General features: G+C 44.0%; 7 protein-coding genes across 10 annotated transcripts; 4 read left to right on the forward strand and 3 right to left on the reverse strand.

The window, feature by feature from the left end:
* Window positions 1-3726: 3726 nt before the first annotated feature.
* On the reverse strand, window positions 3727-15777 carry LOC105750167 (sialic acid-binding Ig-like lectin 14). 2 transcript variants are annotated; one of them, XM_031963299.1, is made up of 9 exons: window positions 15631-15777; window positions 15181-15549; window positions 14255-14536; window positions 13964-14014; window positions 12417-12665; window positions 12054-12335; window positions 11852-11951; window positions 4674-4737; window positions 3727-4541 (listed from the first exon to the last, which is right to left on the reverse strand). In XM_031963299.1, the coding sequence occupies exons 1-9, from the start codon at window positions 15668-15670 to the stop codon at window positions 4341-4343; spliced, it is 1638 nt and encodes a 545-aa protein (XP_031819159.1). In that variant the 5' UTR covers window positions 15671-15777; the 3' UTR covers window positions 3727-4340. The 2 variants fall into 2 exon arrangements, with proteins under 2 accessions (XP_031819159.1, XP_031819158.1); XM_031963298.1 differs by having other exon boundaries at window positions 12417-12680.
* An 11476-nt stretch (window positions 15778-27253) lies between these two features.
* Window positions 27254-48781, reverse strand: LOC105750227 (sialic acid-binding Ig-like lectin 14). 3 transcript variants are annotated; one of them, XM_012547357.3, is made up of 6 exons: window positions 48655-48781; window positions 48192-48575; window positions 47094-47378; window positions 46740-46790; window positions 43932-44049; window positions 43077-43521 (listed from the first exon to the last, which is right to left on the reverse strand). In XM_012547357.3, exons 1-6 carry the CDS (start codon window positions 48731-48733, stop codon window positions 43518-43520), a joined length of 921 nt encoding a protein of 306 aa, XP_012402811.1. In that variant the 5' UTR covers window positions 48734-48781; the 3' UTR covers window positions 43077-43517. The 3 variants fall into 3 exon arrangements, with proteins under 3 accessions (XP_031819160.1, XP_012402811.1, XP_012402812.1); XM_031963300.1 differs by lacking the exons at window positions 43077-43521; window positions 43932-44049; window positions 46740-46790 and adding exons at window positions 27254-28205; window positions 28327-28441 and having other exon boundaries at window positions 48655-48780; XM_012547358.3 differs by lacking the exon at window positions 46740-46790.
* A 3714-nt stretch (window positions 48782-52495) lies between these two features.
* Window positions 52496-82314, forward strand: LOC105750163 (sialic acid-binding Ig-like lectin 12). The gene is made up of 11 exons (XM_031961690.1): window positions 52496-52927; window positions 53545-53829; window positions 54054-54143; window positions 71536-71667; window positions 71782-72147; window positions 72661-72708; window positions 72830-73093; window positions 73213-73497; window positions 79092-79194; window positions 80670-80772; window positions 81434-82314. Exons 1-11 carry the CDS (start codon window positions 52501-52503, stop codon window positions 81614-81616), a joined length of 2286 nt encoding a protein of 761 aa, XP_031817550.1. The 5' UTR covers window positions 52496-52500; the 3' UTR covers window positions 81617-82314.
* A 4258-nt stretch (window positions 82315-86572) lies between these two features.
* Window positions 86573-104530, reverse strand: LOC100934965 (beta-1,4-galactosyltransferase 3-like). Its single transcript, XM_003766709.3, has 7 exons — window positions 103764-104530; window positions 92724-93079; window positions 90743-90978; window positions 88288-88475; window positions 87770-87892; window positions 87575-87679; window positions 86573-86924 (listed from the first exon to the last, which is right to left on the reverse strand). Exons 2-7 carry the CDS (start codon window positions 92965-92967, stop codon window positions 86789-86791), a joined length of 1032 nt encoding a protein of 343 aa, XP_003766757.1. The 5' UTR covers window positions 92968-93079; window positions 103764-104530; the 3' UTR covers window positions 86573-86788.
* Window positions 104531-106677: 2147 nt separating this feature from the next.
* CTU1 (cytosolic thiouridylase subunit 1) lies at window positions 106678-112146 on the forward strand. The gene is made up of 3 exons (XM_031963301.1): window positions 106678-107908; window positions 110213-110735; window positions 111270-112146. Exons 2-3 carry the CDS (start codon window positions 110213-110215, stop codon window positions 111812-111814), a joined length of 1068 nt encoding a protein of 355 aa, XP_031819161.1. The 5' UTR covers window positions 106678-107908; the 3' UTR covers window positions 111815-112146.
* Window positions 112147-120905: 8759 nt separating this feature from the next.
* KLK14 (kallikrein related peptidase 14) lies at window positions 120906-123577 on the forward strand. The gene is made up of 6 exons (XM_012547108.2): window positions 120906-121025; window positions 121106-121181; window positions 121624-121792; window positions 122117-122370; window positions 122495-122631; window positions 122866-123577. Exons 2-6 carry the CDS (start codon window positions 121139-121141, stop codon window positions 123019-123021), a joined length of 759 nt encoding a protein of 252 aa, XP_012402562.1. The 5' UTR covers window positions 120906-121025; window positions 121106-121138; the 3' UTR covers window positions 123022-123577.
* Window positions 123578-130538: 6961 nt separating this feature from the next.
* Window positions 130539-139412, forward strand: KLK13 (kallikrein related peptidase 13). Its single transcript, XM_012547103.2, has 5 exons — window positions 130539-130685; window positions 131621-131810; window positions 132067-132335; window positions 134653-134789; window positions 137633-139412. Exons 1-5 carry the CDS (start codon window positions 130643-130645, stop codon window positions 137825-137827), a joined length of 834 nt encoding a protein of 277 aa, XP_012402557.1. The 5' UTR covers window positions 130539-130642; the 3' UTR covers window positions 137828-139412.
* The last annotated feature ends 1335 nt before the right edge of the window (window positions 139413-140747 follow it).

Here is a 140747-nt window from a genome sequence, read left to right on the forward strand (position 1 = left end):
TACCTGGGAAGAAAAACAAAAATGCTAGGAAACAATAACCGAAAGAGTGTAAATGCTGTGTTGTGGTCCACGCTCATTTCTCCATGTTCCTTTGTAAATATCTTTTGTAAGCTTACAAAGATTTTTGAACCATCTAATTATAAATTCTTATCAATCTTATGAAGAGTTTTCTGTGTTGTGGAATTCCTGCTGAATAAATAGGATTCATTGGCTCCATAGAATCCCTTGATGATTATATCTAGAGTCAGAATAATATCAATTATAGTCCCATAAGGTCTTTAATAGCAAGTTCCAGTAATTAGTTTTAGGTAGCTTCAGCTCACAAGCATCACATACCCTAGATAACAAGTACTGACTACAATTTCTCACTGGTAACAGTAAAAGATTCATCATAGATATCACAATTTATCTTGATATAACTAGTACTCATGGTAAATAGAATGCTTTTTCATCATAAAGTTTAATATTACACAAATGATTTTGCTTTAAGATGCTTAATAGCAAACAACAAAAGACTTGGGATGGGATTTATAAGTATTATAATTCTAAATTGTATACAGAAACTAGAGTTTATGAAATATTGTCCATGGTAAAACATGTTCAGTTATTAACTATGTTCAAATGGACATAAACATAGACCACTGCTCTTAGAATTCCTTTAAACAATGGAAACATCTTTAAGATGATTCTTAAATAGTTTACGTGCAATTCTTTTTTTTTTTTATTTAATAGCCTTTTATTTACAGGATATATACATGGGTAACTTTACAGCATTAACAATTGCCAAACCTCTTGTTCCAATTTTTCACCTCTTACCCCCCCACCCCCTCCCCTAGATGGCAGGATGACCAGTAGATGTTAAATATATTAAAATATAAATTAGATACACAATAAGTATACCTGACCAAAACATTATTTTGCTGTACAAAAAGAATCAGACTCTGAAATATTGTACAATTAGCTTGTGAAGGAAATCAAAAATGCAGGTGGGCATAAATATAGGGATTGGGAATTCAATGTAATGGTTTTTAGTCATCTCCCAGAGTTCTTTTTCTGGGCATAGCTAGTTCAGTTCATTACTGCTCCATTAGAAATGATTTGGTTGATCTCGTTGCTGAGGATGGCCTGGTCCATCAGAACTGGTCATCATATAGTATTGTTGTTGAAGTATATAATGATCTCCTGGTCCTGCTCATTTCACTGTTTACGTGCAATTCTACATATATTCTAATCTCAGATTAAATACTAAGCATAACAGACAAGATTAGAAGAGAAACAATAAACTGGGAAAACATTTTTACATTCAAAGGATCTAATAAAGGTCTCATTTCTAAAGCATATAGAGAACTGACTCAAATTTATAATAGTTCAAAGCCATTCTCCAATTGATAAATGGTCAAAAGATATGAACAGACAATTTTCAGATGAAGAAATTGAAACTATTTGTGCCCCATGAAAAGGTGCTCCAAATCACTATTGATCAGGGAAATGAAAATTAAGACAACTCTGAGATATCATTATCCATCTGTCAGATTGACTAAGATGACAGGAAAAGGTAATGATGAATGTTGGAGGGGATGTGGAAAAACTGGGACACTGATACATTGTTGATGGAACTGTGAATGGATTCAAAATTCTGGAGAGCAATTTGTAACTATGCTCAAAAAATTATCAAACTGTGCATACCCTTTGATCCAGCAGTGTTACTCCTGGGCCTATATCCCAAAGCAATCTTAAAGGAGGGAAAGGGACCCACATATGCAAAAATGTGATAGCCCTCTTTGTGGTGGCAAGAAACTGGAAACTGAGTGGATACCCATCAATTGGAGAATGGCTGAATAAATTAAAGTATATGAATGCTATGGAATCCTATTATTCTGTAAGAAACAACCAGCAGGATGACTTCAGAGAGGCCTGGAGAGACCTACATGAACTAATGTTAAGTGAAATGAGCAGGACCAGGAGATTAGTATACACAGCTACAACAGGACTATATGAAGGTCAGTTCTGATGGGTGTGGCTCTCTTCAACAATGAGATGATTCAAACCAGTTCCACCTGTTCAGTGAGGAAGAGAGCCATCTACACCCCGAGAGAGAACCGTGGGAACAAAGAGTGGAACACAACATAGCATTCTCTCTCTCTGTGTTATTTGCTTGTTTTATGTTTTCTTTCTCAGGTTTTCTTTTTCTTCCTTTTTGATCTGATTTTTCTTGTGCAGCAAGATAACTGTGTAAATATGTATACATATATTGGATCTAATATGTATTTCAACATATTTAACATGTATTGGACTATCTGCCACCTAGGAGAGGAGGTGAGGGGAAGGAGGGGAAAATTTGAAACAAAAGATTATGCAAGGGTCAATGTTGAAAAAATTACCCATGCATATGGTTTGTACAACAAAAACAAAATAGGTTCAATTATGCTCACAACTTATGGGGAAAAAATGGAAAAATGGCTATCGGCATAAGCTGAGGTAAGATTTTTCTGACTATATTTCTCCTTTTTCCTTGAATAAAAAGAGAGGGAGAAAGGGAGGGAGGGAGGGAAGGAGGAAGGAAGGAAGAAAGGAAGGCGGAAGGAAGAGAGGAAGGAAAGAAAAAGGGACAAAAGGACAAAGGGAGGGAGGAAGAGGAAGGGAGGGAGAGATGGAGGAAAGGAGGAAGGAAGAAAGGAAGGGAAGGAGGGAGAGAGGGAAGAAGAAAGGGAGGGAGGAAGGAGAGGGAGGAAGAGAGGGACTGAAAAAGGGAAGGAGGGAAGGAGAAAGGGAGGGAGAAAGGACACTAGTAAGTGGGAGCTTGAATTCTAGACTCATCACTTCCTGGTTGTGTTATTTTGTGCAGTGTTATATAGAGAGACTCGGGGTCAGAAAGATCTGGGTTTGATATCTGCTCAGATATTCATTGAGCAATTATTTAATTATACCTAATATAATCATTATATTATTATATAATAATATATTATTATTATAATCTTGATTCAGTTTCCTTATTCATAAAATGAGGGGGTTGGACTCATAAACTTCATACTCTTATGTGTCTAAATCTATGATGCTGTTTTTTTTCCCCTAAGCCTCAGTTTTCTCATGAGAGTATATTGAAAATATTCAAGCACCAAGTAAAAAAGACTTAATAGTAAGCATTTCATAAATATCAAGTTAAAATGTTTGATAAATTACTTTGCTACTGGGAGTTACTTGGTACTTTGTGCTGTTTCTCTCTAATGCTCTTATATATTATGACATATTAGCATTCCTTGTATTTGTGTTCTATTTCCTTGCTAGACTGGAAGCTGCATGGAGACAGGGAATCTGACTTATCCAAATCTTGTGTCTTCCCCAGTGTGTAATATGAAATGGAAAATTCTGAAGACTATAACTCTAATCAGGGAGCTAACTTAGGTTAGCCAAAGAACAATAAAGTTCAGGCAACTGGAAACATTTACAAACTGAATGAAACAAGTAGCACCAGGAATATAGTCTACATAGTAACAGCAAGATTGTGTGATGATCAATTATGAAAGACTTGGCTCTTCTCAGTAGTTCAGTGATCCAAGGCAATCCCAATAAACTTTGGGAAGAAAATGCCATCTGTATCCAGAAAGAAAACTATGGAGAATTAATGTAAATCAACACATGCTATGTTCACTTTTTTCTTTTTCTTTTTTCTCTCTCATGTTTTTTTTCTAATTTTTTCTTCCAATGTAATTCATAAAGAAATGTAATTTTTTAAAAAATTAAATGTACATGTGTAACCAAAAAAAAAAAAGAAAACAATAAAAAATGATAATAATAGAAAAGCTCAGCCAAGTGAGTCCAATGGACTGACCCACCCAGCTGACATTCTATACCCTGTGAAGAGCTAACACATTTCAATAATAGATTGATCCAGCCTAGCAGTGGATTGACTAGCATAGATAGCAACAGGGTCATCCATCTAGCACAGATACCATGCTCAGCCTTGAACTTTGCAAGGATATTTCAGAAAAGACAAATGTCATTGATTCCCTGCATTCCAGAACTATAAATTGCTTTGGCTACATGTGTTCCCTCTACTTGTATCTCATTATCATTTACCAAAAGTTTGCACTCACTCTCCACCACCAGCCCCAAAAGATACATACATATGTACATACAACATACTGTGTGATTTGATGAGAAATTGGGTCCCAAGTTTTGGAGAGGAATACTTTGAAATTATTGTTCTTGTTATGCCATTTGAATATCATTGGGAAGTACACTCATGGGGGCTTAGGAGAAATAGGGTTAGAGATATAGTGTCCATAAAATTTATCCCTAGGGTCCAAGTGTAGAACCAAGGCTGTATCCTCAATAGTTGCTCATTGGAACTTAATCTCTGAGTACTCAGTGAGAGGGTCAGTAGATCCATGGTCTTCTCTAGCTTTCACTGATTGGAAGTTCAGATTAACATAATGTAACTCCTCTGGTCCATCATCTGGAGCTGCTGGGTTTGGGATTGGGTCTACAGCTGGTGAAATGGGATCGAGGGACTGGCCTGCCCAGAATGACCTCTTGGGATCCTGGAGAAAGAGCAAAAAGAAGTTCAATCAAATCAGGTCCTCTATGAAAGTAAGAGTATAAGGTAGGAGAAAGTGGCCTGGGGACAGAGAGGGAGCTGGGGACTGAGATAGGTTGGGGTTGGTATACTCTACCTCTGCTTCCCCCCTGGATGCTGCAGGTGTTGCTGTCATTGACTTCTTCCTGAGCATCTTTATTCTGAGGAGATAGAAAAACAGAGTTGACACCAAGGAGAGAATCTTAATCTTTGATCCACAGAACTAGAGCCTGGTCATTTACTCTCTGCCCAACCCTGACATATCATCTTTCCTCAATAGCCTCTTCTTTATTTACTTGCAAAATGAGGCAACTGGTTTCCAGTGTCCCTTCTGACCATGACATCCTACTATTCTATTGTTAAGGACCACCTTTTTCCATTAGGCTATGAACCACAGGCGTGTATAAGAGAGATCATGGGACCTAGGATCAAAAGAATGGATTTGCCACTATTTCCCTCTGCTGTCTTCTCACTCTAGGTCTCCGTTTCTTCATTTTAAAAATTAAAGGTTTAGATGAAATTTTCTCTTCCAGTTCTAAATCCTATTATCTCATGGGGTGTAATACTGTTTCCAATCATCAGGGCTTGAAGTATTTTTCCACTATGCTTCCCAAATGGGTCCTCATTAGAGCAAGAGAATCTTCTACTCTTTCTTAATCAATTCTCTATACCACTAATCACAGCAACAATTCCAAGCCTTTTCATCTCTCCTCAAACTACTCATGGCATCTCTTCTCTTACCATCTCAGCTGAGGGCTATGTTTCAGACCCTGTTTCCTCTCCTCACTTCACTGTGATGTCTTCCATACATTGTCCTTTACTCTGACCTTGGATAAAGAAAAGGCTCTCTTTTTTGTCAAGACTAAAATCTCTATTTGATCTCTTGACTTCATCTTTTCCTATAGCAGATATTTTCACTAGATCACCCACCTTCTAGTGTCTTAAAGCTCTGACTATTTACCAACTCTTGCCCCACTATCAATAAACATCTTTATGTCACCCTCCTTTTTAAGAAATGAAAACCATCAATCACCTCCTAAAAGAGATCTCCAATTGAAAACTCACAGGAATATTATGGCCAAATTACAGAGCTCTTAGTCAATGAGAAAATATTGCAAGCAATCAGAAAGAAACAATTAGAATACTATGGAACCATAGTCAGGATCACATGAGATTTAGCATCAACTATTACAAAGGATAGCTGGTTGTAGTCCTTCATTCTTGAAGAGAACCAAAATGACATCACTATGTTAGAATCGAGCTACAGTATGTCTGACTATGGCTGATCAGACCAATACAAATTCAGAATGCTTTGCCACATGCCAGACACAAATAGTACCTATGAACATTTGGGGTAGAATCTCCCACCTTGTACATTTCATTTCTTCTGAGCTAATTCAATTATGCTTTGCTCATAAAGCACAGCACCATCTCTGATGAAGGTATGCCACGTTGGGCAGTCTTGTGCCAATGTCTCCCATGTCATACAATCAATTCTAAATTTCTTAAAAGAGATATTGAGAATATCCTTGTATCAACTTTTCTGACTACCCTGTGAGCACTTGCCCTGTGCAAATCCTCCATAAAATAGTCTTTTTGGTAAGCCAGTATTTGGCAAACAATGTGGCCAACTAACAATAAAACTTCATAAATGCATCCTTTAAGTAAACATTGGCACCTAACAGAGTATGTGATTGTAAGGAGGAGACACAGACAGGATGTGAAAGTGACAATGACAATATGTGGTGCAGAGTGCTGGACCGATTAAAGACTTATCCTCTCCAAGTTGAATATTTGCATTTAATAGAAATGATGGTCCCAAGATATCAACAATATAAACAAAATAATATCAACAAAGTAAACTGCTTCTCTGAGAGGAAACAGTTCCTAGCCAACTTGGAGAGCAAGCAGAGCCAACACAGAGTTGGCAACAGCTAAGTGGAAAAGGTGGCTTTCAGAGATTAGGTGTACAGCACTGCATTTGCTTATCTGGGTCAGAACAAGCACAGATATTAAGACTGATTTTCTGAAAATGATGGGGAAATTCAGAAGCTATTAAATGAAAAATGACAACTCCACAGAGAAGGCCAGCAGGATAGTTCTTCCATTGCTAAGAAGGTAACATTCAATTTCAGCAAAAATAAAGTACAATCGAAACTTAACAATGCAGGATTTAAGAAAGTAGATGAAATTCAGTTTTATGCTGATAGTAATAATCCAAAGTATTTTTATGATGCACTGAAAGCTATTTATGGGTCAAAGTTGTGCATCTCAACTATTCAGTACTAATGAGACCACATTGATTAGTGATAAGGACATGTTCCTAGAAAGATGAACACTTATATGAACATTTCCATAGTGTTCCCAAAAGACTATCATCAATGATCAATGCTGAAGCTATTGACCTCAAGTTGAAGTTCCAATTGAGGAAGAGGTTTGAATGCTATTAGGTTACTTTCATGTGGTAAAACACTAGGTGCTGATTCTATTCCAACTAAGATTTACAAGGTGTGTGTGTGTGTGGGGGTTCGTTGCTTATACAAAAAATGACTGAAACTTTTCAAATTACATGACAAGAGAAGGTTATGTTCTAAGAGTCCGAGGATGCCTCGTTGTTATGGGCCAGAACTCTGAACTTGAAACAAAGGATTCTTACAAGGTATTAAGTCAGTGGAATTGATAGAGACAATAGTTATCTAATTTACCATGGCTCAGTATGATTGATTTAATCCTACAAGGAGATGTTATGGCCAGAACTTGAAACAAGGTACTAAGTGGAATTGAGGAGACAATGGTTAAATCTAGTTTAGCATTGATTTAATCCTACAACAAATAATGGTTTCCTAGCGATATAATGATTGGCTATTCTCAGTGTGGGGCATATAAGCAAGAAGCTCTCAGGGCCAGAAGGACAAGAGCACTAGAAGCTCTCAGAGCCTCAGCCAGGATTCAGTCGGGGAGATTCAGAAGCCAGAGAAGGGCAGGTGGGAGCTCAAGTTCTTGGACCCAAAGCCAAAGTGAAAGGCTCTTCAGAAAGCTGCCCAGCCCCAGGAAGGAGATAATAAAGGATCTGGACTATAAGAAAGCTATTTGGAAAGAGACAATAAAGGATTTGGACTTTAATCCCTGGCTTCACTTACGGTGATTACTGAACTGAAAGGAAGACTGCCTCCAGAGACCCCAAGAAAACCCCAACAAGAGAATATTACATTTTAGAGAAAAATATTATACCTGATAGCTTGTCCTGTGACAATCATAGGGGAAGGGGTGTCATTGCTGAAAATATTTCTGCCAGAGTACTCCTTAATAGGCTGATCCTACACCTGGAAAAGGGGCAACTAGATAAGATAGTGAAAAACATCCAGGTCTGGAGCCTTGAAGACTCCTCTTTCTGGGTTCAAATCCAAACTCAGTGTGTGTGTGACCCTGAGCAAGTCATTTCACTCTGCCTCAGTTTCTTCACCTGTGAAATGAACTGGAGAAGAAAATAGCAAACCATTCTAGTATCTTTCACAAGAAAATCCCAAATGGGGCCATAATGAGTCAAACACAACTGAAATCACTAAACAACAAGGGAATGGAGAGACTGGAATATGATGTTCCAGAAGGCAAAAGATTTCAAACAAAAATAACCTAGGTGGCAAAAACTGGCAAAAAAAGCTGGCAAAGCTGATTAAAATTTTACAAGGCAAAAATGTATGCTTAATGAGGCAAAAAAGTTTGAGCATTCCTGATGAAAAGACTAGGGCTGAATAGAAAATTGAACCTTCAAATACATGACTCAAGAGAAGCGTTTAAAAAGATAAACAAGAAAGAGAAATCATAAGGGATTCCAGAAGATTAAACTGTTTATATTCCTATATAGGAAGATGAGACATGTAACCCTTAAGAACTTTAACATGATTGGGACAATTAGGAGTTATGTTCATAAATATAAATTTATTAAGTTGGAATGAAAGAATGAAAGAGTAAGAAAGAGAGATTTAGTAGGAGAAGGGAAAAGAAAAAAAGAATAGGGAAATTATCTCACATAAAAGAGGCATGCAAGAAAGAGATTCTACAATGGAGGGGAAATGCAGGAGGCCAGGAATGAGTATCACTTGAACCTCACTCTCATCTGAACTGGCTCAAAGATGGAACAACAGAAAGAGAGAGAGAGAGAGAGAGAGAGAGAGAGAGAGAGAGAGAGAGTTTCGAAATGAGGCAGCTAGGTGGGTAGTGCATACAGCACCAGGCATGCCATGGTGTCACGAGACACTTAACACTTACTAGCTGTGTGACTCTGAGCAAATCACTTAATCCCGATTGCCTCACAAAAAAATAAAAGAAATTCATCTTACTCAACAGAGAAATAGGAGGGGAAAGTAACCTGGCAGATTCACAATTCCACTACAAAGCAGCAATCATCAAAACAATCTCATATTAGAAAAGAAACAGAATTATTCATTAATGTATCAGGCACAAAATATTTCAAATGATTCCAGCACCTAATGTGACAAACTAACAGATCCAGTCTATTAGAATAGGAGCTCTTTATTCAACATACACCTCTGGGAAAATTGGAAAGCAGTCTGGTGGAAATGAGGTATAGACCAAATCTCATTGCATATAACAAGATAAGCTCAAAACAGAGACATGATTTAGATGCAAAAGATGATATCCTAGTCTTATTAGAGGAACATGGAAAAGATGACTTGTCAAATCTATAGATAAGGGAAGCATCTATGGAAGAGATAGAGAGGATGACATGAGGCAAAATGGATATTTTTGATTATATGAAATGAAAAAAGCTTTCCACAAACAAAACCAATGAAGACAACATTGAAAGGAAAGAAACAGAAAAAAAATTACATTATATTTTTCTCATTTCCCAAATATATAGGTCACTGAGCCAGATTTATAAAAATGAGATTTTTTTTCAGTCAATAAATGATCAGAGTATATGAACAGGCAGTTTTCAGAAGAAGAAATCAAAACTTTTAATAGTCATATGAAAGAATTTTTGTCACTAACAATTAGAGAAATGAACATTAAAACAATTCTGATATACTAACTCGTACTCATTATATTGGCTAATATGAGAGAAAAGAAAAAAAGTCACATGTTGAAGAGGATGTGGAAAAATAGGGAGCTATGAAGTGGTCCAGGCATTCTGAAGAACAATTTGAAACAATTCCCAGAAGGCTATAAAACTGTATGCCCTTTGATTCAACTATTCTATACCCCAAAGAGATCAAAGAAAAAAGGAAAAAGTCCTATAAATATAAAACTATTTGTAGCAGCTCTTTTAGTGGGGGCAAAAATGTTGGAAATTGAGTTAGGGAATGGCTGAACAAATTGTGGTATATGATTATGATGGAATACTATTGTGAAATAAGAAATGAAAAAGTGAGAGTTCAGAAAAGCCTGGGCAGCCTCACATGAATTAATGCAAAGCAAAGTGAGCAGAACAAGGAGAACTTTGTACACAGTAACAACATATAGTAGGCGTGATGAATCATGAAAGATTTAGCTACCCTGATCAAAACAAGGATCCAAATATATTCTAAAGGTCTCATGATGAAAAAATATCCACATTCAGATAGAAACTGATGAATTCTGAGTGAAGTTTCAAGCATTTTGTTCACTTTTTTAAAAAAAATTTTTTGGAAATATATTTTGCATGACTTCATATGTATAATGGTTATTATATCTCTTTCCTTCTAAATGAATAAGGGAAGAGAAAGAATTCAGGATCAAAAATAAAAATTTTAATTAAAAAATGAAAAAAGAAAAGTAAAATAAAAAGAATGATGCAAATGCCAAAGAAGCTCACCAATCAAACTTTTTTAAAAAGACAGGCAAGAGAATTGGATGAAAGCTAGCATACTAACATTATTGGAAGATGTGATCAGGAGTGTACAAACTAGATATATTCCTTAAAAAGATGTAGGGTTTTTTCTCATTGGGAGGGAGACAAAATAAATACTAAAAATAAAAGACTTAAAACAGAGCACAGGCTCCATAAAATGGAGCAGTACTAATTTTTTAAGAGTAGAATTTTTAGCCTATTATCTTGGAAATCTCTCCTTCTCCTCAATGCCTGTTTTAAGGAATAATCACACCCATTCACCAGATCATCTCCTTTTCATCTCATTTCTTTGAAGAAAGGGCACTGTACGATGTGGGGTCAAATCCAACTCTGCCACACTATCTATGACATTTGACCCATCATGCACCTTAGGCAATGAAAAAGAAGGGAAGGATAAGGGAAAGAAATAAGAACTTACTAAGTACTTACTATGTTCAAGACATTCTGCCAAGGACTTCACAGATATGATCCCATTTAATAATAATAATTAGTATTTACACAGTACTTATTATTTGCTATTGGCATAAGACTAAGCATTTTACAGATGTGACCCTATTCAATAATCATCATAATAATAATAATAGCAATAATAGTTAACCTTAAATATCACTTACTATATATGAGGCACAGTACTAAGCACTTTACAGATATATAGAATCCCATTTAATAATAATAATAACAATATCAAGAATAGCTGATGTTTATATATCACAACAGTGTTAAACACTTTACAGCATTCAATTATAATGATAACAGATAATCTTAAACATCATTTACTATATGTTAGGCACTGTGTTAAGCACTTTACAGATAGGTCCCCATTTAATAAAAATGATGGTGATATTTAACATTTATACATCACTTATTATGTGCTTGACATCATACCAAGAACTTTATAGATGTGATTCCACTTAATTATAATAACAAATGGCATTTATATCGTGCCCTGTAAGTTAGATGCTATTGCTATTCCCATTTTACAAGTGAGGAAACTGAGGCAAAAAGTTTCAGTGTTTTGCCCGGGTTCACACAGCTTCTTAAATTAAAGGCAGGATTTGAACTAAGATCTTCATGGTTCCAGACCCAGATCTCTATCCTCTGTGCCACCAGCTTCCCCCATTTGATCCTGAAAATTCTATTTAGTCTAGAATCAGGGACCTGGTTTCTTTTAACCCATGAGCTGACACAAATCAGGTCATAAGAGTAATCTTGAGTAAGTCAGGTTGGCTCTATGAATGCTTGTTTGTTTGCCTAATCCATAAAAGGCAGGCTACTGGAAATTCCCTTCCAATTCTATACCTTGATCATGTGAAATCTGGGCCTGAACTTAGTGACACGAACATCTGAGGATTTCTGAGACATCACAACATACTATAATTTCCCCCCAAATGAAATCCCCTCCTGGTCCCAACCCCAAGACTCACAGGAGAAGGAGGCAGAGGATAAGTAGCGTTGAGATACCAGCTCCACAGAGGACACCTATGATGATACCCCTTTGGAAAACATGAGACAGATTGGTCCTATCTGGACAAAAGGGAAATTTGGGGTGAACATGGGTGGTGGTCATACTGGACCCACTCTTCTCAGGGTACTATGCCCCAATTTCCTCATTCCCTAGCCCCTCACCTGGCACTAGCTGGAAGAGCAGAGTTTGCTTTCCTTGTGTGTTCATCCCCTCACAGCTAATAGTGATACTGGGGACTCTGTCCATCTTCATTATCAAGCTGCTGTTGATCCATGGCCCAGACTTGATAGACAGCACCCTGAAGTTGTCACTGTTATTGTTGTGATCAATCCACTCTCCTATCCACCAGCGCACTGAAGGAGCTGGCTCTGCTTGGACAGAACAGGTACAATTCAACCTCTCCTCAGCCCAGAAGCATGAAGGGCTGAGCATCCTTGGGGCATCTGTGGGAAGATAAAGGAGATACTTTCCATTCCCCATCAAAGGCCAAATACCCCCATGAAACTCAGCCCTCACACACTCACATTGCACAGAGAGGCTCAGGGAGACCTCCTTGGAGCCCAGAGGATGCTGAGCAAGGCAGGTATATTCCCCCCCATCTGCTGGTCCCATGTGGGGCAGCTCCAGGTAGAGGACTCCATTATCTGAGGGCTGAGAAGAGACCAGGGTTTGGTTCCTCAGAATCCAGCTCAGGGTAGCTGGGGGATTGCTGTTGGCAGCACAGAGCAGGTGAAGGGACTCTCCCTCCTTCACCACAACAAGTGAGCTGTTTCCTGTGGGGAAAAAAGCTGAAAAAGATCAGGACGTCCCATGAGTGAGAACTTGGAGGGCCTCACAGATCACCTTGTCCCAACTTCACTGTACCCAGCAGAGATTGGGAGCTAGAAAGCTAAGGTGACTCCTCCAAGATCACACAAGGAAGGGGATAATTGGAAGAAGGCAGGACCAAGCTCAGCCCAGTGAGTACTGCCAGGCTCTTCTCCCTCCACTCCATGGTACCCGGGTAGGTCACCAGAGGCAGAAAGTGCAGTCCTTAGCTCTTTCTGTTACCAGCACACACTGAGGTCATGTTCGCAGCCTATCCCTCAGATCTATTTTTTCTTTATCTTCTCTTTCCTTCCTTCCTTCCTTCCTTCCTTTTTTCCTTTTTCCTTCCTCCCCTCTGTTATTCCTACCTTCTGTCCTTCCTTCTGTCTGTCCTTCTTATATAATCTGTCTGTTTGGTTCATTGTACCATTAATGGAAAGATAATATGAGGGAGAGAGAGAGCGGGGAGGAGTTTAGGAGACTGAAAAGCCCACACCATGAGCCTAGGAATCTTACTTTATATGAGCCTAATGTAATCCTCAATTTCCAACAGCCCCAATGTCTCAAATACTAAAAAAATCCTGTACTTGCCATGACTAAATGCTAAGGGTCAGTCTGGATGGCTAAAATCCTATTCTCAATTTGCCATGACTCAGAGACCCATTCCCTGTAGCCTCCTCCTATATAAACCCTCCAAAGCACCAGATCAGCCCTAAAACCAGAACGGATGTCCCATGTTAGCAAAACATCTCCATTTGGCTTGGACAATAAGGTCGCTTGTCATCTCCCCCAACAAGGAAACATTAATAGGATTAGTGGACAGAGCATTGTCCTGAGAACTGAAAGCCCAGGATGTGACTTGTATTACGCAGACCAAGCCTGGAGAGGTCATTGCATTTAGACCTTGCATTTAAAGCTGACATCTCTCTGGTGCTGGGTACTTGTGTGAACTAGGAAAGGTCCTCTTCACAGCTTTCAGGCTCAGCTTTCTCATCTGGGGAATGGGGAGGAGAATGGTCCCATTCCTTACCTCATGGGACTGTTGGGGGGAAATAGTTTCTAGCCCTTAAGGTCATGAGGACATGGGAGCTGCTCTCATTCCAAGAAAAGGAACAGTCCTGGACAAGCAGAACCTAGACCTGTAGAATGAGAATCCCTGCATCTTCTATCTCCCTCATCTACCCCACATCCACGCCCTGAGAGTAAAAGCTGAAGCAGCTGGGGACCCCGTCTGCCACTATTCTGAGACTTTGCTAATTAATACCTGTTGTATTGTTGTCCTGGGCGATGGAGATGGTCACATTCTGCACAGGATCTACAAGAGAAGGGCCAGGCTTGCTGGGGGCTGCAGTTCTCTGCCCAGCCCATTGGTACATGAAACCATGGACACTTAGAGAGAGAAAAGATGGGAAACCACAGACATGGCTCTGCTGGCTGCAGCTTTGCCTGCTCTGGTCCAGGACAAAGGCATCCGGTTTGTCAGAGCTGCACTAAGGGCCTGGGATGTGGATGCAGGGCAGCTTCCTGCCCCTCCCTTCCCTCCCCCAGCACTCACAGGACACATTGAGTTGGACGGTTCTCTCTATCCTCAATTGGTGTCCAATAAAGGTCAGCTGACAGGTGAGGTTGGAGCCATGATGCTGGTGCCCAGGAGTGAAGGAGACCTCTGAGTAGGGGGAAGAACGAGGCACTATTTTCTGGGAGGGGAGGGCATCCCCCATCCAGGAGAATCTGATCTTATTATTTTCACAGACCCAAGGGACTGAACAATTCAGAGTCACTTCTTTCCCCGACTCTAGCTTCTCTGGAACGTAGATGTCTGGTTTTTGGGTCAAGTCTGGAGAGGAGAGTGACAGTGAGCCATGGCCCGGAGGGGGGGGGGAGTAGAAGAGAGGGTTAGACCTCAAGTGTCCTTCAAATGCTGGCCCCTCCACCATCCCTCAGATCCCTAATATGTTCCCTCATAGAATGACCCCCTTGATAATTCTGCTCTTTGTTAGACTTCTGGGCATCCCATCATCCTCAATACCTGAATCAATCATAGATTCTGGATCAAGAGGAAGTATCTTAAAGGCAATGGGGAAGAACCCCTTCATTTCACAGAAGGGGAAACTGAGTCCTAGAGAGAATTGGAAAAAATATAAAGTGCCCCAAAGAGAATCAGTCTGAAATCTGGGATTTAAAATTAGTTCTGTTGAGAAGAGATTTGGAGTGCTTTCCAGCACAAACTGTGGCCCCTTTCAGCCTTGGCCAGAGTCCTAGTTCCTCCCAAAGAAGACCCCACCAAGTTCCCTCCCATTGCAGCTCTGGAGTTTTAAGGCTGGTCTTCACACCCTTAGCTTTACTTGTCCCTCTTCCTATGTGGGCTCTTCACTTGTTCCCCCTGTTCTTTGACCCCTCCCACAGGGTCTCCAAGGCCAGCCCATTCCCCAGACCTCCCTCTTCATATAGTGAGAGCCTCCCTTGAGAGGAGCATCCTACCTGTCACATTCACATAAAGGGGATACATTATGAAACTGAACTTGAGTTGTCCTCTTTCCAAACGGAAGAAGTATTCCCCAGTGTCTGAGAGCTTGGGGTCCGTGATGCTCAGAGAGCAATTGAGCAGTCTTGGGTCCCCAAGAAGAGAAAATCTGCCCCAGTCTTTCTCCTGCGCCCAACGGTATGGGTCATTTGTGGCCACAAGATGGCCGTTTTTAAAAGGAACCCCTTCTCTGAACCAGTAGCCATAAACAGGTCTGGGTGCATAGTCTTGGAGTTCAGAGGACTCAAAGGTGCAGGGAACTTGGACACACATCGCCTCCTGTACGGTCACCGAGCGCTGCATCTGCAGTGTCTGGGACAGGGAACCTGAGGGCAGACAGAGGTCTGGTCAGCCTCTCAAACCCTTCTCACTTCCCTCAGCCCCTCCCCCTCGGACTCCCCACTCACCCTCCCAGAGCAGGGGCAGCAGCAGCAGCAGTGACAGCATCCAGGAGACAGGAGAGAGCCGGGCTCTGTGGGGCACTGTGTCACTCTGCCAACACCATGGCTCCCTCTGCCCGTCTGTGTCAGGTTCAGGGCAAAGAGGAAGCTCCTACAGGAAGCCCTAGGGTGGAGACAGGGGGAGGCTCAACTATGGTCAAAAGGGGAAGCCCTGGCCCCTTCCCCAAATGGGCTCCTGCCCTCTTAGCAGAACTCAGTGGGAGGGACTGCCTGCCTTGGGCCAGCTGCAGGGACATTCAGGACCAGGAGCTGAGGGAGGACAGATCTGTGCCCAGGCTGGGCCAGGGATGTTGCATGGAATAGTGGGAATATGTGGCTGATATGGGTGCAGGGACCAGTGACTGGACCAGCAGAGATGCTGACCATCAAATGCAGCTGCCCCATCCCTCTGCAACCTGGAATCATGAAGAGCTGAGCCAAAATCCATCCTCAGACATTTGCTGCAAGACCTGCTTGAGCCTCAGTTTTCCCATCTGTCAAAGGGGGATAGGTAGAGCAGCTTCCTCCCAGACTTGTTGGGAGATTCAAATGTACATTACAAATTTGTGTCAATCATTGTTACAGTTTTACTCCCCTCTAAGAACTCTGATGCAGCTACACTAACAAACTGCCTGCTCTTTAAACATGGCACTTCATTTCCCATCTGTACACCTTTGTCCTGGCTGTGTTCCATGCTTGCAAGACTTTCACCCCTCATTTCCTTCTTCCTGACTACCACCACACTCAGTGTTGCCATGCCATGTCCTGCTTTCCCTTTCCCTTTGTCCACTTGTTCGATCCTCCTCTGTTCTTGGTACCTGGTTGTTGGCAAAGTGTTTTTCCATAAGAAAGAATGATTCTCGCTATACCAATCACAGTCCCAAAAAACTATTTTAATGACCTAGAAAAAATAACAACAAAATTCATATGGAAAAACAAAAGGTCAAGAATTTCAAGGGAATTAATGAAAAAAAATCAAATGAAGGTGGCTTAGCTGTACCAGATCTAAAATTATATTATAGAGCAGCAGTAACCAAAACTATTTGGTATTGGCTAAGGAATAGATTAGTTGATCAGTGGAATAGATAAGGTTCAAGGGATAAAAGAGTCAACAAATATAGCAACCTAGTCTTTGACAAATCCAAAGACCCCAGCTTTTGGGATAAGAACTTACTGTTTGATAAAAATTGCTGGGAAAATTGGAAACTAATATGGCAGAAACTAGGCATTGATCCATACTTAACGCCGTACACCAAGATAAGGTCAAAATGGGTTCATGACCTAGGCATAAAGAATGAAATTATTAATAAATTAGAGGAACACAGGATAGTTTACCTCTCAGACCTGTGGAAGGGAAGATCTTTATGACAAAGCAGAACTAGAGATCATTACTGATCACAAAATAGAAAATTTCTGATTATACCAAACTGAAAAGTTTTGTACAAACAAAACTAATGCATACAAGATTAGAAGGGAAGCAATAAACTGGGAAAATATTTTTACAGTCAAAGGTTCTGATAAAGGCCTCATTCAAAATATATAGAGAATTAACTCTAATTTATAAAAATCAAGCCATTCTCAATTGAAAATGGTCAAAGGATATGAACACACAATTCTCAGATGAAGAAATTGAAACTATTTCTAGTCAATGAAAGATGCTCCAAGTCATTATTAATCAGAGAAATGCAAAATTAAGACAACTCTAAGATACCACTACACACCTGTCAGATTGGCTAAGATGACAGGAAAAATAATGATGATTGCTGGAGGGATGGGAAAACTGGGACATTGATGCATTGTTGGTGGAGTTGTGAACGAATCCAACCATTTTGGAGAGTAGTTGGAACTATGCTCAAAAAGTTATCAAACTGTGCATACCCTTTGATCCAGCAGTGTTACTACGGATTATATCCCAAAGAGATTATAAAGAAGGGAAAGGACCTGTATGTGCACGAATGTTTGTGGCAGCCCTTTGTAGTGGCTAAAACTGGAAACTGAATGGATATTCCATCAGTTGGAGAATGGTTGAATAAATTGTGGTATATGAAAATTATGGAATATTACTGTTCTGTAAGAAATGACCAACAGGATAATTTCAGAAGGACTGGAGAGACTTACACGAACTGATGCTGAGGAAATGAGCAGGACCAGGAGATCATTATATACTTCAAAACAATACTATATGATGACAGTTCTGATGGACCAGGCCATCCTCAGCAACGAGATCAACGAAATCATTTCCAATGGAGCAGTAATGAACTGAACCAGCTATGCCAGAAAAGAACTCTGGGAGATGACTAAAACCATTACATTGAATTCCAATCCCTATATTTATCAACCTGCATTTTTGATTTCCTTCACAAGCTAATTGTAATATTTCAGAGTCTGATTCTTTTGTACAGCAAAAAATGTTTTGGTCATGTATACTTATTGTGTATATAATTTATATTTTAATATATTTAAATCTACTGGTCATCCTGCCATCTAGGGGAGGGTGGGGTAAGAGGTGAAAATTGAACAAGAGGTTTGGCAATTGTTAATGCTGTAAAGTTACCCATGCATATATCCTGTAAATAAAAGGCTATTAAATAAAAATTAAAAAAAAAACTCAAAAAAAAAAAAGATTTTGAGACCGTCACCTTTGGGTATTTTCATCCTCCATCCTTAGTCAGGCTCTCCACTACCTTGGGATACTGCCTTACCTTTTGGTGCGGTTGGCAGCCTTTTAGCCACCACAAATATTGCTATGAGTATTCCAATAATTAGAGGATCTTTCCTCTTCTTTGTGAAGTTTATAAAAAGTAAACGTAAGCAAGTGAAAAATCAAGAAAGTACAGCATTGAGCATGCTCATATGAGGAAAGCTGGGAATTATTTGGGGAAAAGAATGGAATGGAATATTTGGAGGAAGAGCCAAAGAGACGAGTGTTTCTTTCCCATTATACCTAGGAATCAAAGGCAAAAGAGATGAAGACACTTTTACTTTTTTTTTTTTTTACTTTTTTTATTATACTTTATATGCATAGGTAATTTTCCAGCATTGACAATTGCCAAACCTTTGGTTCCAATTTTTCCCCTCCTTCCCTTCATCCCCTTTCCCCAATGGCAGGTTGACCAATACATGTTAAAGATGTTAAAGTATGTATGTCCTAACAGGTATTTTGCTGTACAAAAAGAATCGAACTTTGAGATAGTGTACAATTAGCCTGTGAAGGAAATCAAAAATGCAGGAGGCCAAAAACAGAGGGATTGGGAATTCAATGTAATGGTTCACACTCATCTCCCAGAGTTCTTTCGCTGGGTGTAGCTGGTTCAGTTCATTAGTGCTCCATTGGAACTGATTTGATTTATCTCATTGTTGAAGATGATCACGTCCATCAGAATTGATCATCATATAGATTTGTTGTTGAAGTATATAATGATCTCCTGGTTCTGCTCATTTCACTCAGCATCAGTTCCTGTAAGTCTCTCCAGGCCTCTCTGAAATCTTCCTGCTGGTCATTTCTTATAGAACAAGAATATTCCATAACATTCATTTTTTTATTTATTTTTTTATTTAATAGCCTTTTATTTACAGGATATATACATGGGTAACTTTACAGCATTAACAATTGCCAAACCTCTTGTTCCAATTTTCACTCTTACCCCACCTCCCTAGATGGCAGGATGATCAGTAGATGTTAAATATATTAAAATATAAATTGATACACAATAAGTATACCTGACCAAAACGTTATTTTACTGTAAAAAGAATCAGACTCTATATTGTACAATTAGCTTGTGGAAATCAAAAATGCAGGTGGGCATAAATATAGGGATTAGAATACAATGTAATGATTTTTAGTCATCTCCAGAGTTCTTTTTCTGGGCATAGCTAGTTCAGTTCATTACTGCTCCATTAGAAATGATTTGGTTGATCTCGTTGCTGAGGATGGCCTGATCCATCAGAACTGGTCATCATATAGTATTGTTGTTGAAGTATAATGATCTCCTGGTCCTGCTCATTTCACTCAGCATCAGTTCATGTAAGTCTCCAGGCCTTTCTGAAATTATCCTGTTGGTCATTTCTTACAGAACAGTAATATTCCATAATTTTCATATACCACAATTATTCAACCATTCTCCAACTGATGGACATCCATTCAGTTTCCAGTTTTTAGCCACTACAAAAGGGCTGCCACAAACATTCGTGCACATACAGGTCCCTTTCCTTCTTTATAATCTCTTTGGGATATAATCCAGTAGTAACACTACTGGATCAAAGGGTATGCACAGTTTGATAACTTTTGAGCATAGTTCCAAACTACTCTCAAAATGTTTGGATTCGTTCCAACCCACCAACAATGCATCAATGTCCAGTTTTCCGCATCCCTCCAACAATCATCATTATTTTTTCCTGTCATCTAGCCAATCTGACAGGTGTGTAGTGGTATCTTAGAGTTGTCTCAATTTGCATTTCTCTGATTAATAATGACTTGGAGCATCTTTTTTCATATGACTAGAAATAGTTTCAATTTCTTCATCTGAGAATTGTCTGTTCATATCCTTTGACCATTTTTCAATTGAGAATGGCTTGATTTTTATAAATTAGAGTTAATTCTCTATATATTTTGGAAATGAGGCCTTATCAGAACCTTTGACTGTAAAAATATTTTCCCAATTTATTGCTTCCTTCTAATCTTATCTGCTATTAGTTTTGTTTGTAAGCAAAACTTTTCAGTTTGGTATAATTGAAATTTTCTATTTTGTGATCAGTAATGATTCTCTAGTTCTTCTTTGGTCATAAAGACCTTCCCTTCCTACAGGTCTGAGAGGTAAATATCCTATGTTCTCTAATTTATTAATACTTTATTCTTTATCCTAGGTCATGAACCCATTTTGACTTTATCTTGTGTACGTTGAAGTATGGATCAATCCTGTTCTGCCATATTAGTTTCAATTTTCCCAGCAATTTTATCAAACAGTAAGTTCTTATCCCAAAAGTGTATCGGTTTGGTTCAAAGACTAGGTTGCTATATTTGTTGACTGTTTTATCCTTGAACCTAATCTATCCACTGATCAACTAATCTATTCCTTAGCCAATACCAAATAGTTTTGGTAACTGCTCTATAATATAATTTAGATCTGTACAGCTAAGCCACCATCATTTGATTTTTTCATTAATTCTTGAAATTTTGGACCTTTGTTTTTCCATATGAACTTTGTTGTTATTTTTCTAGGTCATTAAAATGTTTTTGGGAGTCTGATTGGTATAGGCTAAATAAATAGATTAGTTTAGGTAATATTGTCATTTTATTATATTTGCTTCCTATCCAAGAGCATTTAATATTTTTCCAATTGGTTAGATCAGACTTAATTTTTGTGACAAGTGGTCTGTAATTTTGCTCCTAAAGTTTCTGATTTTCCCTTGGCAGATAGATTCCTAAATATTTTATATTATCAATAGTTACTTTAAATGGAATTTCTAACTTGACTGTTGATTTTGTTAGTGATATATAAGAATGTGATGACTTATGGGTTTATTTATAACCAGCAACTTTGCTAAAGTTGGATTATTTTAATAACTTTTAGCAGAATCTCTGGGGTTCTCTAAGTATCCATCATGTCATCGGCAAAGAGTGATAATTTGGTCTATTGCCTATTCTTATTCTTTAATCTTTTCAGTTTATTGCTATAGCTAGCGTTTCTAAAAATATTAAATAGTAACGGTGATAGTGGGCAACTTGTTTCACTCTAGATCTTATTGGGAATGGTTGCGTTTGTCTCCATTATTATGATGCTTATCTGATGGTTTTAAATAGATGCTGCGGATTATTTTAAGGAAAGTCCATTTATTCCTATATCTCAAGTGTTTTATAGGAATGGATGTTGGATTTTATCAAATGCTTTTCTGCATCTTATTAGATGATCATATGGTTTTTATAATTTGTTATTAACATGCCAATTATATTGATAGTTTTCTAATATTGAACCAGCCTTGCATTCCTGGTATAAATTACTTGATCATAGTGTATTATCTTGGAGATGATTTTCGAGTCTTTTGCTAATATCTTATTTAAGATTTTAGCATCAATATTCATTAGGGAGATTGGTCTATAATTTTCTTTTCTGTTTTCAGCCTACCTGGTTTAGTTATCAGTACCATGTCTGTGTCATAGAAGGAATTTGGTAGACTCTTCTATTCTCTATTTATCAAATATCTTATATAGCTATTGGGCATATTGTTCTTAAATGTTTGGTCAAATTAAATGCTAACCATCTGGTCCTGGATTTTTCTTAGAGTGTTTAATTGCTTTGTTCTATTTCTTTTCTGAAATGACTTCAAGTAATTTACTTCTCTCTGTTAGTCTGGAAGTCTGTATTTTTTGGAGGTAGTCATCCATTTCATAGTTATCAATTATTGCATTAGAACAAAATAACTCCTTATTATTTCTCTAATTCCTCTTCATTGGTGGAAAGTTCTCCCTTTTTTCATTTCTTAAGACACTAACTTTCATTTCCTCCTCCTTTTTCTAATCAAGATTTACAAAGGCATCTATTTATTGGCTTTTCAAGAATAATCTAGTTTTATTTCTTTCTATAACTACAATTTATTCAGCATTTCTCAATGAGGATCTACTCAGTTCAGTTTCTAACTACAAAGAGGGCTGCAGCAAAATTCGTGCACATAAGGAAGACATTTTGTTGAACCTGCCATGGAGAAGCAGAGGCAGGAAAGGGCAGTGTTGGGGGATTTCACTTTTATAAATTTGCTGCATCTCTCTCTCTGTTATAGGAACACTCTGTAGTGGTGCTGGTAGAGGAGCCACTCTCTGGTGGCTGTGGATCTGACTTCGACCAGCTAGAATATCATTTATGTGGTAGATAGGGATACAAGGAGATTCGAGAAGAGTGTCTCTCTCTCTCTTCCTCTTGCTCCAATTTATTTCCTTCCCCATTCACCAGCAATATCTGTGGCAGGAAAGGCTGCTTTGCATTTCCTTCAGGGGTGTTATGATTCACAGCTGTGGGGGGCTCTTGGAGAATTGATCTGCCCCTTCACACTTGGCCTGGTCCTTAATATTCTGTCCTGACTTTTAGTCTCTCCTCTCTTTCTTTCTTATTCTCTTCATTGTCTCTTGCTCCTTTTTCTTTCATGATCTCTTGTGTCACTTTCCTTATATTTCTGAAAACACATACACACACACAGTACCTATACATGAGACACACACATACATGCCCACTCACATTAATAGCAGCTGAGGATGTATATTAAATGACTGATTTACACTAGTGCGGGTTTCCTCTTTTAAAGAAAGGAAGAAACTATTCTGTTCTGCAGATGATTGTATAGAAAGGACTTATTTGCTGGGGTGAACATGATGCTTATCTTAGAGGGAGGGGGCTTCTTAAGGTTTTGAGAGAGAAGCAAAGTCATCAGGGCATGATCTGGCAAAGACTCCCAATATTGGTGGAGATTACAAAGAATCCAGAGCAAAGACAGGATTCATCAAAAAACACTGTCATGGCTCAAAGGCTATTAGTACAGGAAGGAAAGAGGACATTGAGAAATAAAATCCTGAGGACATGAAGGGAGGAAAAGCGGGATTCATGGGAAGGGGCAACTGTCCATACAAATGGAGTTTTAAAAATCAGTAATAGAGATGTCTGCGAGATAACAGCAGGGAAGAGAACAGAGGAGAGCATCCCATAGAATAAAAATAGTGCTTGGATTGCTAACACTCAGAGTGAGAAGACTGGGGAGGAGTCTCCTAGGTCTGACAGTCCATGATCTCAGCAGCCTTCCAGCCCTGATGCTTGAGGAAGACCCAGAAACTGAGTGGTAACGATGAGGATGAGAACAGACCGTGTCCCTCCACTGGGACCATGAGTTCATGGAAACTTTCTATTCCTTTGCAGTTCTGCGTGTTTGTGGGGTGAAATGAAGGCCGTCCTATGACAAGGATGCTTTGTCACCTTTGGGGTTTGTACAAAAGCTGTTGTTGAACTTTTACTCTCAGCTTCAGTGTCCTGGAAATGAGACGATTGTTGGCTTTCCAGCAAAAATGTCATTTGTTTGAGGCAGAGGGGAATAGGTGAGGAGCTGCTCAGAAACCCGGGGCCCCTCATTCCTGGGGAGGTGGAGGACAGAGAGAGATTTTGACATCCAAATTTCTGATTTCAGATGAGGAAACGGAGGCCCACGATCTTGTCCAAAGCCAGCCCAGGAGAAAATAGCTCCCAATAGGATCCCGCCAGCTCCTATAGCACTGTGGACTCTGGGGACAGCTGAGGGGCTCTGCCAGGCACAGGCTAGGGTGGCCAGGGAATTGTTTGTATGCAGGGTAGTAGGTCCCTTGCTAGACTTCCTCCCTCCATCATTTCCCCTTCAGGACTGCCCTCTCCTTCCCCTAGGGAGCGGGGATGGGAACAGGGTCATCTAAAGGAACTGGCAGAGTCAGTCCTGTGAGTGTGCCTCATAGTCCCCAAAGCTGATCTGACCCCTGGAACCTGGCTAATGGGTCAAGGCCCCAGAGTTTCCAGGGGAGCCCACCCTGTTTTCAGAGGTGACAGAGCCATTCTCTCCCTACCTTGGTCAGCCTCCAGGAGGTCTTCCTGGAGGAGGTGGCTTTGCTTAAGTCTATCTCATGGCAACTGAGATTTCTATAGTTTGGGCCCAGAAAGTGGGAATAAGACATTATCCCAGTGAAGCTTCACAGAAACCATGACAGGGAGGAGTTAGTGGGCTTCTCTTTCAGTCTTATTCATGAAGAAAAGGAGACTCAGAGGGATGAACATTCTATTTGTCTCTTGTCCCATAGGCGGAGGTCCCCACTCGGCCAGTGAAGCCGGGTTTTCCTGGCTCAGGGACAAACTCTCCCTCCCCAACCACAGATCAAAGCATAGGTCAGCAGCTCAGCAGGCCTGGGGATGACCTTTGTGATCGGGAGTGTCCCAGGACCAGAGGCCTGAGCTAAGGTGAGAGGGTAGAAAAGGAACAGTCTATCCTGGCTGGGGCTGCTTGGGAAGACTCCAAACTCAGGAAGAATCAGCTGAGCTATGGGGCAGCTCCATGGATTACCTTCGTCCCAAGCAGCTGGAAATGAGGCCCTGGTCCAGGAAGGAAGGAGGGGGTGGTCCAGTGGGCCTGGTTGGGATGAGCCACATCTGGAGAGCTGGGTATGCTTCTGGGCACCAGCATTCAAGGAAGGGTCATCTGGGAATCATTGAGAGGAGTCCAGGCTGGCAAAGGCTTTGAGATCATGTCATAGGGAGGGTCTGGGGTGTTCAGAGAAAGAAGAAAAGGCCAGGGGAAGGATTCTGCAAATATGGTGGGCTACTTTTTAAAATTTCAAATGCTCCAGATTTCCCTCAGAAATAGAACAAATCTGCACCTCAGGGCAAACAAATACTGGGGAAAAATCAGACAGAACAGGGGTCCTCCAGGTTCAATCCAAGAATATCTGAAGAAAGACCTAGGGCCAGAGATTATCCATTTGAAGTGCAAACACCTCTGGGCTTACTCTGTAGAAATACTAAGTGGGGACTCCTGGAGCAGCTGGTTGTGGCTGGAGCCTCAGCAGGAGCCACAGAGACTTTCATCTCTTGCCCTGTTGGTGCAATTGGGAGTCTGATTCCTTGGAAGATTCAATAATCAACCTCAGCTGATTGGGAATGCAGGCCCAGTTATGCTGTAGAGACCCGGGGGGGAGAAGAAACCAGCACACTGGAAGTGCAGAAGCAGCGGGGTGGAGGGACGCTGCTGCTTTGGGGCACTTGCTGGAGGATGAAGATCTTCATTCAGAGTTCCTCCTTAGAGAGGAAAGATGAAGTGAAGTTACAGGCACAATCCATCTACCCCATGATTAGACATGCTTACACTAATACCTCTTATTTTAAAAAGTGAACCACCAAAGAAGAAACAATCCCTCTCAGAAACTTGCTATGGGACCAGGAAAGACTAGCATCAACTTCAGAAGGGGATACTGAAGTAAAATAAACTTCTACCCCAAAGAGTAAAGTGAAATGACTCCTTGCCCAGAGAGAATGTATACAAGAACTCAAAAAAGAATTTGAAAATTAAAAAAAGACATTGAGTGAAAACTAAAAACTAACTAAATAAATGAAAACCATCCAAGAAAAACAAGAAGATTATGGGAAAAAAGTTACCTCAGTAGAAAAGAAGATATAGAGTCACAAAGAGGAAAATAGCTCTTTCAAAATTAGAATTGGGGGCAGCTAGGTAGAGCACCAGCCCTCAAGTCAGGAGTATTTGAGTTCAAATCTGGCCTCAGACACTTAACACTTCCTAGCTGTGTGACCCTGGGCAAGTCAATTGAGCCCAATTGCCTCAGCAAAAACAAACAAACAAACAAACAACTAAATAAAGAAGTGAGTAAATAAAGAAATGGATGGATGAATGAATGAATGAATAAATAAATGGATAAATAAGCAAATAAATACATAACTGAATAAGTAAGTAAATAAATAAATGAAAGGATGGATAGATGAATGAATAAATAAATAAATAAAACCAGAAAATTAGAATTGAGCAAGGGGAAGCCAGTGAAGCTCTGAGAAAACGAGAAACAACAAAACAAATTACAAAGAATGACAAAAATAGAACAGAATGTGAAAGTTTATTTAAAAAAAACAGATCTATATAATAGTAATAATTGGACTACCTGAAATTTGTGACCAAAAAAGGAACCTTGGCGTAATAATGCAAGAAATAATCCAAGAAAATTGTCCTGGAGTGTTAGAATGTGATTGTAATGTTCTTGGTTCAGTTTTCCCGGAGGTCTTTGGGCCAGCCTTCCTTTCAGGAAAGTAATCACCAAAAGAACAGCCAGGTGTTAAAGTCCAAAATTCTTTATTGCCTCCTTTGCCTGGTGCTCCCCTTGCTTTCTCTGGCCCTGAGTCTGAATCCTAGGGCTTTTGCTTCAGCCTCCAGCCACAAAAAAGGTGGATTATGGAATGAATCTGTCTCTGCCTCTTTTGGCTGAATTTGTCTCAGCTTATATACACTTGGAGAGGAGATTATAACCAATCATTATATCACTAGGAAATCATTATTGGTTGTAAGATTAAATCAATCAGACTGAACTTAGAGAACTATTAAGCACCACGCTAAACCAGATAACCATTGTCTCATCAGTTGCACTGACGAAACATCTTGTAAGAATCCTTGTTTCAGAGATCTGGCCTATAACACATGGTGAAAAATGGAATAGAAAAAAAATCCTCTGATCACTACCTCAAAGAAATTCTTTGTAGAAAACCCCTAGGAATATTATTGTTAAATTATGAAACCCCAGATTAAATGAAAATTTTGCCTGAAACACTATAAAAAGAATTTTACAATGCTGGAGCAACAATTATAATTGTACAGGACTTAGCAGCAGTCACAATAAAGGAAGCAAGTCCCAAAATCATATCTACCAACAATCAAAAGAACTAGGCCTGTGACCAAAAATATCATATCCAGCAGTATGATCCATAATATTGAGTGAGAACCATCGGATATTAATGAACTTACAGATTTTTAGGACTTTTAATAACCAAATGCAAACTCCAAAGAAAATTTAACATATGAGAGCAAATATCAAAGATCAGTGTCAAAGAACATGACATATTTATTTTTTTACATGGGAAATGTATACCACATGTTTAAGAGTGACATCAGCAAGAAGGGACCTCCAAAGAAATATTGGGGCAGAGTTAAGGTAAAAATAATAATCATGTTATACAAATGAGATGCAGAGGAAGAATAGAGACAGAGGCTTGCAGAGGGAGGAGAGCTCTTAGTTCTGAAAACCAATTCAAATTGGGAATGGGATAAACAGGCAACACTACATACATAACATTAAGAGTGTTGCACCTAACAAAATTTATAAAGAAAGAGAGGGAGGATGGGCAGGTGGGAGAAACAAGAAAAGATGAGGGAGGGATCCAGGGTGGAGGGAGGTTAAATTATAGCAAGACAAGTTAAGGAGCAGAATCAAAGTAGAGTCAGCAGGCACAGAGCAGGTGTGTGTGTGTGTGTGTGTGTGTGTGTGTGTGTGTGTGTGTGAGGGTATGGGGGGTGTTTGTGTGTATGTGTCTATCTGTATTACATTAAGATATCCTCTCTTAACTATAGGCTGCTGAGGGGAGGTGGTAGGGATGAAAGGGGGCTGAAAAGACTAAAAGAGCCGAGAGCAAAAGAACAATTTACCAGGAAGTAAAGATAAGATGGACTCTCAAGAATATCATTTCTTCCACTAATATTTTTTTGTACTGGCAATTCATTGTTATATACTTTGAATCCATTTTTGCTAATAAATAATTTATATTTTTAAATACTTAAAGGAAAAGAACAAGGAAGGCCTGAGGATTGTCTCCCAGTCCTGGGGTTGGTCCTGTAGTTGGAGGGTCACACTTGACTTGCTTGGTCCTGAAGGTAGAACTTAGGCCTCTGAGTGGAAGGAAGCAGGTCTGGGCTGGGTCCAAGGCCAGGAACAATGTCACATGGAGGACTGGGCTGCTTCTGGACCCAGTGGGTGCTCCTTCCATCAAGATCTCCTGTGGGACAAGCAGGCCCAATGTTAGAGGCACAGCTGGAAACCCCTGGGGTTTAAAGCCAGTGGGGGCATAGGGTGAGGGGCAGGGGCCAACATGGGGTGGTGGGTGCAGACACACTCACCGGGTGTAATAGAGCCAGGTGAGGCCATAGGTGAGGGCAAAGCCGGCCCCCATGAGGGCTCCCCGGAGCAGCGTGAACATCAGTGGCCAAGAGCTGTTTTCCTGGGCTGAGAACACTGTGGGAGAGAAAGGGCTAAGGATACTTAGAGGGGGCTTACCCTGCCCTCAGCTTGAGATCTTCCCTCCTGCCCCTCTCCCTCTCAATACCCCAGGAGCCTCCTTGAACTCCAAAGTTCAGAGCTTCCAGGCCCTTCCTTAGAGCGGGGAGACAGAGCCCAGCCCAGTGGACACAGAGCAGGTGCAGAAATACCTGCCCTGGCACCTTTTCCCCTCAGCTGCTCACAGAATTCAGGGGAGGAGACAGAAGAAAAGCCAGCAAGCATCTGCCCTCAAAGATTCTAGTCTGAACCCTGACAAATGCCATCTCGAATGCCCAGGACCTGAAGCCCATTTGTGCTCTGCATGATCCCCAGCTTTCCTTCCCTACCACAATGCCATGAGCTCTATCCAAGGCTGGACTCCATTTGGTCTCCAGCATGGCTCCCACGGCCTGATCACTATGGGATCAAACCAGCAGCTAAGCTTGGTTAGTTGTGACCCCTCTTGCTGAGCTGTAATGGCAATCAGGGTCCCTTTCTCACTGCTCACTGACCAACCCTTTACTATCCCAGCCTCACCCTTCTCAGACATTGAGTTCAGGCTCACTGGCCTACAGTTTCTATGCTCTGCTCCTTCTTCTTTGGGAGAAATCACAACTAAGTCAAACAGTCGGAATCCTTGTTCCTCTGTAATGCTCCTTTTCCTTTCCCCTAGGTTCACAATCTCAGATATGTTATGGAGAGAAGCTCAGCAGTCTGCGCCGTTCTTTACTGACCAGTCTCTCTGGTCGGGTATTTATTCACAGGTAGAAGTAACTCCCCCCCAGGGGCCCCTTGGTTTTGGGAATTTCCCCTAAACTTAGGTTTTCCGGTGGGGGGCAAAAAGGGAAGGCCCCCTCGGGCTTCCCAAACTTTGTAAGGAACCCACCCAGGGGCCGCCTTCCCCTTGGGCCCAAAAGAAGGGACTTTTCCCTCACTCAGCTTTCCTTGATTTCAAATCCTGAGTTTTGGCCAAGGCACTGGGCTTTGGGGTTCTCCAGCAGCCCTGGGTTTCCTTTCAAGGATGGGCCCTTGGCCTAAAACCACCTCACTTGCCCAAGGTGGTTCTGGGTTCCAGAAGGCCCCGGCCCCTCTTAGGGCAGCAGGGACTGGGGCTAAAGGGGACTGGGGGAAATTGGTGGGGGCAACAAACAGGACCCGGTTGAAAGGGACTTCCCCTCCCTCCCCTTGTACCCAAAGGAGGGGTGAGCCTCAGGCTCCCTGGGAAAGGCCAAGCCCGGACAAAGTTTCACCTTCCCCTTTTCTTTTAAATTTTCCAAACCCCTTTCTTCCCCCTTCCTTTTCTTTTTTTCAGCTTGGGGAATTACTTTCTTTAGGACCTCCCTTTTTAGGGTAAAATGGAAAGGGGAATAAAGGGAAAGGGAAGAGGAAGAAAAGGAAAGAAAAAAAAGAAGGGTGGAAGGGAAAGGGGGAAAGAAGGAAAGGGAGGAAGGAAGGGGGAGAAGGAGGAAGCTTTTTAATTTAAGGAAGGGATGGAAGGACCAAAGGAAAGAAAGGGGAGAGAGGGAAAGAGAACGGCAAAGGGGGAGGGGGGAAGAGGCGGAGAAAAAGAAAGCACGAAAATTCAGGCCTCAAAGAAGGGGCCACCGGTTTGGGACGGATTCCTCGCCCAGAAGCATCAGGGAAATTACAAAGGGTTTCAAAAGGGCCGGAAGGGGCCCTACCTGCGAAACGAATTTTGGTGAAACCGGACCCAAAGAAGAAAATGGGAAACCAAAGATTGGCTCTGGGCAGCTTTCCTGCTCTGGTTGGGAAAAAGGCATCCAGTTTGTCAAGAGTTGCACTAAGGGCCTGGGATGTGGATGCAGGGCAGCTTCCTGCCTCTCCCTTCCCTCCCCAGCACTCCGGGGACCCTGGGTTGGACTTTCTCTTGTTCCTGGTGTCCAGGAAAGATTCAGCTGACGGGTGAGGGGTTTGGGCCTGGATCGGGTGCCCAGGGAATAAAGGAGACCCCCTGGGTAGGGGGAAGAACGGCACTGTTTTCTGGGAGGGAGGGCCCCATCCAGGAGAATCTGAAGGTCTTATTTTCCTCCACAGACCCAGGAAAGGGAACAATTCAGAGTCACTGCTTTCCCCTCCTCTAGCTTCTCAGGAATGTAGATGTGTCTGGTTTCTGGGTCAAGTCTGGAGAGGAGAGTGACAGTGAGCCATGGCCCGGTTCCGGGGTGGGGGGAGGAGGAGATTGGAGCTCAAGTGTCCTTCAAATACTGGCCCCTCCACCATCCTTCAGGTCCTTAATGTGTTCCCTCATAGAATGACCCCCTTGATAACTGCTCTTTGTCAGACTTCTGGGCATCCAGTCACCCTCAATACCTGAATCAATCATAGATTCTGGGTCAAGAAGAAGTAGTTTTAAAGGCAATGGGGAAGAACCCCTTCATTTCACAGAAGGGGAAACTGAGTCCAAGAGAGAATTGGAAACAATTATAAAAGTGCCCAAGAATCAGGTCTGAAATTTGGGATTTGAAATTGGTTCTTTTAAGGAAGAGATTTGGGTCCCAGCACCAAAAGCTCTCTCAGCCGCCCCAGGTCCCTAGTTCCTCCCAAAGAAGACCCCACCATGTTCCCTCCCTTTGCAGCTCTGGAGTTTTAAGGCTGGTCTTCACCCCTTTAGCTTTACTTGTCCCTCTCCCTAAGTGGGCTCCTCACTTGTTCCACCTGTTTTCTGACCCTTCCCACAGGGTCTCCAAGGCCAGCCCATTCCCCAGACCTCCCTCTTCATACAGTGAGAGCCTCCCATGAGAGGAGCATTCTACCTGTCACATTCACATAAAGAGGATACTTTATGAAAGTGAACTTGAAGTCTCCTCTTTCAAAACCGGAAAGAAGTATTGCCCAGTGTCTGAGGGCTTGGTGTCTGGTGCTCAAGAGCAATTGGGAGCCCGGGTTAAAAGAGAAAATCTGCCCTGGGTATTCTCCTGCACCCTCCGATTTGGGTTATTTGTGGCCACAGGATCACCATATATGACATCATATATAACTGGTTCTCTGAACCAGTAGCCATAAGCAGAGTTGGGTGCATAGTGTGGGCGTTCAGAGGTCTGAAAAGTGCAGGGAACTTGGACACACATCGCCTCCTGTACGGTCACTGAGCGTTGCATCTGCAGTGTCTGGGACAGGGACCCTGAGGGTAGACAGAGGCCTGGTGAGCATCTCAAACTCTTCTCACCTCCCTCAGCCTCTTGGACTCCCCACTTACCCTCCCAGAGCCAGGGGCCGCTTGGCGGAGTGACAGCATCCAGGAGACCAGGAGGGGCCGGGCTCTGTGGGGCACTGTGTCCTCTGCCAACACCATGGCCTTCCTCCCCATCTTGTGTGGGTTCAGGGGCAAGGAAGGCTCCCCAGGCCTTAGGGTGGGGACAGGGGGAGGCTCGACTATGGTCAAAAGGGGAAGCCCTGGCCCCTTTCCCAAATGGGCTCCTGCCCTCTTAGCTGAACTCAGTGGGAGGGGCTGCCTGCCTTGGGCCAGCTGCAGGGACATTCAGGACCAGGAGCTAAGGGACAACAGATCTGTGCCCAGGCTGGGCCAGGGGATGTACATGGAATAGTGGGAATATGGGCGAAATTAAGGTGCAGGGACCAGTGACTGGACCAGCAGAGATGCTGACCATCCAAATCCAGGCCCCCCCATCCCTTCTGTCTGGAATCATGAAGAGCTGAGCCAAAATCCAGCCTCCGACAGTTGCTGCAAGACCTTCTTGAGCCTCAGTTTTCCCATCTGTCAGAGGGGGATAAGTAGAGCAGCTTCCTCCCAGACTTATTGGGAGATTCAAATGCAGTAATTACAAAGTTGTGTCAATTATTGTTACAGTTTTACTCCCCTCTGAGAACTCTGGTCACCTTCATAACAAACCTCCTGCTCTTTAAACATGGCCATTTCCCCATCCTTTACCCTTTTGTCCTGGCTGTTTCCATGCTTGCAAGACTTTCACCCCTCATTTCCTTCTTCCTGACTACCACCACTCCGGTTGCCATGCCATGTCCTGCTTTCCCTTTCCCTTTGTCCACTTGTTCGATCCTCCTCTGTTCTTGCTACCTGGTTGTTGGCAAAGTGTTTTTCCATAAGAAAGAATGATTCTGGTGGATGGCAGCTGGTTTGCCTTTCTTAGTATCCTTTGCATATCCCAATGCCTGGCACAAAGTAAGGGCTTATCCAGGGCTTAACGATTCCTGCCTGGGCTGCCAGTTCTTTTTAAATGGAGTCCCGAGTTTTGGGTTCTCATTCTTTCCCTGGATTCCCTTTTCCCATATTCCATCTGTTCAGACCAATCTCCACAAGTTTCTCTGAATTTCTGAATTTCCCCAGATTTTGAGAAATTCACCTTCCGGGTTATTTTTCATCCTCCCATCCTTGGTCAAGGCTCTCCCTTTACCTTGGGATTACCTTTTTGGTGCTGTTGGCAACCTTTTTTTTTCCCAAATTTGGTATTCCAATGGTTAGAGGATCTCTCCATTTTCTTCATGAAGTTTGTAGAAAAAAAAAACTAAGCAAGTAAAAAAGCAAAATCAAGAAAGTACAGAATTGAGCATGCTCATATGAGGAAAGTTGGGAATTAATTGGGGAAAAGAATGGAATGGAATATTTGGGGGAAGAGCCAAAGAGATGAGTGTTTCTTTCCCATTATACCTAGGAATCAAAGTCCAAAGAAATGAAGACACTTTTACTTGAATCACAAGCCTGATGGAGAAGCAGAGGCAGAAAAGGGCAGTTTGGGGGGATTTCACTTTTATAAATTTGCTGCATCTCTCTCTCTGTTACAGGAGCAACCTGCTAGTGGCTGCTGGCTGTTATGGGAGCCACCTGCTGGTAGCTCCTGGGGATCTACTAGGCCAGGGAAATTCCCATTGATGATGAAGAATACAAAAAGAATTTGAGGAGGGATTTGTTTTCTCCTTCTCCTCTTCCCTCTTGCCTCAATTTATTTTCATTCCCCTTAATTCTGGAAAAGGCGGACCTTCAGGGGTGTTATGATTCACAGCTGTGGGGGCTCTTGGAGAATTGATCTGCCCCTTCACACTGGCATGATCCTTAATATCTTTGTCTCTTTCTGTCTCTCCCACTCACTCTCTCTCCTCTCTTTTCTTTTTCTCTTCTTTCCTTTTCTCTTTTCTTTTTATCCTTTCCTTTCTCTTTCCTTATCTCTATTTCTGTCATTTTCTCCTCTCACTCATTTCCTTTTTTTAAAACACTCATACCTGTCACAGGCTTTTTAATTGCCCACTCCTTAATAGCAGCTGAGGTGTATTTATTAATTTGGATTTTAACTTTAGTGCGGGTTTCCTCTTTTAAAGAAAGGAAGAAACTATTTTTCAAATGGTTGTATGGAAAGGACTTTTAATTTGGCTGGGGTGGAAATGAAATCGGGGAAGGGGCTTCTTAAGGTTTTGAGAGGAAGGAAAGCTCGGGTTCTGGAAAAATTCAAATTGGGGAATTAAAAAACAGGCAAAACAAATTCATCAAAAATGTTCACCTCAAAATTATAAAGGGAAGGAAGGAGGGCTTGGGAGAAAAAAAAAATTGAGGAAGGGAACCAGGGTGGAAGGTTAAAATGAAACCAAACAAAACAAATTAACAGGAAGAAAAAATGGTGTTGGGTTGTGGTTTGGGTTTGGGGCAAAGGGGTTTTGGTGGGGAAAATTATAATTAATAATTCTACCTTAAAATTGTGAGGGGAGGGAAAGGGAATTGGAAGGGGGCAAAATAAAAGAAAGCCCGGAAGAAAGAACATTTAAACCAGGAATAAAATTTGATACTCCTCAAAGAATAATAAACCCCTAAATATTTTTTAAATTATTAAACCCAATTTGAAAATTTTTGCCTAAAAATAAAAATTTTAAATTAAAGGAAAAAAGAACAGGAAAGGCCTAAAGGGAAAATTTCCCAATCCTGGGGTTGGTTTCCTTGTTAAGGTTGGAAAGGTTTCACAAAACTTTTTGAAACCCAAAAAACTTGGGTTCCTGAAGGTTTTTTTGGGGAACCTTTTTGGGGGCCTCTGTGGGGGGAAGGAAAAAAGCAAAGGTCTGGGCGGGTTCAAAAGGCCGGGAAAACAATTCAAATTGGGGAGGGATGAAAGGGCCCTCTAACTTTGGACCCAAAGTTGGGGGGTGGCTCCTTCCATAAGGAATTCCGTTGGGGAACAAAAAGCAGGGGCCCAATTTTTTTTTTGTTAGGGGGGAGGCACAACTTGGAAAACCCCTTTGGGGGTTTAAAAAGCCCAAAAGTTTGGGGGAGGGGCCCCAAATTTTAGGGGTTTTGAAAAAAAAAGGGCAAGGGGCCAACCCATTGGGGTTGGTTGGTTGGAGGGCACACTTCCCGGGTGGAAAAGGCCCGGTGGGGGGCCATTGGGTGGGAAGGCCAAAAGCCGGGGCCCCCATGGAAGGGGCCTCCCCCCGGGGGCAAGGCGTTGAACACAGTGGAAACCTGGGTTTTCCTGGGGGCTTGGGGAGGGAAACATTTGGGAAAGGGAAAGAAGGGGGGCCAGGGAGGGGGATGGGGCTTGGGGAGGGAAACACATGCCCAACCCTCGGGCTTGGGGGAGGAATTCCTTTCCCTCCCTTCCCTCTCCCCTCCCCTCCAATACCCAGGGCCTCCTTGAACTCCAAAGTTCAGAGCTTCCAGGCCCTTCCTTAGAGCGGGGAGACAGAGCCCAGCCCAGTGGACACAGAGCAGGTGCAGAAATACCTGCCCTGGCACCTTTCCTCCTCAACTGCTCACAGAATTCAGGGGAGGAGACAGAAGAAAAGCCAGCAAGCATCTGCCCTCAAAGATTCTAGTCTGAACCCTGACAAATGCCATCTCGAATGCCCAGGACCTGAAGCCCATTTGTGCTCTGCATGAACCCCAGCTCTCCTTCCCCATTACAATGCCATGAGCTCTATCCAATGTTGGACTCCATTTAATCTCCAGCATGGCTCCCACGGCCTGATCACTATGGGATCAAACCAGCAGCTAAGCTTGGTTAGTTGTGACCCCTCTTGCTGAGCTGTAATGGGAATCAGGGTCCCTTTCTCACTGCTCACTGATCAACCCTTTACTTTCCCAGCCTCAGCCTTCCCAGACACTGAGTTCAGGCTCATTGGCCTAAGGTTTGTATATTCTGCTCCTTCTTTGCGAGAAATCACAACTAAGCCAAACAGTCGAGATCCTTGTTCCTCTGTAATGCTCCTGGTCCTTTCCGCTGGGTTCACGATCTCAGATATGTTATGGAGAGAAGCTCAGCAGTCTGCGCCGTTCTTTACTGACCAGTCTCTCTGGTTGGGTATTTATTCACAGGTAGAAGTAACTCCCCCCAGGCTTGGATTTTGAATCCCCTAAACTAGGTTCAGGGAGTAGGGCAACAGTGAAGGCAAAGCCTCCTGGGACTTCAGCCAGCTTTGTAGGAAGCACCAGCCTGCCTTCTCCTTGGGCAAAAGAAGGGGAGGAGGCTCTGTTCCCTCACTCTGAGACTTCCTGATCAAACTCCTGTAATTGGTTCTTGCCAGTGCATCTGGCTGGCCTCTCAGCAGCCTCTGTTTTCCTTCAAGGTGTTCCACTTGCCACCTCACTCAGCTTTCACCAAGCTGTTCGTGCCTCCAGATGCCCCAGCCCTCTAACTTGGCAACAACCAGACACTGAGGCTCAGGGTAGCTGGGGATTGCTGTTGGCAGCACAGAGCAGGTGAAGGGACTCTCCCTCCTGTGTACAAGGAGGAGCTGTTTCCTGGGAAGACAACCTACAAAGATCACTCTATCCCACGGGTGAGGATCTGGAGGGATTCAGAGAGCCCCTCGTCCCCATCTTCACTGTACAGCAGGGAACTGGGAGCTAGAAAGCTGGGAGGACTGCCCTGAGGTGAAAATGGATGGGGGCAACTGGAAGAGAACAGGACCCAAGGCTCAGCCCAACCAGGACTTCCAGGCCCATCTTCCTCCACTCCATGATACCCAGCAAGGCCTCAGAGGCAGAAAGTGCAGTCCTCACCTCTTTTGTTCTACCACCAGCCTAGATCACTGAGTGTAGGCTATGTTCCCTGCTTCCCTTGGATTCAGTCTTTTCCTTCCCCTTCTTTCCTTCACCCCCTTCTTTTTCCTTTTCTTTTTTCCAATTTTCCTTTTGTTTCCCTTTTTTCCCTTTCCTAATGGGAAATTCGGGAAAAAGCGGGCAAAAAAAGGTTTCCAAAAAGGGAGGATCCCAAAAAAAAAGGCCACTTTGGCCCGAGGGGTAATTCCGACAGGATCTACAAAGAAGAAAGGGCCAGGCTTGGCTGGGGCTGCAGTTCTCTCCCGGCCCTTTGGTACATGGGAAACCAAGGGACATTAAGAGAGAAAAGAAGGGAAACCACAGACTTGGCTCCCGCGGCAACTTTCCCTGTTCTGGTCCCAGGACAAAGGCATCCCGGTTTGTCAGGACTGAAGGGGCCTGGGATGTGGATGCAGGGCCTTCTGCCCCTCCCTTCCCCTCCCCAGCCTCACAGGACACATTGGGAGGTTTGGACGGTTCCTCTCCTATCCTCAATTGGTGTCCCAAAAAAGGTAAGCTGACAGGGAGGTTGGAAATGATGCTTTGGTGCCCCAGGGGTGAAGGGCCTTGGTGGGGGAAAGGGCACTATTTTTCTGGGAGGGAGGGCATCCCCCCATCCAGGAGAATCTGATCTTATTATTTTCAACCCAAGGGACGAACAATTCAAAGTCACTTCTTTCCCCGACTCTAGCTTCTCTGGGGAGATGTTCTGGTTTTGGGTCAAGTCTGGGGAGGGGAAGTGACAGTGAGCCATGGCCGGAGGGAAGAAGAGAGGTTAGACCTCCAAGTGTCCTTCAAAGGCTGGCCCCTCCACCATCCCTCAGATCCCTAATATGTTCCCTCATAGAATGACCCCCTTGATAATTCTGCTCTTTGTTAGACTTCTGGGCATCCCATCATCCTCAATACCTGAATCAATCATAAATTCTGGGTCAGGAGGAAGTAGCTTTAAAGGCAATGGGAAAGAACCCCTTCATTTCAGAAGGGAAACCAAGGTCCTAGAGAATTGGAAAAAATATAAAAGTGCCCCAAAGAGAATCAGTCAAAATCTGGGTTTTTGGTTCTGTTGAGAAAGGGTTTGGAATTCTTTCCAGCACAAACTGTGGCCCCTTTCAGCCTTGCCCAGAGTCCTAGTTCCTCCCAAAGAAGACCCCACCAAGTTCCCTCCCATTGCAGCTCTGGAGTTTTAAGGCTGGTCTTCACACCCTTAGCTTTACTTGTCCCTCTTCCTATGTGGGCTCTTCACTTGTTCCCCCTGTTCTTTGACCCCTCCCACAGGGTCTCCAAGGCCAGCCCATTCCCTCCCCTCTTCATACAGTGAGAGCCTCCCATGAGAGGAGCATTCTACCTGTCACATTCACATAAAGAGGATACTTTATGAAAGTGAACTTGAAGTCTCCTCTTTCAAAACGGAAGAAGTATTGCCCAGTGTCTGAGGGCTTGGTGTCTGTGATGCTCAGAGAGCAATTGAGCAGTCTTGGGTCCCCAAGAAGAGAAAATCTGCCCCAGTCTTTCTCCTGCGCCCAACGGTATGGGTCATTTGTGGCCACAGGAAAACCATTGTTAATACGAACCCCTTCTCTGAACCAGTAGCCATAAACAGGTCTGGGTGCATAGTCTTGGAGTTCAGAGAGCTCAAAATTTGGGGAACGGACACACATGCCTTCCTGTCGGTCACCGAGCGCTGCATCCTGCAGTGTCTGGGACAGGGAACCTGAGGGGCAGACAGGGTTCGGTCCGGCCCCAAACCCTTCCCCCTGGCCCCTCCCCCTCGGACTCCCCACTCACCCTCCCAGAGCAGGGGCAGCAGCAGCAGCAGTGACAGCATCCAGGAGACAGGAGAGAGCCGGGCTCTGCTCAAGGGTACTGTGTCACTCTGCCAACACCATGGCTCCCTCTGCCCTTCTGGGCCGGGAGGGCCGGGAAGCCTTAGGGTGGGACGGGGAGGCTCGACTATGGTCAAAAGGGGAAGCCCTGGCCCCTTCCCCAAATGGGCTCCTGCCCTCTTAGCTGAACTCAGTGGGAGGGACCGCCTGCCTTGGGCCAGCTGCAGGGACATTCAGGACCAGGAGCTGAGGGAAGACAGATCTGTGCCCAGGCTGGGCCAGGGATGTTGCATGGAATAGTGGGAATATGTGGCTGATATGGGTGCAGGGACCAGTGACTGGACCAGCAGAGATGCTGACCATCAAATGCAGCTGCCCCATCCCTCTGCAACTTGGAATCATGAAGAGCTGAGCCAAAATCCAGCCTCAGACTTTTGCTGCAAGTCCTGCTTGAGCCTCAGTTTTCCCATCTGTCAAAGGGGGATAAGTAGAGCAGCTTCCTCCCAGATTTGTGAGATTCAAATGCAGTAATTACAAAGTTGTGTCAATTATTGTTACAGTTTTACTCCCCTCTAAGAACTCTGATGCAGCTACACTAACAAACTGCCTGATCTTTAAACATGCTAGATTAGGTTAATAAAAGAGCAAGGTTTGTTTGTAACTCAGAAGCAGATCACTGAGTTCTTAGATATTGTGCAGCGCCCATCTTCATGGCTCCTTAAGGAGAGGATGATGGAACCAGAGAAGTGGAAGATAGTGGGAGAACAGCTAACTGAATACTGCCATACTATGGGTCCTGGCTTAATCCCTGAGCACACATTCCTTATGTACAATGTAATAAAGTTGACATTGAGAGATCCCACATATTATTAAGAAAAGAGCTTTTAGTGTAGGCTGCCAAACAAAGGAGGATGAGGAAAACAAACAAAGAGATGGTGCCAACAACTCTAAAGGGTGCAGCACTTTGAACAAAAACAAAAACAAAGATGGCACTGGGAGGTTTGAGGGGTGTGGCACTTTCCCACATCTCAGCCTGCCTCTACTTCCCCTGTGCCTGCACCCCTAGTATATTCCCCACTCCCTAACCCACTATTTTGTCATCCACCTCTCTCAACTCTGCCTTCATGGGTGGGAGACAGAAAAATAGAAAGAGCGGTGGTAATACTGACACCGCCAGCATCACCATCTTGTTCTCCTCCTATGTCCTGATTACACAGGAGGCACTGGTTTAAGTAAAGAAAGAGGAATGGGATACATTTGAATTGAGAATAGAAGCAAACCCTGCTTATCCAAATCAGGAGAAGATATACTCCTTTTAATCTACAAGTTATCAAAGATCTGAAAAGATCATGCACCCTCCATGGGCCTAAATCATTTTATGTTAGAATGCTGTTAGAAAATTTGGCTTATGAAATTCTAACCCCTAATGATTGGAAATCCATAGCAAAAACAGCACAATCAGACCAAAGCCTGATTCTTTACCCAGTGCTTGTGCCCGGGATCTTGTTAAAAGCCACTAAACGAGTAATACAATTATCTGGGATAGGACCTAACAAGATATACACCTTTTATATCAATGCACAAATTAATGTACACTGTGAAATCATCCCAGAGTGGCAAATTTTACTGGCCATGGCTCCAAATTTTGTGCATGGGTCCCCGTCAGAGACAGTCCAGTTATTACATAATTGGCCATGGATTTTTGAAGAAAAAGGTTTCCAAAAGATCCCTCTTAAAGGATGATCATCTTTACAGATGTGACCAAACATAACATTAGTGCTGTATATTCTCCTGACTTAGCCATAAAGAATAGTCAGAACTTCCCTTCAGTCCACACAGCAGAATGAGTTGTATGAAATTATGTTAGTCCTTACTTTTATTACCTAGGAGATGGAAACTTAATATCTAATTCAGCTTATTCAGTAGGTGTGATACAAAGAATTGCCACAGCCCAGATAAAATTTGTAGCCTCTAACATATTTCAGCTTTTTAAAGAACTTCAGGAACAAATGTGAAACTGCCCAGGTAAGTATTACCTCTTGCATGTCCTCTCTCATACTGATCTTCCAGGACCTATTTTTTTTATGGAAACTCAGAGGCAGATAGCCTTCTAACCATGTTGGCCAATACTCCTTTATTTCAGGCAGCCCAAGAATCTCATTCTAAATATCATCAGGCTGCTTGAGCTTTATGTTTACAATTTGGAATAACAAGAGAGGAAGGTAGGAGCATAGTACAAGCCTAGACAGCTTGTCTCCCTTTCCACAGTCCTATGCTCCCTCCAGGGAAGAATCCTTGTGGTTTGAAGCCCAAAGGAATTTGGCAGATGGATGTTACCCATTGTAAATCCTTTGGCTATCTCTCTTTTATCTACATTATCATGGACACTTTCTCAAGATTTACTTTTGCAGTACCAGTGGCAAAAGAGACGGCCCAGGTGGTCACTGAGTGTCTTACACAGATCTTTGCAGTTACTGGCATACCATAGGAATAAAAAACAGATAATGGACCTGTATATACTTCTAAATATTTTGCATACTTTTGTACACAGTATTAGATCTCACACACCACTGGCATACCCTTCAATCCTCAAGGATGGCAATAATAAAGAGGAGGAGCTGAAATATCAAAATGTTCCTCCAAAAACAAAAGAGAGGGGAACATGGATAACCCTAGAGAACCTCTGAATTTAGCCCTTTATACCATTATTTGTTTTTATTTTTGATGAGGATGCACTAGCTCTGGCAGACAAGTTTCATAATTGGCCAGAAGGGCAGTGTCCAGTGCGGGCAACTCCAGTATCTTTAGATAATCACCAGGTGATGGGGGGAGATCCGAAGAGTGGTGAATGAAAAGGATCAGATAAGTTGATAACTTGAGGTAAAGGGCTTGCTTGTGTCTCTGCAGATGGAGAAAGAATTAGATGGGTGCCAGTGCACTGTATCCACCTTGTCCATCAAAGAGAGATGGGAAAAAGAGAAGACCCTAGAAACGAAGAAGACCCAGAAAACATCAGGTGGTTCCCGCTCTGATTACACCCACCACTGAAATAGCATGGCTGTTATCCCTATGTGTAATTGCTGAGACTGCTGCAGAACTTCAAAACCTAAAGGAATCGTTGGATTCCCTGGTACATGAAGTGATGGCTAATAGATTGGCTTTGGACTATCTTTTGGCTGCTGAAGGAGGTGTATGTGTGGTTGTGAATTCCTCTTGTATGTATATCAATAACTCACAACTGGTGATCATAAACATACACCACCTACATGAGGTGGCTCAATGGATGAGAGATGCAAGACAATAGTTACTTTCTATTCCTTCCTTCTTGGACTCTTGGAAGTCTTTTATAGCATCTTGTTTACTCATATTACTTGTTATATTACTAATTCCTTTTGTGATTCCCCCCATGCTGAAACATGTTATTCACTGTTTTATGGATTTAACCACTGATGTATACTTGCTCCAATTCAAACAAAAGAAAGGGGGAGATGTTGAGGGCCATAGATGGTGGGAAACCGTGGGCAAGGTAAAAAATCCTTTAGTCCAGTAAGGAATCCTGCCGATGTGTATGGTTTGGCTCCCCGTCCCCTTTAAGGGTATCTGGCCTTCCTGATAAGTCAGGGGACATGACAACCTGTGTTGTACTTGAGGCAGAGTTATGCTGACATGATAAGGAAACACCTGCATACAACAGCAAGTTGTTTATGTGATCACACACGAGTAGTATCCTATAGTTATGTAAGTGCATTACATAAGCATAGAGTACATAGGTTGAGGGTTTCTTTGAGTAAATGGACTTCTGCTTGACCATTCTTCTGAGTTCCAGCTCTTCACTTCTCACCCAAGATCAGGGATTAGGCTGGTGCCAAAGTCCTCCTGTGAGCAGATCCAGACAGAATGTTTCTATTCCTTTGCAGTTTTTGCATTTTCTGTGAGATGGAATAAAGGCTGTCTTATATTAAGTATGCTTTGTTACCTCTGGGGCTTGTACAAGACCTGATGTTGAACTTTTACTCTCAGCTTCATTAACCTAGAAATGAGATAATTCTTTTTGTAAGGCAGAAGGGAATTGGGGAGACAGTGCTCAGAAACCTAGGGACCATCATTCCTTGGGCAGCTGAAGGGAAAAGAATGATTTCTACATCCAGATTTTTCATTTCAGATAAGGAAACAGAGGCCTAAGACCTTGTGCAAGGTCAGCCCAGGAGAAAATAACTTCCAAGAAGCACCCTGCCAGTTTATATAGCCCTGTAGCCTCTGGGGACAGCTGAGGATATTCTGCCAGGCACAGGTCTAGAGTTTCTAGGGCTTGTTTGTGTCCTGGATAGTAGGTCCTTTGATAGACTTCCTCCCTCTATCATTTCCCTTTCAGAACTGTCCTCTCTCCCTCAGGGAGGGGGAATGGGAGCATAGTCACCTTGAAGGAGCTGGTAGAGCCTGTCCTGTGAGTGTGCTTCATACCCCCTGACATCCCTTGAGCTGACCTAATCCTAAAACCTGACTAATTGCCCAAGGCCTTAGAGTTTCCAGGGGAGCCCACCCTGTTTTCAGACATGACAGTCATTCTCTCATTTGCCTGATCAGCCTCCAGGAGGTCTGCCTGGAGGAGGTGGCTTTACTTAAGCTTAACTCATGGCAGCTGACATTTCTATAGCTCAGACCCAGAAAGCAGGAATAAGATATTATCCCAGTAAAGTTTCACAGAAACCATGACAGGGAGGGCCTTAGTGGGCTTCTCTTTCAATCTTATAAATGAAAAAAATGAGACTCAGAGGGATAAAACAATTTATTTATCTCTTATCACATAGGTGGAGGTCCCCACATGGCCTGTGAAACCCGGTCTTCCTGGCTCAGGGACTAACTCCATCTCTTCAACAATAGCACAAGGTACAGGTCAGCATGTCAGCAGGCCTGGGGATATCCTTTCTGATGGCAACCATCCCAATACCAAAGGGCCTGAGCTGGGAGAGAATTGGTGAGAGGGCAGAGAAGGAGGAATCCATCCTGGTTGGGGCTGCTTGGGAAGGCTTTGAGCCCAAGAAGAATTATCTGAGCTATGTGGCTGCCCCTTAAACTACTTTAGCCCCAGGCAATTGGAAAAGAGGTCCTGATCCAGGAATGAAGAAGGGGATGGTCCAGTGGGCCTGGCTGGGATGCACCGCATCTGGAGAGCAGGGTATGCTTCTGGGCACTAGCATTCAAGGAAGGGTCATCTGAGAATCATTGAGAGAAAGAATCCAGGTTAGTAAGGGCCTTGAGATCATGCCATAGGTCAATCAGGGGAGGGGCCTGAAGTATTCAGAGGGAGAAGTAAAGAATGAAGGGAAGGGGAAAGGATTCTAGGAATATGGACTGATTTTCAGTTCTGGGGGTTGGTCCTGTAGCTGGAGGGTCAGACTTAACGTGCTTGGTCCTGAAGGCAGAAATCAGGCCATTGAGTGGAAGGGGGAAGGTCTAGGTTGGGTTCAAGGTCAGGAGCACTGTCACATGGAAGACTGGGTTGCTTCAAGGGCTAGTGAGTATTCCCTCCCTTGAGGCCTCCAGGCTCAGTGTTGGAGACACAACTCAAAGTGCCTGAGGCTTAAGGCTAGTGGGGGTGTGGGGTGGGTGCAGACACACTCACCGGGTATAATAGAGCCAGGTGAGGCCATAGGTGAGGGCAAAGGCAGCCCCCATGAGGGTTCCCCGGAGCAGCATGAACATCAGAGGCCAAGAGCTATTTTCCTGGGCCAAAGAGAACACTGTGGGAGAGAAAGAGCCAGGGATACTCAGAGGGGGCTTACCTTCCCCCAGCCTCAGATCTTCCCTTCCCTCTCCCTATCAGTACCCCAGGAGTCTCTGTGAACTCCAAAGTCCAGAGCTTCCAAACCCCTGTCTAGAGCCAAGAGACAGAGCTCAGCCCAGTGGGCACAGGGAAGGTGTCCAGCCTCTGACAACTGCCTTCAATATGTCTTCCTGCCTAGTTCTAGTGGCAGCTGTGTGCTTAGATGGGGAACCAAACAAGGCAGTGTAAAGGTGACCATCTCCACTGTAATCACCACAGCCATGACCTGGTGTTGCTGAACCATATTGTCTCTTTTGGTATCAGTTCCCCTTTCTCACTGTTCACTACCCACCCCTTTAATATTCCACTGTCAGACTTTCCAAAAATTGAGGTCAATCTCATTAGTTAATAGTTTTCTCTGTTTCCTTCCTCTTAAATAAAAAAAATTCATTTGCCTAGCTCCAATCCTATAGTTCCTTTTTCATAGTATATTATTTTGAATATTTTATGGAGAGAGGCTCAATAATACCAAGCTCCTCTAGGTCCCAAATACTCCTAGACTAGGTTAGTTGAAAACAGAGCCTTCTGGGATTTCTTCTTTTTCTTTCTTTCTTTTAGATATTTAATATTTTTATTTTCATCATTTACATGTAAAATAATTTTTATATTTGTTTTTAAATTTTTGAGTTCCAGATTCTCCCTCTCCCCTTATTAAGAAGGCACATGTAAATTTAGGCAAAACATTTTCATAAAAGTCATGTTGTGAGGAGGAAAAACATAGATCTCCACTCCCTCAAAAAAAAAAAAACCTTCCAGAAAAATAAAGTAAAAAAACAATAACAAAAAAAGAAAGAGAATGCTTCAATATGTATGCAGACACATTCAGTTCTTTCTCTGGGTGTGGATAGCATTTTTCGTCATAAGTCTTTCAGAGTGGTCCTGGATGATTGTACTACTGAGAATAGCAGTCATTTATAGCTGATCATCACACAACAAGGCTATTACTTTGTATACAGCATATTTCCCTTTGAGTTCATGGAGGACTTTCAAGGTTTTTCTGAGAGCATCTACCCCATTATTTCCCATACAATTATAATATTCAATCGTAATGACATTTTTTCATTCAAATTAAATGACTATTTAGCTGTTCCTTAGACTGTTTAGCTGTTGATAGTCATCCCCTCAATTTCCATTTCTTTGCACTGAGAAGAGAGTTGCTTTAAATATTTTTGCATCTATAGGTTCTTTCTCCTCTTTAAAAAAAATCCTCTTTTGGACTTGCCTAATAGTGGTATTATTAGGTTAAAGAACATGCATGATTTTATTGCCCTTTGGGCAATGTTCATATCTTTTGATCATTAATTAATTAAGGAATGACTCTAAAAAAAATAAATTTGACTCAGTTATCTATACATTTGAGAAATGAGCCCTTCATCAGAGAAACTTTCTTCAAACTTCTTTTCATATTTACTATTGCTAACTGTATTTACCCCATTTGTCCTATTCTCTGCTTTCACCTTGAATATGTCCTCTTTATCATCTACTACCTTCTTTTATCCCCTTCTCTTCCTACTTTTTTGCAGTGTAAGATAGATTTGTGTACCCATATTGAAGGTTTATGTTATTTTCTCTTTGAACCAATTCTGATGAGAATAAAGTTCACTCACTCCCCATCCTCTCCCTCACTTCCCCTCCACTGTAAACTTTTTCTTGCTTCTTTTATAGCATATGATTTACACCGTTCTATATCTCCCTTTTCCATTCTCTTAATACATTCCTCTCTTATTTCTTAATTTTATTTTTAAAGATATTGTCCTTTCATATTCAATTCACACTTGTGTATTCTGTCTACATATACTCCTTCTTACAGCCATAACAATGAGACAGTACTTATTAATTACAAGCTCCTCCCATGTATGAATATTAAAATATAAATCTTATTACGTCCCTTATGATATCGCTTTCATGATTAACTTTTTATGCTTTTCTCCTGAGTCCTGTATTTGAAAATAAAATTTTCTATTCAACTCGGATCTTTTCATCATTGATCCTTTAGAGTTCTACATTTCAGTGAATAACCACTTTTTCCCCTGATGGATTATATTCTCTTTTGCTAGGTAGGTGATTCTTGGTTGCAATTAGTTCTATTGCTCTCAGAAATATAATATTCAAAACCCTCTGAGCCTTTAATGTAGAAGCTGCTCAATCTTGTGTTATTTTGACTGTGATTTTTCTCTACTTGGATTGTTTCTTTCTGGATGCTTGCAATATTTTCTCCTTGACCTTGGAGTTCTGAAATTTGACTATGATATTCCTGGGAGTTTTCATTTTGGAATTTCTTTCAGAAGGTGATTGGTGGGATTTTTACAACCACACCTCTAAGTGTCAGCTTTTTCATATGGATAATGGGAATGAGAATGCTCCCACTCCTTACTTCATGGTACTGAGGAGGGAAAATGGTTTCTAGCTCTTTAAAGTTATGAGAACATGGAAGCCGCTATCATTCCAAGAAGAGGAACAGTCCAGGATAAGCAGAACCTGGACCTACAGAGTAAGAATCCCTGCATCTCTTGTCTCCCTCATCTGCCCCACATCGACACCCTCAGTAAAAACTGAAGCAGCTGGAGACCCCTTCTGCCATTATACTGAGACTTTGTTAATTAATACCTGTTGTACTATTGTCCTGGGCGATGGAGATGGTCACATTTTGCACAGGATCTACAAGAGAAGGGCCAGGCTGGCTGGGGGCTGGAATTCTCTGCCCAGCTCAGTATCAGGCCCAGAACATCAGAATACAAGGGAGCTCAGAAGCCAGGTAGGGGAATCCCTACCTGACTGACATTGGTACATGAAACCATGGACACTTAGGGAGAGAAAAGATGGGAAACAGCAGCCCTGTCAGGATGTAGCTTTACCTGCTCTGGTCCAGGAAAAGACATTTTTTTTCAGGGCTGCACAAAGGGCCTGATATGTTTATGCAGGGCTGCTTCCTGCCCCTCCCTCCCCTCCTCCAGCACTCACAGGACACACTGAGTTGGACGGTTCTCTCTGTGCTCAATTGGTGTCCAGGAAAGGTCAGCTGACAGGTGAGGTTGGTGCCATGATGCTGGGGCTCAGGAATGAAGGAGATCTCTGAGTAGGGGGAAGAACTGAGCACTTTTTGCTGGGAGGGGAGGGCAGCCCCCATCCAGGAGAATCTGAAGGTCTTACTTTCCTCACAGACCCAAGGAAATGAACAATTCAGAGTCACTGCTTTCCCCGACTCTAGCTTCTCTGGAATGTAGATATCTGGTTTCTGGGTCAAGTCTGGAGAGGAGAGTGACAGTGAGCCATGGCCTATGGAGGGGGATTAGGCCTCAATGTTCTTCAGATATTGGCCCTACTACCATCCTTCCGTTGCTAATGTTTTCCCTCAATAGTATTACCCCATCCAACTCCAGCTCTTTACTAATCTTGGAGTATCCTCTCTACCCATCCTCCCAGACCTGACTTCTTTATGCAGCCTGAAAAAACACATTAGAAATAACATAGTGTAGGAAGCTAGGTGGAGCAGTGGATAGAGCACCAGCCCTGAAGTCAGGAGGACCTGAATTCAAATCTGGCCTCAGACACTTAACACTTCCTAGTTGTGTGACCCTGGGCAAGTTATTTAACCCCAATTGCTTCAGCAAAAAGAAAAAGAAATAACATAGTCCAATCTCTAGATCTTACAGATAGAGAAACTGAGGCCCAGTGAGGTGCAGTGTTGGGTTAATTGTTTGACAGGCCCTCAGTATTCAATCAGGGATTTGAATTTGGCTTCTCTGGGGGCTGTAAATCTATCCCTATTTCAAGTGCACCTTATATCCCTTGTCAGCCCCGGCTGGGGGCCTATTTCATCACAGAGAGAAGCCTACCATCTTCCCTTACAAATCTATAATATATAGAGCATAATAACTTCCACATCCTTTGCTGTCTTCACCATTTCCCCTGAGTTCGTCCCCTTACACTTTCCCTCTCCCTGTGTTGTTTCTTTTGCATGGGAATTTGAACCTGAGGTACCTTACCTCCCAGGCCAGTCTCTCCCAAAACTCCCCTAACTCCTGCCCTGGAGCCCTCCCCTTAGAGGCACTTCCTAACCTGTCACGTTCACATAAACTAAAAGTTTCATGTAAGTCTGGTTCACTTGTTCCCCTCTCTCCATCCAGAAATAATATTGCCCACTGTCAGCTTTCTGGGTCTCTGTGATGCTCAGGAAGCAGTTGTCCATTCCGGGATTCCCTACAAAGTGGAATCGGCCCTGGTCTTCTATTTCCACCTCCCGATCTGGGTCATTTGTGGCCACAAGCTTGTCATATTTTTCATAAGTTCTTTTCTTAAACCAATAGCCATACTTTGGGAAGACCTTAAAGTTGTATTCCATAGGGGAAGAGATGTTGCAGGGGACCCAGGCACACATCCCCTCCAGAACAGTCACCATAGGCTGCCTCTTGGTCTCGTATCTTGAGATCTGGCACAGAGACTCTGGGGACAGAAGCAATTTGGATCAGTACCCCCAATCTCTTCTCCTCACCTGGCCTCCTCTTGTTCCAGCCCCACTTACCTTCCCAGAGTAAACCCAGCAGGAGTAGTACCCTTGTGACAGGAGAGAACCAGATCTCAGAAGGACCTGTGCCTCCCATGGCTTCCTTTGTGCAGCTGTCTCAGTTGTTAGAGCAAAGGAGAAGTTGAAACAGGAAATCATTCTGTGGAAATAAGAAGACTTGCTATTGTCATAAAAGGAAAGGCCTATTTGTTCCAATCCAGACTCTCCTGGGTTCAGTGAGGAGAGGTCTTCTGTCTTGGGCCAACTCAGGAGACATTCAAAATTTATCTACTGGGAGGAAGACAGATCTCCTACAAAGACTGGGGTTGTGGGTGGCCAGGACTTGGACCAGAGCTGGTGCTGCCCTTCTCAGATGCAAACCCTGATGCCAAAGGGAGCTCTGGAGTAAATACTTATTCTTGGCTTTCAAAAAACATTTCCCAGAGACTCTCCTCTTTGTAATTAAGATCACTTATCCCTCATTGGGTCTTGGATTAGATGAAGGTTATTCAATTGAATTATGCCCTCAATCAAAATAGGAAAACTCCATGCCCCGGGGTAATCTTCAATATGTTTCCCAATCATTCAATTTTTCATCAACAGAGATTTAATCGAAGTAATAAAAATATACTAAAACCAAGAAATCATGGAAAATCAGCTCCAGTTCTCCTTCAGCTGTTCACATGAGCAAAATCCTTTCATTTTCCAGCTTAAAGCTGACTCCTTTTTTATTGATCAATTTATTGGTTTGTTGTTTGATTGCTTGATCCTCTCCAAGTAAGGACAGAGAGATATGTTACCTTGATAATGTTGGGTGATCCATTGGCTCCTTTTCAAAACAGACACAGCATCTAGGCTTCCTGGGGAACTCTCTATGTTGTCAAAAGACCCTTGGTCCCATTACTGTCTGATCTTTTTTTGCACCTGATCCCCTCAATCCTTTTAATTTCTGCCAAGGGCTCCAGAGAAATGGGAAACTCTCAAGAATGAAATTCTGAAGACACAAAGAGAAATAATTCCCATGAGAAGGGAAGAGAGAGAGGATGTTTCATCTAAAGAAACCAAGAAATTCACTGGCCAGCTTGAATTTGAAAGAGACATGCATGGAAAATGAATGCAAAGGGTTCTCTCTCTCTCTCTCTCTCTCTTATTCGTTCTCTCTCTCTCTCTCTCTCTCTCTCTCTCTCCATCCTTCTCTTTTTCTTTCCCCTCTCTCCTATTCCCTTTTTCTTCTTTCCCATCCTACTCCCTTTCTCTCTCCTTTTTTCTTCCCTCTCTCTCTCTTCCCTTCTTCTTTTCCATCCTTTCCTCTTCCTTCCTTCCCAGAGTAAACAATACCACAATAAAGACAGTCAAAGAGGCCATGGAACCTACCGAGGTGGACATCACAGGCCTGTGGCAGGACCTGTCATCCTGCTAGATGAGTTGATATTCCCATCAAAGACTACAAACTTCTGCATGTGCTGCATAAATTAACTAGTCTGAAGTATCTTGAAGTGAACAAATGTCAGTAAATGTTAGCAGAGAACTGGAATGCAGCCCATTAGCTTCAGTAGGACCACGTTACTTAATGCTCCTGAGTAAGCTGCCTACAAACTGGATACGCATTAGAAGAAATCAGAAAATTGAGGAAAGAATAATTCTTTAGCACAAAGACTTCCTTCAACTACAAGAATGTTTCATGAGATCTGAAAGACTTAGATAAAACTTATCAAGCATCTTTGCTTCCATTTCATAAAAAGGAGAGAAGCAGCTGGCCCAAGGAAGATCCCAGCCCTAAGCTTTGGTTGAATATTATGATTGTGGCTATCCTTGGATGATTTAGAAATTCCTTGGTTTTTGCATATTGAATTGGGACCAAGTTGGAGATATTGGGGTATGGTTTTTATGGAAAGAAGGAAGGAAGGAAATAAAAAAATCAAAAAGCATTTATGAAGTGTGTGCCAGGGCAGGTAAGTAGTACAGTGGATACAGCAATGGGTTTGGAATAAGGACAACTCATCTTCATGAGCTCAAATTTGTCTTCATATACTTCCTAGCTGGATGACCCTGCACAAGTTGTTTACCCCTGTTTATCTTATTTTCATATCTGTAAAATGAGCTGGAGAAAGAAATGGCAAATCACTTCAATATCTTTTCCAAGAAAACCTCAAAATGGGGCCACAAAGAATTGGACACAACTGAACAAAAATTATGTGTCAAGCATTGTGCAAAGTTTTATAAATATTAAGTCATTCTGTCCTCACAAAAAACTCTGGGAAGTCATTATTGTTGTTACCTCAGTTTTATGGGTAAGGAAACTTAGGCAAGCAGTGGAGAAATATCTTCCCCAGGATATCACAAATAGGAAGTATCTGAGAGTGGATTTGAACTTAGGTACTCCTGACTCCACTCTATTCACTGTGCCACCTATGTATCTCTTTATAAGCTGTGGTCACAAGATCCACATGGATCAATTTGCCTTGTGCTAAAAGAACTAGTGAATATGCTGATTGAAATCCTCTTCTATTTGTAATAGGACTTTCTGAATCTGTGCTCTCAGATCCAGGGAAAGCTCATCAACCCAGTTTTAGACCTCCTACTCTGGGGCTGTGTTGATTAGGGAGTAAGGGAAGGTTTATCCCTATTGTCAATATGGATGACTCAAATAAGCAATAATAAGGAAGTATATGTCATGAGGAGCATAAAAAGCCTGTGGCATAAGTTTGCTTCTTTTTTTTTTGGGGGGGGGGGTTGTTGGTTCTTTGATCCACAGCCATGTAGCTTTCCTGAAAGCTTTCTCTAAATCATCCTGCACACAGTTGCAAAATTCTGGAGTCCAGGAAAGTGGGTTAGCTGATCCCAGAACCTTTGCAGAAAGTCTGTCTCCTCTCAAGATGGGGAACCCATTTTCTTGGGTTTTCCCCTATTTGGGAGGAGATAATTCGGGTTAAGTGACTTGTCAAGAGTCACACTTCTAGTGAGTATCTAAAGTAGAATTTGAACTAGGGTCCTCCTGACCCCCAAGCCAGTATCTATCTAAGAAACTCAGCTGTCTTTTCTTGTAACTTTTTCTATCTTTCCACTTTGACTTTCTCTTTCACTTCCCTTTTGGACTGAACTAAAATAAGGGTGTGGGGGAAGAATTATCGAAGTCCTGCCCAGAAGAAGCCCTGGGACTTAGGTTGTAACAGGGTTTCTGGTGGAGGGTCAGAGATGAGAACTCGGTTTCTACTGCTGGTGATCCTGTTTTGGAGGAGTGAGTGGGGTGGGGGCTAAGGATAGGGATGGGGTTGGAAGAAAGGGGGACAGGAGGAGTGAGTGGAATAGGGGTTGGAGAAAGAGGAGGAAAGGAAGGAGTTGGGGAGAAGGGTCTAAGATGCTTAGTCTCTTTTTTTAATATAAACCTTTTTATTTTCGTTTTTTTTTTTGAATTATTTTTTTTTTAATTTAATAGCCTTTTATTTACAGGTTATATGCATGGGTAACTTTACAGCATTAACAATTGCCAAACCTCTTGTTCCAATTTTTCACCTCTTACCCCCCCCACCCCCTCCCCTAGATGGCAGGATGACCAGTAGATGTTAAATATATTAAAATATAAATTAGATACCCAATAAGTATACATGACCAAAACGTTATTTTGCTGTACAAAAAGAATCAGACTCTGAAATATTGTACAATTAGCTTGTGAAGGAAATCAAAAATGCAGGTGGGCATAAATATAGGGATTGGGAATTCAATGTAATGTAAACCTTTTTATTTTCAAAACACAAGCATAGATATTTTTCAACATTCACCCTTGCAAAACGTTGGGTCACAATTTTCCCCTCCCTTCCCCTCACCATTTCCCCTAGAAGGCAAGTAATCCAATATGTGTTTAATATGTGCAATTCTTCTATACGTATTTCCACCATTATAAGATGTTTAGTCTCTTGGCTCACAGGTGTCCTGTCCCAGAAGCCTCCCAAAATAGAGGTGTACAGCCCGGTGACAGTGAGAGAGGGAATGTGTGTCACGATTCCTTGCAAGATCCGCTTTTCCCCCTTTTTTTGGTCCCTCACTGCTAGCTGGTTCCGGGAAGGGGCAGACACTGCCCGAGATAAGCCTGTGGCCACAAACCGGAATCAGGATGTACAGGAGGACACCCAGGGACGATTCACCTTCCGCCAGCACCCAATGATACAGGACTGTTCCCTGAGCATCACTGATGCCCGGAAAGCAGACAGTGGGAAATATTTCTTGGAGGTGACCATTGGAGAGTCACAGAAATACACTTATACGGATTTAAAAGTTTATGTGGATGTGACAGGTAGGGAACTCTTCCAGGGAAGGGAGCCCTGGGTGAAAGCTGTCATGTACTGCCTCTGGGAGGCAACCATGACTGAAGCGTGTGTGGGAAAGCTCCCAGAAAAAAAGCTTCTTTGGAAGTGTTGTCCTGGGGTTCAGGGCTGTGGGGGAGGACACATTCTAGAAACCTGTCTGGGAGCAAGAATCTAAGGCAGAGGTGATAGAGGAAGCTGGGGCGCATGACACATGGCTCTAAAGTAAGAGGTCCTTGCTTCGAATGCTTCTTCGCCTACTACCACAACTTTGTACACATTTCTTTGGTGATTAAAAAAATATATTATTTTTATGAAGTGAAAAAAAAGTTTTTAGGAAAGTGTGAAATCAGCATTTCCATGGGATTGAAAAATGGGCTAGATGGATAATAAGGGACATGCTCCTATAACCCTAGGAGGGGGTAGCTTAGGGCACAGCAAGGCAGAGGATGACCCTAGAAGGAGGAGGAGAGTTGGAGTTAGAGCGGACCATGCTGGGGGAGAGAATGCTGGTTACCTCCAATGGATGTAGGGCAGTACTGGGACTTGTACGGGGCATGTTACTTGACCTGGAGCCCAACTCATTATTTTTCTTCCCTTCCCTCAGCCCTGACCTTGAAGCCAGACATTGATGTTCCCCAAATCCTGAAGTGTGGACATCCTATGACTCTGAAATGCACATTTCCTAAGGTGTGTCGGATGGGAACACCACCCATCTTCTCCTGGAGAGGAGCAGCCCTTTCCTCCCAGAATCTTGACCAAGAGGTAACTTCTTTCTCAGAGATCTCTCTGACTCCAATGCCCCGAGACCATGGCTCCAACCTCACTTGTCGAGCAACCTTCCCTAAAGTCAATGTGAGCACAGAGAGGACCATCCAACTTAACCTGTCCTGTGAGTATTGGAAGCAGGGAACCCAGGACAAAGTGAACAGGAGGGGGTGATGCTCCAGGACTCGAGACACAAGTTGTCATTGGATGGCCAAGCCATCTGGAGCTTTAAGGGGAGACAAAAGGGGAAGACACCCTGGGGAACTCTTCATTTCCTGTTTCTGGAGCGAAATGTCCCTGTGTTATTCCAATGCTGAGGAAAAAGTCACCTGCACTTTTCCATTTCAGATACACCGAAGAACTTGAACATCCATGTTGAATGGGGAAACAAGACAGGTATTATTAGGGATCTGTGGGGAGGGCACCCTCTGCTTTTTAGTGATCCATGGAACTAGAGGACAGAGGAGAAAGGATTCCTCTTGCCAAGAGATGCCCCTCATTTTAGAATAGCAGTAACAACAACAACAATACCATTGCCGTCATTCTCATCTCATTTATTTAGCACTTCAAGGTTTCCATGTTTCTCTCCTCACCCCAGTCCTGTAAATGACCGAGCACAAGAATTATTCATCCTATTTCACAGATCAGAAAACTGAGGTTCAGAGCCTAGAGGCTTGTCCAAGGTTTCATGTAAAGTGAGTGTCAGAGTCTCAATTTTAATCCTAGTCTTCTAAAGTCAAGTCCAGGGTCAAAAATTTTAGAATCTTCCCTTTGTTTCGAGAGGCTGAGCTGAGGGTGTCACCTCTTTCTACAGGAAACCTTCCTTTATTTCCTTTTATCATATTCTTCTTTCAGAAGAGCTAATTTACTTCACTGCATATACACCTATGAAGGGGATGAGGAGTTAGGCAGGGGGATGTGAGAAATGTCCATTAACTTGAAATTCCACAATTGCAGGAATAGATAAGATGTCAGCTAGATATTAGGGGTGAGATTCAAACTTGGTACTCTAGAAATCAAGGGCAATGTTCTAATGTTTCACGTTGTCACCATGGGCTCTTAAGCTGAGGTCCATGGATTTCAGAGAGTCTGTGAATTGGATGGGGAAAAATTACATTCTTATTTTTACTAATCACTAACTGGGATTTAGCATTTCTTTCAATTATTTAAAACATGATTCTGAGAATCAATTTTGCTATCAAACGATCCAAAAGGTCCGTGATCTAAAAGAAGGGTTAATCCTACTAAGGTTTTCCCTATTAGAGAAGCTGAGCACTTGGAGAATTTCTTTGTTAGGGAATATTTATCTATTTGAATCCATCTGCATACTTGGTAGCAACAAAGCTGGTTTGTCAGGGAAGATGGGTCAGGACTGTAACTACAGCCATCTTGAGACAAAGCCTCTGGATTCTGGCTGGTTCTGGATAATCCTGAGTCCTGGGATCTAGCTATATCTCTTACCATCTTTCCTATGATTTATTTAATTTATATAATTTATTTAATTATATAAGTGATATTATGTTACATATTTATTTATTTAATTTGTATAATTTATTTAATTATATAGTAATTATATATAATATATTACATAACAGTAAATTGTATAATAATAAATAATAATTTATATAATTTAATTTACATAATTAATTTCCCTTAATTCCTAAAGAAGGTTTTTGCCTTCTCAGTGTCTGTATATAAAGTGGATGACATCTACTAGGACTGGGTTGAACATGGACCATTGGCAGAAGAAGAGAAGGAAACAAAAGGCATTATCTCATTATCTCACCAAGCTCTGGGTATCAGTGGAATCGAAATCAGAGAAAAAGGGGAAGTCTAGGTTGGACTGGATTCTTGTAAATTCTTTTGCAACCAAGTCTCGTTGCCTTCTTGCCTTTTTTTAACTTCCTCTATATGACCTTGAAAAAGTCTTTTCCAGACCATAGCTTCTTCAGTTCTAAAGTCAGTGACCTTTTCAGTACTGATCCCAGGAACTGGCTCTCACCTGCTTCTCCCAGAAGGAGAGACCCTCCTTCTAGTATGCACTGTTGACAGCAACTTGTCTGCCATGTTCAACTGGACTTGGGGAGGTCGAACTCTGAAAAGCTCTTTAGCCTCGCACTTCCAGGCTCTGCCCCTGAAGCTGCCCAGTCTGAAGGGAATAGACAGTGGGGAATACTCCTGCCAAGTCTGGCATCCATTTGGGACACAACGTGCCTCCCTGAACCTCTATGTACAGAGTGAGTAGAAGGGGTGGTGGGAGGAAGACACCTGCATCCAGGGAGGGTGAAGTTGGAGAAATGGAACTGATAATTGTTAACCAGAAACATACTTTGTCTTCTCTGTCTTCAGCCTCAATCCATAAAAATAGCTCTTGGCCTTTAATCATTACTGTGCTCCGGGGAGTCCTTATGGCAACTGGTTTTCTCCTCACTTACGGTTTCATCTGGCTCTATTACACTCGGTGAGTATATCTATCTTTCTATCAAGGGACCAGAACCCTGGCCTCCAGTGCCTTGACCCTTTCTGATTTATTGGAGTTTTTTATTTTAATTTTTATTTACTGGAGCAGGGGATACAATAACTGACATTCTCACCCTCTGAGAATGGATCTCTATTTCCATCAAGAGATTGGGGGTGAGGATGGGGAGCAAGAGGAATCACCTGGGAAGGAAGTCTGAGAGGTCTATCCTGAACCACCCTTTCCTTTAGGCCTTGCACACTGGGCAGAAGAGGACAGAAAAGATAGAGCTGACCTGCATTAGAGAAAGTCACAAACTGATGCTATGAAGAGAACAGATTGAGAAAACTCAGATTTATTGATATCCTCCAATGGATCACTGGTACAGGGCTGCTCCCACTGCGTCCAAGGCCATCTCCAGTCAGCCTGGTTTATATCTTGCCATTGGAACCAGATGGAGAACAAGGTGAGGCAGGTGACCTTACCCAGTGCTCCCTGACTTAAATCAACTCACTTGCATTCATGGAATCCCCTCCTTGACGTCATGGTCCTCTTCAAGAATGCAGAAAAAGCAGCAGTATAGGACTAGAGGTCCAACCCAATGATGATAAATGATGAGCAACCAGCCTCTATCCAACAAAACTTCTAAATAATTTATCCTATCCCCTTGCCTGACTTGAGTCAAGCCCTATTTCCTCTGGCAACTTTCAGTAGATAATGCAGCCCTCCTCTCCCCTTCCACATCCTCCAGCTCAAATCCAGATGTCAGCTTCCAATGGCTTAGATAAATGAATACATGACTCCCCCCTCCCCCAAAGTGTACAAGTTCTTCAAGGAATCATAGACCAGTGACGCTGCTGTGGTGGTGGTGGTGATAATGATGACCCTCCTTCCTTTTTCTTGGTCTAGACAATTCCATTGCCTTTTCTATAAAGCAGTGGCTGAGAGGCCCCAGGCTTTATCCTGACCAATGAGAAGCCCAAGAAAGGAGTCCGAACTGAAAACAAACTCCACATTAATTTGGGGATGTCAAGACAAAGTCGTCCCATGGACCAAATGAAGGCTAAGAGATCCATGCTATTTAAAAAGCTAATTGTAAAGCCCAGGACTTATGAGAGAGACAGGAGAGACTCTGATTTGGTGAACAGGCAATAATACTCACTCAACCTGGCGATGGATAAGGAAGATTCAAATGACTTCTCCCAGTTACAGACAAGGGCCATTTACTAAACAGAGGAGCTGCAACTTTACCTTGGAACTGGAAACAAGGGAACACAATAAGTTTCCAATTAGGGAACCAAGATGTGAGTTACCCACTTCCTGATGATTATAGCTGCATTATTTCTTCTTCATTGATTCCTTCCCCCTCATACTTTAATCACGTATAAGGTAACTGGCTTATTGCATGAGCACAACCATGAATTTTCAAACCAATTGGTTGATTGTACAATTTTATCAATATCCAGGAGAGATGGAAACAGGGAAAACTGTACTGGTTTTGTGACAATAGCCCTTTTTCTCTGAGTAGCCACATATATTCCGTTCCTTTTTTTTTTCTGTAATGGGGTATGACTCATATGCAGAGTGCTTCTAATGGTGTATCCCACATAGAGATGCTGGGGAAGCTATTCCTAGGAATAACATAATAATGTTTGAAAGAAATGGTTTAGAAAGACATCAGAACAGACAGAGGCATTCTGTAATTGGTTCTGATCACCTAACCACTTAGTAGAATGGACCCTTTAGCAGTCTACAAAGAAGCTGGCAAAATTCAATTATCAGATTAAAATATAATTGGGAAATAATAAAAAAAATACAGTCACCATATAAGATGTTTATCTATGGGTTTCCTAAGTTAATATATGGCCCTCAGAGATCTGTTTCTATTTGAGTATGATAAGACTGCTCAATAGAGGCATTTTAAAAGATCTCTCAGAGGATTCTGGGAAGATGGTAGAGTAGATAGTAAAATTCAAGCTCTCCCAATTTCCCCCACAAATAGAACAAATTTGCACCTCAGGGTGAACATAGACTTGTGAAAAATCCAGAATACTTGGGATAGAATAGGAGTCCTCGTGATACAACCTGAGAAGATCTGAAGAATCTGGGATTAACCCATGTGAAGTACAAACATCTCCAGGCTAGCTCCACAGAAACACCAAGTGGGGAGTCCTGGGGTGAGCTGGGTATGGCTGGAGCCTCAGCAGGAACCTCAGAGACTTTAACCTGTCAGACTGTTTGTCAAGTTGGGTTTGAGTCCAAGAAGAGTGGGTGAACCTTGGCTGATGGGGAGTGCCAGGCCCAGCTCTGCTGCTGAGATGCAACCCTGGATGAGAAGGAACCAGCACCAATGAGTCCAGACGCAGAGGGGCAGGGGAGCTGCTGGCTAAGGGCATCTGAAGGAGAGAGAGGCTTTTGGTTTGGGGTTCCTGGTCAGAGGAGAGAGCTGTGAGAAGGTGAGAAGACAGAGATACTATATCTCCAACCCCACGATTAGAGGTGCTTACACTAATATCTCTTATTTTAAAAAATATATGTAGGCAAAGAAGAAAGAATCCCACCATAGAAACTTACTCTGGGAATAGGGAAGAACAAAGTTCATCTTCAGAGAAGGACACTGAAGTAAAAAAAAAAAAAAGCTTCCACTCCAAAGAGTAATGTTCAGAGATAATTTATAAAAAAAAAAAAATTAGAAATCAAATGAGACATTGGGGAAAAACAAAAAAAAAAATAAAAAATAAAAACTGAACATCCAAGAAAAACAAGCAGATTATGAAAAAAAAGAATTAACCAAATAGAAAAGAAGATAAAAATGAAAATAACTCTTTAACAATTAGAATGGGGAGCAGCTGGGTGGCGCTGTGGTTAGAGCACCAGCCCTGAAGTCAAGAGGATCTGAATTCAAATTTGACCTCAGACACTTAACACTTCCTGGCTGTGTGACCCTGGGCAAGTCACTTAACCCCAATTGCCTCAGCAAAAAAAGGGGGGGGGGAATTAGAATTGGGCAAGGGAAAGCCAATGAAGCTATGAGAGATCAAGAAATAACAAAACACATTATAAAGGATGAAAAAATAGAATAGAATGTGAAACATCTTATAGAAAAACAACAGATCTGGAGAACAAATCAAGATGAGAAAATATAAGAATAATTGCATTGCCTGAAAGTTGTGACCAAAAAAAGGACCTTGACACAATAATGAAAGAAATAATCCAAGAAAATTGTCTTGGAGTGATAGAACATGAGGGGAAAGTAGAAATAGAAAAAAAATCCACTGATCACCACCTCAACAAGACTCTGTGGAAAACAGTAGGAATATTATTGCCAAATTTCCAGACCCCCAGATCAAAGAGACAAGAAACAAGAAAAAAACAATTCAAATTTGCTGGAACTACAATTAGAATTATATGGGACTTATCAGTAGCCACAATAAAAGATCACTGATCTTGGAATCATATCTACCAACAATCAAAAGAACTAGACCTGTTCTTTTCAGACCAAAAATATCATATCCAGCAAAATTATCTATAATATTGAATGAGAAAAAATGGATAATCAATGAACTTTCGTATTTCCTGGACTTTCTATGAATCAAATCTGAACTTAACAGGAAATTTAACATATAAAAGCTAATATCAAAGAACAATTTCAAAGAACTCAACATGGATAAATTGTTTATGTTTTTTAACATGGAATATTTATAGCATATGTTTAAGATTGAAATCGCAATACAACAGCTCAAAAGAAAGATTGGGACAGAGTTAAGGTAAAATTAGTAATTATGTCATACAAATGAAGTGCAGAAAAAGAATAGCTACAGAGGCATTAGAGGAGGGAGGAGGGTTCATAGTTCTGAAAACCTACTCATATCAGGAATGGATTAAATGGGCAACACTACATATGTACCATTAGTAGTATAGCAGTCTCCAACATCTTTAAAGAAATAAGGGGAGAGGGATGGGTGGACAGGGAATCAAGGGATGAGGGAAGAAGATAAGAGGAGGGATCCATGGGTAGGGGGAGGTTAAGTAATAAGAAAGCAAGTTAAGAGTAGAATTAAAGCAAAGAGTCAGCAGGGATAGGAAAAATATGTGTGTATCCATGTGTATGTATGTGTATGTATATATCTACATATGTATATATATGTAGATATATATATATATACATAAATCCTTTCTTAACTATAGCCTACTTGGGGGTGGAAGAGGAGAAAGAGGGGGGAAAAGAATAAAGTAAAAAAGGTGCATAGCAGAGAACAAAAGAATAATTTACAAGGAAGTAAAGATCGACACTCATGAATATAATTTCTTCCACTAATATATATACTTTGTTGAACTGGTAGTTGTTGTTATATATTTGGAATCCTCCCTGATGTTCTGCTGCATACAAGACAATGTCTTCTTTTGTTTTGTTTCATTTTTGTTTTATATTCCTTTTGTATTTGGGTTTTTTTTTCTTTAAGTAAAATAAATTTGGAAGAAAAAACTTAAATATATATGTATATCTCAGTTTTGAGCCAGTTCCATCATTTAATCCATTCTTGGCTGGATTCTACTCATGTTGTACCCTCTAAGGCTATGTCATCCTGTGTGATGGACTTTTGTCCTTGGCCTCTATAAGGGATATGTTCCATTCCAATCAAAGGAATTGTTGCTTCCAATGTTGTAAGTTTTGAAAAGTCAGGGAAGTATCCCACTCCTGGGATTCCAGAAGTCTGATTTTTTAAATTAGTATAGCATCAGTGTCTCAAGGAGCAAAGTATAATTTTCAGAAACTGATTTTCTTGGATCCTGCCCAAGGGAAGCTGAAATCACAACTTATGTACCATATCTAGACATGAATTTGGTGGAATCTATGCTATGTAGGAACTGAACTAAAAATGATCCTATCCTGCAGAAAACATGGGGGTGATATAGAGAAGAGTGTTTTTCAGAAGTATTTGAGGAGATATTTGTACTTTGATCCTGATATATCTTCCCAGTAATTGTCCTTTAGCAAAGCCCAATTGATATTGTCATTAAATAGAACTGAAGTCCTAGTCACTGACACCTAACAGTGGTGGAAACATCATCACGCCAATGACCATAGAGAGAAAACTAACTCGAGGAGGAGAGAAGTATCCTAAGATTTTTGAAGGGACAAATATTGACTGCATAGTTCTGGGAAACTGAGCCAAAGTAACCTCACTACATAGCTGATTTGTGGTGGTGGAAATTAGAATAGGAGGATGAAAGATATAGGTATAAGAATAAGATTCTGTAGGTGTTAGCCCTCAGTTTCCCTCCATGTCCATGGAGTACAATGAACTATTATTCACCCCTGTTTTGTAGCTGCTGCATAACCCTGGGAACAAATATAATTTAAAGAACACTGTCCTGGGTGGATTCTGGCCAAATCACCAAGGGCATAATATCTGTGTACTGGAACTAACCATTCCAGGAATAAAGCTTTACTCTTGAAAGACTCTGGCAAGACTGGCCCCCTTCTGGATTCTTTCAAGAAAGTGAAGTCAGTATTGCTGGCATTTAGCCACCTTTGTTCCCTGGGCTATTTAAATCATAACAGATCAATACTCAAATTGGAATCTCACCAATGGAAAGCATGCTCTGCCTGGAACCCTCCTGGTCGGGACTTGCAGGGCTGTAATCTGGGATTCCCCAGCCTGAGGTCTGCAAAGTTGGTGCTTTCCCGAATTGGTGATGTATTCTTTCTTCACTCCTCCTCTAGTCTATGTATCTCTTTGTATTGTACTAGTTATATTAATCATAGGATGCATTAAGTGCTTTTGTTGGAAGAACTGCACTGTCAACTCTTATTTTCCTTTTTTATAATTCATTGTTATTAAACGTTTTCATACAACTTGATATCTTAGATCTTGCTGTGGGAGCGAGCCAATCTATAAGAGCAAGTCATAAATCTTATCCTAACAGAGGATCATTTGAAATTGTTTTGATAATTTGTTCTTTGACTCATCAATTGTGTAGAATTATGTTATTTAGTTTCTAATTGCTTTTAAAATTATTTAAGACTAGTCCAAAAGAAAGATGGGGATAGAACTAAGTATGATGTGATTCTAAAAAGCAAAATCATGTAGGAAAACATTATGCAATAGGAACAAATTATAGACCTTCCTAATGGAGGAACTGATAAAGAGGAATTAGATGAGGGAAGAGGGCTGCTGGTTCTGAAATCCTATTCACATCTGGAATGGGATAAAGAAGGAACAATACATACAAATATACATACATTCATACACACACATATACACACATACATATCTAGAAGGGCATAATGCCTTCCAGTAATGATCAGGAGTTTTGTTAGGGGAAAAACACAGGGGTAGTGATCATTGATCTCAGACAGAGTCTAATTTTAAAAACTCAATCATGAGAGAAATCTACATTATAAGTCAGCCATGTTAATATTGTTTGAGATATATTTGCATGTTTGCATATATGCATGCATGTATGGATATAGGTATACGTATGATATATGTGTGTGCTGACCCCTCCTCCTGCTTTTATGAGTTCAACTGAAGCATAATAGATTTTGCTTCTATCTTCTTATTTCAACTCTACCACAACCTTGTGCTTCATCTGTATTTCTTATGGACAGCATATTGGCAGATTCTATTTAAAAAAAAATAAACAAACTTTGTTTTCTTCTTTTTATGGGTGATTTATCCCATTAACATTCTCAAATATAGTCATTAATCATTTATTACCTCTAGTACATCTTTATACTTCTTTTCTTTCTTTTTTTTTACTTCCTTCCCTCTTTACAAATAAGATGACTGTATAGAAGGAAGAAAATTTGTGTGACACTTGTATTTTATAAGCAAATCAGATAGTTCCTTTATCTCAGCTCTTTTCTCACCCTTACTCTGCCTCTGATCCTCATTTTTATTTACTTTTCCTTTCTTTTTAGTCTTCCCTTCATGTTCCTCTCTCCAACATCCAAGATTGCTTTTGCTCATGACTATTCCCTTACATATCCTGCCCTCCTTCTTACATGACATCTTTATCTCTCCTTTTCTCTTGTCCCCCTTTATTTTCCTTGTGAGGTTTTTTCCATAAATTAAAATCTCTGGGTAATTGTGTTCAGTCTTTCTTTATTCAATCAGCTTAAATTAAGGTTCATAGAATGTTTTTTTCTCCCCATTCCTTCTTTCATGATTATACAGTTTCATCTTACAATCCTCTATTATGAAATAATTATTTCCTTCCCCTTTTCCTTCCCTTTCCCCCTAGACTCTCCATCCCTCCCATTTGTGTCTTTCCCTAAGACTATTGAAACAGAATAAATATATTTATCCCCTATCATTTTAACCTTTTTCTATAATTCTTAATGATAACAGAGATTTTGAGAATATATTTATTCTTATCCTTCTATTAACAGATAGACAATTCTTCAGTCTGGAATGATACCTGTTTTTGTTCAGTCATTTCAGTCAAGTTCAACTCTTTATGACTTTGAGATTTTCTTGGCAAAGATACTGGAGTAATTTTCCATGGCATGGTTGTGTTTACCTGTCATACTTCTTTATGGGAAGACTGAATACCTGGAGCTAAGGAGTTATGAGTTGCAATGCATTAAACTTGTGGGAAAGGAGTGTTCAAAGTGTTCAAACTACATCTAGAACCAATAGGGCAAACCTCGATAGTGAAGTAGGAGAACCAAACTGCTAAAGAGAAATATAACTGATACTAGTCATAAACTCATTAGCTTCCTCCCAGTGCTACCTTCTTCCAAACTTCCCTGTTATTGCCAAGCACTCTCATGCATAGAAGCATTGAGTGCCATGCCTAGAGTCAAGGAGACTCCTCTTCCTAAGTTCAAGTATAGCCTCAGATACTTACTAGCTTTAGGACCCTGGGAAAGTCTGGGCAAAACCCATTTGCTTCAGTTCCGCATCTGTCAAATCTGGAGAAGGAAATGGCAAACTTCTGCAGTATCTTTGTCAAGAAAACCCCAAAAGGAGTCATGAAAAACCAACTGGAAAATGACTAAGCAACAAAAAATTTTGTCTCACATGCCTGTCTGTAATCCCAGCTCATCAGAAAGCTAAAGCTTATGAATCTTTTGAATTTGAGAATTCTAAACTCTGATGGCTGTCCAGATCAGTATCTGTGATAGAATCATCACTATGAGAGCAGGAGCCATTGGATAGTCTATGGAGAGGAAGACTGGACCAAGTCAAAAAAAGAACAGGTCAAAGCTCCCATATCAACCAGTTACGGGACCATGAGTAGCCTCTGTACTTGCAGCCGGAACAAGATGGGAAGATTTAGTCTTTAAAATAACAAAACCTTTTTCTTTGACACCTTGGATGCTCAAGGGACCACCCTTCTCCCAGTCAAAGCAGGCTCTCAACTTCAGTATTATCTTCACTACTCCCACATGCACTCCACATTTGTGATAAGTTGCTAAATATTGATATTTTATAACAATAAAATAAATATTTAACCATCCATATTTTATAGATGAATTAAATGGTTATTTAATGAATTAAATGAAACAAATGGTTAAATGATTTGTCCAAGATCTTACAACTAATAAGCACTTGAGATAGGATTTGAACTCAGACCTTCCTAATACTCAAAACAGGACAATCTCCACTGTGCTGCCGACCTGTCTTCTCACTGCCTGTCCCACATATCTCTTGTCTACTTGCACAGCCACCATCTTGGTGCCAGCTCTCAGCTCTACTCACCTACTCACCTTGGCTACTTTAAGTCTTCTAATGACTCATTACTTCGAGTGTCCCCCCTCCAATCCATGCTCTACCCAATTTTCAAAGGCATTTTCCTAAAGCAAAATCTGACCATGTCGCCCTCCAACTCATTCAGAGACTCTATATTAGTTCCAAGATCAAATATGAAATATTCTTTTTAGAATAAAAGCCTTCCCCAGCCTGACCTCTTCCTTACCAGCATTCTCCCCTTCTATTCTATGATCTAGCCATGACAGATGTCTTGCTCTTTCTTGTATATGATACTCTTCCTTTTATTGGCCATCTTTAATTTATCTTGCATTTAGCATGTTTGTGTATGTTTGTTTACATGCAACCCCCATTCTAAGTTCTGTAAGTTTAATTTCTGTGTACCCTCAGTTCACTAAGCCATAATGAGGCATCTTGACTTTTGTCTTGCCACTGAATTCCAATAATTCTGGAGAAAAGAGTGAGGCTGATAATTTTGGGTAGTTCTACCTCACTTAAATCCAATTCATGTGCAAAACCAGGTGATTGGTCCTCTCCAAGAATGAAGGAAGAACAATAGCATTTCCCAGGCCTTAGCACAATGCCTGACACATAGTAGGTGCTTAATGAATGTTATTCAAGAAGTATTTGGATTGGTTGAGAAAACTTGGTTTTGGCATTTGGATCCTGAATAAAGCCAGAGTTTGTGGGAATTAGTTCAAAATGAGGGAGAATTGACCAAAGAGAGAGAAGAGAGTGTTTTAGTTCAACCCATAAGAAGCAATCTAGGGGCAGCTAGGTGGCACAGCGGATAGAGCACCAGCCCTGAAGTCAGGAGGACCTGAGTTCAAATCCTGTCTCAGACAGTTACTGCTTCTATGATTCTAACTCTCTTTCGTCATCTATGAAAAGGAGATAATACTACTTGCACTTAACTCAAGAGAAAGTGAATTGCTTCTACTTGGAGTTAGAGTGTAGTGTGGATTCTTCCTTAGTTTACAGATTGGAGCAGAGGCAGAAATCCCTGCTGATTCTAAATTCTGTCCTTCTATCCTTGCCATGGGGTTGGGGGTGAAGGATATGGGGAATTCAGAGAAATGTGGAAAAACTTCTATGACTCCGTGAATTTAAGAAAATTGAAGTAAGCAGAATCTGGGAGAACAATCCATACAATGGTCATCGGAAAAGGAAGCAACAGGCATCCCATCAAATGTCTTGATCGATTTTGGCTATCAAAGATCACCAAGGAACACATATTGTCTTCTTTCTGCACAGAAGTGATGGCCAGTTCTGGAATAAATATACAGCACGCACTGTCAGCCAAAAACTCCCAGGGATTATTATTTAGTTATTTAGCTAAGGCAGTTGGGGTTAAGTGACTTCTCGGGGTCACACAGCCCGGAAATATTAAATATCTGAAGCTTTGAATTGAAGTCCTCCTCCAGACTTCAGGGCTGGTTCTCTAACCACTGTTATCTCTGTGCCTCTCAGTGACTTGTTCTTAACCTTCTTGGAAGGGAGGCTTCTTTCAGGGAAGAGCAGCCAAGTAGAGTAGAAGGACCTTAGGACAAACTGTCTCATTTAAAACTGGCCTCCCCAACACCTACAACGGTACCTGCCACACAGCAGATGCACAATAAATGGACTAGGGTGATTGTGGGATAAAAAATAAAAGGCAGGAAAAAATTTAAATGCTGACCCAGAGACATAATAAAATAATGAGATGTGGTGGGAGAGGAGGTCAGTGCAGCCTTGATTTATCCAAGCATCTCACAGTCCCTTACACATTCTCCCTCTCCTTCTCCCTTTCCCTCTCTCCCTCTCTCCTTCTCTCTCTCTCTCTCTCTCTCTCTCTCTCTCTCTCTCTCTCTCTCTATATATATATATATATATATATATATATATATTTCCATCTCTCTGTCTGTCTCTGTCTCTGTCTCTCTCTCCCTCTCTCTCTTCTTCCTCCTCTCTCTTTCTGTCTCTCTCTGTGTGTCTCTGCCCTCTTTCTTCTCCTCCTCCTCCTCCTCCTCTTCCTCCTTCTCCTTTTCCTCTTCCTTCTCCTCTTCTTTCTCCTCCTCCTCCTCCTTCTTCTTCTACATCTTCTTTTCTTCTACATCTTCTTCTTCACCTTCTTCTTCTCCTCTCCTCTCCTCTCTTCTCTCTCTCTCTCATTCTTTCTCTCTTTCTTAATATATTTGTCTCTCTGTTTCTCTCTTCTCCTTCTTTCTCTCTAAGTGGAAAAGCTAATAATTATTTCTTCCTTCTATAGTATCCCATGTGTGTTATTTCCCTGACTTGTCCTGTATTTAATATTTGGGCCCTCAGGAGGAAGAAACTACTGTAGGGATAACCCTAGGAGTTAGCTGCTCCTAACCACAATCTTGCATCAGTGTGCTTCCATTTGAAAATCAGTCAGAAAACTTTGATTCATGTTCAGCTGATATAATAGGAATGGTATTTACCAAAAAACACTTTCTCCTACTACTTTCCCATAAATACACATTTTTTCCATGAGGAGGATCGACATAAAGATAAATTAATATGCTATTAAGATAGTATATAAAAGGACATGTGTGCCCAAATGGGACAGCTAGGGGGCACCACAGTGCACAGAGCATTAGCCCTGGAGTCAAGAAGACTCACCTTCATGAGTTCAAATCTGACCTCAGACACTTCCTAGCTGTGTGACCCTGAACAAGTCACTTCACTCTGATTGCCTCAGTTTCCTCATCTATAAAATGAGGCAGAGAAGGAAATGGCCAACCACTCCAGTACCTTTACTAAGGAAACCCCATGAAGAATTAAACATCACCATCAGTCACAAACACGTGACCAAACAACTCACCCAAGTCTACAAGCATTTTCTTTCTTTGTAGAGTTCTCGTGCATCTCTAAGTGGGTGCGGGTCTTTGCTGGGTGGGTTACTTAGCAGGACTCACAGGGTCAGTAGGCCTTTCTTAAATCCATAATAAGAATTTTTCTCAGCTGTGAAGGGACTTGTAATTTGAAGTTTATTCCTTGGGTGACTATCTCTCTCAATCTAGAGCTACCCTTGGATATGCATCTCTGTTCCTGGATGAATGCATTGCCTCTCTCAGGTTCTGTCATGGCCAGTGGAGAAGGAGAAGCAGACTAAGTCCCACCCTACTCCAAAGTCCTCAGAAACACAGACTCCTTGATCATAGATAGTCCCAAAGGGGCTTCACTGATTCAGCCAACCACAAAGTTCTTCCCCTACAGTGGCTTTCCCTAAACTTCTAACCAGGTCCTATACTTCCCTTGTGAGGGGGAGGGAGAGAAAAAGAGAGAGACGGAGGAAACAGAGACATAGAGAGAGAGACAGACAGAGACAGAAAGAGACAGACAGACAGACAGAAAGACAGAGACAGAGACAGAGAGACAGAGACAGACAGAGAGAGACAGAGACAGAGACAAAGAGGGAAGGAAGGAGGAAAAAAAGGAGGAAGAGAGAGAGAGAAAGAAGCAGAGAATTACAGAGACAAAGAGAAATCTCTTCATACATCATTGTAGGGTTGTAGAAAAATCCTTAACACACTTTATTAGGATATTCTGATCCATTTATTAATTGATTCTGAGACTATATCAACTAAGGTAGAGAGGAAAACTCTCTCACCATTAAGCTGATGACATTTTGGGCCTTCTAAATGACATTAATAGAAGTAAGAAGTGGAATGATCTTCCTTACCTCTCAAAAGGGACAGGAACCAGCTGTCTAAACACGATTCTCCTCCGCAAAAGAGGAACTAATCATGGAAAAAGAAATAATAGGAGTTGTGAGACAAAGTGAGGCAAATTAATGAGTCCAACTCAGAGCCTGTGAGAGGGAAGGAAAGGCTAGGCACTGGCTGACATATGCCATCTATTTAGGGAGAGTGGATTTCCAAAGGTTCAATAAAAATCTTCCCAGAGAAGTTAGCCCAGAAAGAGTGAGAGAGAAAACCAGAAAGAGGAACAATTCTGAAGAGGAAGGAGAACAAAAGGGAAGTTGTTAAAATGGAACAGTGGGGTTGCAAAAGGAATTTTCAGTTAAAACCTACTAAGTCTTTGTTACTATATCATTCATTTTTGGATATACTCCTCTTATTTCTTCATTCTGATTCCCACCCTTGCAGACAGCTCAGGAGAGGGTTAAACCTAGAGTCAGAAAGATCTAAATTCACCACCCTGATTCAGACCCTTACTATCTGTGACCCTGGACAAAGGACTAAATCTGTGTCTGACTCAGTTTCTTCACCTGTAAAATGGGAATAATAATATCTACCTTCCAGGGTATGTTTGAGGATTACATGAGCTATTATTTGTGAAGAACTTTACAAACCTTAAGGCCTTCTATATATGCTAGCGATTATTATCATTACCAGAAACAATCAAACAAAAAAAACAAACCCCGCTACCTGAACACATAAATCCCTCCCTTTCTACCAAAAGGAAGGAGGTATTACCAACTTTGATTTAAATATATATATATATATATATATATATATATATATATATATATATACTCAAAGGGAGTGATTTGTCATTTCCTTCTCCAGCTTTTTTTTTTATAGATGAGGAAACTGAGGCTTAAGGATTAAATGACTTTCCTGGGGTCACATAGCTAGTGAATATTAGAGATCAAATTTAAAGTCAGGTCTTCTTGACACCAGAGCCATTACTCTGTCCACTCTTCCATCTAGTTGCCTATTCGGCTTCCATCAGTGATCTTAAAAAAGATTGGAGAATGGGAAAGGCAAATGAAAACTGAGAAAGGTAAATGTCCCAATTTTCACCAAAATTGTTTTTTAATTCACAAATTATAACTCCAAGAGTCTGGCTTTAATTTCTGTGGAAATTGTCCATCATCCTATTAATAGGATGATCGGTGAACATTTAGAAAGAGTAACAGTGAAGACAAAGAGTCTCACTTCTTTGTTTGCTAGAAACAATATTAGCCTGAAGAGGAAATATGAGGAAGCACTTCCTTTCTGCTACTTTGCTTTTCTTATAGTCTATCTCTCACAGACATATATTACTACTTTAAAAACTATAGTTTTGACCATTCTGTTATCAAGGTCACATCTCTGTTTTTTGTATGCTGTCTAGATTTGCCATAATTTGTCTTCCAAGAAGCAAGAACCTTTAATTTCATGGCTGCAGTAACTACCTGCAAGGATATTTGAGCCCCAAATTATAAAATCTGACACTACCTCCTTGCTTTCCCCGCTATTTTCCATTTGCCAAGAACTTAGTTTTTTTGTGTGTGCTAAGCTTTAAGTCAGCTTTCACACTTTCTTCTTTCACCCTCATCAAAAGACTTCTTAATTCATCTTCTGCCATCAGAGTAGTATCATCCACATCTCTGAAACTGTTCATCTTTCTCTCGCCAAACTTAATTCTACCTTTTGTTCCATCCAGATTGCCATTTCACTTGAAGTTCTCTGCATATAAGTTAAATAATTAAGGTGAAAATATATAGTCTTCTCGGATTCCTTAACTTAACCAGTTGTTCCATTTTTGATTGCTTCTTTTCTATTTTCTGTTTTCTTCTTTTTTCCATTTTCTCTTGCTTCTTCGCCCATATATAGGCTCCTCAGGCGATAAATAAAATAATCTCATAATCTTATCTCTTTTGAGGATTCCTTTGAGGAGAAGGACTTATTTTTTGTGATCCACAGTCAGAGGTTTCATTGAAGTCAATGCAGCAGAAGTGGATGTTTTTCTGGACCCCCTTGCTTTCTCCAGCATCCTGTGACTGTTGGCAATTTGGTTTCTGATTCTCTGTGTGTTCAGAAATCGACTCGTTCTTCCCATAATTCTCATTTCAGAAATTACTGAAGCCTAGCTTGCAGAATCTTAACCGTAACCTGGGCGACATGTGAAATGAGCTCAATTGTTCAGTCATTTGAACCTTCCTTGGAAGTGCCATTCTTTAGGATTGGGCTATAAATGGGTCCATTCTAATCCAGTGAGGACTACTATGTTTTCCAAATTTGCTGGCATATGGAGTGCGGCATTTTAACAACATGATTTTTTTAAAGAGTTTTAAATAGTTTGGTGGGATTCCATCACCTCCACTAGCTTTATTGTCAGCAATACTTCCTAAGACCCATTTGACTTTATCCTCCAGGCTATCTGGCTCTAGATCAGAAAGCACACCTTCATGGTTACTGGGGATATTAAGGTCTTTCTTGTATACTTCTGTATATTTTTGCCCCCTCTTCTCATTTCTTCTATTTTCATTAAATCCCTTGCGTTTTTATCTTTTCCTTGCTTATTTTCACATGAAATTTTCTGTTGACATCTCTTTTTCCTAAGGAAATCTCTTGTTTTTCCCATTCCTATCCTCAGATACACTTGGCTTTTGTTCATTGAAATCAACATTATGAGGTCTCAGTAGCAGAGACCAGATAGAATTTCCTTACCAGTCTAGGCTACCATTATTTAGACCAGCAATTTGCTTCTACTTCTTCTTCCTCGTTTGTCATTCTGAAGGGAAAACACCCCAGCTTCCCCATTGTGGCTACTTTTGGGAAATCCATCCCATTAAATTTGAGTCTGAGACAGCTGAGCCAGATGCAGCAGTCACTGGGACCGCTCCTCCTTGCTTCCTAGAACTGTGAGCTCCCTTTCCTTCTTCTTCCAATGGCTTCCTTAGATCTTTCCTTCTGAACAGACAGACTGACGTTTTCACAGATGTCGGGGCTGGAGGAGGTCCCAGGATGGAGCCTGGATTCCTCCTCCAGTCTTGCTTCTTCAGGAATGCTTCTATGTCTGCTCTTGCTGCCTGTTGTCTGGGGGGGTAAGTAGTGACAGATGCTGAAACTGGATGAGCGAGGTTGTTGAACGCTGGATGATGGGGGGAACCTCAGGACCCGAGGAGGCCCCTGAGCTTCTTCCCAATCTCCCCACACAGAGAAGCTCCAACAAGAAGCAGAATTCAGTCTGAATGTGCCCGAAACAGTGACCGTTCAGGAGCAACTGTGTGCACAAATTCATTGTGACTTCTCCTTCCATGAAAAGAACAAAACCAGAAACAAGATCTTTTTCTCTTGGTTTCGGAAGGCAAAAAACGATACCAACCTAGTGGCCACCAATATTCGCAAACCGAAAGTATCTAAAAATTTTACAAACTGTTTCAAGATTGGGAATTTCTTGAACAATAAATGCTCTCTGATCATCACGAATGTTCAGAAATCTGATGCAGGAAATTACATAATCAGTGTGAAGAGAGAAAAATCTAAACCTGACTTTGAAAAGAAGGTGTTTGTCATTGTGTCAGGTAAGTGACCCAAGGACTGGAGACAGCTGGAGATGCCCAGAAAAGGAGGGAGAGAGCTGGGGAAAGGAAGATGAATATAGGGTTATATTAACCCTTGGGGTATGACTGCCTCCTTCTTTCCTGCTCTAGATCTGCCACAGAAACCAGATATCCAAGTCCCGAAAACCCTGCAATCTGGGGACCAAAAGACCCTGATTTGCAAGATGCCAGGAGTCTGTGGGGATAGTTTGAACACATTTCTCTGGATAGGGTCTTCCCTCTCCTCCCAGAGTCTTGCCACCAGGATCAGAACCTCTTCAAACCTCTCTTTCATTCCCAAACCCCAGGACCATGGGACCAACATCACTTGTCGAGTAACCTTCAAGAAATTTTATCTGACCTCAGAGAAGACTGTCCAACTCACGGTTATCTTTAAGTTCCAAAGGCAGGAACCCGGAGAAGAGAAGATGGTCTCAATTTTAAAAGATAAGGTCTAAATTTAACCATTCCAGTGTCATTATGTTTCCTTTACAGATCCTCCCGAGACTCCAACCATTCAGGTTCACCAAGAAAATTGGACAGGTAGGGAACAACGCACAAGTGTTGGGAGTCAAGGGAGGAAGGCAATGGGCATATTGGAGAGAAGAGGAAGCAGGGGATGCAGTGTCTGTTATAAACTATTCTGGGGCTGCTCTCTCCCCAGTCCTAAAGTTTCTGAAAAATGAGTCATATCTGCCAGTCTTGGAGGGGCAGTCCCTGAGTCTGAGATGTACCACTGACAGTTACCCAGCCGTCTCTCTGACTTGGACTAAGGGGAAGCAAATTCTGACCTCCTCTGAGCTTTCGGCGGCTGGGCTTGTGAGCCTGCAACTTCCTCAGGTAGGGCCAGGTGACTCTGGAGAGTACATTTGCCAGACCGAGGGCCCACTGAAATCCAAGAAGGCGTCCTTGGTGATCTCCGTGCAGTGTGAGTGAAAGGGATTGAGAATGGAAATCTTGTTGGGGAGGTGGGGATGGGAATCGGGAAAGGGAGGAGGGCAAGAGTGTCCTACAATAAACTTCCAGCTCTTCCCTCATCTCCAACAGACCCTCCAAAGATGTTCAACTCCTCTTGTTCCTGGACTGAGGAGGGCTTGCTCTGTACTTGCTCTGTCCAAGCTGAGCCAGCCCCCTCCCTGTACTGGTGGTTGGGGGACAACGCCGTCCAGGGAAACAGCAGCAATAACACCTTCCAGACGGTGTCTACTACCTCAGGGGGCTGGACCAACAGCAGCCTGAGCTTGAGGCAAAAGCCAGATCCTGCCTTCAGCCTCCGCTGTGAGGGGAAAAACCGTCATGGGACACAGAGTGTCAGCATCCTGCTTGTTCCAGGTGAGGACTTGGAGGAGTGAAGTGGCCAAGAGCCTTAAGTCCTATAGGGACTAGGGCTGGAAGGCTGGATGCTTGGGTCCCCAGACACCACCTAGCCCTGGATCTCATCTAGAGCCTCCTAATTCATTTCCTTGCACCTAGTCTCTTTCCTGTCCAAACTACAGCTGCCAAATTAATACTCCTAAAGTGCAGGGCTGATCATGTCACCACCTGCTCAAGAAGCACCCAACTGCCTTTAAGGATAAAGTACATTTTTTTCAACTGGGCTTTTTATGTTGTGCTTAATTTTTTAAAATTATGAACTTCATAAACACCTAAAAAAAAGATGGGGCAGCTAGACAGTGCAGTGAATAAAGCACTGATCTTGGAGTCAAGAGGATCTGAGGGTTTATTTTTGCTTGTCTGACCGTCTGTTCTTTTTCTCTTTCTGAAATTCTGGAAAAGGCTTTTTTTGTCTCCTCCTGATTCTCTTTCTCCTCCTCTTCCCCATTCTTTTTGGAGAGGGGACATACTATTATCACTAGTCCAAAAAACTATATAAATAAGCATGGTCTAGCAAAAAAAATCATATATTCACCACGTCCACATCTGTGCATTGTCCCTCTGAAAAGGGCAGCAACGGTGGCAAGAGTGCTAGGAGTCAGGAAAACCTGAGTTCAAATCCAGCCTCAGCGTGTGGGCTCCTGGGCAAACCATCTACCCTTTGTCTACCTCAGTTTCCTCAATTGTACAATGAGGACACTAGTAGCAGTCATTTTCCAGAGTTAGGAGGATAAAGGTGTAAACTGCTCAGCACAGTGCCTGGCACATGGTGGGCATCGTGTAAGTGCTCATTCCTTTCCTTCCTTTAGAGCCTTACTGCATGGGTCAAAGTTCTTAAGTCTTTTGAAGTTCTTTCTCTTTATACTGCTCACAGTAAGTCAACAAACAGTAAGTGCTTATTAAGTGCCAGGCACTAGGGTAAGTTCTGGGGATAACAAAGAGAGGCAAAAGATAATTCCTGTTCTCGAGGAGCCCACAGTTTAATGCTGTTGTTGTATAGATTATTTTACTCTGTATCAGTCCTCACCAGTTTTCCAAGGATCCTCTAAAACCCTCATTTCCTTATTTCTTTTGGCATAATGACAGTCCACATTCACACACTCTCCCTTCTGGTCTGTGTGGGAGGCCTGAGAAACAATTCCCCCACTAATGTGGGATGGGTCTTCTTGGGCATTTCACAACTTCCTCCTAGTTTCCCTCTCCAGAGTCAGAACACCCCTACTTTCCTCAGTGTGGCTACTTTGTGCCTATTTTTTAGTGTCTAGGTCTGCAAAACTGACCCTGGTACATTAGTCACCAAAAGCTTCCTTCCTCAGTTCCTAGGACTGATAAGTCCTTTAGAGACCCTTTTTTCTTCATATAGTGGCTCTCTTGGATCCCTTTCTTCCTAGACAGGCAGATTCTCATACTCAAAGATGCTGAGACTTCAGGAAGCATGAGGACAGAACCTGGATCTCTCCTCTTAGTCTCACCTTTTCAGAGATGCTGGTTACCTGCTTCTACTAACTTTATTTGGGAGATAGAGGGGATGTAAGTGGGGTAGACAAGAATTGACTGGCAGTGGAGGACCTCAGGATCTAGGGAGGAACCCGAGGTTTTACTTTTCCATAGATCTTCCCAGACTTCCCAGTCTGGATACCCCTGACTCAATGACAGTTCAGGAGGACCTGTAGCTTCTGGTTTCCTGTATCTTCTCATTGGAAAAAAAAATCCCACCAATCAGATCCTTTTCTAGAAATGTCACTTCTAATGCCATGTAACCAGTAGTCCTTTCTTTGACTTTATTCACACACTATATTTCTGTTCAGCCTATAATTTGTTCAGCCATTGTGTTTTCTCCTCCTCAGTTTCCAATTCTTTGTTGGAACAGCAGCTGGAAAGATGCTACAAATATTTTTTGTGCTTTAGTGATTTCCCTTCTTTCTTTGATCTCTTTGGAGGGGTCTAAGCCTAGTAATATTATCACTGGGGCCCAAAGGATGCACCATTTAGTGACTTTTGGAGTACAGTTCTAAATGACCATTTAGAATGTCTAGTCAAATCCAGAGCTCCACCAGCAGTGCATTATTAATATGACTCTCCTCCCATATTCCCTTCAACAATGGTGGTTTTTTCTGTCATTTTTGCTAATTTGATAGATTTAAAGCTGACTCAGAATTGTTTTGATATACAAATGTCAATATTAATAATTTGGAATTTTAAAATATGGCTATTCATAAGATTGATTTCATCTATTCTTTCAGAATTACCTATTCATATCCTTTGAACATTCTCTATTATGGAAGGACTAATCTTATGTATTTCAATCAGATCCCTCTATATAATTTGGTAACTGCACTGACTTCTGGGATATGCTACATATTTACGTTTCTAGACTTTGCTTGTCTGCACTTCAAAATTTCTACTAAAATCTGGTCTTGTCATGAGGAAAACTTGAAAAACCTCTATCCCATTAAAAGTTTACTTCCCTATCATGTATTATCTTAATTTCTTGCTTATTTACCTGTTTTGGTTAATTGTATCTAGATTTTAAAAAGACAAATTAAGGTCTCTAATTGTTATGATTTTGCTTTTTCTCCCAGTAAATCTGCTTCACCTAACTTTATCGGATAAGTTATTCTTGCTTGTGTGCTTTTCTCATTTGTCCTTTAGAGTACTATATACCAAAATCTGCTCTTATTTATGGTAGAAACTGCCAAGACCTGAGTGATTTTCACTTTAGTTCTTTAGTATCTGGACTTACTGACTATCTGCAATATATTTTTGTTGATCTCTAATTTCTACATTGTGATGATGACATTTCTGGCAATTTTCCTCTTGGAGATTTTTTTCAAGAAGTAGTGCATGTATTCTTTTTTATTTTCACTGTACTTTGTGGTTCTAATGGATCTAGAAAATTGTGGTTTGTGATTTACTAAAATATAGTATATGAGGTTATTTTGTGTGTGTGAGGAGGAGTATCCTGTTTTTAGGGAAACTGATTTTTCTTAAATGATCTCTCCTTGACCTGTTTTCCAAGTCAGTTGTTTTTGTATTTGCACATATAGTTTGCATTATCTTATCTTGCATTTTTTCTATTTTTCTAATTTTCAATTTTTTTATTTAAAATTACATTTTTAAAATTTAAGATTTTCTGATATTTCTAATTGTTTCATGAAATTATTTTATTCTCTTCTACTTTTCAGGAAGTCCATTAAGTACTTTTTCTTCTCTTTTCATTTCTTTCCTCTTGAGTTCTTATTTCATTTTAAAAATCTCTTTCTTATGGAACTCCTGTAAACGTCAAAGACGATCCATTTTTCCTCTTTGGTTTATGCTTGTAGTTTTTATGAAATTATTCTCCTCTTTTAAACTGGATTCCTGATATATCTGGGTTCATACTTCATTGTGATCGATATCTTCTGCTTATTCAAAGTTCTAGCTTTGCTTTCTGAATTGATGTTTCATGCCAAGATAGTCTTTGTTCCCTAGTAAAATTTAAACTGAGGTGTTCGACCTCTCGTGGTCCTGAGCAGGGTTACTTATTTTCTTCCTCTGACCTCTGCCTTCTAGAGTGTCTCTTCACTCAGTGATTCTTGAGATTTGGTGTTATTCTTCAGGGTTTTTGATCTCCAATGTTTTTAGAGCGGGGGTGTTCTAAGCCTGAATGTTTTCATCAAGGACTGCATGTTCCTGACCAGTCTCTGGGACCCCATGGTCCCACTATGGTGGGGACAATCTGATCTATATTGGCCTAGCTTTTTTATCAGATTCTTTTCTAGTTGGGTATGGGCTTCTGGCTTATGTTTTATTCACTTCTAGGCTGAATGAAATCACTTTTCCCCCAGTAATTTCTTTTTTGACTTCTTGGTAATTATTATGTGGTCCAGTGCTATTTTTAGATTTTTTTGTTAGGATAGATTATAGCAACCTCAGAATAGACAATCATATGTTTTTAAATTACATTAAATAATTAAAATCTACCTTCTCTCTCTCTCATCTCTTCCCATTGAAAGAGAAAGAAAAGTCAAACTCTTGTTATAGACATGTATAGTCTAGCAAAAAAAAAAAATTCCTTTATTAGCTATATCTGGGTGGGGAAATGTCTCAACCTGTTCTCTGAGACAATCACCCCTCTGTCAGAAAATGAGCAGCTGCATGATACATTGTGAGTTCTCTGGAATCAGGAGCCAAGATAGTGGAGAGCAGACACGTCTCTATCTGAGCTGCTCTGACCTTCTCTCAAACCAACAGCAGATTAAGCCTCTGAACTTGTTTGGAGTGACAGATCCCACAATATTTGGAGTATAACACATTTCCAGAAGAAGATATTTTGGAATAACATCAGAACAGGCCTGTCTCAATTGGCTAGGAAGACAGTCTGACAAGCCCACACCTCAGCATAGGGAGCCCCAGGGCAGGAACTGGGGTGTAGACGCTCACTGGGGAATTTTCTATAAGGCTCTTAGGCTACTGTGTTGCAAGCTGGTGGTTTAGCAAGTTTGATGTAAAACAACCAAAAACAAATACAAAAGGCAAATTGTAAGCCATTGAGCCCTGGAAGAACGTGGGACCTGGCCATGATTACCCAGCCCCAGAAGTCAGTTAGAAATACTGGTCCCAGGGGCAAACTAAAGCAACTGTCACCCCTTTGTCTTAAGAGTAGATCTCAACCCTTAAAAATAAGCAAAAAAGCAAAAAGAACTCTGGCCATAGACAACTTTTATGAAGAGAGAGAACAGACCTCAAACCCTGAGGTTCTTAAAGGCAAATCAACTCCAGATGAAGCCCCAAAGGGAGATATGTGCTGGTCCCCATTTCACATGGCTTTCTTGGAAGAGTTCAAAAAGGATCTTTAAAAAGAGTTAGAAGAAAAATGAAGAAAGGAAATGAGATTTTTGCAAGAGAGTATAGAAAAGGAAAAAAGATTATTTGAAGAAAACTTCTTAAAAATAGATATGATGGAATGGGAAAACCACATAACTCCCTACAAAATAGCTATGAAAAAGAAACCAATTCATGGAAAAATAGAATTGTGAAATGGAAAAAAAATTCAATGAATGAGTACTCTACTCATTAAACTGAATTCTAAATTCTTTCCCACATATTTGACTGAGTTGTCATCTTAGTCAGATATCTGCTACTTGGTTTTAACAGCTATTCACAATGTGACTCCATTCTTCCTTTCCTATTTAACATTCTATTTAAACTATCCCACTTGCTAAAACACCACATTCCATTTCCTATGTTGAGCCTTTGGCCAGGCTGATCCCCATTCCTCTTCTCCTCATCTCCATCTCTTAGAAATCTCACCTCAGGTATTATTTCTTACATGATGCCTTTCTTGATCCCCATTTCCCCACATCCCATCCTGCTAATAATTCTTTCCATCATCTCCCCTGCATACACAAAAGGGAAAAAATTTCTTATCTTTACTTTGCAAACATTTTTACTTTATTATTTATACAAGAATATGTTGCTTCCACTCATAGAATGTAAGGCAGGATTGATGCCTACAGAGTATCAAACGTTTATTTATTGATTAATTCATTCCCAATCCCTTCTGTGTTCAGACAGAACTACTCCAGACACTGGAATGAACATAAAAACATTCGCCCTGGGAATTTCCTGTGGAGCTTTTGTCATTGGCTTCTTATCTTTTTGCCTCCTTATTTTGTGAGTATTGGGGCTGGAGAGGGATGGGAGTATTGAGTATTTGTAACTCCGGGGTCTGCAGCTCCGAGTTGTCAAGAGTTCTCTGGAATGAATCATATACTTCTGGATGGCCATGATCTTGGGTTTCTGCCCCCATGAAAGATTATATGACTAACGTGACTTCACTGGTCAATCCATAGTTTAAGTAGTCGTTGCTAACTTTTTTGTGTCATGGATTCTCTTGGCAGTCTTGGGAAGATCCTTCTTATAATAATATTTTTAAATGCATAAAATTGCAAAGGAAAACAATTGTATTTCAAATAAAGATATCAAAAATTTTTTTTAAATTTATATACCCATGAAATGGGTCCATAGACTCCCAGGTTAAGAACTCCCAGTCTAAAGAAATGCATGACAACACCATCACTTATCTCTTGTGAATGCTTTCCAAGGCCAATTATTGTCACCCTCTTCCCTAAGGGTCATCTCCTTGAGGTTATGTCCATCAAGCAGAAGCTTTGAACCCTTGAAACGGGTAACACAAAGGATTAGGAGATAGTTCAGTCACATCAAAATGATGACAATTAATGTAAAGTTTTACATGAGTCCAAAAAAGTCAGTTGTAGCAGTCCAGCATGAGAAAGGTGAAACTAGGCAGCAATTTGTGTTGGAAAAAAACTAATGAGATTTTTAAGGGGGGCTAAACTTATTAAAACTTAAAAGTATGACATGATTATGAGAAAAGCCAAAGGACTTTTGGCTTAATCCCCTTGCCTTCAACCCTGGTCATCCCATGATGGAGTACTGTATTCTGTTTTGGTTGCCTCATTTCAAGACTAGATGGCTAGTCTATGTCTAGAAAAGATAATCAGGATGATGATAGACTTGGAAAGCAAGAAATCACCAGGAAATAACGTTGAACAATAAATAAAAGACAGGGAGCCCATGTTAACTGTCTTAAAATATCTGAAGGCTGTTGTGGGGGAAAGGAATTAGATTCATTCTCTTTGGAGTCCAGACTAAAGAACAGAGTCTGATTTCAGCTATACAACATAAGCAATTTCCTCACTTTCAAAAGTGTCTAAAAAAAATAACGAGGTGCCTAATATGGTCATGAGCTCTCCATTGATAGAAGTCTTCAGCTGGAGGCTGATTGGTCTTTTCTTGGGCATATAGTAGAATGGGTTTTGGCATAATTATGAATTAGACTATATCACCTTAAAGGTCCATTCTCATTCTCAAAATCCCATGATTCTTAGTTCATTTTGACTTTCAAGGAGTATTATCTTTAGGATCTATTAAAAGTCTTTTCCTTTTTACTAATTATTTGGCTACGTCCCCTTCTCTTCCCTTCCCCCCATCTTTTCTCCCATCTTCTGAGTATCGTTGTCTTAATCTCAACCATAACAGAGGTCTCAAAGAGTGGGATGGAGGAGGACTTGGTATAGAGAACAAGCTCTAAGCCCTGGTTATTAGCTATGCATTTATTTAATCAGACTGAAGATCCATAAGAGGAAGTCAACAGCGATGAGGACCAAAGCATCTGAAACTGAAGTCAATGTGGGTGATAAGCATCTTCCCTCAGAGGCCATCCCCTTGGTGAGTAACTCCGGCATAGCCGTTTCCATTTCTGTTTTATCCACAGTACTTCAAGGGAGCTTTCTGTGATTTCAAGTGGAAATTGTCTTTATTATTGTTATTGTTCTGACAATGTGAGTTTATTTTATTTTATCTAGTTTTTTCTGGGGAAAGAAATCAAACCTGTGACATGGAGATCTAAAGAAGAAATGGGTTGGCCATGTCATGACAACTGGGGGAATCCTCCTCAAAGTCATAGAAGAAATGATGGCAGAGGAATAGCCCCTGGGACTGTCCCTACCCATCTTCCCTACTCCCCGTATCCAGAGTGTGCCCTGTTAAAATGGGAGGAAATCATTAAATGACTAGCTGGCATTTAAGATGTAAGAACTAGACCTCTCTTGTCAGAGGTTATGTACAATTCAAGGGCTGGGGAAAATAGGGTCCACTCTTCAACAGTTCTGAATGTGGCTTGGAAGGGAATATAAAAAATCTTAAAGAGTGACCCATAATGCAGATGTAAGAGAGGCAATCCCACCTAGTGGGAAGGAAAAAAGAAGCCAGCCTATGCCCTTTTAAGAACTGAAAATGTCTTCTAGTCTTTCTTCAACTGTTCCTACTCAATCACCCTCTTGTCCAAGGCTCCTACTAGTCACTCTGACACTATTCCTTCTCTCTACAGAATCCAGATAGGATACTGAGATCAAAACAAGCCCTGAGACCAGTATCCCACAGAACAACAAGCTCCACCTCTCAGGAGGAACCAGAGCTGCATTATGCCTGCCTCAGCTTCCAGAACCTGAAAACCCCCAATCCCCAGAAATCTGCATATACTGGCACCGAGTATGCTGAGATCAAGTTTTAAGAATGGTCGTTTTGAGGAAGAACAATTTTCATGTGTTGTTACTGAAAGAAAAACCAGATGTGGTGTGAATAGCACCTTATTTTAACCAGTCCATGAGGTTATTTTTTAAAAACAGAAGACAGAAAAACATATTATAGACTCATAGTTGGGAGGGTTTTAGGAACACAGAATATCAGAACTGAAATACAACTTAAAATACAGAATTTCTGAGCTGGAAGAGAAGTTAAACATAGAACATCAGAGATGGGAGGGACCTTAACACAGTTTCAAGAATGGAAGGGAAATTAGAGTGGGAAGCATCTTAGAACACAGATTGTCAGAAATGCAAGGACCCTTAGAACACAGAATTTCAGATCGGGAAGCAACTGTATTCCAAGGGATGGAGAGAAACCTTCAAGAGTAATTTGGACTAGGAAAGAATTTAGAGGTCACCAAAGTCAAATTATTATCAGGCTGGAAGACACTACTATCTAGCCAGCTGTATGAGTTTAGGTAAATCTATTACTGTTCTCTAAATCTCAATTTTCCCATCCTTAAGGAGTCAAGTTAGATAATCTTTATGGCTCCTACCAGCTCTGAAGTTCAATATTCTTTGTTTTGGGGATGCTTGTGTGTGTGTGGGGGGGGGTAGTTTCTAAGACAGATGTAATTTTAAAAAAATAACCTTTCATTGAAATGTACATGTAGTTTCATAAATAAAAAATATGAGAAAATGAAACACAAATAGCCGTTTAAGTGATCGTGTCCATAAATTAGTTGAACAACTGTTCTTCCCCCAACAAAAGCTGTGCGTGTTGATTTTCATTCTGTAGTGACCCAATGGTGACACTTGGTTCTATGACCTCCAGAAATGCTGTGAGTGCTTGATGTTATGTGATGTCTCTCTGATCTGTCACGCCATTCAATTACCTTCGATTCAATTTAACCAAAGTTAAGCGCCTCCGCCATACTAGGATCTAGAAAGGTAGAAAGCAAGAAGACAACAGTCTCCTTACGGAGTTTCCATGATACTGGGGAGATAGAATATCTATACAGATAAATATGTGAAATATGTATTCAAATTATACAAGTGTATAATAACCTCATAGGTTTAGAGAAGAAAATAATTTCAAAGTTTACCTAGTCCAATCTCTTCATTCTGCAAGTAGGGAAACTGAGATGTAGAGAGGTTAAAGGTCATAAGAAAGGCTATAAGAGCTCCTTGATGTGAATCTTTACCTGGTCAGGGTAAGTTCCACAAACGTCCCCAAGGAGGGAGGAGAGCATTCTGGCTATAACGGACATTCGGTGAAAAGGCAAGGGATGGGGAGATAGTGTCTTGTGCAAGGATCGGCAGTATGCTTGATCCAAAAGTACGCAGAGAGAAATAACTTTTTAAAATTGTTAAAATATATTTTAATATGAATAATGTATATTGGATTACTTGCCATGTGGGGGGGGGGGTGGAGGAAGGAGGAGAAAATTTGGAACACAAGGCTGTGCAAAGATCAGTGTTGAAAAATTATCCGTACATGTTTTGAAAATAAAACTTTAATAACAAATAATAAAATAAAAACTGTTAAAAAAAAAAAAGAAAAGAAAAGAAAAGAAAGAGAGAAGGTTATGAATGGCTTTAGCAGCCAAAAGGAGGATTCCTTATTTGATCCTGGAGGTAATAGGGAGCCACTGGGGTTTACTGATAAGGGAGTGACACAGTCAGACCAGGGCTTTAAAAGGAAGAGCTCTCTGATGACTGATTGGAGGCTGGTCTAAAGATGGCTCAGATTTTAGGTGGAGAGACAAAATGGCAATTATTGCAGTGGTCTAGGGGCGAGGTGATAGGATCTCTTGCCAAGGTGGGGAAGGCTCAGAGGGAGAAAGCAGGCTATAGGAGAAACAAGGCAACAGTAAAATCAGCAGCAGTTGGCAATGGATGGCAGGGCTTTATCCAGAAGGATTTACTTGGCAATATAACAAGTTTGGTGACCTTGGGGACAATAATTCCAGATGAGTAATGGCGAAGGAAGCTGCCTCGTGAGAAGCTGTGAAATGAATGGGAGGGGAGAAAATGGAGGCAGAGCAGACATTCAGCTTTTTCCAGGAGTTGGGCTATGAGGAGAGAGGGAACAGGAGGATCTAGATTAGGACTTGTTTGTATGGTTGGAAAGATAGGGGAGCTCTGGGGGGTTTGGAAGCAGCAGGGAAGAAGCCAGGTTGAAGATAGGTGGGGGGCGGCTGGGGGGTGCAGTGGAGAGAGCACCTGCCTTGAAGTCAGGAGGACTCAAGTTCAAATCTAGTCTCAGACACTTAACACTTCTTGGCTGTGTGACCCTGGGCAAGTCACTTAACCCCAGTTGCCTCAGAAAAAGACAGAGAGAGAGAGAGAGAGAGAGAGAGAGAGAGAGAGAGAGAGATGGAAAATCAAGAAGGAAGAGGAAATGATGGAAGGGCAAATCTGCCTTCTGGTGTGACCTATGTTAAAATAGTGGTAGTGGGTAAAGTGGTAGTTAGGTGAGCTGCTCAGCAAGCATTTATTAAGTGATAAGTACTAGTGGGGGCTGGGAATGGGGGGGGTGAGGGATGGGAAGTGGGAATGGGGGGAGAGGAGGGGGCAAGGAGGGTGGGGGAGGGTGAAGCCCAATCCCTGCTCTCAAGGAGCTTACATTCTAATGGAAGAGACAAAATGCAAACAGCTAAGTGTAGACAAAATATAGTCAGGACAAATTGAGGGCAGTCTCAGAGGGAAGGCGCTAAGACTAAGGAGGCTTAAGGCTTCTTGTTGTAGATAGAGCTTGAGTAGGGCCTTGAAGGAAAAAAGGAGGCAGAAATGGAGGGGGAGATAAGAGACAGAGAGAAAAAGAGAAAGAGAGAAGTGGAGAAAGAGAGATAGAGGATGGAGGAGGGAGAGGAAGATGGAGAGGGGAGAGAGAGAGAGAGATAGAGGTAAAGAAAAAGCAAAAAAGAAGAGAGGAAGGGAAGGGAGGAGAGGAAAGGACAGGAGAAGAGGGAGCAAAGGAGAAGGGAGGGGAGTGAGGAGAAAAGGAAAGTAGAAAGGGAAGAAGAGTGAGGAGAGCAAAGAAGATGAGAGGGGAGGGGGGAAGAAGTAGGGAGGAGAGGAGAGGGGAAGGAAGTGGGGAGGGGAAGGGCAGGGAGTAGGGAAGGGAAATGGGGAGAGGAGAAGAGGGGTGGGGAGGGGAGAGGGGAAGGGGGAAGGAACATGGATCATTCCAAACATGGGCACTGGTGATCTTGCCCAAGGCTGGCAGCTGCCATGCCCGGTTTGAGGGGCCAACCACGGAGTGATTGCTCTGACAGCTGACTGGGGGACAGCTTGACACAGGCAGGGAACGGAGGCCAGCTAGCAGATTATTATAATAGCGCAGGCATGGGATCGTGAGGCTCTAAGCTAGGTCCTTGGCGTATGAAGGAGAGCAGGGGCTGGCCGTGGCGGGGATTTGCCATCTTCTGCCAGGCTCTGAGCGAAGCACCAGGACACAGAGAAAGGCGAAGAATCCCTTCCCTCAGGAAGCTCAGATGCTCTGTGTGTCCCAGGTACCCTCAGGACTCAGGGTGCATGAAAGACAAAGTGCCAGGGGCAGCCTCCAGCAGGGAAGGCCCCCAAAGCAGCAGGGCTCCCGTCGCTGAGAAGCTGGGGAGGTCAGAGAGGGGGGAGCCCGGGGTACAGCCAACACAGAAATGGAGACAGGAAAGAGCGCACCCCCGCAAGGAAGCAGCTGGCCGGCCGGGGGTGTGAGCAGGCTGGCAGGGGAGGAAGAGGCCGAGCCGTCATTAAAGGTCAAACCCAAGTTTCTCTTTGGTCCCAGAGCTAAGTGGGAACCACTGGGGGCCTAAGGAGGGGGCAGGGCCGTGGTCACTCTTGTACAAGCAGAGAATCACTCTGGCCCCCAGACAGAGGAGGGAGACACGCAGTGGGGACAGAACTAGGGGACAGAGAGAGGCTTGTTTGGATTTGGGCAGAAGGGGCTGTGTTTGGGCGATGTGGGGGCAGCGTGTCCCACCCCCATGGGAGTGGGAGTGAGCCACAAGGCTCGACACCGAGCCCGAGGGGGCCCGATCGGAGGCGGGCTCACATTAAGGGCGAGTTTAGGGAAGAAGCCGGCAAGGGGGTCCCCTCCTGGACGAGAACCCCCCTCTCACCCTGCTAAACAATTGTGTCTGTGGGAGGGAGGGGCCCTGGGCCTTCCTGCTACCAGCACTGATAGTCTGTAAATGACTCCTCTCCTCCATCAGTCCCTTCCCCCGACCGTCCCAGACAGAGACCCCCAGGGTGAAGGGCCCTTCCAGACTGAGCGGCCTTTCATTTTGACCATTGGTTCACTGATTTCTCTCAGATGGGGAAAGACCCCAAGAACCCCCAAGTTCTGTTCAAAGACAAGGCCGTCCCTTATGGTCCCTGATCCTCCCACCCCTGGCCTTATGGTCACCCCCCCCCCGTTTCACTCACTTCTCCCCACCCCTCCCCTTCTCCTCTGTCCAGCAGCTTCCCCTCTGTCTGTGCTTTCACGCTAATGCCTGGAACATCATCAGTGGCTTGTTCTCTGGGATTCAGGCAGTTGCCACTCGCGAAGGGCATCTCCTGCTTTCTCCCATTTGACATCTCCCCGACCTGTGCCCGGAAAACTGAGGATTCTTTCCAAGTGAACCCAGAATCCCAGAGGAGATGGATCCCAGCTCACCTCTCTGACCTTCACACCCCGAGACTGCGCACCTGCTAACTTGGAGGTTGATCTGTGTTTGATACGGGTTCTTTTTTTGTGACTGTGACTGTGTCTGAACAAACAGGCTAAAACACCCATCTCCCCCTCGGACTCTCCCAAGGACAGGGCCAACTTTCCTCCAGAGACTAAAGGTTCAAGAATGGCAGAAATGGCGCTTCCCGCTTCTTTTCTCCCAGCCCTCATTTCCCCACAGATCTAGAGGATGGGACCGGGCGGAGATCCAGAAGGGGTGCAGATGCATCATATAAAACAAACTATAATAAGAAATTGGGGAGAGGAGAAAGCTATGGTCTCTCTCCACATTTCCTCCCATTCTGCTTCTCACGTCTTTGTCTTGAGCACTTGGCGTTGGTACCCGATGAATGGGGGAGATGAGGTGCACTGGGAAAAAATGCAGGAGACCCAGAGTCCTGGGTGGGGCGAAAGGGGGAGAGTGACCCCATGGGAAGAGCAGTTACTGGTCACTGGAGCCCAAATTCACCGTGAAGTTGGTGTAGAGTTGGGTCTGCTCCTTAGACAGTAATTTGTAGTTAAGAGTATTTATCCCATTGCGACGCCATCTTATGTGGGTGCTGGAGAGGAGGTGAAACCTGATGGAGACAAGGGGAAGAAAGGTTCCTCTCCGTAGTCCTCGGGTGACCCGCAGCTGCTCTCCCTATCCCCAACACTCCTATTCTCAGCCTGCCATGTTTCCTTTGGGGTTTCCAGTTTCTGGTGCTTCTTCCTCACAGCCACCTGCAGGGTGACCTGCAGCCTTGAATACGAGGCCCATTTTACAGATGAGGACTCCGAGGGCTTGGATGGATACAACCAGTCATCTATTACTCCCTCTGCCCCACTTAAATTAACTCTTATCATGGTCCAAGAAGAATAACTGGGGATGAATCTCTGGAAGATCCGAGAGTCCAAACTCTATTCCTCCTCTTTTCCAAGAAAGACCTGAGTATTCCTCCAGGAAATTTTCCTTAGCGTGACTCTATACCAACCTCTGAGGCTCTGAACCTCTACTTTCAAGCACCATGACTGGGCAAGTCACTGACCCTTCTGCAAAGGCCTGGACCCAACCACCCTGCCCACCCTGAAGGGACCCAAGGTCTGGGAGCCACACCCAAGGGGCCTTCCCCTGGAGGCAGAGGGGGCTCGGGAGCCAGCGCAGGACACCTGGGGAGGGGGAGACATACCCTCCATCAAGGGAGGTGGGCATGGAAGCGCCCCTCCCCCATCTCCTTCCAGCCCTCACCTTTTGGGGTTGACTTCATTTCCTTTGTCATGGCCGTGCTTCAGCATCCGGTAGCGGCCGAAGGCCGCAGGAGGCCGCGTGATGAACATCTTATTCAGGAAAATTCTGTGGGAAGGAGCGGCAAAAACACCTCTCGTGGCCTCTTTCTCCTTGCTCCCGGCCTCCCTCCCCCAGACTCGGGAAGGACCCACTCACCTGGAGGCAATGTCATCATCCTCGCCCCCCCAGCCCCAGTAGTTGTTGGGGAAGCCGTTGATCTTCAGATAGTGGGTGGGTCGCAGCGCTGTCACCCCGCCAAAGTAAGTCTGGTAAGGGAGCCTGTAAGTTTGAAGGAGAGGCTGGGGCCAAGGGAGGAGGCTAAATGTCCCTGTACTCGAAACTCTTCTGAGGCTGCTTTCATACCCAGGGCCTGCCCCTCAAACCCCCACGGATGTCCCTTCTCCAACATGAGAGCTCTGAACCCCTCAATAACTGCTCCCCTTGGACCTCTAGGGCCAGCCCTGCCTCTCAGACTCAGAGAGAGCTCCTTTCTCTTGCTTTTGGGACAACCCTTCCTCGTGGCCATTTCTCTCCTACCCTGGAGATCATCTCTCCACTGTCCCCACGGACAGTCCTCTCCTCTGGCCACCAGAACTGCCCTTTTCTAACCCTTGAGGCAGCATCTCCCATGTGGCCCCTGGGATGGCTCCTCTCTCCCCTCAGCCTTCACTTACTTATACTGGAACTTGTCAATGGCTACTGCAGAGTGCATGGGAAGGACACTGCATCCATAAACATTGCGGTCATCCTCGGGAATCAGATCCACATCATGGAAGTAAATACACTGCCAGTTATTCTCCTTCATGGCCTCCTTGAAGCCCACATTCAATAGTTTCCCTCGGTTAAAGGTATTATTGTCTATCTGGAATAGACATAGCCTTTAAACAGGAGAGATGGCCCTTTATTCAAGAAACACCCTACTCAGCGCTTCACTCAGAGGGTGTGGGCCCACTCCGTTCCACCACCACCACCATCCCCTACACACATGCACATGCATGTAGACACACACACATACACACACGATAGGGAAAGAGGAAAGACCAGAATGGTCAAAACTGGCTATTTTAACTATATAAAATTTTACAGGATTTGGCACAGATAAAATCAATGCAGCAGAAAAAAAAATTTAACCCAGTTTTTTTGTGGGCAAGTGGTAAAAGGGAGATTTTACTTAAATATCTCTGATTAAAATCTAACATCTAATCTGACACAAATGTCGAAAATTAAGGTGCTCCTCAGTAATCAATATAAATAGCTTCCAAATGAAGAAATATAAAAGATTACTAATTTTTAAAATTTAAAATTTTTAAATTTTTAAAATTTAAATTTTTAAAAAAATACTCAATCTCCCTAATAGATAAATGCATGCTAAATTTAACCTCATCCCCAAACTGCTTTTAAAAAATAATTAAATCTCTTTTAGAAAGCCTCTGGGGGAGTATGGGGCAATAACCAGACAGCTGAATTTGAAGCCAAAGTACCTGGGTATAAATTCTGGATGTGATGCTGACTCACTTGATGACCATTTGGGCAAATCACTATATCTGTCTGTACAATTGGAGGGGAAGGTGGATCAGATAGTCTCTGAGGCCCCTTCAGAATCTAGGACTATGTTCCAATAAATCTTCTGAGAGATCTGTGAACTCTTCCAATCAGAACATCATAGGTTTAAATCCAAATGGACCCCAGAAGTCACTTCCCCCATTAGACAAAATAGAACTTGCCAGGGGGTTGCCCAGTTAGTGTCAGACACAAGAAGTGACCTGGGATCTTCTGGCTCCAAGTCCAGAATTCTATAACATTCTATAGAAATCATGCACAAAAAAATTACTATATTGTTTAAATCCTTTGACTCAGGGCAAGTCAATTAAGCCCAATAGTCTCAGCAAAAACAATTATAATAAGTGCAGCAGAAATTAGAAGGGAAACTGTTAACTGGAGAGAAAAAAAATCTTTTCAATAAGTTTTTCTGATAAAGGGCCTGTTTTAAAGAATTATAAGGAACTAATTTAAATTTATCAGAATAAGAAAAACCTGGAATATTTATATGAACTGATGCAGAATAAAATGAGCAAGTGAGGAGAAACTGATACAGACAAACAACTTTGAAAGACCTCAGGACCCTGATCGACACAACTACTAACCAACATAACAGAGGACCCGTGATGGAGCACACTCCCAACCTCTCACAGTTTGCCTTTAACCAAAGCATTGATGGATGGTACTTAGGAACTGTGTTCATTTAATACCAAGGGGCTTAAAAATAGAGATTTACACAGCAAAGACTGAGGAAATGGGAGATCAGTCCAATTGTAAGAATGAGGCTTGAGATTTTCTTTTGTGTTGAATGGCATAAACTATGGAAGCTGCTAAAATCAGTATCTTATCCAGCAGCTTACCTACCACAAGTGTGATGGATTCAAGAAGCAGAACAACACAAGCATTTCGTGACCGTGGTGGAAGTTAGTTTTGTATAACTATGCATATGTATTAAAAGGCTGTCAGGTTTTTTCCCACAAAGAATAAATCTTATTAATTGAAACATAATGTATCCAAAAATGGAATATGAAGCACTTGCTTTTCTTATAGAAAGCAACATGAGGAACAGTAGAAAATGAAAGTCATATGTAAATATCACGTATGAATATCATATGTAAATCTCACCCCCTAAAGATCACGGTAAATATATTGCATGTGTCACATGTAAATGTCACAATGAATTTCGTGTGTGAATGTCACACACAAATGTCATGTGTGAATATCACAACAAATTTCACATGTAAATATCACAATAAATTTTGCATGTAAATGTCACATGTAAATATCACAATAAATTCCATGTGTGTCACATACAAATGTCACATGTAAATATCACTTCTTTTTTTTTTAATCTCAGCCTTGGAAACAGTAACATGTCTTTCACTACTGGAGATACTTAACTATCCTCTACATCTCCCTCTGAGTCAAGCCTCCCTTTACTTTTGTGTCCCTAGGTGGGGGCTCGTGTGAGCCTCTGGGTTCTGGTCTCCTTCTGGAGAAGACAGCAAGTACCCTTTAGTCCCTCCTTAGCCAGACTAGTGAGTTCTCCCGCCTCCATGGCCTCCCCCTCCACTGTGTCCAGCCCTGTACCTGATGCACCACATAGATGGTGTAGTGGATCTGCTGTCGCTGCAAGAAAGGGTGCAGATGGTAGAGTAGCTGGTACAGGTGCTTCCTTCTGGCCCGGTAGGGGATGATGACGGCTGTGTGGTGAAGAGCCCAGCAGTTGGGGGGCTGATAGTGGCCTCCCATCTGGACCCACGGGTTCTTCTGAGCAATCTCATCCATCGTTAGATGCAGCGGGAAGCTCACTTTCAGGGGGCCACCTGAGAGGGGAGGAGGGCAATAGGAGACTTAGTGAAGCTAAGCCAACTGGTGGTCTCTCCCTGCCTGACTCCATGACCAGAGAACAGCCCATCTCCTAATCCTTCGACTCTAATCCAGAATCATGAAATCTCAGACAGATGTCACAGACATTTATCTAGTTCAACTCTTGCCCAAGTGATGGATGAATTTCCCAGCATCCAAACAGGATGAGTGGGATGGCAACTGTGAGACTGGCAATTGATGTGATGGCAACTGTGAGACTAAGGGAGATGAGGAGGAGGGAAGCTTCGAAAGGGGGAACCACAAGTAAAAAACAATAGGTGAATGGCAGGAATTGAGAGCTTGCTAGGAAAGAAGAGTATTGGACTGAAAGTCAGTGGATCTACAAACTGAGGGTCTCATTTCCCCCACCTGTCTTCTCTTTCCCAATAGATTTAGAGACTTTAGAGATCTTTTAGTTCAAGCCCCTATAAAACAGAAAACTGAGACCCTACAGACAGGAAATGGCAGCAGGGGGATTCAAACGGAGGAAAATGCAGGCTCTTTCTACTATATTATATATAGGAAGTTGGATGTAAGGACAATGGAAAGAAATTTCACTAAATCTCCCTGTCCAAGAGGCCTCATCTGTGAAATGAGGGGTTTGGACTAGATGGATTCCGAGGCTCCCTCCTTTTCTCCCTCATATGATTGTTCGGAGGCAGCCGATGGCACAGGAGAAAGCCAGGGCCAGAATTAAGAAGGTCTGAGATACTCACTGGCTGTGTGACTTCATCTCTGCCTCAGTTTCTTCATTACAGATAAGGATAATAATAGCCAACCCCTCACAGGGTTGTTGTAAGAATCAAATGAGATAATATTTGTTTAAAAAAAAAAGTGATTAGCACAGTACCTGGTTTCCAGTAGGTGCTCTATAAATGCCTATTCCCTTTTCTTCGTCAGCTCCAACTGTATGCTTTTGATCATAAGACCAAAAATGTCACAGGCCTGCCTCTAAGGAGCTTCCTTTCTATTGGGGGGAGAGGGGAGAGGGAAGGGGGCTTAGGGGATGGGGAGGAGGGACAGAGATAGCAAAAGCCTCCTTTAGAAGGCAGCCCTTGAGGGGCAGCTAGGTAGTGCATTGGATAAAGTACCAGCCCTGAAGTCAGGAGGACCTTAGTTCAAATCTGGCCTCAGACACTTAATACTTTCTCGCTGTATGACCCTGGGCAAGTCACTTAACCCCAATTGCCCCAGCAAAAGAGAGAGAGAGAGAGAGAGAGAGAGAGAGAGAGAGAGAGAAAGGCAGCTCTCCAGCAAAGCCTTGAAGGAGACTAGATGTGGAGGGGAAGAACGAGGGCCTTCCAGGTGGGGCCCACAGCAGTGTGTGTGGCAAAGACCCAGCCTTGGTCCATGACTGGATGTATCTCTTAGACTGAGAGGTAGCTTGGGGTCAGGCCGTGAAGAACCAAACAGGAGTTTAATATTTTTTTCCCAGAAGCAGAAGGGAAGCAGACCCAGTCAGACATTCGCTTTGGTAGCTGCGTGTGGGGAAGACGGGAGGCAGGGAAGCCAATTAGGAGCCTTTGTAAGAGCCCAGGTTTGAACCATTCCACATAGATACATCTTTGTTGGACGTGGGAACGTACGCACGCGTTTATGAACGAATGAACAAAAAAGCAGCCCGGCCCCGCACTAGCTCCCCCCGCCCCCCACGTGAAGCCCTCCCGGCCCTCCCTCACCCACACAAAAGGCCCCGGCTCACTGAGAAAAGGCGAGCTCTTGGGGCAGCTGGGCAAGTCGTCCTCCGTGAGGTTCAGGGCCTGGATCTGCTCCAGGCCGCTGTAGACATCTTTCATTATCAGGTTGGCGGGCGTGGGGCTGAGGATGCTGCTGCTCAGGATATTCAGGACCCGGCTGACCTGGTGATGGTAACCTTGGTGATACAAGACCATCATCACCACCTGCAGGCCCAGGAAGATGAAGAGCACTCGGCACTGGACCACCATGGCGGGGGCGGGGGGACGTAGGCTGTGGGCCGGGCCGGTAACTCTGCCCAGTGGATCTCCTCTTGGTTCTGGCCTCTGCCAGGTGAATTGGAACAGAAAGGGGGAGTAGGGGCTGGGTAAGAGAGAGGATGTGAGAGAGAACAAGAATTAACTCCTATTTTTGGCCACTTTAAGGCTGACAGAGGATGAGGGAAGGGAGGGAGGGGCTTGAGGAGAGATGACAAGTTTATTCCCATTTCACAGATGATTACACTCAGGCTCAGAAGTGACTTGCCCACAGTCATTCAGTCAGTTGTCAGAGTCAGGACCTGAATCCAAGCCACCTATTTTACCCTCCTCCTTTTACAGATGGAGAATCTGAAGACTAGAAAGAAGTTAAATGACTTACCAAAGATCACACATCTGCTTAAGCTCAGGGATAGGATTTGAACCCAGATCATGGTACTGTAACTAAAAGGAATTCTAGGGAGAGGAAGCATGTCATCATGGAGACAGAGCTGGACCCAGAACTGGGAAATCCAAGTTCAAATGCTGCCTGTGGCCCTAAATGCGCTTTTTTCTGTCTAGCTCTGAATCTCTTGTCCTGTGCTCATCAGGCTCCAGAGATGAAAAGCTGCAGTTATGGGCCCAGAGGGTTAGAAGATAAGACAGTGTGGTAACATGTACCCTGCCTGGATGGAATAAGAGAGTCAGAGCTGGAAGGGATGAGGGGAAGGGGACAGAGAGAGAGAGAGACAGACAGACAGACAGACAGAGACAGAGAGAGATAGAGAGACAGAGTAGGGAGGGAGAGAGAGACAGAGACAAAGAGACAGAGAGAGACAGAGACAGAGACAGAGAGACAGAGAGAGGCAGAGAGAGAGAGAGACAGACTAGGGAGGGAGGGAGAGACAGAGACAGAGAGAAAGAGAAAGAGACAGACAGTCCTCTGGGAGCTTCCTGATGGCAGAAGCCATAGGCCTTCCTCCGTAGGTCCCATAGTCAAACCCAAAATGAGATTGGAGACCTTCCGTCTTTGTGACCTTTACTTCCTGTTTCTGATCCTCAGTTTCCCCACCCACCAAACGGCGCAGGAGGTGCCCACTGTGAAGGACTCTGCCAGCTCTGATGAGCTCCCTCCTGCACCCCCCAGCTCTGCTCTTTCTGTTCCGAGGACCTTGCCGGTCGTTGAGCCGGCCTTCAGGGGACCTCCCCCCGGGAATGCTCAGCTTCCTGAAGTGTTTTGGGATGAGCAGAGTATATCCTGAGAACTGGACAGGCTAATGGAGAGGGAAACTGAGGCTCAACTCCAGGGTCTCCTCTGCCAGACTGCATAAAACATCTTGGAAGTCTATAGAACGGCAGATGGAGGCCGGGGAGAAGACCCAGAGCCCATCAGTGCCAAAACTAGACCTCGGCTCTCTCCCTTGTTCCCCTTATCTGGCTCTATCTGCCCCCCAAACTCCTATCACTTCTCCCCAATCCTGTGTCTGGTCCTATTCTAGCCACCACTTCCAGCCCCCTGCAGTCCTCCTCCTCCCCAACCCCAGGGGGGTCGGGAGGGGGGGGGGGCGGTCAGCTGCCCCTTGGTCCACCACAAGAGAAGCCAGAGAGGAAACAAAGCTAAGTCCAGTGGTTAGCGCCAGCATGACCCGAGCACTGGGGCACGGGGGCCCACTGGTGGCCGTCCATCTCCTCCTCCCCGCCTGCTCCCTTTAGGAGGGTCCAGGGGTCCAGAGCAGGGGAATGAAGACACCCGCAGAACTGGCTGGGTTAGGTCAGACTGCGCTTTCTGTGGCTCTGCTCCTCTGTCTCCCAGGGTGGCGACTGGGCTGAAAACCGGCCCCTCCACTAGGAGCCCCCGGCTGCTTGGCCCTGGCTGCTTGGCTCCAGTTGCTCAGCTCGTACCTGCCCTCTTTCTGCCTCCAGACTCTCCCCCTTCCATTTCCACACCCCCAAAGACGGTGGCCTGGGCTGGGGGGTTAGATCACAGAGGTTAAATTGCCCCCACTCAGAACACAACTCCCCAACTACACAATGTACATGCACACACACGGATCTCTCACAATCCCAGGGCCACCCAATCACTTGGCAGGAATGAGGAATCTTGGCAAGATCCGCCACTGCCCCCAGGGACACTTATCACACCCAGAGAGCCACAATCACACCCTGAAATAAATCCTGGATGCGGCCACACCCAGAGGCGGGCCTGTAATGCCAAGGAATCCCTGGCTCAGAAATCCCAGATGCAATCCCAGAAGCCCCACCAACCCAGATGCAATCCCAGAAGCCCCACCAGCAACGGAGGCCCACAAATGGGGAGGACACCCAAGGCTTCCTCCCGCAGAGAAACAGCTGCTCCCCACTGAGTTCTGAGACTGCTCTTGGAGCATTCAATTCTTGACTGTGGCCAATGTGGGACTCCCAGCCGGGGACTTTCCCTACCCAATAGGCCCGGTCCATTGCCCATTTTCACGGCCAGGGTCCATCGCCTGCTTTCACTCAGACCACGGTCCGGCTTCCTGTCACAGGACTTTGCAGAATCAACACACAAACTGTTAATGGGCAACATCAACCATTGGAAAGGACACTGGGGCTGCTCCAGACTTCAAGAGGACTCTAAGGTCTTAATTCCCAATGACTTGGGAGGCTCTTGGCCTTGAGTGTGTTCCAGGAGATAGGTCTCAAGGCAGAAAGGCCAGAGTTCAAATCCCACCTCAAAGAGACTAGCTTCTGTGTGACTCAGTTTCCTTAATTACAAATGAGAATAACAACAAATTATTTTGAGAGAATCCCCAGGGTTGTCTGGAGCATTTGTTAGGCTCTTGGCACACGGCTGTTCTCTTCCCTTCCCCTCCCCACAAACTGATCTGAAGCGAGCGGCTCCCCCAGAAACAGGCAGCCAAGAATCGGGGGCAACCTCAGAATTCTGGCCAAAGCCACCGACACGGGGCTCTAGCCCCGTCCCACGCACTGGAGGCTGGCTCTGTTTTTCCGGGGCCATGGAGGCCGGAGCTTTCTTGTCTTACATGGAGGCTAATGCGGCCATGGCCTGCTACACAAAGGAAACATGATGTGAATTAACAGACTGTTAACACTTCCAGGGCCACAGAGTCGTGGGCACAGACTCAATAAACTAGCCTTTGCACAGAGAAACGTGCACTGTCTGAGCTGGGGATGCATTAGAACAGAGAATATCAATGTCAGCCAGGAGGGAACTCGGAACCCAACAAGGAACGACAGAGCTGGGAGGACACTTAGAACACAGAATGTCAGGGCTGGGAGTAAACTTAGAACGGGGAATTCAGAGGTGGGAAGGGGCTTAGAACAGGGATACGTTAGGGCTGGGAGAGGCCTTAGAACAAGGGATGTGCTTTCTGCAACCAAAACACCAATGATCTTAAGCCCCCACAAGCCTAACCTCCCACCCACATGACAAAAGGGTTTTTTTGGTTGTTTTTTAGGAAGCCTCAAGAAGCAGACACCGGCTCCCTCAGCTTTTTGCTCTCCCTGTCAAACATCCCCGGCTCCTTTGACCAGACATTTGTGGCTTGGTTTCCACTCCTTCGGGATGATACTTAAGAGTTACTTGGTACTGGAAAAGTCATCACAAGGGAACTTTGGGAAATTGAAAAAGGCATCGAAGTGAGGACTTAGGTGCTTTCCCCAGGACACCCAGTCTTGCTGGCTCACAGCCACTGAAGCATGTGGACAACGCCAGCCCTGAATACAACGATGGTGAATAGGAGCTCCGAGACAGTGCAGCAGGAAGAGGCCGCAGTTGGAACCTGGAAGCCGTCCTGAGTTCAAATCCAGCCTCAGACACTTAGGTTGCTTTCCTTCATTCCTCTCAGAGGACCGACACGCCTTCTCTGTGCTGGAGCTGAGTTCTGTACCCGACAGCGGCTGACTGGGCCCATACAGAGTGCTCCGCCACAGATAGTCCCATGAATATTGGTGGGGGGAGAGGGGGAGAAGGAGGGGGACTCCAACTTTGTGCATCTCGCATTTCTCTGAGCTCCTTCCATCCGGTTCCGCTCACAGCACTTGCCCCTTGTCGGGCAATCCCGGGCCAGTGGCTCCCGGGTCAAGCGATTTATTCTCAAGTTCTTGTTTCGCTTTTCTGACCCCCTTATAAGCGCTCGCCCTGTATGAGCTCTCTATAGGAGTCTTTGGGGCAAGGGCCCGTTTGCCGTTGGGACCCCGACACAGCCCGGGGGACGTGTGCTCGCCGCCGCAGGGTTACTGCTCGGGCAGAGAAAGGACCTCGGTCAGACCAGAGCCGAGCAAACCTAGACAGATGACCCCAAATCTCAGATTCTACCAGGGGCCGCTGGGTGGCGCCATAGTGTACAGTGCTGGGATGACGCGTTTTCCTGAGTTCGAATCCAGCCTCAGACACTTCCCATGGCTGTGGGATCCTGGGCGAGTCACTTTAGCTGCTTTGCCCCAGTTTTCTCCACTGTAAAATGGGCTGGAGCAGGGAATGGCAAACTGCTCCAGGATCTTAATCAAGAAAACCAGGTACGGAATCATGTCTGTTCAGCTGAAGTGAGAGCAGGAAATGAGACGTGCTGTGGTTTTACTATAAGCCACTATAAGCCTGCTCGGTGGCAGGAGGCTCGGGATGGTCTCCTGGGATCCCAAGTCCGAGGAACAGACTGATTTTTTCAAGACCAAATTCAAAGGCCCTCCAGTAATGGACTTGAACTGTCCTGATCCCCTCCTCTCTCTCTGGGTGCCCCCCCCACACACACACACACTTTTTATATATGATTTCCATATTCCAGGAATCTACCTGCAGTCCTGGGCTTCCCTTAGGGAGAAGCCAAGAGGACAATGGGGGCAGCCTCTCCCTTTGCTTTGACCAAAGAGTCAAACTCCCAGATTTGGGGCCTTTAGGGGCCAACTAGGGCCACCCACACCTGACTGAAAACCCCATATCCAGCCTTCAGACTCAAGAAGTCACTGAACTTTTCCCTCAGTTTCTTCATTCATTAAATGGGGATAATAATAGGAGCTCCATGTCACCCTAATTTCTTCGACCTTATCCATGTGATTTTAGGATGTTGTGTATGTACAGATAGTCCTAGAATTTCTCTAGTTTCTCTTCAAATTCCCTCATTGCTTTGCTGATTGCGCTTGAGAGTTGCATGAGATCTAATCCAGATTTCCCTCCCCCTCCTGAATTGGTTTAGCTTTTAGTCAACAAAAATCTGAAAAAGAGTTCTAAAATTCACACTTTTTTGGGGGGGTGGATTTAAGAGAGAGGTCTCATAACTTTTTTAGTTAAGTTTACTGCTGTGAAAGAGGTGGAGTTGGGAGACAGATGCTACCTTCCTCTCTCACTGATTCCTTCTCATTTATGTAAAATCCTAGATCTCACAGATTAATAAAAATTACTTTATAAATAATAAATAATATATTGATTAATTAATGAATTTGTAATTATTATATAATTTATATGAAATAATTCTATAATTCATATAATATAAAAATAATTTATAATTAATAAATTAATGATAGATAAATAATAGATAAAATTTAAAAATTAAAATACAATAAAAATAAAAATATTTTTAAATAGGAGCTACATTGCTGTGAGGATCAAACAAGGTAGCATTCGCAAGGTGCTTTGCAAACTCAAAGCCTATATAAAAATACTAAATAAAATAAAGATCCCCTTAGTCACATTTAGGTTTCTGTTACCTAGAGTAGAGCAATGACCCTAGGGAGGGGGGTGATGGGCTGACTGAGGGCTAGGTGGGGGGGGGGAGCTGGTTACCCTGGAGCTGAGGGGTCAGACCAGCCAGTAAGGAAGACCTACTACTCTATAGTAATAACCTTTCCTTCCATTCCCTTTCTTGGCCCAGGACAAAAAGGGGGGGGCCAGATGGAAACAGTGAATCATTGTACTAGTACTAGAAGGCATGAAAGGACTTTAAACTGGAAGGACCTTAGGGACCTTATCAGCCAAACTTCTTGTTTGTCAATGAGAAGCTGAGAGGTCTCTGTCCTCCTCCGTGCCATTCGGCCGTCCCCCACTGGCACAAGGCCATCACTCCTCACCTCCACCTTCCTTCCCCTTCTTCAAGACTCAGTTCACGTTTCATCTTCTGCATTTGTGTGCCACGCCCCAGTCCCAGCCCCTCTTTCCCACCGCCAGATGTCATTGCCTTCTTACAGATTGCACTCCATCCACTCTCCATAATAGCTAGTGTAGACAATTTGTCTACACAGTTGCCTCTCTCATCAGACCCAGTTCTTCCAGTTTCTGCCTTTCTTTGCATCAGCAAAAGAGTAATCACTCAACAAATAGTTATTAAGCTACTCAGTGCCAGGCTCTGATCAAGCACTGCTGATGAAATGTCGCTCAGTCTTATAGTTAGGAAGTGTCTGAGGCTGGATTTCCCTCCAACTCTTTCTGATTCTGGGTCTAGCATTAAGCCCCGTGCCACCTGGATGGACTCTGTTTGTGTGATTAGCCCAGGTTTTATACCACATGGTCTGCATTATTGCCACTAACTCCCTAGCCCGCCCCAGCTTTCTCTCCATTCCCAACAGAGCTGAAAACAAAGGGAGCTCATTGAGGGAGGGAGAAAAAAAAAAGAGGGAACGTCAGATATTGTCCAATAGTTCCTACAACGTAGGGGCTGCTCTGGAGTCCACAACCAGCTAAGGATGAGGTCAGGATGGCCCAATTCTGCTTCACCTGGGTCACCAGGTCGGGGACATTCTCAATCAGTTCCCATGGTTGAATCCTCATCAATCCAGACATAGAAATAAAATCACATATTTAGAACTGAAAGGGTCCTCAGAAGCCATTAAATCCAAGCTCAGTTAACAAATGTAGAAACTGAGGCTGAGAGCAAATGTGAAATGATCAGCCTGTTCACACAGTTAATAAATATCCTGAGACAGGATTCCAATTCAGACTTCCAGTCATTATGGCCCTTGGATGCCTTGTTCTCTTTCCTGAGCTCTAGTCCTGAAACATCAAATGACTCAGTGAACATCATCACCAATCGGATATCCTCCAAGCATCCAAGAATCAACACAGTTAAAATTAAACTCATTCTCTTCTCCAAACTCCCCCTTTCAGTCCAGAGAAACTGTGTCCCCTTTCACTTAAAGCCAGATTAAGTCTGAGCAATTCTTATGCAGATGAACAAAGCAGATTTGTAAAGCACTTTGCAAACCCTAAAGTGTTATGTAAATACAACCGATTATTATTCGTCCTCTTCAAGGATTAGCTCCAAAACTTTCCTTAGTGTGTTTTTACTAAAAACAAACTCCTACACACTGGGGTAAAAATTAGTCTGGGCTTTGAAATTGCCATGTAGGGAGATTCAATCAGAAGGTCACTCTAGACGGGAGACAAAATATTGCCTTTAGACCCTTTGTGACAAAAGACACCAGAGTTGGGTCCCGGATCAACATCCCTGGGAGTCAAGTCAAACTCGCCCCGCTATACACCGGTTTCCTTGTCACTGTCCCGGCTCTAGTCAGAGAAGAGGTCCTGAAGGGTGTTTGGGGCCAAGAGAAATAAAGGAATCGATCCCCGAGGCAAGTAGGCAGAAGGCTCTGATAGAGATCAGCTGAGCTCCAGTCCCACCCTCTGGGGAAGTAGTCCTGAAATCAGTTATGTCAAACTCCCGAGATCCACCCTCTGTAAGTCTCCAGCAGTCTCACCTTGCTATGCCCTGTCAGAAATCCCAGTCATGTCCCGGAGATTAAACTGCCCCCATCCAGTCTCCTCCTGGGCCGATCCACGGCGGCTGCGTCTTTCCCCTTTCCCTTCCCCCAGAGCACATGTCATGTCTCCTAACTCCCCAAAGCTTTCCGACCCCACTGAGAGCAGCTAGCTCCTTCGGGTGCTGTGTCCCCTTCAGGAACTTGTCCTTCATGTGCTCTAAGAACCACTCCATGTCTGTCTGCTGCAGCCCTTCATTTTGCCTGTCACCTCTTCCCTGAATAAATCTCTCCTTTGCCGGAGGATGGCCACTTTGAATTCTTCACAGGAGTGAACCCCAATTTTTGGTGCCCGCCAACACCTGGAGTCTACCAGGTCCATGAACCACATCCTTTGTATGGAGTTAATTTACCCCTTTCTACTTCCTCCGGTATCCTACTCCTCAGCCAGATTCCCAAATCAAGTCTCCATCACCTCTTTTTTTTGGGGGGAAGGCAATCAGGGTTAAGTGACTTGCCCAGGATTACACAGCGCCAAGTGTCTGAGACCGTATTTGAACTCAGCTCTTCCTGCCCCCTTGATGCTCTCCCCCTCCTCCCTTTTTTTTTTTCCTCCATCACTTCTTGCTCGGACTACTAAGGTCACTTCCAAATTGGCCCCTCTGCCTGTCTTAATCATCCACTCTTCACACAGCTTCCAAAGTGATATTCTGTCAGCAGAATTCTGACCATGTCACTACCCTGCTCAAGGAGATCCAGGGGCTCCCTCTTGCCTGTGAGATAAGGCACCAGTTCATCGGTTTGGCTTTCTTTCACACACTTACACGCCAGCCCAACCAGCCTGTCTGCCATTGCCTATCCATGTCTAGCCCTAGGGCTAGTCTGTTCCCCTGCCCGGGGCACTCTCTCTCTTCAGCTAGGGCTCAGCTCCAGAGCAACCTCCTATTGGCCTAGCCTGAATCCCTCCACCCCAGCTGCCCCAACTCTCCTACCACAAAATACTCTGTAGTCACCTATTTTTGTATTTAATTTTCTATGTGCAGCGGCCCTGACTCTCCCCTTCCCCCAAATAAAAGCTTTTGCCATGAGATTTCTTTTTGAATTTTTATCCTGACTGCCAACACAATGTCAGGAACATAGTAGGAATTAATACAAGGTAAATGAATAAAATTCAGAAAAGACCACTCCCTCCCTCACTCCAGGTCTCTGAAAGCATACACTCACACGCACATAAAATTTTCCTATTCATTAAGATCCTGGGGCCAAATGACCAGACTCAGTTCTGAAAGAGAAAGAGCTGTGACTCTGAACAAGTCATTTGCCTTCTCAGGAGAGCCTCAGTTCCTCCCTTGTGAGACAAAGGAGATTGGGGTAAATGCCCTCCTATAGCTTTTCCATTTCTAGATCAGTGAAGGCGTCCCAGCAAGATGAGGCTACACCTGAGGCTGGACCGTGAATCCGTGGAGATCTTGGTCAGACAGCACCAGAGGGACCAGTGAATGGTTCCCAGAATGCAGCAGGAGGGGGAGATGAATGAAAAGTCCTGGGTAATGTGGTGCAGTAGTTGACTTGCACCTAAGAAGGTCTGGGAAACATAACTCAACCTAGATACTTCTGTTTCCACACACACACAAATTATTCATGACCTCTGTGGTCACGTCCATTTCGAAATCTAAGAAATCAGGGTCTGACTAAAGTCAAAGAATCATTTCATAAGTAGTAGGGTCTGATTTTTCATTGGGATTACCTCATAAATAAGGGAGTCCATTTTTTTGTTGCCCAAAGAGGGAAATAGTAACATCCTCAGAGGGATGGTTCTGCCCCACCCTTCCAGGGCCTAATTAGGGTGATAAAGGATACTCACTCTCTGAAGGGAAAGTGCCCCCCAAGTCACTTTCCTTAGCTAGCTCTGGCCCCTTCTAAAATGCTCAATAAGTTGTCCCTCGGGCCTGGGGCTTCCATTTCCATCTTCCTTTAGAGTAGGGTGTGGAGGAACACTTCAGGCTTGCTTGGGGATCCCTTCAGGCCACCCAACTAATCTCTTTCCCTTCTATTGGTCCCTTTTGGGGGCTTCAAAGTTCCCCATTTACACACTGGGAGGCAGCCGGATGGCTCATGGGATAGAGCCCTGAGTCTGGAGTCATCAATATCTGAGTTCAAATCCAAACTCTGGCTCTTACCAGCTATGTGACTCTGGGCAAGTCACAACTTCTGTTTGCCTTAATCCCCGGGCGGGGTGGGGGTGGGGGCTGGGGGGTGGTGTCACCAAGAATTAGATACCATGATCCACTACGCTCCAAAAAGGCTCAGTTTCTCACTCTGGGAGATCTAGAGAATCTCTCCAGGTTTTGCTTCCATATTCCTCTATGGAAATCAGTCTCTACATCCGAGGGTGGGGGGGGGGGGGGGGGGGGGGGTGGTGTTAAGCTGTTTATCTAAGGGAGAATCACTTTCCACCCCATGGTTTTAGTCTTATTGGAAGTCTTTTGTCCCAGGGGTCTTATTTCTCTTCCAGGGATCTGTGTTTTTTTGGGGGGGTCTTATTCTCTCAGGAAATTTCACCGTCTGGAAGAGTAGGGGGAAGTGAAGAGAGATGGAGACCCCCCCCTCCCCACTTTTCTGCTGCAGAAACATAGAAACATACTCCCCACCCTTTTTACGGAGAGGAGAATCCCTCGTCCCGCCTCATAGAGACATTCCCCCCGGGACACCACCCCCCCACCTTCCCACTCCCACCCAGGGAGATTCCCTTTCCTGCAGGGGTGGGGAGATGCAGACTCCTCCCCCTCCCGCTTCCAGGGAATCTCCATCCCTCTTCACTTGGAAGAAAAGTTTCCCATTTTCTGGTCTTTGGGATGTTTGGGATGGCTGAAGAAGAGGGCTCTCTCTCTCCCAAAAGGTGTCTCTTCCCATCCCCCCTTTTTTGGTTGGATTGGGGGGGCCCATGGGGAGGGGTCGCTATCTTTTTTGGAGAGGTGTCTGCGGGGTTTCTGGATGTCTCCTTTGTAAGGTATCTCCGTCGTGGGGCTGGGAAAGGGAACCTCCATCTCTACTTCCACCTCTACCTCCTCCCGGACAGGTTGTCTCTGTCTCTGTCCGCTCCGTGGGCAACACCCATCCCTCACCTGGCCCGGGGCTCCACGAGTGGCTTCCCTCAGCCTTGGGGGTCCCGGTGGGGGGCTGGGCGCGGACTGGGGTGTTTCCGTTTCCGTTTCCTTTAACGCTTCCCAAGGAAAGCGCGCGCGCTTCTGGCCGGGGATTCCAGAGCTCGTCCCCTTCCAGAGTCTGCCCCCCGGACTTGTCCAGATTCCAGCCTACCCAGTTCCTATTATTCAGCCTCTGCTCCCATCGTGGACAGTGATGCGAGTGGGGCCGGAGGGGAGAGAGCTCGCCTGGGAAAGCGGGAAAAGGCAAAGAGCGGTCCTGGAGGGGCAGAAGAGGACGGGGCTTCTTGGAGGAGGTGACGAGCCAGGCCTTGAAGGCCGAGCGATGTAGATCGGGCCCTTCGTGGGCTCAAGTGGGAGCAAATGTGCCGAGACTATCCCTCGAGACCTTTTCCTGAATATCAGAAAAAAGAAATAATTATCAAGTGAATTGTGGACCCACACCCAGTCGCTAGAGTGGGATTGCTTCTTTAAAAACCTCTATTTTAGGGGGAAAGGGATACTGTGGTAAATGTTTATCAACTGGCCCTCCTCCCCTTGCCCGAACACATTCTGTCCCTCCGGACTCTTTAAAATTTAATCTGCATTAGGTAATTAGCAAAATAACCAACCAAGCCCAGATTTGTAAGGTTCATTCATTTCCGGGATATAAAATTTATGCAAAACATTTCCATAAAGTCAAGTTGGGAAAGAAAATCTACCCTAATGAAAATAAAAACCCTTAAGAAAAATTAAATTTGAAAGAGACAGAAACAGAGACAAAAAGAGAGAGGAACAGAGACAGACAAGAGAGAGACAATCTGTATTCAGATACAATCAGTTCCTTTGGATAAAATTTTTCATCATAGGTCTTTTCAGAGTGGTTGTGAATGATTGTTCTACTGAGAATAAAAAGCAAAGTCATTTACAATTGGTCATCCCAGAATACTGTAGCTCTTATTTTAGAAAGAACATAAACGGCAGCTCCTATGGAAGAACTCTCAGAAAACCCAACAAATCTCTCACATTTTCTGGTGTGTTATTCAATAAAAATTACTGATTGTGCCAGCAATATACATCCTGAAAATACATATGAAACTTGCCCAAACTCATTCAGTCTATATACAGATTCATACAATTCAACTCTCCTCCTTCTGGGCTCCTTACTTGCTCAGAGACCAATACTGTCCTCCAAATATATGATCAAATGTCCAGTATGAATGCTGATCCCTCAGATGAGGAAAAAAAGCTGAAGTTACCAGGTTGCCTTCCCTCAACAGAGCCTCTCCTGCACAGATCAGATAGCTCACGTTACACACACACACTAAAAACAATACTGACAATGAAAGTGATTTCATTGAAAGATTTAAATTGTTGGAAGTCATACAATAAATTAGAATAGTCCTTTGATTCTTGGGGCCTCGGATGTGATCTTCTTCTGGGGAGGCAACTTTAACTAACATTCAGGTTTTCAGGATTAGTACAGTTTTAAGTGGTTAATTTAAAGACATTTGCTCCTTAATAACCACTCTATCCCTGGGTTTGGGCTCTGGCTTCTCCCATCGACTCGAGTGGATGCTTAACAAAGGTTTGAATTGAATTGAATTGTTTCATACTGGAATTTGGGCTAGTCCTCCTCTCCTCTCACCCCCCAAGGCTGGATCCAAAGGATCTCAGACCTTTATGATGCCTCCAACTTCTGCCAGTCCATAAACAATTTAATAAGGGCAAACAAAAAACAACGGTTTCCTTTGTTATCTCTTTTAATTAGATCTAATTTTGCTTTTTCTTTGTTTGAGATCAAAATCATTATTCCTGTTTTTTTTTTTTTAAACTTCAGCTAAAGCACAATAGGTTCTGCTCTAGGACCTTACTTTTACTTTGTATCTCTGCTTCAAATGTGCTTCTTGTAAACAACATATTGTGAGGGTTCTGATTTTTACTATATTGCTATTTTTCATTTTATGTGTGAGTTCATCCCATTCACATTCATAGTTATGATTACTGTGTATTTACCTCCATTCTATTTCCCCCATTTATCCTTCTCCTTTTGTTCCTTACAAGACCACATTTCCCTCAATTTGTCCTTCCTTCTATCATTACCCCCCCACACACTTCTCTTATCCCCTTTCCTCCTACTTCCCTTTATGATAAGATAGATCTTTGAGCTAATTCCAGTGAGAGTAAGATTCAAGGTTTCTTGCCATCCCTCCATTTTCCCCTCCACTATGTTTTGTACTTCTTTGTGTGAAATAATTTCCCTCATTCTATCCCTTTCCTCTTCTCCCAGTGTAATCCTCTTTTGAGCTCCTTAATCTTGTCATCATCAAGATGATGACCTTCTCTCTCTCTCTCTCTCTACTCCATCTAACTGCCCTAGTGGTGATAACATTCTTAAGAGTTACTAAAAACATTTTAACTTAAATGAATCCCTTAGGACTTTACTTTCTTGTTTACCCTTTCAGAAAGAAATCTTTATCTCCCTGGAAAGGGAGATAAAGATGGAAAGCATCCCATGCATAGCGCACAGTCAGTGGAAATATCCAGAGCTCAGAAATGGAATGTCCTGCTCCAAGAACAACTGTGTGCTTGGGGGGAGGGTGGCGTGAGAATAAGGGACGAAGGCAGCAGAAAGATGTAATTAAAGAAGCCTGGAAAGTTGAAAGGGGGAGGGGCAGGTTATAAAGGGTTTTAAATCCAAGAAGAGAGTTTTGATATTTGTTCCTGGAGGTGATAGGACGTCGCTGGAGTTATCTGGGGAGGAGCGATGTGGTCAGAAGTCTGCTGCGGGTGGAGAGGGGAGCAGGCCATGAGGTTATCCTTTCATAAATCCTTTTCCTCCATCCTTGGGACCAGGAGGAGGGCTGCTTGGAGAAACAGGCTTCCCCAACCCTCTCACTAGTCAGGACTCAATAATGTCAGAGGGACAAGGGAAGAGCTTTTCAAAGCTGGAGCCAAGACCCTCTCCTTTATCCAAGTGAATTTTGAGGGGGAGGGGGGAGGGGCTCCCTAATCACACATCTAGTGCCAAAGTTGTGACTCTCCACACCTTAAGTTTCCAGATCTTTGCAGATCTACCTAATGCTCTGCAGAGCTTCAATGCGCGCGGTTTCGCTATTGTTGGGCCGTCACCTCCCTTCTTCTGGAGGAGGCGCTGTTTCTTTGGTGGTGACTAGGTAAGAGGCCGTGCTCTGCAGGCCTCGGGCCTTCGTCGCTGACTGGGAATTGCCTCCTCAAAGGGGGAGCGGGGAGGCCGAGGTCTCGCACCGCCCCGGAGCCGTCGGTCCTGCTCGCTGCCAGGCCCCCGGCCCCAGGAGACTGGGCGGGAGACGGTGACCGTGACGTTGCTCAGGCAGCCCCGATAGCCCGGGTCTTTCGGGGAGAGGCGGACAATCACCGACCGGCGCGGGACGGAGCTTCTTCAACTGTGGCCCCAGAGAGTGCTCGATGCGCTTCCCGTCTCACCCCCGCGCCCCGGGCTGTGTAAAGCGCCGGACTCCGCCATTTACCGGCTGAGCCCCCGGGCCAGGCCAGGCCGCTCTCTCAGCCCCCGGGCCAGGCCAGGCCGCTCTCTCAGCCCCCGGGCCAGGCCAGGCCGCTCTCTCAGCCCCCGGGCCAGGCCAGGCCGCTCTCTCAGCCCCCGCAGATTCTCCGGACGCGCCAGTGAGACCGCGGAGCGCGGCGCAGAGCGGCCCCGGGGCGGCCGCCCCCTCTCTGCCGCCCCCTCTCGGCCGCCCCCTCTCTGCCGCCCCCCGGCCTCTCGCGTTCGGTCGGATGCGGAGCCCTCACTGACGGAGCAACCGCGCATAGTCTGGGTTTCTCCCCCTTTAGGGAGGACTCGCTGTCAATCATTTACCAGCGCGCCCCGCGTAGGGAGCAAACGGGATTCGAACCGCAGACTTCAGTCTGACTCCAACAGCGACGTAGTTTCCAAAGCTCCGGGAGGGAGCGAGCTGCCGCGGCGCCTGCTGGGACTTGTAGGCAGGTTTCAAGGAGCCTCCCGAGGCCTTCTGGGAGTTGTAGTCTTGAGCGGCCACTTCCGGGCCTCGTTTCCTCGTGCTTGGGCCGGCTTGCCTGGTTGGCGGGTCTTTTGGAGGTGGGGGAGGTCTCCTCCTGAGCCGCCCGAGGTGAGTGAACCTCCCCTTCCCAGGGCTGGGACCCCGACCCCGGAGAGAGAAGCGAGGGTCGCTTCCTTGCTGCAGGCGTGGCCCTGGCGGGGTCGGAACCGCAGTCTCTGTTCCTCCGCTTGAGCCTTACAGCCCCTCTTTCGGGGCGGGGGAATCCCTCTCTTCCTCCCCCGGCAGCCGTATTATCCCCGTCCCCCACCCCCAGGACGGAAGCTGCTCCCTCTGCCCCTCCCCCCCTTAAGCCTTATTGCCCCCCCAGGACTGAAGCTGCTTCCTCTGCTCTCATCCTGATTGCTCCCCCCAGACTAAAACTGCCCCCCCAATCTTAAGTCTTATCGTTTCCCCCCCTCCCACGGGACCAAAGCTTCATCTTCTGCATCTTAAGCCTTATTGCCCCCCAGGACGGAAGCTGCTCCCTCTGCCCCTCCCCCCCTTAAGCCTTATTGCCCCCCAGGGCGGAAGCTGCTCCCTCTGCACCTTAAGTCTTACTGCCCCTCTCTTTCCTCCCCACCCCCCTTACCTTCAATAAGCACTTAAGTTCGGGACTGGGGGGAAAGTTAAGACGTCGGACCCTGCCCTCCTCAGCCCGTCCAGGGCTTTGCCAGACTAAGAACTAAACTCTTGTCTGCTAAACGATGGCGGCGGGTCATCCCCCTTCCCACTTCTGTTCTAATTGGGACAGCTCCGCTCTCCGGGGCCCCACTGCCTGTTGCCCGGCACAGAGCTGCTGCTTAACAAGCGCGTGGATGGCTTTTAACTAAGCTGATGGCTGAAAGTCCCAGAAGCCTCTTGAGTGGGTCTCTCTGTGGCCCTTTGCCGTCTGCATCTGTCAAGTCAGGGGGCTGGATGTTCTAGCCCTGAATCCTTCAGCTGGGTGATTGTGCCTTCCTCACGGCCCAGATCTGTGGGGAACTGATCTGCTTAGGGTTTTTTTTGGAGGGGAGGTTTAAAAAAATAAAGCTATTTTCCCCCCTTTGGTTCCTTTCTTCCCGTACTCCCATCCCTTCCTCCACATCTCTTGAGAAAAAGTTTTTTTTTTAAGAGGAACAAGATGAACATCAACAGAACTAATCAACATAGGAAGCCCAGTGCTCCTTGGGTCCCTCACCGGCAGATGGGCAGGGGAAAATGACTTTCCAGTCTCTTCTCTCAGGCTAGAGAGCCTTTTGGGGATGGCATTGTGTCTTCTGTCCCTGCCTCTGGCTCCATCTGACCAAGTAAATCCTTCCAGATGACAGGCTTTCCCACCACTAGAGATCAATCTGTGTGACTCTGTTCCTCTGCCTCCAGAGAGGCTCAGTTCTACCCATTTCTGTTTGGCGGCTCCAAGGAACCTCAGAGGCTATTTGGACAGAATGCCGTTCGGATTGTTATTTATCCAAGGTCTCACCGATAGCTTCATCTCACCAAACCATCTCTATCTTGTGATGGGAAAACAATGAACAGAGAAAAAGAGGCTTAGTTCCCTTTCCGGGGGTGATCAGTCAGCAGTCATTTATTAAATGGCAAGAATTGTGGGGATACACACAATGTAGGCTATTGTGATAGAAGCTTTTGCAGCAGTTCTTGAGGGTGTGGAGTAGAGAGAAGACAGGTAGAGATAAAGACTGCCTCTACCCCATAGGTTTGCAAGGGGTGAGCCTGGAGACTAAATATGCTAATAGGGCTTTGTCTTGGTGGAGGAAGGATGCCGGGAGGTGGGGATGGGCGTATGGTGAACCTGTTCCCTGTTCCGGATCTGGCTCCCTTCTCTTCCTCTCAGTCCTAATCCAGGGCTGCGCAAGATTTCACCTCTTCCTCTTCTAACTTGGCCCTCTCTCCTTGTGGACTTTTGGTCTTGTTTGGGACATAGAGGACTGGGAAGCCTCCTCTTTTCCCTCAATGCAGCCCGCTCTGTGAACCACTGCCTCCAGGGTTCAGGTTTAGCTCTTCTCGGTTCTCTTTGTGTGGGTAGGAGCTCACTCCTGCCCGGGAGGCAGCGCATCTGGGCATCCTATCAGCACCCGTCCTGTAGGGTTTGCACGAGCCTGCAGGTTCTGTGCGTCACCACCCCCCATTTCTATCAAAGATCCCACTCAGAACCGCACAGCCCTTCAGAACCTCACCAAGAGGCAGCCCTTACCCGTAATTTTCGTCCCCAGGACTTGTTTGCGCACTACACCAGTTTGTTTTTTTTCGGGAGCTGGAAGCTCCTGGTCCCGAGAACCCCCCTCCCGCCCGTGGGTCCAGATCCTTCCCCGGGGCCTGGAGTTTGCACCCTCAGCCCGTGCCCCCGGTGACTCTCTCTCTCTCTCTCTCCTGCAGATGCCCGTGCCCCGGTGCTCCGGACCCTGTGGGGGGGCCCGGCCGGCCGCCCTGAGGAGGCCCCGGACCGGCGGAGCCGTCTGCCGGACCTGCTTCTGCAGCGCCTTCGAGGCCGAGGTGCTGAGCACGCTGCAGACGGGCCGCTTGCTGCCGCCGGGGGCCGTCGTGGCCGTGGGCGCGTCGGGCGGCAAGGACTCCACCGTGCTGGCGCACGTGCTGCAGGTGCTGGACGCCCGCCACGCGCTGGGCCTGGACCTGCGGCTCGTGGCCGTGGACGAGGGCATCGGCGGCTACCGGGACGCGGCGCTGGCGGCCGTGCGACGCCAGGCCGCGCGCTGGCAGCTGCCGCTCACCGTGGTGGCCTACGCCGAGCTCTTCGGGGGCTGGACCATGGACGAGGTGGCCCGCCGCGCCGCGCAGGAGCCGGGCCGGGCCCGGGCCTGCTGCACCTTCTGCGGAGTCCTGCGGAGACGGGCGCTGGAGGAGGGGGCCCAGCGAGTGGGGGCCACGCACATCGTCACAGGTGATTGGCCGAGGGCTGCTGCTCTCCGGGGCTGGGCCCAGCAGCCTGAGCGTGCCCAGGGGTGGGTTGGGCAGCCTGTCTGGTTCAGCCTCTGTCCTCTTCCCCCTTCCTCCCAGGTAACTCTGGCCCCCTCTCTCCTGGTGGCCGTAATCCCACCTTTAGTGTCCCTAGTCCCTCATCCTTCTGAGTATCTGCCTCCTTCCCTCCTGTGGTCCTCGGAGCTCCCCCTCCCGCATTTGGGTTTTCGGGCTCCTTTCTCAGCTGTGCTCCAGCCCCTCCTCCCCCAGGCCCCTATGGCTGTGGGCTCCCCCCCCCCCCCCCTCCCTCGCCCCCCCCTCCCCCCCCCCCCCCCCCCCCCCCCCCCCCCCCACTCCTACATCAATATGCATCCTACATAGAGCTTTGTGTGTTCCTTGGGCCCTCCCCCCCCATCCCTCCCCTTGGGATTCATGTTCCGGGTCTCTCCCAGGCCCCAGCCTCCGTGTGCCCCTGGCTCTGACCTTGACCATGATTCCCACCTCTTACTCTCCTCAGGACACAACGCAGATGACATGGCAGAAACGGTGCTCATGAACTTCCTCCGTGGGGACGCAGGCCGGCTGGCCCGAGGGGGGACGCTGGGCTCCCCCGGGGAGGGGGGCGCCCTGCCCCGCTGCCGCCCCCTCCAGTTTGCATCTCAGAAGGAGATCGTACTGTACGCCCATTTCCAGGAGCTGGACTACTTCTCCGAAGAGTGCGTCTATGCACCCGAGGCCTTCCGAGGCCACGTCCGGGACTTGCTCAAGGCCCTGGAGGCCGCCCGGCCTTCGGTTGTGCTGGACCTGGTGCACTCGGCTGAGCGCCTGGCCCTGGCCCCTGCTGCCCGGCCCCCACCCCCCGGCGCCTGCATCCGCTGTGGGGCCCTGGCCAGCCGCTCCTTGTGCCAAGCCTGTGCCTTACTCGATGGCCTCAACCGGGGACGGCCCCGTCTGGCCATTGGCAAGGGCCGAAAGGGGTTGGGGGAGGAAGGGGAGAGAGAGGGTTGTACTTCTAAGACTAGGGGACGGCCCACCCTGGCTGGGGCCATCCAGGCCTTTTAGAGCACAAGGCAGAGAAATCCTGGGACCTCCTCGTGTGGTGATGATGGGTTCCAGTGTCCTCCTGAGGCTCTGCAGCGAAAGCCTAGGCCACACTTGGAGTTCTGGGCTCTTTCCCAGGTTTTAGGCCTCTTCTGGACTGAGGACTCTAGACCCCTCAGCTGGAGCCTGGAGTTCTCCGGAAGATTGTGTTTTGCATGGGGTTCTAGGTCTCTCATAGCTTTCCATGGGGTTTGGAGTTCTTGGTGGGATTCTAGATCTCCTGGGGAAGGGATTCGATGTGAAGAATTGAAATAAACCAAACAAGTCCTCCATTGAGAAGGATCTGAGCAGTACCAGACTTGAAGATTGTCTTGGTTGGGATTGATGGGAGAAGCTAAAGGCTCTTGGGTAGGATCTGAGAAAATGGGCACATGGAAGTCTTAAAGGTGAAGAAGGGGGAGGGAACTTGGAGGATTTGGAAGCCAGACTCAGGGGGGACAGGGAAAGGCAGCAGAGGGAGAGAGAGTTGGAAGGCCTGGGGGGGGGGGGGGGGGGGGGGGGGAGAGACACCTGGCTCTGGGGAACCCCATCACCATCACCACCCCCATAACCACAGGAAGCAGAGCAAAAACTTGGACTTCTGGCTTCTTGGAAAACTGTTCATTCTCAACCGGCCTCAGTCTGTGTAAGTTTCCACCCCAGCCTTCAAGGCCGGCTTAGCACCTCCCTTCTCCCCAAGCTTCTTTTGACCACCCCAGCCTTCAAGGGTCTCTCTCCCTTTGCTGAATCACATTTTTTCCAGGGCCAAGCCCACTTTCTTCCAGGGAGCTCTCCTTTGACCAACCAAACCACAGCACCTTTTCTGAACAAGTTTCCCAGAGGTCCCTGGTCCTCAGCTACCCTCAAACAACACCCTCATCCCTCAACCCACAGAGATCAGATGTTTAGGAAGGGACCTTAGGGGCCATCTAGCCCAAACCTCTCAGTTTATAATCAAAAGGAGATTGGGGCTCTAAGAATGGTGAACCCCATTCAAAGATCCCAAAGGTAGAATGAGGACAGAGCTAGAATTCACACTAAAGTGTTCTTATTCCAGAGCCTTCAAGGCTGCCTTAGAGTCCACAGGGCCCTGTCTGTCAGTGGGCCAGAACTCAGCTGTGAACTCTCCTGGGGTCTTTGTCTGAGTTGTGGACTCACGAGTATCCCTCTTGTTTATTTAAATTTTAAATACAAAATAGAAAAAGGAAAAAGTTGCCACGTGCACAGCGGAACACAAGAGCATTGAAAATATAAACCAATCAATTTCCAGTTCAAGAAAACCTATATGATAAATGTTACACATTGTGTTTAGAGCTGTGATCCTTGCTTCCTTGTAGATTTTCTTTTGTTCTTTGCCACTCACTTTTTAATTTATTCTCTCCCCCAAGAAGGCTACAAGTAAGTGTAGCTATATTTACACACACACATCTATAATCATCCCTATATATACACATACACTTATGGAAGGCTTGTTTGTCCTTCTTTGAAGGTGGATAACATCCTTAAGTCCAAGTCTTTGTTTTTCCAAGTCCCTGTGCCACAGTAATGTCCCAATCTTATCTTTTATAATTTTAATTAATCTAAAACAATATCGATGAATACAGCTGGTGTATAATGTAGTTCCCTTAATTGTCTTCTGATTAAATCAATTTTCTCTTTGATTTTGTCTGAGATCAACGATTGCTACCCCTGCTTTTTAAATAAATTGTGTTCCTGATCATTATTATGTTTAGCATTACCTGTTTCTTCTATGATTTACTTCTGTCCACCATCTCACCTTACAATAGTAAATTAACCTTCCTCTCCTCCAAGATCCCTTCCCTTATTATCTCCACCTTACAAGCTTTCCCTGCCTTTTAATCCTATTCTTATAAATCTACATACCTTCATCAACACACCCTGTTATGCCCTACCCTTCTTAAATTTTTATTTTTTATATTTATTATACATATAAAATATAAAAATACATTTTATATTTTTATACCACTCTCTCTGACTCTCTCAGATAGATCAAGCTCCCTCTAACCCATTTCTGATGTCAGGATTTCAGAACGATCAACCTTCTTTATCTAATTGCTCTGTGTCGGTTCTTGCACTGGCACTTTAGTTGTATAGCTTAATCACTCTTCTCTTTTTCCTTTAGTATTGCTTTCTAGAATCACGTCGTACTCAGCTCTATCTCAACCTTTCAAATCACCCATTTACTAATGAAAATGACAGGTTTAGATTTCCATGTATAAAACAATTTGTCCTTATAAAGTCCCTTGAAATTAGATTTTGGGGGAAGCTAGATGGCGGTAGATAGAGCACCAGCCCTGAAGTCAGGAGGACTCGAGTTCAAATGTGGCCTCAAATACTTAACATTTCCTAGCTGTATGACTTTGGGCAAGTCACTTAACCCCAACTGTTTTGGGGGAAACATTAGTCTTCAATATTTCTTTTGGATCTTATGTCAAAATTTCTATTAAGATTAGGTTTTTCTGCAACAAAATCCTGAAAATTTGGCAATCCATTGATTTTTTAATTTTATTTTCAGGATTAGACTTAATTTAGCCGATTGTGATATTTTTGGCCAAAACCCTAGTTCTTTTGCTCTTTAATATATATAGTGTTCCAAGACTGGCAGTCTTTTAGTTTAGCAGCTGCTAAGGCTTGTGTGACTCTGATTGTGACTTTACTGTATTTTGAATTGTTTTCTTAGAGGATTGTTACTCTTTTTGACCTGTGGAGAGCATTCCATTCCATTTATGGGGCTAATTGATGTTTTGCATTGGGAATAACAAGATTTATTCCCATCTTTTTCTAGTTACTACCTGTCTGACTGTGGGTTAGTCACCTTCCCCTCTCTTGGATGTCAGTGCCCTCATCTGTACAATTAGGGACATGGGGTAGATGATCATAAATTCTTCTACCCCACATAAATTATATATATATGTGATTATAGCTTTTTTACAAGTTATATGCATGGGTAATTTTACAGCATCGACAACTGCCAAAACTTTTGTTCCAGTTTTTCCCCTCCTTCCCCCCATCCCCTCCCCTAGATTCCCCCACGTAAATTAACTTGTATTTTGAGTTTCCCTGGGCAACGAAGGTTTAAGACTCAGTTGTGGCCAGCAGGTGGCCCAAAGATATCAGAAATCCTCCTCTCCCAATTCCAAAGGCTCTTTGATCCAGTCTTCTGCAGCTCCAGACTCCTGCGGTCCCCCCTCCTCACCTCCCCCTCCCATTGCCCCCATACATACACTGGGGGGCAAGCAAGGACAATCCAGAATTTCAAAACTAGAAGATGACTCTAAAAACAGCAGAGTATAAGGGGATCCTTATTTCTGAAATAAAGATTTTTTTTTTTTTCCCATTTAAATTCAAAGTTTCTCCCAAGAATCTCCTTGGTGATCTGGGGACTCCAGTTTAACAAACTTGTCCACTCTGTGATACAAAGACAGGGATTTGCTCAGGGTCACAACAGGTAACTGAGAAGTACTAAGGTGTAAGGAGCAGCTGGGTGGAGCCCAGGAGTAAGGAAGTAAGGAAGTATCCATCTGGCAGAGTTCAAATCTAGCCTCAGATGCTTAATAGCTGTTGTGATTGTCTGCCTCAGTTTCCTCATCTGTACAATGAGGTGGAGAAGGAAATGGCCAACCACTCCACTATCTTTCCCAGAAAACCCCAAATGGGGTTACAGAGTCTGATATGACTAAAAATGAACAACAAAAGGTGTGTGTTAGATGGAACTAGCCTTTCTTGAACCCTTGACCCCTGGGTCCAAGAACAAAGCTTTTCCCCTCGCCTGGAATCAGGATGGCTCATGGGTTTCCCAGAGCATCTTACAAGTCCCAAAGAGAGAAATGGGTTGAGGGATCCAACCCCATCTCAAGAGAGGTAGCAATCATAGGACATCTCAGAGCCCTGGGTGTGGACTTTAGTCATAGCCTCCTGAACCTCAGATTCCTAGTTGGTAAAACAAGAGAATCAGACTCTAGAGACCCACCTTAAATCACGTGGTCCCGAGAACTTCCAAGGTTCTAGGTGATAGGGAGACGAGGAGAGAAAACAGATCTGAAGAGCTTTGGAAGACTGAGACAGACAGAGCTAAGGTTCTGAAACCTTCCTGGGAAGTCTCCCAAGCTGCCTGCCCAGTGAGAGTGGATACCTCCTCCCTGACTCAGAGCATCTTAGAGGGGCTGGGGGCTGGCCCCAGTGAAAGGTGAATTACAATAATTATGGTGTTTAAGAGGCTGGGAGGGGCCGAGGTCTGAGCCAAGAATTCTCCTCCCCAGGAGCTCCAAATCCTGTCCCAGCTCCCACTTGTCCCTGCCCATTTTAATGTCCCTCTCCTCCCTCCTTTTTCTTCCTAGTGGAAAAAGACCCTGTGGTGAGTCAGAGGAATGAGCTTTCTGGCTCCAATGTTTATTGCCTGGGTACATTTGGAAAATCTTTAAATCTCTCTGCACCTCAGTTTTTTCCCACTTATAAAATAGGCATAATACCTGCATTCTCTGCCTTACGGGGCATTTGTGACTAGAGTGCTTTATGGTGGTCTAGAATTTGGATATTATTCATAAAATACTCTTATTACTACATTTTTTTTTAAACTTACCATCAGTCTTTCTCTATTATTTCTCTACTTACGGACCTGATTGGGTAGTGTTTTAACTTTTCACACTCTCTGTGGTTACAATTTCTACTCCATTCCCAGCTCCCAATCAATCACAATTCAATGAAAATTCAGCTGTGATCTGAGGGGGAGGCAGGGAGCTGAGATCAGGTGTTCCCTCCGCCCCAACTCCAGCTTATCTAGCAGGAGGGAGCCAGGTACCGGCCAGTTTAAGGTAACAAGGCTCGTAGAGGATGGAGGGAGAGAGTTCTCACCTGCCAGTTAGTCTCCCTGTCTGGAGACTTCTTCCACTCTCTCGGTATCTTTCATGGCCACTGGCTCTCTTCCTTCTTCAGCATTGTCGATGTCTTCTCCCTCTGCCTCAGTCTTTTGCCAAGTCTCTAAACCCTCCCAGGATTTAGAGCCAGAGAAGACAATAATTCTAAAAGAAACGAGATCAGATACTTAAGAGATTTGCCCAAAGCCTCACAGACAGTAAGAAGCAGATGTGGATTGTGGAGGGGTTGGCTACTAGCTCTATCCCTGATTCTGCATCACTCTCACCCTGTCGCTAAATCTCTGGCAGGTCTTTGAGCTCCTCCTCTCTGTCCCCCCTCCTCTCAGATTCTGCTCCCCAGCACCCCCGACTGATAAGGTACAGTTTCTAGGGGAAATATAGCAATAATCCTAAAGTCCCCTGAGTGCTATTGTTCTGTCAATGATCTTAAAGTCCTCTGGCCTTAGGAATATGAATAATATGGTTGTTTATTTTTTTTCCCTAGACTTTAGGGAAGCAGTGATTCTGGCTGAGGTTCTCTGTCCATAGAGTGCTATTGTTCTAATTGTCATTGTTCCTAAAGTCTTCTGGCCTTGGGAATATAAATAATATAATTATGTATTTATTCCCTAGACTTTAGGGAAGCAATGATCCTGAGGTCCTCTGATCATAGAGGGCTATTGTTCTAACTGTCAATTATCTTAAAGCCCTCTGGCCTTAGGAATATGAATAATATCGTTATGTATTTTTTCCCTAGACTTTAGGGAAGCAGTGATCCTGCAGTCCTCTGACCTTAGAGTGCTATTGTTCTAACAGTCTGTTTTATCAATGATCCTAACAGTCTTCTGGCCTTAGGAGTATGATAATACAGTTATGTCTTTCTTTCCCTAGCTTTTAGGGAAGATATAGCAGCGATTCTGGTCTTAGGATAGTTCTATGAACTTTGCTGGCATTCAGATACATAATCTCCTGAGACCATTATTCAGTTCTACTTCTGGGCCATAAAATTTGCTGTATCAGTGATGTGAAGAACTGGATCATTTTGTCTCCTTGTCCCTGATTCTTTGCTAAATCTTTGGCAAACTTAGCCGGCTTCAGTTGGCTTTACAATTACAATAAACTTTGCCCCTTGACTTGGAGATGGGTTCTAATCGGTATGTTCTTCTGAGACAATTCGGGACACCGGTCTGCGACCCTAATCTTTTGTAGTCTTTGAACCTCAACACAACTACTCACCAACCTCCCTTCTTATATCTGTCTCTTATCTTGTGTGGGCTGCCACACTTTCCCTTTCATAATGGGCTGCCACCCTTTCCCTTTCATGGTGGGCTGCCACACTTTCCCTTTTATGCTGGGCCGCCACACTTTCCCTTTCATAATGGGCTGCTACACTTTCCCTTTCATAATGGGCTGCCACACTTTCCCTTTCATGGTGGGCTGCCACACTTTCCCTTTCATAGTACCTGATTTCTGTCTCTTTTTGGGTCTGAGTCACTCTCTCCCAAATCCCTTTTCTCATTCTCTTTCTCTAAGTCTCTCTCCTCCCTCCCTCACAAGCCCCATCCTTGTCCGTTAGTTCTCTCCCAACTTTTTTTAACTTCACAGGAGACTGGCTAACATTGATAAAGCATTTCACATGTTTTTTTCTCAGGGTCTCAAAAAAAAAAAAAAAAACTGGCTAGTATTTTCCTCATTTTACAAATTAGGAAACTGAGGCTGAAGGTTGTGATTTCCCACCACAAATATGGTTTTTGTCCCAAATGGGTTTTGAACCTTATCTCCCCTCAAATCCAGCTTTCTGTATTTGTTATGCCTCTTCCCTAACCGTCTAGATCTAGAAGTGATTTTAGAGACTTCTGCTCCAAGCAGATATAGGGGAACTTAGCAGATGAGGGGAAACTGAAGCCCTCGGAGGTAGTGATACAGAAACCTCATTAAAACATCTTTTTTAAAGTAAAACTAAAGAAAAATGTTAAAATAAAATTTCCTAAAACTTTTCCCAAACACAAAAGTTTTTCCTTGGGAGATAGATAACAGAGAAAACTTTAACAAAAAGCTCTTATCTAGATAATGTCTCCCTTGGACTATTTGGAGCTGGGGCTCACCTAAGGGTAAGTAGCTTGCTTTTGCATGCATTCAAAGGTAAGGAATTGATGGCTGTGACTGGAATTCTTTCCCTTTATTATGGGGAGTGGTCCAGGAAGGAACCAAGGCCTGAATATTCTCCAATTCTAACCTCAAACAAGACTTTTATTATTTTTAATCTTTCTTTAATTTCCTTGTTTTAATTGTCTTGGGATCCGGAGTCTAGTTGGAGAGTTTTTGGGTTGGGGGCAGGAAACTACCATTTTGGACCTATCTCTACTGGCCTGGGTACAGAATGCTAAAGAAAACTTTTAAAAAACTCGAGTTTCAATGGCGTATTCCATCCCAGTATATATTTTTTTCTCCTACAACGCTTTGCCCACCGCCATATTAGTGAATGAAGTGAACTGTGAAAGCTCTCGCAAGATGGAGACAAGATGGAGACAATCTAAAGATTGAGGGAGGGTCAGTTGTGCCCCAAGACCAGGTTTTTCTCCAGAAATCACGAGGTTTACAAGGAGTGGGACCTTGTCTTTGTGAGACTAAGCTGGGACCACCTTGACATTTAAACTCCCATTAGTGAGTTAGTGATCCTAAAGATGTGGTGGGGTTGAAAGTTTTTCCTCATATGTGACTTAGAATGTGAGGTCCTGGGTCCTGGCTAATCAGGGGCAAGATCCAGCCTACAGGGAGTGTTAGCCCAGACCCCTATATGATTCTTGTCTGTTAACTGGGCCTTGCCTCTCCTTGCCTAACTGCTTGTGGGTAAGGAGTCTCCTTTACTCCCGAGATTGGAATAAAATTCCTTTCTGCTTTTGCCTTGAGAAATCTCCTTAATTTACGTGATTTCTTTGAGCCAATGGTCTTGTCCCACTCATCAGTAAACATATTTGTTATTAAGTACTGGGGGTGTGAACGAGAGGAGGTGAGATCTTTCAAGACAGTTGTGAAAATCGAGCAAGGCTTCATCTATTTCAAAGTTTGAGTAGGCCTGAAGGACTTTAAGCATCAAGTCAAGGGAATACTTAAGCCCCCTCCCTGCTATCCTCCTAAGGGCATATTTAAGTCCCCTATTGGTTATCCTCCCTATTTCAGTCAAATATGGGCAACTAGGTACTTATTGGTGAAGTTCAATTTCTTGGGTAGTTCCTTGTTTAGAATGTAAGATCCTCAGCCAATAAGGATGAGGGTCAGTGGTGGGAAGGGGTATTATGGAGAAAAAGTGTTGACCCTGCCCCCTACGGCGCCTCCTCCCTTCGATTGTCTGCTCATGGGCGATTCTCGCGAGAACGTATAATAAACTTTGCTTTGCTTCTAGAGATCTCTCCAGCTTTTTTTTTTTTAATTAAATGATGTCTGAACCACACAGGTGCAAAGGAGAAAAACCAATTCTTGCCCTCATAGAATTCACAGTCTAAATCAGGTAAATAATTAAGTCGAACAAGAGTTGTGCAAAAAACATGGAAGTGGGGAGGCTTGGAGAGGGAGGGGAGAAGAGAGAGTAGAGATATCAGTAACCGCCTCTTGTATATGAGATGAGTTCCAAAGGATGCCGGGGGAATTTGAACACTTGTGCTTCTGGTGGAGCTAAGTGGCTAAGAGCGCATAAGCGCTGGACTCGAGTTCAAATCCAGGTAGCTAGGTGACCGTGGGCAAGCACTTTACTCTGCCTCAGTTTCCTCATCTGTAAAATGAACTGGAGCAGGAAATGGCAAACCACTCCTCTGTGTCAAGAAAATCCCAAATAGGATCACAAAGATCTGGACAGGACTGAAAAACCAACAAAAACTTAGGACTCCATAGATGGTGTCACTAAATCCTGTCTCTTCTAGTCTCACCCCCATCGTGCTCCTTTGGATGTTCTGTCCCTTCCCCCACCTCTCCCATTTCCTCCCCCCCCCCACCTCTCATTTCCTGCTCTGGGATTCTGGGAGTCCTATCCCCTCCCATTTCTTGGTTTCTGGATTAGAATCCAGACCCACTGGGTGTGTGCTCATTAACTCAAGGACTCTACAATAAAAGCATTCTCTGGTTACAGGGGCGGGGGCTGTTGCTACCTGAGATAAAAACCTCCCCTTGCTACTGGAGAGGAGACAAAAGAAGGGACATCTTCCTGTACCACCTCTTTTCTGTGAATACCTCTTCCTGGGCTGCCATCTGGCTTTCCTTCCTTCTCCCAGCCCTCCCTCCAGGACTCTGGCTGTCTTTGGTTTGGAACGCCATCTCCGATTTTGGTACTTTCTGCTTCTCCATCAAGTTCTGCCTCTGGATTGGGGATCATAAATATCCTCACTTTTTCTCCGTTTCTCCTCAGATCTCCCAACCCTGCCTCGACATCCCTTCAGATATGGTGCCCCTCTTAGCACTGTTGCTTCTTCTGTGGGACGCTGGTAAGAGGACTGGGTGGTGGAGTGAATGGTACTTGGGGCCATAGAGGGTACGCAGAGGACGAAGGGAGAGGAGATTTGGGCTGGGGTCATTGTTGGGAAGAATACAACAGAGGTAGGGGAATTTTCCAAGTGTGTGTGGAGGGAAGGGAGGGAGATTTAGAAGGGAGTAAGCCTTTAGATAGCCAGCAATGTGCTAAGTGTTTTGTTTTTTTAAGCAAGTATTTTCTCACAAGGAAATCGGGGAAGAAGGAAGGGAGAATAATTGCAGTTGGGCAATGTGGGGGGGAAGGGACCGTATGAGGATGACGAGGGCTGAAGGCAAGGCAATGGAGTTGGTTGGTTTTAGAAGGGATTCTTGGCAAGGAAGTGGACCAGAAGAAGAGGTCGAGGTTCTGGAGTCTGAGGGAATTGTCTCCATTTCCCTATCCTCATATTCCTTCAGACCCAGCCAGAGCCAGTGTTATTAATGAGGAAAAGATCATAGGTGGTCAAGCGTGCATTCCCTTCTCCCAGCCCTGGCAGGCTGCCCTGTTTGCCTCTCGACGTTTCCACTGTGGAGGTGTCCTGCTGTCTGATCAGTGGGTGCTCACGGCAGCCCACTGTACCCACTGGTAAGTGACCCCCTGCACTGCTGGGCTAAGCAGCCAGGCTCGGGTCAACCCTAGGCTAGCCCTGCCCACTGTACCGGATCCAGGTCAAAACCAAAATGAGTCCCAGAGTTTTATCCTTGTCTCTCAAGTGGAAAGAAGCCCGGGTTTGGGTCCGATCGGTATTCCAAATCTGCCTTCCACTTGGACGGGATCTTCCAGGAGGGCACCTCTTGATATCAAGTTAATGGAATGGGGATTTGGGGAGACTGGGAAGAATTGAAAGGTTGGTGAGCGAGGCTGGGAATCGGGATTGGGAAGGACTGAACGGGCTCGCCTTCCAACAAGGAACCTCCAAGTGGTCTTGGGGAAACACAATCTCCGGCGGCTGGAGCTCTCCAAGCAAATAGTAAGGGTGAAGCAACAGATCCCCCATCCCAACTACAACCACAGAACCAAAAGCAATGATCTCATGCTACTCTACCTGCAGAGGCCAGTGAAGCTGACCTCCCAAGTTCAGCCCATTCAGCTTGCAAAAGACTGCGCTAGACCCGGGACCTCCTGCGTGGTGTCTGGCTGGGGCTCTGTTTCCAGTCCTTTTGGTAAGGGGTCCGAGGTCCCGCCTGGGTGGGTGAGGATGAATGCTAGGACTGGATGGAAGGGACTGGGTCCCCACCTCAGTTCTTGGGACTGAGCTTGTCCCTCTTTTTTTTTCCCTGGCTGCAGTCAAATATCCCGCCATCCTTCAGTGCCTGACCATCAAAATCTATTCTGACAAGGAATGCATAGCAGCTTACCCGGATATCAAGATACCAGGCATGATCTGTGCTGGGAACTACCAAAATGAGGCGGACAGCTGCCAGGTGAGCTCCGGGCCCTGGGAAAGCATGGAAACTGGGAGGTGTGGTGGAGTGACATCCCCGGGAGGATCTCAGATGGGACCTGGACGATCCCTCCTGGGTTTTGAAGTCCATTGGCAATAGACCCAGTCACAGACAGGGAGGTGGATTGGGATAGAAAAGTTACTGCTTGTGTAGCTGGTCTTGAATCTCTTTGGCCCATGTCTCAATACTCGTCTATCCTTGGTCTCTCTGTAGGGTGACTCTGGAGGCCCGCTGGTGTGCAATGGGGTCCTGGAGGGCCTTGTGTCTTGGGGCATAGAACACTGCGGCCTGGCCAGGTATCCTGGCGTTTATACCAGCTTGTGCCATTACCGGACCTGGATCCTAAATGAAATGAAGAAGAACCCTTAACAAGTTCCCCTCACCCACTCAAGAAGATTGGCCTGTCCAACCTGTCCCCAGTCCTGCCCTCAGGGACAGGTGGCCTGAAACTAGGGCCCCACACCCTGCAAAGGAACCCAGGTCCATGATCCTTCTGACCAACCCTGTTGACCTCCCCCAAGGACAAGACTCAGGCATTCAGACTTGCTAATGATGGACTTGCAGGTTTCCTAACCTCATCTCTAGGATGGATTTGGATGCATGGGAAAAAAAAAGATTTTCGAGATGGAAAGGACTTGGGACTTTGAAATAGCAGGTCTGGAACAACTGCTTGTAATAAAGACCATATCCTGGGATTTTTACAAATGGAGAAACTGAGGATTAAAAGACCTAAAGTCTCAATAGTCGGGATGTAAGTCCGATTCAAATGTTCTCTTCCTGCAGGATCTGGGGTCTGAAGATCTTTCTCCAAATTTCCAAGAACCCTAACCCGTTTCATGAACTCACTACCATGCTCAGGTATCCAGAGTAAGAGGTAACTGAGCTGATTTTTCTCCCCCAAATCTAAGATTAATAAAACCTTGTGACTGGATTGAGCTGGTTCCTTTCCTCTTTGTGATGAGGGGGAGGATAAGAAAGGTGGTGAATGTGGGAGGAATGAGGAAGCAGGCAGGGAGATGGGACATCATGGGTAGGGAAGACCTTCCCTTGATCATTCCCTGTGTCACTCCCCATGTCCCCACGTCCTCCCTGTGTCCACGTCCTTGTATTAATCTCAAATGTCCATTTCGTTATCTTGTCAATTTCACTGCCTTTCCCATCAACCTTTGCATCCTTCATTTCTTTGTGCCCATTTCTCGGAACTCTAAACCATCTTTGCTAATAATTCCACTGGCCTGTTGGCTGTCCCCACTTTCTCAAAGTCCCCAGATCCCAAGTACCCCATGTCCTTTTCCCAGTGCCTCACTGCCTTCAAACCCCATACCACCGTGTGATTTTTCTTTTTGATTGGAATATTGCCATCCCTTTCTTCCCAGCCCTCCTTCCTCCCCCTCCTCCCAATCTCTGGAACCTTCATAGATCTCAATCCCTAATTCAGGTCCCCTACATTTTGGGAGGCAGTATATTCTGGGTCAGATGCTTCTCTCTTCCTCTGTCATTTTTCTCGATTTCTCCATTGCTGAATCTCTGAATCTTATTATCCGTAGAGGGTTCTGCCCTTTCTCAATCTAGGTTGTCTTTCAGTTGCCATGGAGCACAGAAGGTTTAGCGTCCAAATGTACCCAAACAGTCCCTTCCAACGTCAAAACTGACATTCCGGCTTTCTGCCTTTCCAAGTTTCCTCTGAGCCTCAGGGGTTGGGAGTGAGCAGAGACACCCCCTCCAGACCAGCCTTTCCAGTTCTGGCCCAGACAATGGGCCCCTAATTAGGGAGGAAATTAAAGAGGCTTCCTTAACTCCTCAGGGACAGTCAATGGGAAGGGCCTGAGCTCCCACAACTCTGGCTCCGGCCAAGAATTAGGGACCTCCGAGTTCTGGGCTCTCTGCCTCTCCTCTGTGTCTTCACTGTATTAAGTCTTGGTTCCCAGTTAGTTGTAGTGATAGCTGTCTATTTCTTTGGCTTGATCCCTACCTCTCTTGCTCGTCTTTGCATTTATGTACCAGGCAACTTACTGGACTCTTGGATGCAAAATCGATAAAAAGAGTCCCTGCCCTTAAGCAGCTTACAATCTAATGCTGCAAGCTAATTTATTTGTTTATTTTTTTGATGAGGCAATCAGGGTTAAGTGACTTGCCCAGGGTCACACAGCCAGGAAGTGTTAAAGTGTCTGAGGCCAGATTTGAACTCGGGTCCTCCTGATTTCAGGGCTGGTGCTCTACCTACTGCACTACCTAGCAAGCTAAAAAAAAATTTTTTTTTAAAAAAGGGCTTTTGTTTTTAGATTATTCATGACCCTATCTTGGGTTTCTTTGGCAGAGATACCGGAGTGGTTTGCTATTTCCTTCTCCAAGTCATTTTACTGATGAGGAAATGGAGGCAAACAGGGTGAAGTGATTCACCCACAGTCACACAGCTGGTATTCGAAGTCACATTTGAACTCACAAAAGTGTGTTCCTGATTCTAGGACCAGTGCTCAGTGCTTAGTGCTCAGCACTATGGCGCCACCTCGCTGCCCACGCAGGGGCTACAGTAGAGCAAAGGGGGAAAGGCTCTGGCTTTGAGGTGCAAGAGGAAAAGGGATACAGTATCTTGTTCCTGAAACAGTGGCTGTTTCCCATCCCACGGAGAGAGAGGGAGATGGAAGGGAAGAGGCTGGGCTGGGAAGGTCTGAATGCAGAGGATGTTGTATCTTGAAGGTGATAGGGAGCCTCTGCAGTTTATTGAGTAAGGGTCCACATGGTCAAATCTGTACTTTAGGAAAATCATTTTGGGGGCTGAACAAAGGGATGGCAGGATGCTGGAGGACCAGTCTCCATCTCTTATTTTGTGTCCATTTTTCTTCACATTTAGTGGAATGGAAGGTCCTTGAGTTCAGGGACTATATATATACTCTGTAGTCTCAGCCCTGACATTGTAACAGTGGCCATTAATAAACATCAGTCACTCCAAATCTCTCATCAAACATTTACTAAGCACTTGATGGTGCAGTGGTTAGAACTTTGGATCTAGAGGCTGGAAGACGAGTTTAAATCCAGCCCCAGACACTTACTAATTGTGTGAAAACTACTGTGTGCCAGTTTCCTCTTCTAAAAATGATGAAAACATGACAGTTCTTGCTCTCAAGGAGCTTTTAATCTGTCTCCACACAAGCATGCATAGGGAGGAGGAGAAGATGGGGGGGAAGAGGTAGATCAAAGAAGAGATAAGACAAGAACTTTGGCGGAAACGAAGTCAGGAGAATGAGGGAAAGATGTAGGAAGGTTCCTGAGCTGCACTTTAAGGAAAATTTCAACAAAAAGAGATGAGGAGGGGATGCCTTTCCAGTCAATCTAGTGCCTAGTATGTGTTAGGCACCATGCTGAGTGTTGAAGTATATTATGTGGATTTTATTTTATGTTTGTATTTATATATATTTATATTAAGTATGATGAGCTAGGCACTGTGCTAAGCACTTTACTCAAATTTTATTTGATTTGCTTTAATTTTTTAAAATAATACTTTCTTTTTTTATTTAAAAAATTTTTATTTTTCCTAGTTCCATCAAAAAACACTTTTTTTTGGTTATACATGTACATTATTTTTTTTTTTTTTTACTATTGCCTTATGAGTCATGTTAAGAGAGAAAAGTCAGAACAAAAGGAAAAAATCACGAGAGAAAAAAAAAACGGGAAAAAAGAGGGAAAATTGAATCGTGATGATTTATATTCAACCTCCATAGTTCTCTCTGCATGCAAATGGCATTTTCCATCCAAAGTTTATTGGGATTGCCTTGGATCACTGAACCTCTGAGAAGAACCAAGTCTATCAAAGTTGTTCATCACACAATCCTGCTGAGCTGTGTACAATGTTATGCTGGTTCTGCTTGTCTCGCTCAGCATCAGTTCATGTAAATCTTCCCAGGCCTCAGTGTTTTATTTTTCCAAATACATGCAAAGATAGTTTTCAGCATTCACCTTTGCAAAACTTTTGTTGCCAATTTTTCTCCTCTCTTGCCTTTTTCTCTCTCCCAACGACAGCAAACAATCCAATGTAGGTTAAACTTGTGCAGTTCTTCTAAACGTTTTCATATTCGTCGTTATGCAAGAAAAACTGTGGCTGTTATTATTTCCATTTTATACTTGAGGAAACTGAGGCAGACAGGTTAAGTAACTTACCCAAGATCACAGAGTGATGTGTAATGATTTTGAGTAACTCTGCCTCAAATCCAACTCATGAGCAAATTAAGATGTCATCCTCATGATATCATTGATCCTCTTTGACAATGAAACAGCTAGGAAGTATCTGATAAGGAATTTGAACTCAGATCTTCTTGACACTAGGCCCATCTTCGATGGGGATGGGAAATGGTATTAGCAGGTGGGGATAGCCAAACAAGATGTACTTAGTGGGAGAATCATCTAATTTGGTTATTGGCTGAGTAAAGGCAAGAGCAGAAAGTAGAGTCTTCTCTCCGTTGGTAAGTTCTTCCTGGACTTCCATTTTGGAGATTTTAGAGCAGAATGAAGAAGGCTGTGGAAAGGATTCCTGTTCAGGGATGAGTTGGATTAGTCGCTTTCTCAGCATCTGGGATTCTAGAATTTGGCTGAGATGTTGGACCACTTTGGCTGGGTCATGCATGAACGTGTTGCCCCCTAGTGGGCAGAAATGGTGACCAGCTACACTTCAAGTCCATGTAAGATTTCTTAGTCTCCATCTCGTCATGCCAATCAATATCTTGCCATTGGAGCCAGATGGCTTTGGAGGGGAAAGAGAGGCTTCATTCTTCATTCTCCAGCCTGAGTTATCAGATCCCCCAGAAGCACCTCTCCCGCCCCTCCTTGTGAGGTCTCCTTTTATGTGTTGTCCTCCCCCATTGAAATATAAGCTTCTTGATAACTGCACAAATATGTATTATTTAACATATACTTTAGCATATTTAACACGTATGGGACTACCTGGGGAGGGGGTGGAGGGGAAGAAGGGGAAAAGTTGGAACAGAAGGTTTTGCAATTGTCAATGCTGAAAAATTACCCATGCATATGTTTTGTCAATAAAAAGCTATAATAATAATAATAATAATAAGTGAAATAAAATAAAATACCTTTAACCAAAAAAAAGAAAAAGAAAAAGAAATATGAGCTTGAGGTCAAGGAGTGTACCTTTGCCTGTAATTGTACTTCCAGCACTTAGTGTAGTGCCTGGCTCATAGGAAGTGTTTGCTGACTCACTTCTGACAAGTCTGGAGAGTCACGTTGGAGTCAGATTGAACGTCAGACTTCAGGCTTTTCATTTTATCTCAAAACGATAGGGAGACACTGGAGGGTTTTGTTCTGAAGAATGACATGGTTCATACCTTAAGCCTCCTACACTGACTCTTCCTTTTACCCTGATTTTCCATTGCCCGGGTCCTTATCCTTCTATCTACCCCATCCTAGACTGTGCACTGTTATATACAGTGCACACACCAAGCTTGGAGCCTTTCTTTGCATACAGAGTAGATGTGACCGCATTGGTCCAGGGAACTCTACAACTGCTCATTAACTTCAAGGTAACTGATTTGCCCACATGGGGCTTGAAAGTGTGTGTCAAAGGTTGGATTCGAATCTTCCGATTTCCAGGTCAGTTCTACTTATATTTCACACTTTCCCCTGCATGGCGTCCTATTGTTGTTTGTCCTTCGTTCTAGAAGAAAACCAGGAAATGCCATGATGTGCAAGTGAATTGGATTTAAATGAGGGAGGGCTGTGCAAGGTCACCTGCCTCACTTTCCCCTCCAGAGTCACCTGGGTCCATTGATTGGCAAGACATAGATCAGGATGACTGGAGATAGTCCTGATCCCATACAATGGACTTGAAGTGTAGCCAGCCACCATTTCTGCCCGCTAGGGGGCGATAAACTCATGCTTGACCAGACAAACTGGTCCAACATCTCCTCTAAATTCTAGAATCCGGGAGCTGGAAATGTTCCTGAAAGGGCATCTGATCCAACTCATCCCTGAACAAGAATCCTTTCCATAATCTTTATGACTTCAAAGCCTCATCTTAAACCCATCTTAAACTTAAATTTAAACATCTTCAACTGAGCCCATTTTCAGTCCTCCTTCCCCAAAGACTTCAGAACTCATCCCCAAAGATCTCATTTCTATTCCTGATTTTTCATAAACTATGCTCAAGGCAGCATTGAAAGACTTAAATTTTTACTTAAATTGAGACTTGGCAGCCTTTCTTAGCCCACGCTTCCTTACCCCCTTCTGTAGACACCAGGGAATACCAAGAATATCCTTGAGAGGAGAAAGACTCTATTGTAGACAGATATGAGAAAAGTAGCTGATATGGGATGAGGAGGACAGAAAAGAGGTGTTGGAGGGCTTGGGAAGGGAGGAGGAGGAAGCCGGAAAGGGTGGAGTAAAGGGAAGAAGGAAGAGGCGGTGGTTTTAGGGAAGAGTGGGTGGCTCTGGGGAAAGGGGCTGGGTGGAGTTTGGAGTTGAAGTGTGGAGGTGGATAGGGCAGAGTTAGGGTTAGGTAGGGATGAGGTCAGGGCTCAGGTTAGGGTCAGCACCATGGGTGGGACAGAGATCCGGTGGCAATGGAGTGTGAGATTATCTTATTGGGGTTGTTTGGGGTTGAAGAAAAAATTAGAAATTAGGATAAGTGCATTGGGATAAAGTGAAGGTTTGGAGTCAATATTGGATTTGAGGTTAAATTTTGTATTATAGAGTCAGTGAGGGGTATGGAAGTTAATTTAGGGTTAAAACTAAGATCCACATGAGATCTGGATTACTTTGGGTTATGGAATTGGAACTAGGGATGAGGCTGAGGTTGGCGAATGGGATAGGATGGGACTGGTCATGGAATTAGATATTGAGTTGGAATTGAGAAGAGTAATGGGGATGGGGCTGGGTTTAGAATTAGGAAAGTAAATGGGGATGGGGATGAAGTTCGGCATTGAAACAGGACTTGAGAATGGGTTGGTGTTTGTAATGAAAATGGGGAAAGGGATGTGGATGAGGTAGGAAGTAGGAATACATAGTGGGTTCCCTATTTTCCAAATTTCCTCCTTGGATCAGAGTATCATGAGGTTCACCCAGTCCAAGGGTTTCTCAGGCTGAGGCAGGGTTGAGAACTGGATCCCAGCAAGTCTGGGAAACTCCACCCCCCTGGGGTGCCCAGCCCAGCCTGGGGGCCCTAGATGAGGCTGTCAAGATGAGGATTAGTGAGGGGGTGGAGGGGGAGGACAAGGATAAGGAAGAAGTTGCAAGCTCATGGGGGAGGGAAGCCATGGGTTAAAAGCTTCAGTACAAGGTGGCCCTCAAAGGAGACTGGAGCTAGAAGGAGAGCAAGGGGTCCCAAAGGTATTGGGGGCTATTAGGGACCTTGGGAGGGGGAGAAGAGTATGGTGGAGAAGAGAAGAGAATGAAATTAAGGGAAGAGATGAAGAGGAGAAGGAAAAGAGGAAAAGAAGAGAGGGAGACGAAAGAGAAAGAAAGAATGATGAGACCAATAAAGGGAGAGAGGGGAGAGGAGAGAAAATAAGAAGGCAGGAAAAGAAGAGGAGTGGAAGAAACAGAGGAAGTTGGAGGAATAGGAAATTGTTTTGAGAAAGTAAAGAGGACCTGAGAAAGATGTCAAATGGAGGAGAGAAAATAAAGGAGGAGAAGACAAAGTGGAGAAAGAGGAAGGAGAAACAATTGGGAGAATAAAAATGGACTCGGCCTGGCTCCAGGAGGGAATAGGAGAGGATGGATGGGATGCAGCACTCAGACGGGCCAGGGTCCACATTTTATGGAGCTGGGGAGATAAAGGAGTTGGAATGATAGGGAAAGCAAGAGACAGAATGAGCTGAAAAGGATGGATGGATGGAGGTGGAGCAGGGGCTCCAAGCTGCCTTTCCCCTCTAAGGTTCTAGGAGAAGGATCTGGGAACGGCAGCAGCTGAGTTTCCCCTGTGCTCTTCTCTCCCACCTCCAGTTCCAACAGCGCCACCCTGGGCCAGCTTCCACTGCTTGGGGCCATGTGGCTGCTGTCTCTGGCCCTGGTCCTGGCCTTGTCACAAGGTAAGAATGCAGCGGAGGCGAGCCCTGGGAGGGGGTGTGGGAATTAGGACCTCTGGCCCCATTTCCCCTCTGCTGCCCGGGAGCTACTGGAGCAGGGAGGGGAGGGGTAGGGGCTGGCTGGAGGTGCAGGAGCGCTCTGTGTGCCCTGGTTTATCCTCATCTCACCTGGTTTCAGGTTCTGCATGTGTCCTTCTCCTGACCCTTTAGTTCCTTCTCTCAGTTCCCAGGGCCCTCTCTCAACTCCCAATTGTCTTCCTGCCACCCTGTCAAATTCCTCCTAAAGATCTCAAGCTTCCCTCACTCTCTAAACCCTTTCTTTTCCAAACTCTTTGATTCCCTAGGCTGTAACTCCTGGATCCTCTTTTTCTGATCCTCAAACACTCTGCTCTCTGATCCCCTAGAATCCCCTGTTATTTCCGTCAGTCTCCTTTGATCTCCTGTCTCCACCTAAGAAGATCTAACTTTTCTGAGTTTTCCCTTTTGGCCCCACAGATCCTGCCCCTACTGTCCCTCACTCTACTCACTAATCTAATTCATCTCCTCTTCCTTTCTCTCTTCCTTTCTGACATCTTCCCCTCAAACTCAGATTTCATCCAGGCATTCTTCCTCCAATGTCTTGACACTAGATCTGCCTTTTCTAACATTCTGTTCCTTCCCCCAATCCTCAAATTCTCCCCTGCCCCCTTAAAATGTTTAATTAGGGAATTTATTAACCATCTACTGTGTACAAGACGCCATTAATCCTCCCCAGACTCCAAGATCCCTTTTTTTCTGATCCTACTGATGATCCCTGTATGAACCACCCCTTCCTCAATAAGATTCCCTTCATAAGGATCTCCACCCCCTAGATCTTTTTCTTTTCCCCTCCCATCTTGCCCCACTGCCCCTTCCCACATTTTATTTTATCCCTGACTGCTGTCTCCTTTGCTTCCCAGCCAGTTCCCAGGAATTCCCCAAGATTCTCAACAGCTCTAATGGTAGCCAGGGTGCTCTCCCTGGAATCCAGGCGTGTGCCCCCCACTCCCAGCCCTGGCAGGCGGCTCTACTTGTGAATCAACGGCTGCTCTGTGGAGGCATCCTCATCCACCCCTGCTGGGTGCTGACTGCAGCTCATTGCCTGAAGGAGTATGTGCCATGTGACTGGAGTTGGCAATGGGCATGGGAATAACCATGGGGATGGCAATGGGACACAGATGAAGATGGGGTTCAGTATAGGGATGTAGATGGGAATGGTATGTGGTAAAGATAGATTGGGATGACAATGGGGAAGGGATAGAAAAAAAGGGAATGGGGGTGAGGAATAAGGATGGGGTGGGCATGGAGATAGGGATGAAGAGTTGGTTGGGTTTGCCTCATTAATTGCCTTCCCTGTTGTTTACAGCCAGTACACAGTGTTCCTGGGGAAACACTCCCTGAATTACAGGGAGGCAGGAGAGCAAGTCCGAAGGGTCGTCCACTCTATCCCCCATCCACTCTACCGGAGAAGTCCGACCCACCATAACCACGACCATGACATTATGCTCCTGTATCTCCAGAAGCCAGCACAGCTGAACCGCCATGTCCAGGTCCTCCCCTTGCCCTCCCAGGACTGCTTGCCTCCTGGTACTAATTGTACAGTGTCAGGATGGGGCACCACGACGAGCCCTCAGGGTATGCTTTCCTCCCATAGCTCTCCAGGGAAAGCATCTTATCGGTCTGGCTCACAAGGGGTAAAGGCATCAAAATATGGAGCAAGGAACAGATATTAAGTCTCTATTGCAGAATGATATCCTTTTATTCTTCCCCCCTATAGCCAGCTTATTTCCTTCCCCCTGTATCCTTGTGTCTTTTCATCACTATCTATATCTCAGATTCCCTCGATCGCCTCCATTTTTTTCCCCTCATCTCTTCTAAACTCTTCTTTCCCATTTTTCACTTTCCCAGCTCCTGCCATCTCTTTCTCTCGGTTCTCTAAGTCTCTTTCCATATTGTCCATATCTTCATACTGTCTATTTCTTCCTATCTTCATCTCACTTTCTTCAGTCTTCCCACCTCCTCCTCCTCCTTGTCTTTCATCATCCCAATTTCTCCATATCTCCCCATATCATTCCTTAATCAAAAGCTTTGTCAGCTCATTCTAAATCCCCCATCTCTCTCATCTCCATTCCCCCCATTTCTATCTTCTTCATCATTCATTCATCAACTTCTTCATTCTACCTTTCTTTCCAACTACTTCCATATCTCCCCATCTCTCTTGATATCTCTTCATTTCTTTCCAAAACCCTTATATTTTCCCCTGCTTTTCCCATCTCCTTCTACCATCCCCAAATATTCTCTTTCATTCTTTTCCATATCTCTCTAACACCCTTTCTCCTCTGATATTTGCCTTTCCTCCTCATCTCTTTCAAGTGTCTCTTCAACTTTTATTTTTATCTTCAACTTTTTATTTTTTTCCAGTTTCCTCATCTCCCTCCATTTCTTGTACTAGACGTTTTCATCTAAGCCAATTCTCTTAAATATTTCATTTCCCTATTTTCTCTATCTCCTCATCTCTCCCACCTTTCCAAATATACTTAATATCTTTCTGACTCTGTCTATCCTCATTTCCATCTTTCTCCATTTTTACTTTCTCAAATTTCTCCCAGTTCTATTTTCTCTCATATTCTTTCCAACTATTTTTATTTCTTACCATTTCTCCCTAACTTCTTTCATTTCCCCTTCTCCTTCTACCTACCTCTAATATCCCTCTTTCTCCCAGTTTCCCCATCTCCCTCCATCTTCACTATATCTATAATTCCCTATTTCCCCCATCCTTTCTCTTAAGCTCTCTCCATATCATCATCCTCTTTGTATTCCATCTTTCCTCATCAAATTTCTTCTCTCCCACCTCCTTTCACCCTTCATTTCTTTTCATCTCTCCTACTATCTCCCGTTTCACATCTCCCCCCATCTTTCCTTCTCTCTATTTCTCTCCATCTCTCTTTATTTCCCTATAAGTCTATTTTCCACCGATATCTAAAAATGCTTCATCTCTCTCCATGTCTTATTTCTGTTTATCTCTCCCATCTCTCCCATCTAGGTACAATATGATCATTTTCTTCAATGATTTAAAGGTCTGCCTGCCTGAAGAAGCCTTCAGCTCTTTCCTCTTGGCCTCAGTCAGCAGAATTAGATGCAATGAGTGGAAGCTGCAAAGTTTTGATTTTGACTTGGTTAAGGGAAAGCTGTCCAAACATGGAAAGGCAACCTCAGGAAAAGAAGACTAGTAATCACAAAAACGCTGGGATTGCTAGAGTTTCAAAGGTTTTCTAGCTTTCAGCATTTGAACTAAGAATGAGACATTCAGAGAACTCCCAAGACAAAGAAAGAGACACACAGGGGTGGGTAAGAGAAGAAAGAGTCAGAGAGAGGAACCGCGTCTTGAGACTTGGTTCCTCTTCCATGGAGATCTGTAACTAAAAACTGAGCGCCAGTTTTTTTTTTTTTTTTTTCAGTAGGTTGTAAAGAAGATTCTTGTTTGGGTACAAGTGAGAATAGATGGTCTCTTTCAGATATTAATTTCTATCACATCTCCTTCCCTCCCAACTCCATGTCCTGAACTTCCCTTCTTTCTACATCTCTTCCAGATCACTATATTGTCTCTATATCCCTTGCTTCCTTCTATTTCCTCATGTTTCTGTCTTCTTCCATTTCCTTCCACCCTCTTCCTCTACATCTCTTTTCATTTTCTTCTACCTCCCATGTGTCCATCTGTCTCACTTTTCTTTTCTCTCTGTTATCTTCTTACTTCTAGCTATCTCCCCTTCTTGTCCTACCTGCTTATACCTCCGGAACTTCCTTATCTTTTCACTCCTTTTTCTCTCCCTTCCCATTTCATCATCTCCTATCTTTTCCATCTACAGCCTTTTCCTTTCTTTTCCCTCTCTCCAACTTTCTACCCCATAGCAGGTCAGAAGATGTAGCCTTCATCCTTCTTATCTCCCCACAGTGACTTACCCTACAACCCTACAGTGTGCTGAAATCCAACTGCGCTCAGATGAGGAATGTCATTTGAACTACCCTGGGAAGATTACACCCAACATGCTGTGTGCTGGATCTGAAGAAGGTGGCAAAGACTCTTGTGAGGTGAGATAGAGCTATGGAGTCACAGAGGACAGAGTGAGAGAAAGATATGGGAAGTTCACAAACTGTATTTCTTATATAATGTCAGCTATTAGAGCCAGAAAAAAAAGATATTTTATGCAACTTCCTTGTAGTACTGATGAGAAAATTGAAATCTTTCTATAGGAAATGATTATTCCCTACTTCAGTTCATATTGGTGGTAAGAGGAAGAGCTCCTTTCCTGCCTCACATCTAAGAGAGAGAAGAAATATCTGGATATAGATATTTAAAGAGATGGAGAAGAGAAGGACAAAAGAGAAAAGGAAATGGCAAAGTAGACACAGAGGAAAGACATTGAAAAGCATGCAAACATAGAGATTTATATGCAGCTAAACATGGAAAGATATAGAAACAGTCATGGAGCCAGAGATAAAGGCAAGATAGAAATTCAGAAAGAAACAGAAGAGAGACAGAGATGTCCATTTGGATATAGAAACTTACAGGGCAAAGAAGGCAAAGACTGAGACTGCAAAGAAATAGCCACAATTTTTTGAGGAAGACATAGAGAAAAGAGAAGAGGAGAGGGGGACAGAAGTCAACAGAGAGAGGGAGCGAGCCAAGACAGAAAGAAAAAGCGATAACATGAGAGTTGCAGATAGAAATAGAAAACTTATGGAGTAATACAAAATTTTGGAGAGAGAATGACAAAGTCATGGAAAGAAACACACAGACAGACCCCAGCACCAAGAAGGGGCCAAAGAAATGGACATTCAGAAGCAGAGCTGCTTCTTCTGAGAAGAGCTGCAAAAAGACACAAAAAGAAATATAAGAAGATGAGGGCTGCACTTAGTAGAACTTCAGACAGAAAGCAAAGAGAACAAAAGACGAAAGAAAGAAGAAAGAAAAAAGAGCAATAATTATAAAAACACTGGGACTGATAGAGTTCTCAAAGGTTTTCTAGCTTCCAGCATTTGAACTGAGAATGAGATATGCAGAGAACTCCCAAGACAAAGAAAGCAATACACACAGGGATGGGTAAGAGAAGAGAAAGTCAGAGAGACCTTAAAATAAATCTGAGAGACATTGAAAAAGAGAGATGGAAGGATATATGGAGAGACAGAGATGAAAAAAGAGAGGGAAGGAAGGGGAGAGACAAGGAGAGGAAGAGAAGAATGGGCAAGAGAGAGAGAGAAAGAAAGAGAGAGAGAGACAGAGAGAGAGAGAGAGACAAAGAGAGAGAGAGAGAGAGAGAGGAAACTATTGGCCATGAAAAGTGTGAAAGATGCATAGGTCCAAATTTTAGCTCTCATTTGATATTTACCCTTTATTCCTTATAAAGTTCTGATACTGGAGTCCCTGAGAATGATCCCTTCAGAATATATCCTTTCTTTGGCATTTTTCTTTCTAAAGTCAGAATCAAAGAGAACTAGGAATTAAAAATTCCTATCTCAGAGAACAGGCATGTAATAGTGCCCAAATTACTCAACCCTTGAGTGCTTCAGTATCCTTATGTGGAATTTCAAGCAATCAATAGGATTAAACACCTACTATATACCAGACACTATGCTAAGTAAATGCAGGAGATACAAAAAGAGGCAAAAGACAGTTCCTGTCCTCAAGGAGCTTATAGTTATTCCGGGTATTTTTATGGAAAAAAGTAAAAATAGGAATATTTCTTGTTAATGGAGATTATTGAATTATGGAGCCCTAGTGGCCTTCAGATTGTAGGATTTACAGTTGAAATACTTTAGGAAATGTCTTGTTGAACTTTGTTTCAAAGTTTGGGATACTTAGGATCAGAGGTTTAAGTGACTGACCTGAGATCATGAAGGAAGTAAGGAACAGATCTGAGTCCAAGAAAGCACCCTTTCCATTAAACCACACTCATATCTCCTTTCCTCTGGCTGGATCACTCGGTCCAAGCTTCCTGACCTTCCTGACCCACTCTCCAGAGCTGTGGTTTGGGGTCTTTGGCATTAGGAGTGACCATCTTGATTTGGGATCATTTTCCAAAGAGATTTCCTCAACATCTTGTACCAAAGAACGTTGGCTATAGGTAGATCTACCCAACCATCGTCTCTGGGAGAGCAGACAGCCAGGGTGCAGAATGGTAATCCATCAGAAGGGGGCCACATCAGCCCGGTTTTCTTCGGCTACCACTCTAGAATAATGGTGCAGTGCTGAAATGATGATGGGAGCACAAAACACAATATGGAGGTGTTGACTATCTGTTGACTCAGCAAGGGTGGTTTCTTTATAAACACTGGGGGAACAGGGAAATTGAGAGAATGCACATGGGATGAAGCCTAGGAAAGAAAAAAAGCCAGCTAGACAACATGGTGATTGATTACGATAGGGGTTCTGAGACCACTGTACTCCTTTCTATCTATTATAGGTCTCTGCCTGAAGGTCTCCCACTTCTGACGCCTACTTTTCTCTGCCTTTGTCTCTGTCAACCTCTCTCTGCATGTTTCTCTCTCTTATTCTGTTTCTGTTACTGTCTCTGTGCCTCTTTCTCCATTTTATATCTCTGCCAGAATTTCCTTGATTCTAGTTTTTTTTGTTGTTGTCGTTGTTCAGTCATTTTGTTCTCATTCCACTCTTTGTGATCTTTGGGGTTTTCTTGGCAGGGATACCAAAATGGTTTGCTAGTTCCTTTTCTAGCTCATTTGACATATGAGGAAACTGAGGCAAACAGGGAAATTAAGGCAAGTTTGCCCAGGATCATACATCACTTTAATTTCCTCTATCTTTCTTCTTAACCTTTCTATGCATATCTCTACTTCTGTTTGTTCCACTGTCTATGTTTTCCTCCCTGGGCTGGATGCAATTTCATCACTGAGTTTGTTTCTTCCTCTTTTTTCAGGGTGACTCAGGGGGTCCACTGGTCTGTAATGGGACTCTGCAAGGTGTGATCTCCTGGGGAGACTTCCCATGTGGCCAACCCAACCGGCCAGGTGTCTACACTCGTGTATCCCGTTATGTGAAATGGATCCAGAATACAATCAAGGCTGGTGATCCTCGGAGGAATAAGTGGGATGGAATAAAATCACAGTCTTGAGATCAGCTAAGGGACCTTACTCATCCCGCAAGCTCTGCCTGCCTTTCCCTAGAGGTTCTGTGATACTCAAGCATCCTGGGACCTTCAAAGACAACGTTCTGAATGATTTTTTGGTCTCTTCCAGCCCCTTCAAAAATTTTGATGTTCTGATTTAATCATTGACTGTCCAAAAGTTAAGGACAATTTCCTGTGTCTATCTATGAGATTCTGGATCCTCAAGAAGTAATCTTTCCTGCTTATTCCTGATACTCTAGGCTGCTCAAATTTCATTATTTCTGGTTCCAACATTCTGATCCCCAAAGATTCTCCACTTACATCAATAAATGTGCGATAAGAGGCCACAATGGGCAGCTCTCTAGCCCCGTGCTAAGAGCTGGAGCAGAGGCAGAATTTAGACAAGAGATGATCCCTGCCCTCGTGGAGTCCATGGTTTGATGAGAAGAAGAGGAGAGGAAAAATAAGATTCAAGTCCAGAGAAGACGAATCCATCTATCATGTGAGACAGACACTAACTGGTTGTATGATCTTAGGTGCATACAACCTAATCTCCTATTTCTAATCTGTAAAATGGGGATAATTATAGCTCTTACCTCTCAGGATTTTTATGTAGATCAAATGAAATAACATATATAAAAGTACTTTACAAACCATAAAACACTATGTAGATGCCATTCTTTTTCATTATCATTATAGAGGCAGAAAAGAAGGACTTTATGAGTTGCATGAAGAGAAAAATTGTTCTAGGGGCTAGAGGAGTGACTAAGGAAATGTCCTGGAGAAGTGGACAAGAATCAGGTTGTGATGAGAAGAGCAGAAAGACAGGTCAAGGACAGCCTAAGAGGAGCCTTGGGGGCGGGAATCTGCATGCAGAAAACAGACCAGCCTGGATGGAGTCGAGGGGCCAGTACTGTAGCTCTAGGACTCTAAGGGTCCTCAGAGGCCATCTGATGCAATCCCCTCTTTTTACATGTACAGAAACTGAGGTCCAGGTATGTTAGCTGAGTACAGATCACACAGTTAATTAATCAGTAAAGAAGAATAGGAATACAGGTCTTCAGATTCTAAATTCAATGTGAGTTTCATTCTGAATGATGTGTGTGGAGAAAGGAAATGATATAAGGCTTTGGGTAGGAAAAAAATTTTGGGAAGGAGGAGCTGGTGTTGAATTGTCAAGGACTTTGAATGCCAGGAAAAGGAGATGAATTTTACTTGGAAAACAATAGTGGGTTATTTGGAGTTTGGAGCATGAGTAACTTGTGCATACAGAAGAGGATGCATCTTTTCCCTTATCCCATGGTCCCTCAGTGTTCTGGGTCTGTAGTCAGTGTCTCTGATGTGGCTGTGTTCCTCAGGCCTGATTAGTGAGTGAGGTTCTCAAATTATCACCTACATGATTCTGAGCCTGACTGAGCCGATAGCACATTCACAACACCATTATGTATAATGGAAGGAAGCTGGGATGTCAGAGCAGAGAACACAGAATGTCAGAACTGGATGTGGCACTAGAATGTGGTGGTAGTTCTGGGAGGGCCCTCAGAATGGGGGATGTCAGAGCTGGGAGGGCCCTTAGAACAGGGGATGTCAGAACTGGGAAGGAGCTTAGAACAGGGGATATCAGAGCTAGGAGGGCCCTTAGAACAGGGGATGTCAGAGCTGGGAGGGGGCTTAGAACAGGGGATATCAGAGCTGGGAGGGCCCTCAGAACGGGGGATGTCAGAGCTGGGAGGGCCCTTAGAACAGGGGATGTCAGAGCTGGGAGGAGGCTTAGAATATCAGAGATAGGAGGACCCTTAGAACAGGGGATGTTAGACCTGGGAGGAGGCTAAAAGCAGAATGTCAGGCAAGGAGAACCTTTGAACACATGATGTCAGAATTTAAGTCTCTTGGAGATCATCTAATCCAGCCTTGTCATTTTCCAAGGAAATAAATATAAGCCCAAAGGGGAGAAGCCAAATTTCACAAAATGAGTGTAGTCTTGACCACATGATTCTGAACTCCCAATTCTGAGCTCTCTCCCATCTTCCCTACCCCTTCCATGATATTGTATCTCTTAAATCTAGAGCTAGAAAAGAGCTTCCAGGTCTGGTTCAACTTTAATTTACTTTCTCCTTAATTTCTTGATGAAATGTATGACTCTAGTGGTGTATTTGTTGACTTAATAAAGAAAGCTTTTCTGACATGGAACCAAAGTCATGAATTTTCAAAGATGTACATTCTCACCCATATTGGAGCAGAAGTCTCTTCAATTTGGGGTCGGTTGTCTCTGGGACAATTTCCTTCACATTCAGTCACAATTTGTCTCTTTATTGATCCCATTTGTGCTCCCGCTTCTGTTTTCTGGGGTCAAACAAGACAAATCTAATCCCTCTTTGTCATATCATTGTTCAGTTAATTTTTCAGTCATATCTGACTCTGTGACCCTATTTGGGGTTTTCTTGGCAGAGATACTAAAGTAGTTTGTGATTTCCTTCTCCAGCTCATTTTACATATGAGGAAACTGAGGCAAATAGGGTTAAATGACTTGCCCAGGGTCACATAGCTAAGAAGTGCTTGAGGACAGATTTTAATTCAGATCTTCTTGACTTTGGCTCTAAAACTCTATTTACTGCACTATCTAGCCACTCATATAGAAAAGGTCAAATTGGAGGCAATCTCGGAGGGAAGACACTAAGATAAAGGTGGATTAGGAAAGTTTTTCTTAGAGAAAGTGAGATTTTAACTGAGACTTGATGGAAGCTAGAAGTTTTAAGATGAGGAGGAAAAGACTACTCGACATGGGAGAACAACCAGGAAAAAAATCCCCAATTTTGGAGATGGATTGTCTTGTCTAAGAAATAAGAAATAGGGACAGCTAGGTGGCACCATGGATAGAGCACCAACCCCCAAGTCAGGAGGACCTGAGTTCAAATTTGACCTCAGA

This window comes from Sarcophilus harrisii, chromosome 3, assembly GCF_902635505.1.
Source record: "Sarcophilus harrisii chromosome 3, mSarHar1.11, whole genome shotgun sequence".
Lineage (NCBI taxonomy): Eukaryota > Metazoa > Chordata > Mammalia > Dasyuromorphia > Dasyuridae > Sarcophilus > Sarcophilus harrisii.

Coding starts and splice junctions, on each gene's coding strand:
- KLK14 (XM_012547108.2), top strand. CDS start 121,139: ATGGTGCCCCTCTTAGCACTGTTGCTTCTTCTGTGGGACGCTG. Junction 121,182..121,623: donor GCTTCTTCTGTGGGACGCTG/GTAAGAGGACTG, acceptor ATATTCCTTCAG/ACCCAGCCAGAGCCAGTGTT. Junction 122,371..122,494: donor CTCTGTTTCCAGTCCTTTTG/GTAAGGGGTCCG, acceptor CCCTGGCTGCAG/TCAAATATCCCGCCATCCTT.
- LOC105750167 (XM_031963298.1), bottom strand. CDS start 15,670: ATGCTGTCACTGCTGCTGCTGCTGCCCCTGCTCTGGGAGG. Junction 12,681..13,963: donor CCAGGACAACAATACAACAG/GTATTAATTAGC, acceptor GATCTTTTTCAG/CTTTTTTCCCCACAGGAAAC. Junction 4,738..11,851: donor ATCCTCTGCCTCCTTCTCCT/GTGAGTCTTGGG, acceptor CTATCTCCTCAG/AATAAAGATGCTCAGGAAGA.
- LOC100934965 (XM_003766709.3), bottom strand. CDS start 92,967: ATGGTGGTCCAGTGCCGAGTGCTCTTCATCTTCCTGGGCCTGCAGGTG. Junction 90,979..92,723: donor CAAGAGCTCGCCTTTTCTCA/GTGAGCCGGGGC, acceptor CTCCCCTCTCAG/GTGGCCCCCTGAAAGTGAGC. Junction 86,925..87,574: donor AATGAAGTCAACCCCAAAAG/GTGAGGGCTGGA, acceptor TGTCTCCATCAG/GTTTCACCTCCTCTCCAGCA.
- LOC105750227 (XM_012547357.3), bottom strand. CDS start 48,733: ATGGGAGGCACAGGTCCTTCTGAGATCTGGTTCTCTCCTGTCACAAGG. Junction 46,791..47,093: donor CGTCCAACTCAGTGTGTCCT/GTGAGTGCTGGA, acceptor CTTCTCTTGTAG/ATCCTGTGCAAAATGTGACC. Junction 44,050..46,739: donor CCAGGACAATAGTACAACAG/GTATTAATTAAC, acceptor TCTCTCCCACAG/TGTTCTCTTTGGCCCAGGAA.
- KLK13 (XM_012547103.2), top strand. CDS start 130,643: ATGTGGCTGCTGTCTCTGGCCCTGGTCCTGGCCTTGTCACAAG. Junction 130,686..131,620: donor GGTCCTGGCCTTGTCACAAG/GTAAGAATGCAG, acceptor TTTGCTTCCCAG/CCAGTTCCCAGGAATTCCCC. Junction 131,811..132,066: donor GCAGCTCATTGCCTGAAGGA/GTATGTGCCATG, acceptor TGTTGTTTACAG/CCAGTACACAGTGTTCCTGG.
- CTU1 (XM_031963301.1), top strand. CDS start 110,213: ATGCCCGTGCCCCGGTGCTCCGGACCCTGTGGGGGGGCCCGGCCGGCC. Junction 110,736..111,269: donor GGCCACGCACATCGTCACAG/GTGATTGGCCGA, acceptor TACTCTCCTCAG/GACACAACGCAGATGACATG.
- LOC105750163 (XM_031961690.1), top strand. CDS start 52,501: ATGTGCAATTCTTCTATACGTATTTCCACCATTATAAGATGTTTAGTC. Junction 71,668..71,781: donor GCTGCCTGTTGTCTGGGGGG/GTAAGTAGTGAC, acceptor CTCCCCACACAG/AGAAGCTCCAACAAGAAGCA. Junction 79,195..80,669: donor TCTTTTTGCCTCCTTATTTT/GTGAGTATTGGG, acceptor TTATTTAATCAG/ACTGAAGATCCATAAGAGGA.